General features: G+C 31.8%; 2 protein-coding genes across 2 annotated transcripts; both read right to left on the bottom strand.

Moving 5' to 3' along the window:
• Nucleotides 1–8,306: 8,306 nt before the first annotated feature.
• LOC143067032 (uncharacterized) lies at nucleotides 8,307–97,831 on the bottom strand. The gene is made up of 89 exons (XM_076239969.1): nucleotides 97,760–97,831; nucleotides 97,317–97,438; nucleotides 96,788–96,846; nucleotides 96,013–96,380; nucleotides 95,060–95,172; nucleotides 94,291–94,358; nucleotides 93,073–93,329; nucleotides 92,643–92,755; nucleotides 92,283–92,350; nucleotides 91,582–91,844; nucleotides 90,949–91,065; nucleotides 89,936–90,049; nucleotides 89,475–89,591; nucleotides 89,002–89,118; nucleotides 88,132–88,245; nucleotides 87,681–87,800; nucleotides 87,243–87,356; nucleotides 86,435–86,554; nucleotides 85,948–86,061; nucleotides 85,474–85,587; nucleotides 84,974–85,087; nucleotides 84,308–84,424; nucleotides 83,319–83,432; nucleotides 82,508–82,621; nucleotides 79,669–79,782; nucleotides 79,288–79,401; nucleotides 78,532–78,651; nucleotides 77,786–77,899; nucleotides 76,212–76,331; nucleotides 75,793–75,906; nucleotides 75,456–75,572; nucleotides 74,754–74,873; nucleotides 74,378–74,611; nucleotides 73,982–74,101; nucleotides 73,527–73,646; nucleotides 72,791–72,907; nucleotides 71,336–71,455; nucleotides 70,829–70,942; nucleotides 70,370–70,483; nucleotides 69,659–69,775; nucleotides 69,078–69,197; nucleotides 66,894–67,013; nucleotides 66,397–66,510; nucleotides 64,559–64,675; nucleotides 64,046–64,159; nucleotides 63,597–63,716; nucleotides 62,797–62,910; nucleotides 62,327–62,443; nucleotides 61,816–61,935; nucleotides 60,861–60,989; nucleotides 60,099–60,212; nucleotides 59,115–59,228; nucleotides 58,167–58,280; nucleotides 57,793–57,909; nucleotides 57,440–57,556; nucleotides 57,076–57,195; nucleotides 56,140–56,265; nucleotides 55,792–55,905; nucleotides 55,314–55,427; nucleotides 53,755–53,874; nucleotides 52,237–52,359; nucleotides 51,709–51,822; nucleotides 51,167–51,280; nucleotides 50,795–50,908; nucleotides 49,576–49,689; nucleotides 48,824–48,937; nucleotides 47,899–48,018; nucleotides 42,226–42,342; nucleotides 40,779–40,895; nucleotides 40,152–40,265; nucleotides 39,641–39,754; nucleotides 38,825–38,938; nucleotides 37,910–38,023; nucleotides 37,603–37,719; nucleotides 37,003–37,116; nucleotides 36,444–36,559; nucleotides 36,080–36,150; nucleotides 35,268–35,562; nucleotides 34,064–34,134; nucleotides 33,482–33,761; nucleotides 32,867–32,937; nucleotides 32,470–32,657; nucleotides 30,899–31,011; nucleotides 30,482–30,549; nucleotides 29,692–29,927; nucleotides 29,357–29,469; nucleotides 28,949–29,046; nucleotides 28,436–28,686; nucleotides 8,307–9,520 (listed from the first exon to the last, which is right to left on the bottom strand). The coding sequence occupies exons 2-89, from the start codon at nucleotides 97,428–97,430 to the stop codon at nucleotides 9,306–9,308; spliced, it is 11,307 nt and encodes a 3,768-aa protein (XP_076096084.1). The 5' UTR covers nucleotides 97,431–97,438; nucleotides 97,760–97,831; the 3' UTR covers nucleotides 8,307–9,305.
• A 136-nt stretch (nucleotides 97,832–97,967) lies between these two features.
• On the bottom strand, nucleotides 97,968–112,738 carry LOC143069851 (uncharacterized). The gene is made up of 9 exons (XM_076244656.1): nucleotides 112,555–112,738; nucleotides 108,023–108,332; nucleotides 102,388–102,408; nucleotides 101,935–102,056; nucleotides 101,554–101,621; nucleotides 100,249–100,499; nucleotides 99,672–99,784; nucleotides 99,013–99,080; nucleotides 97,968–98,232 (listed from the first exon to the last, which is right to left on the bottom strand). The coding sequence occupies exons 1-9, from the start codon at nucleotides 112,639–112,641 to the stop codon at nucleotides 97,968–97,970; spliced, it is 1,305 nt and encodes a 434-aa protein (XP_076100771.1). The 5' UTR covers nucleotides 112,642–112,738.
• Nucleotides 112,739–118,502: the final 5,764 nt, after the last annotated feature.

Raw genomic sequence — 118,502 nt, 5'->3', positions numbered from 1 at the left:
TTATGGAATAACCGTTTCACAAATGATATCGGATATGTTCCTTACGTCGTAACTACATCTCCCTTTCCTTTCATGAATGTGACCTACCGAATTAGACTATTTACCGGATTTGTTATAACATAAGCAACACGACGAGGGCCACATGTGGAGCAGGATCTGCTTACCTGAACAACCCTCTAGTTCGGTTTCAATGATTTATCCGAAATAGCTTCGGTGAAGCAATTAAGTTATGTTTCATCTTTAAAAGGTTTTGTCAATATATAAAACATTGACATTTTAAAAGTTGTTTTATATTTGGAATTGCAAGGAAATGTAACTACTGTAAAATCAGAAATTAGTGAGATGTTTTTTTATTATTGCAAAAATGCGACAGTGTTATAATGGCATACCGGGAAATCCAAACTCGCATTTCAATTTTTTTTTAAATGAATTAAACAGGATTTTTCTCAATACCGAAAAGATTAAAATCGAATGTTAGTCCAAATGATAAAATCGCAATAATTAGTGAACGAGACGGTTAATAAAAGCAACAATTGTATACAGGTGGTAAAAGTCATAAACCGATTGAGAGAAAAAAAATTCTGGGTTACAAACTAAAACCGAGAACACAAATCAACTATAAGAGGAAAACAAACGAACAACAGGAACAGCGTAGTGAGAAAAAAAAACCACTTGAATATAAACGAACATTTTGAAAACAACTGCCAAATTCCTGACTTTGTATATGACATTTTAATAAAATGGTGGTTCAAACCTGGTTTGATGGCTAGCCAAACCTCCCGTGTTATGACAATGTTAAAAAAACATCGCTCAAATAACAACACTACGGGACAGAAATACAGCACACGCAAATAATATAATATTCGACACAACATGCAAACTTCAGAACATTAACGAACATATTCCATCAACGAAAAAACCTCACAGGCTATAAACAAGAGTGCACACGCTGAAATGTCTCGCCTTCTATACTAATCATTGATATTATGTTGATAGTTTTAAGTATAAAGCTAAGCTTTATAACAACTGTACCATAGACTTAACATTAACCAAGATAACTAAACAAAGACCAATGAACCTTGAAAATGAGGTCAAGGTCAGATGAACCATGCCAGGCAGACATGTACAGCTAACAATGCTTCTATACAACATATATAGTTGACCTATTACTTATCGTTTAAGAAAAATAGACCAAAACACAAAAATTTAACACTGTACAATGAACCGTGGAAATGAGGTCACGGTCAAATAAAACCTGCGCGACTGACATAAAGATCATAAAATATTTCCATACACCAAATATAGTTGACCTATGGCATATAGTATTAGATAAAAAGACCAAAACTCAAAAACTTAACTTTGACCACTGAACCATGAAAATGAGGTCAAGGTCACATGACATCTGCCCGCTAGACATGTACACCTTACAATCATTCCATACAACAAATATAGTAGACCTATTGCATATAGTATGAGAATAACAGACCAAAACACAAAAATCTAACTATAACCACTGAACCATGAAAATGAGGTCAAGGTCAGATGACACCTGTCAGTTGGACATGTACACCTTACAGTCCTTCCATACACCGAATATATTAGCCCTATTGCTTATAGTATCTGAGATATGGACTTGACCACCAAAACTTAACCTTGTTCACTGATCCATGAAATGAGGTCGAGGTCAAGTGAACACTGTCTGACAGACATGAGGACCTTGCAAGGTACGCACATATCAAATATAGTTATCCTATTACTTATAATAAGAGAGAATTCAACATTACAAAAAATTTGAACTTTTTTTTCAAGTGGTCACTGAACCATGAAAATGAGGTCAAGGACATTGGACATGTGACTGACGGAAACTTCGTAACATGAGGCATCTATATACAAAGTATGAAGCATCCAGTTCTTCCACCTTCTAAAATATAAAGCTTTTAAGAAGTTAGCTAACACCGCCGCCGTAGCCGCCGTAGCCGCCGCCGCCGCCGCCGGATCACTATCCCTATGTCGAGCTTTCTGCAACAAAAGTTGCAGGCTCGACAAAAACAGACTTACGTAATTAATATGCAATCTCGAACTTTATGAAAAAATTTGCATAACAATAATGCTATGGAAAGGCAAATTTTATAATTATTTGGACCATAAACGATAAGACATAACAGAAACATCAAACATGAACGTTGGACGTACAAAGTAGCAAACCTGTTGTATAACAATGAAAATTCACACTTGGTATGACATTTATATTCGGGAATAGGTCACGATTGGTAATTAGCAGACACACGAGAAAGATGTTATAGGTTAGTTAAGACACATCGTCTATATCAACTAATTCGTGATGCTGTCCATAACAGTTACGGAGTGTCATTTTAAATTGTACTAAATTATAATCCTGGTACCTTTGATAACTATTTCCTCCTCATAACTTCTGCGTAAGGAGCACTCCTGACATTCCTGACACTCCTGACACTCCTGAATATGAAGTGAGTATAGTGTGGACGTGCATAACGTATCAATTGAGTAAACACAATACGACAGAGTAGAGGATATGTTATTGTTGAGAAATAGGAAGTTGAAATCATCCCATGTGTCATAGATTTTAGTGTGAAGTCGTCCGTCTGTGTAAATATTGAGGAAAAGATCACGGTATGAAGCATTCCTTCTTGTATCAGTACTATCCTTAATTTCAAGTTCACTGGGATATATGGGTTGAAAGTACTGCTTGAAATATGGATTTTTCAGTAATAGAAGATCATCAATATATCTGATAGTAAAATAAAAGAATTTTGCAAGCGACTTTTTCTTTTTGTCTTTAAGGATTTGAATGAATTATGCCCTCATGCGAATTTAAAAACAAGTCGGCCAGAAGTGGTGCACATACAATAAGAAGCCATTGGAATATCGACTGTCTGTTGAAATATCAATCCTCCAACCTCAATATATTGTCGATTATAAAGTCAAGCATTTTGATAATAACATCTTTACTGTATTTCACAATATAAGAATTATTGTAACACAAAACAAGAAATTTGTATCTACGATTCCCATTTTTATAGATAAGGCATTATTTAATCAGATAGATAAGTCGATCTTTCAATTGAGCAAGGGGAATAGAAGTGTTAATGTTTCTACAAAATTGCCGAGATTTTGATCTAAGAATAAACAGTAGACCTGTAGAATTTTGAGAATCCACATCTGATTGACACCGCTGGTTGAATATATCTCATCACATATTTTTGAAGGCTATCTTTTACTATAGAAAGAACAGTAGTCAACACTTTAGAAAGATGTTTAGTCAACATCTTTGAGGTTAAGGACTCTAAAACCCTGTTATTTTTCAAAATCTTAGATGCAAAAGACTTGGTTGATGTATATGAAATAACAAGTGTAGCTTTATTTTTGAAGTAATCAGCTATAGCTTTTAGTACACATTTCTGGTGGAAATATTGCTAATATTGATAGCATCTTAAACCTATATTGGCAAATTCTACATGAACAAATTAATTTTTCCCTCATTTTTGTCTATGTTTAGCAATGTCCATGATGATAGAAACTAATCTATTCAAAACAAAACTAGAATCAATGATGGAAGTATTTTGGGCCTCTTGAGATAGTAAATAAAGGTTAGTTAATGGAATGGAGTGTAATTTAGTTTTGAAATGATGACTGCCTAAAGATATCTGAATAGACGATAACAGACTATCAATTGTCACGGTGTGAACAGCAGGTGGTGTATAATTTCTGTGACCATGACTTCTATTTCGCCGAGCAGAAGTGTTAAATGATTGTAATTTATTGACTACACCTGGGACTAGACAAAGAACCTGCAACGACAATTTTGTCATTGCATCCATAGGGAATGGTTGTTCTTACTCTTTTATCCCTTTGTAGACGATATGGAGTACTCAATATGGAGCATTGTCGTTTGGTTTTCTGTTGCACTATAGTGTTTCTGTTGTTCAGTTGTTTTCCTCTCAAAGTTAATGTGTTTCCCTCGTTGTTAGTTTTTGTTTTCTCTCAATCGATTTATGACTTTCGAACAGCGGTATACTACTGTTCCCTTAATTTATTCGATTGATATATTTTCTGTATAATCATAACTTTCATTGAAACAATAGAATGGTCCAGCTGAAGTTTATAGAGAAGTTTGTTGTAAATGGGATTATTAACATTAGACCGATGGTCATTCCTTCTAAAATTGAGTCTTTCTCGATGAACATGTCTGATCTTTGTCGATCATTCAACAGATTTAGAGCTTTAATACAGACACTTTATTTATTGGTCTTATTTTAATAAAATATTTACTTTTTTCTCCAATGTTAAAATGTTAATATAAAAATAAAAGTGTGCTGATCATTACATTCTAATGATTTTTTCATAAATTTCGAATTCTGAACTTTATTACAGACAGAGTTGGAAACATAAATCCCATTACTGGTCGAATTTCCAAACGTGATAGACCATATCTTGATTTAAGATAATATATTTGAGAACACAATTTTGAATGTATTGAAAAATACTTTAAGTAAAATGTCTGATACAAAATTACACAAAATAAAACCAAATATTTGTAAAACTGTAAATAATTCATTATGCAGAAAAGATCAGTGTATAATTTCCTGATGACGTATATATGTTAATACTAACATGACATGATATGAAAACAATTGAAAAGTTACATAAGCTTACCGATGTTCAAAAACAAATAAGAATCAAAGAGCAGGTTGCTCTGAGGGATACGAATGCCATTGTTTTCATTGATACATGTATTAGTGTTATTTTCAAAAATAATTCAACTGCATGTGTAAAATTCTCGTAAAATGTGATTTACGTAATCTGAATAGTTATTCAACTTTAAAAATAGCCAATCCTCGATACAAGTATATGAACAATGTACTTGTTGTGTTTTATTTTTGTACTATCAATTCCAAGTTTACTTTCCACAGCAATCACTAAGAGTGAGAGAAGGTATTTCCCTTCGTACCTTATTACCTATTTTCCTACGTGAATTCGAGGTGGAACCCCATTCCTAACTCTTTTAATATTTAAATTCCGTTGGGTCAGTGGGCATGACTCCTTTCTGTACACATTCCTTTGTTTAAATTGCGATCGGTTTTAATATAATACGACGTCTATCGACAGAACGAATTAATTTTTCTCGATATATCGTCGTTTGACGAAAGTTACTTACGGAAGGGAGATAACTCGAAGCAATAACATGGAAGACTCCATTTTGGCTGAAGTGTGTTCTAGTTACACCTTTACGTTGTTGAATACATTTATCTTAATTTAGATGATGCATATTATTTTAAAATGATGCAACAACAATAACCCTCAATGGCAGACAGACATAGAAAGGATCTCGTGAGTTTCAAATTAATCAATGGAGTGGGGAATCCAGAGCAACCATTCTTCAATCTGACACCCCTTCAAGTTAAGAAAACTATACGAATGCGCATACTTACCTAAACAAACCATAGACTTATTCCTTGAATCAAGGACGTATATTAAATGTTAATTCAACGACCTCCATTTCTTTATGGAAGTACAATATCAAATACCATTTTCATAACGGTGACATATAAGAAAACTCCACTTCAATTCTTATACGACAGAAATAGATTTATCGATCGGAATTCAGAGAACTCTCGCATGTTATCAAAACTGGGGAATTCCCCCTGACGTGTTTCTAAATTTATAAAAACACTAAATATAAATACTGCTTAATTATGATTTTCCATATTGTTAAAAACACGCATTCAAGTCAAGGGAAATATTGTAACATGAAAATTATGAGAAGAACATTATAGGACAGTTGTTTAAATTCAATCATTTTGTTTTTTATACCATTTAAAGCAAGACAATCTCAAGAATCTGAGATATTTCTTGATGTTTAGAATGAAACGGTGAGGGCATGGACCTGAGTCAATGGTATAAGTCTACAGATTGCTTAAAAGCAATCGTATCCCAAAAACAAAACACGAATGTGTCCATAGTATACAGAATGCCCCATTCGCACTATCATTTTCTATGTTCAGTGAACCGTGAAATTGGGGTAAAAAATCTAATGTCGCATTGAAATTAGAAAGATCATACCATAAGGAACATGTGTTATAAGTTTCAAGTTGATTGGACTTCAACTTCATAAAAAACAACTTTGACCAAACACGTCAACTTGAAGCAGGACAGACGGTAGGACAAACGGACAAACGAACAGACACACATACCAGAAATCATAATGTCCATAAATGGTGCATAAATGTTGCATTAAAACAACCCATAAAAACATACACATTACCGATTTAAGGGTCCTTGTAGTTACTGAAAGCTAGTTCAAAGTCAAATTAAAACTAATATATAAAGGGGGTCTATAAACCATGTTCTTCTATATCTGAATGTACATCACGATATTATCTTTTAAAATCATTCGGTATTCAAGAGCTTGCAGCTGGTACTCAAACTTAATAAAACGTTACCAGTGTCTAAGCAGGAAGCTGATGAACCCAGGTTATGTCAAAGAACGTCTCGTCCTTGTTCATAAAACCGTTCATCGGATGAACCAAGACCTTGTTGATAAATATTCTGTACCAACTTAACATATAATACATAAAGGTCTTGAAGTATAGATTATATTGTTTATCATCTTAATTATGTATTTAGTGTTAATTTGTTTGTCTTTGTATATTATTAACCTTTACTGTTTAGTCCAATTTTAGTAATATCCTTCTGGCGTTGCTCGGTATTTATACATCTACTATTATGCTGTTGTAAATTTTTGTTTTCTTGTCTTAAATTCTTTGCTTTCGTCCTTTGTCTTTAGAAAAAAGTAAAATCACAAAAATACTGAACTCCGAGGAAAATTCAATCCGAAAGTCCCTAATCACATGGCAAATTCAAATCATTATGCTATTTTTTTTTCTTAGTTTCTTAGTTTCTTAGTTTTTATCTAGATTAAAATTATAATAAAATGTTGACTGCTGTAACCTAATTTTGACATTTTACCTATTTTGTCTGTTTGTTTGTTTTGTTCACACATTGTTGCCGATATAATGGAAGTTTACTCGACTGTCACACAGCTACAATACCAGGTTTAATAAAATATTTTCTACATGAGGAAATGCCTGTTACAAGTCACTTGTTATCCATTCGTTCGATGTGTTTGACCTTTTAATTTTTCCATGTTTAGGGACTTTCTGTTTTGAATTTTCCTTGAAGTTCGGTATTTTTATTATTTTTCTTTTTGCCACATTTATTGACCACCTTAATTTTTTGGTATGATATGTATTTTATTCTTTATGTGCCTGTAAACCAGATGTTGTCATTGGTTCATATTTGTTATATTTGCTATTCGTAATTGATTAGTTTTTAAATAAGGCAGTTAGTTTTCTCTATTGAATTGTTGCATATTTTTCATGTCAAGACTTTTTATTACCAACTATAAGGTAGAGGTTTTCTCATTTTTGAAGGCCGTACGGTTGCCTATATTTGCTTTCATCCACTTTATTCGAATTTGGGCGGATACTTGTCTCATTGACAATCATACAATTGTACTTTTTTATTATGTATATAACTGTCCTGAGTGTTCTGCATTTATTTGTACTGAATATCTGTCATGTAATGTAGTCATTTTATCGGCATTTTTAACATTGCCATATAAGCGGGAGGTTTGGATAGCAATAAAACAAGGTTTAACACACCTTTTTTATTTTTAAAATGTCCAATACAAAGTCAGGATTATGTCCGTTTCTATGTATGTTAGAGTTTTTCTTTTTTTTTTTTTATCATTTGAGTGTTTCTGTTTCCTGTTGATTTCCTCTTATAGTTGGTGTGTTTCTGTTGGTTTTGGTTTTTGATCCGGATTTATTTTCGCTTAATCAATTTATAACTATTGAACAAAGTAAACTACTGTTGCCTATATATACCACATTTTTACATTAGTAATAAAATCAAGGTCAATGAGTCTCGGCTGAAGGTGCAGGGCCGAATAATGCCAATGAAAATAAGATTTAAATCTGCCAATGTTAACGAAACTGAGTACTGTAGTCGGTTTCACAGAAAGTCTGTATATGAAAAATTCAGTAAATTTACGGTTAACTTTAAATGTAAGTATTTTAATGACATCGACTCTATAATAATAGAGTCTTAGCAATATCAATTCTCTATAAACTTATTGTTGACCTCGAAGTCACCACCTCCTTAATTTTGATGAGGCAGACACAAACGTTGTTTCATAATTTACCTGATAATGCGAGGTTGACACAACGAGAAATCTGAAAAATTACTATAAATCAACAACAAAATAATTTTCTACAAAAAATATTTATTATGCAAAACTGGCACTTCATCATTTAAAAATGTACATAAAGTAATGAAATATAACACTAAAATAAATAGAAATATTGTATATGCAATATCTTTAAACAACTAAAATTTATGATACATAAAACTTTACAAATACATGTACTCATTCATACAGTTGATGTATATGTTACTGCCATAAAAATAGGTCCAAAGATATCTATAAAAATATTTATAAATATATCCTTAAGTTTTGTAGATGTCATTACAGATATCTTTTCAATGTCATATAAGTTTCCCGAAATTACCAAACAAACATGATAAATATGAACATTATTTGAAATTTTGGCTATTGTGAATTGTATCGTCCATCTTCGTACCTTTAATTTGTTATAAACTACAGTGTAATTGACTGATAATCATATCTGTAATTGATATATGTTAATGAGGTGCTAATTGATGATCCTTATTAGACAAAAAAAAAAAAAAAAAAAATGGACCCCTGCACAAAAAAATATAAAATATTCTCCGTGTATATTTAAAAAAAAAACCATTTGGACTTACTATTAAATGAATAAAAGGCAAGGTTTTAAAACAACTAACAAATGCTGGTTCAGATAAATTTTCATCACAGTTGTAGACGTACTTTAGATAGACACTACATTGATACATTATCATTTCTAGCACTGTATAGTACTGAAATGAAAATCTTTTTTTCTATCACGTGCACTTTAGAGTTCTTTAATGATATAGTTTTGTTTCTAGCACTGTATAGTACTGAAATGAAAATATTTTTTTCTATCACGTGCACTTTAGAGTTCTTTAATGATATAGTTTTGTTTCTAGCACTGTATAGTACTGAAATGAAAATCTTTTTTTCTATCACGTGCACTTTAGAGTTCTTTAATGATATAGTTTTGTTTCTAGCACTGTATAGTACTGAAATGAAAATCTTTTTTTCTATCACGTGCACTTTAAAGTTCTTTAATGATATAGTTTTGTTTCTAGCACAGTATAGTTCCATCGTTTATATCACATGCATTCTTCAGTGCATAGAAAACCGTTGTACCAGCACATCTAAATTTGTATGTTGTCCCAAAAGAACATACATAGAAACTATTACAATCTCCAGGAACAGCAAAATATTCGTTGTGTTTATCAGGCTTGCAAGGATCCGTAGGCGTTGACGTTGTTGTAGTGACTGGCTCTGTTGGAAAGGCTATAAAACGGAAAAATAGAAGGTTAGAAAAAAGCATCGTTTAAAAGGTATTATGTTATTTTTATTACATTTGTTGATGTTAATGTTCAGGTACTACGGGTATTTATTGTCTATTTTAAAAAGCTGGACAAATAAGTTAAACATTTTTGAGAGCACTCGACCCTCCCTGTAAGTTGTCAGCTGTTTACTTCCTCTTCTTGATTTAATTTTACGCAAAACAGTGTCTGCTATATCAACCTTCTATGTTATGTATAAGTTAAATTTATAGGAAGCAAAACGCTATCAACGATAACAGGCTTATAATTGAGTGTGCTGGACGCATGTTTCGTCTACAAAAGACTCATAGTTGAGGACCAATAAAATACGAAGTTGGGGAGCATTATAAACCGACAATTCCAAAACTTGTTACATCTACACCTAGAGGTAGAAACACAGCAGTATTTCAAATAATAGGTACTGACCATCGGGTTGGTTATATCCTAGGGGACGAATCGATCACCCACTGTTGCCTCAACCCAGTGGTTGTATACTTCATGTAAATGTTAATAAATGAGATCATCTTATATTTACTACATTAACAAAAACCTATAACACAAGCTTGTGTACTAAATAATTTGCTTGATGGAAAATTAAAAAAACTAGAGGATCTAAAGAGCCTGTGTCGCTCACCTTGGTATTTGTGCATATTAAAGAAAGGACACAGATGGATTCATGACAAAATTGTGTTTTGGGGATGTTGATATGTTTGTAGATCATACTATACTTAACATTCTTGCTACTTACAATTTTCTCTATCTATAATAAACTTGGCCCTATAGATACAGAGGAAAATATTTTTGTAAAAATTTACAAAAAAATACCAAATTAATGAAAATTGTTAAAAATTGACCCTAAAAGGGCAATAACTCCTTTTTGGTCATGTTGACTTATTTTTAGATCTTACTTTGCTGAACATTATTGCTATTTACAGTTTATCTCTATCTATTATAGACCAAAACAGCAGAATTTCTTTTAAAATTACCAATTGGCAGCAAGCCAAAAATTTCAAGGCAGATAGATATTGACTTGATAAACAATTCAACCTCTTGTCAGATTTGCTTTAAATGCTTTGGTTTCAAAGTTATAAGCCAACATCTACATTTTACCCATATGTTCTATTTTTAGCCATGGCGGCCATCTTGCTTGGTTTGCTGGGTCATTGCACACATTTTTTATACTAGATACCCTAATAATGATTTAGGCTAAGTTTGGTTAAATTTGACCAAATACTTTCAGGAGAAGATTTTTGTAAAAGATTACAAAAATTTACGAAAAATTGGTAAAAATGACTATAAAGGGCAATTACTCCTTAATGGGTCAAGTTTATCTCTATCTATAATAATATTCAAGATAATTACCAAAAACGGCAAAATTTCCTTAAAATGTCTAATTCAGGGGCAGCAACCCGGTTTTCCGATTCATCTGAAAATTTCAGGGCAGATAGATCTTGACTTGATACCCAATGTCAGATTTCCCCTAAATGCTTTGGTTTCAGAGTTATAATCCAAAATCTACATTTTACCCCTATGTTCTATTTTTAATCATGGCGGCCATCTTGGTTGGTTGACCGGGTCATCGGACACATTTTTAAAACTAAATACCCTAGTAATGATTGTGGCCAAGTTTGGTTAAATTTGGTCCAGTAGTTTTAGAGGAGAAGATTTTTGTAAAAGTTAACGACGACGACGACGACGGACGCCAAGTGATGTGAAAGTTTACTTGGCCCTTTGGGCCAGGTGAGCTAAAAACTGTTTTTTACTGAAAGTCTAAATTTTCCCATAACATAAGACTGCTTCTACTGATAAATACAAACTGTTTAAGACCTAAAATTAAGAACATTAAATTCAAATATTTGATGATACAAAGCCAATGTATCAATAAGATCCATTTTAGTTTAGAACACTTTATCACCCCGGTTTTTTCACTTATTTGGCACAACGTTTTGGGTTTTGGGTCCTCAATGCTCTTCAATTTTGTACTTGTTTGGATTTATAAATATTTTGATGTAAGCGTCAGTGATGAGTCTTATTTAGTCGAAACGAGCGTCTGGCATATTTAATAGTTATAGCCTGATACCTTTGATAACTAATTGACATTTTTACCTAATATGATTGTTTGTTTTGTTCAGGCATCGTTGTCAATAAAATGGAATTTGATGCGACTGTCATAAAAGTGAGAGGTTTAACTAGCTATAAAACCAGGTTTAATCCACCATTTTCTACATAAGACTGTACCAAGTCAGGAATATGAGAGTTGTTATCAAACTAATGGACAACAAAAGAGGGACGAAAGATACCAGAGGGACAGTCTAACTCATAAATCGAAAATAAATTGACAACGCCATGGCTAAAAATAAAAAAGACAAACAGACAAACAATAGTACACATGACACAACATAGAAAACTAAAGAATAAACAACACGAACCCCACCAAAAACTAGTGGTGATCTCATGTGCTCCGGAAGAGTAAGCAGATCCTGCTCCACATGTGGCACCCGTAGTGTTGTTTATGTGATTACAAATCCGGTAAATAGTCTTAATTCGGAAGGTCACATTTATGAAAGGGGAGGGGATTGTTGTTATGAGGCAAAGAACATATCCGATAGCATTTGTGAAACGGTTATTCGATAACGGTCAACCAACTCGTGATGACGTCCGTAAAATTTACGAAGTGATGATTTAAACTTCACCATTTGGAACTCTTGGTTTAATAGCTTCCTTGTGAGCAGCAGCCCTCTATCAATAAAATCATGATAGGAAATGCAAGCACGGGAATATCGTATCAATTCGGAGATATATACACCGTGTGCAGGTGCTGCTGGAATGTTGCTACTTAGAAATGAAAAGTTCACAATTGGAAAGCTGAACTCATATTTTTTTGTCGTAAAGTTTTGTTTTCAACCGACCCTCATTGTCAATTTCTAAATGCAAGTCAAGATATGAGGCCGACTTAACTGTATCTGTTGTATCCTTTATCTCTAGTTCGATGGGATATATGCGTTCAACATAGTCACCAATTTTAAATTACACAAATGTATTTAGTGAAAGAACATCATCTATATAGCGGAAAGTAGAGTTAAAGGATATAGCTAACTTCTTATCTTTAATCCTAAGAAGTTCCTGTATGAAGTCAACCTCATAATAATAGAGAAACAAGTTGGCAAGAAGGGCACAATTTGTTCCCATTGGAATGCCGAGTCTGTTGAAAAACACGTCCTCCGAACGTAACAAATATGTTGTCAATCAAGAAATCAAGCTTCTTGATCATGTCAGTTTCAGAGAATTTTTGGTTAGAATCAGAGTGATCCTTTACAAAGTAGGATTTATCCCTCCTAAGACAAGATACTTGTATCTACGTTGGCCATTCATTTTCATGAAACAAAGCAATACCAACTCATTCAATTTGTCTTTTTGTTTGGAATGTGGCATACTTGTGTAAAGTGTAGAAAAGTCAAATGTTTTTATTCTATTACAAGATGAAAGAGAGTTAGATTGTATGTACTCTTAAAGATCTTTGGAATTATTAAGTATCCACATCTGATTCACGCCACCTCTAGAATAGGCAGTTTCACAATAACTTTGAAGCCCGTCTTTGATTGCTGATAAAAGAGGGACGAAAGATACCAAAGGGACAGTCAAACTCGTAAATCTAAAACAAACTGACAACGCCATGGCCAAAATAGATGTTTATAATTTAGAAAGAGGTTTCGTGGAACACTTGGAAGACCCAGCAATATACCGTTGTTTGTAAGGACACTTATGAAGTTTAGGTATCCAATACAGTGATGGAAGATCCAGTTCTTCATCTTTGGTTGAAACTCCAAAGGAACATATAACAGACCTATGATTATCCAGGATTACCTCTTTGGTAAGTGTCGTGAGGACATCACAGACAGATCCGTTAACTGAACATGGAAATATGAAAAGAGCGTGTGTGAAATCTGGTAAAAAAATCACATTATAGCAAACATGTTCATTAAGTTGAAAGTTGATGTGACCACATCTTCATGGTAAACTACTGCATTACAAAACTTTAATCTATTATTGAACGGACGGAAACACAGTGCAGAAAACATAATGCACTCGCACTATCGTAGAGGAGTTATAAAAAAGAGGAAAAGAACACTTTCATCGAGCAACACGAAAAAGAATATGTATACAGACATAATACCATGGCATTATTAATCCCAGACTTAACATCAAACTTTATTATAGTATTATGTAGCTATAACTGTGAATGGGGTACAAATATGTCATTCGGTTCAACTGTTGCTTTTGGAGTTTATGCAACTCAATTGTGGACTTTTGATTGTCTGTTCTTTCCCTTTTTGTCAAAACATTGTCCGTCTTAAGCTGACTTGTGGGTTTTGATTGTGGTCTTAGGAATTTATGTTTTTCATTTTCTTGAATGTATATTGTTGAAAACTAAGTAATTTGAGTTGTTTATATGCGTGTATAAAAAACTATGTGACGAGTTATTGCTCTATGGAACAGTACTTGCCTCCAACAAGTTATGGGTTTTGTAGTGATTAATTGCTCATTAATTGCATACAATCAGTACTGTTGAATAGTTTTAGACTTATGTCTTTAATTCAATTTTCAAATACTTTCTTTGTCGTCATAACCATTTACTATTTTTCAATTTCTTTGTTCAAACTATTTTCTGAACGCTTCTGGTTAACAAATGCAATCGTCATAATTACCAGCTCTACTGTGTGACGTCATCAGATGACAATGCGAATACTTTAACTGTAATAATATTGACGTTCTATTTCAAATCAGTCACTGACCGGCGATGTTGCAGAGGTGTTTTACTTTCAACATACATGTGTATGCTTTACAATTGCAAATTTTCAAATTATTGTGAAATCTTCGGATTACATTATGTAAGAATAATATCGTTTCAAAAGAATCAATATACCAAAAAGTCATAGTCCTGTCGTACAAAACTACATAAATTTTTAAACCAGGATCACAGAAGTATAAAATCGGTCAAGGTTAGACGAACATTCTGGATAGGCTTTAAAATAAACAGCATTAAAATTAAGTTTCAATTATAAATGCTGTTTATCACAAGAACATCTATATTGGAGCATACTGATTAAAATATATTGGTTTCTGTCAACACGGACTATTAACATTGTACTACATGTCACAAGTTATTTTTCTTCCATATTTGTTTTCCTGTTACTTAATATATGACACTTTGTTGTGAAATGATTTTGCCATTTGATTAGGGACTTTCCGTTTTGAAATTTCCTCGGAATTTTTTGTGATCTTCCTTTTTTGTATTTCGCCTTTTTGAACATCTTTCTTGATATACCCGATATGATTACATGCAAATATATTATATTTTAGTGTTTGCATTTCTGTTTATTTGGCTTTATTCTGAAAAACTATTTAATAAAAAGTTTATTTAGGTGAGAATGGTGTTATATTGTATCATTATGAACACGTCTTGAAGAATTAAATCCTTCCTTTAACAATTGTGTATAGTGTGTATACTACGGACCTAAAGGCCTACAATATGTTTCATTTTTTGTTACCTACTAAAAACTCTTTTGCAATACGAATTTTACAGACTTAACAATTATGTACACTGTGTTCATCATACCTATGTCCTACGCTCTCGTTTTCATTAATGTTGAATATTGTTTGATCAACATACATACGTAAATAAATACAGCTTCTGCCCATCTTTCATAGTTAAATGTTTTCGGCTTCTGCCCATCTTTCATAGTTAAATGTTTTTGATCTGCAATTTAACTTACTTTGTCCTATTTTGACATAGTAAATTTACATGACCAGTGATATGCAAAGGAAACGCCTATACCCTGTCTCTCGACGCACCCGACCTCGTTTCTTTTGGAGCTCATTTGCTTTTTTAATAATTGGTTCGTTGGTTGTCTCTTTTTACTCGAACTATGAGATTGAACAACAGTAAACTACTGGTCCCTTTATTTTATATATAGTAAAAAGAGATAGTAAAATAACAAAAATACTGAACTCAGGAAAATTCAAAACGGAAATTTCTGTATCAAATGGAACACTCAAAGCTTGACAATTTGAAGTAAGAAAACATCATCTATTTTAACTAGACGGTTTATCCTTCTCTGCTTTGCCTTCAAATGTTTAAAAGCCTTCCGTAGTTTACAATACTTCCATGTTTAGTCCTATTCTGATTAATTAATTTGTTCCCTTAGTAAAATCACTCATCCCGCCTTACGTATGTTATCTTCATTTTATCAGAAGGCATCAGTGATATACGAGGGTCATTTGCATATCTTTCAAATAAAAGAAAATTCTGCATTTCTGATAACAATACAGCATGGTTCGAGCTTAGACACATTCAGTGGGATAAATGATATTTCCAACAGCATGCCACATTATTTAATTGTATTTGAGTTATTTTCTTATTATCAAGGTGACATTGTCAATAATATGCGGTTTGAACATGGACGTGGGTTGGATGTACAAGAGGTACATTTTTTTCAAATAAAATTACTGTTTAAATGGTAAATAAAGGCAACAGTAGTATACCGCTGTTCAAAACTCATAAATCCATGGACAAAAAACAAAATCGGGATAACAAACTAAAACCGAGGGAAACGCATTAAATATAAGAGGAGAACAACGACATAACACTAAAATGTAACACATATAGACAAAATCCCCCGAGAATAACAAATATAACATATATATATAACATCAAAACCAAATACATGAATTTGGGATAGACAAGTACCGTGACACGTCTTATCGCAATGTGAATTTACACTCAAAAATAAGAGAAAACAAACGACACAACGTTATAATGTAATACACACAGAAACGAACTATAATATAACAATGACCATATTCCTGACTTGGTACAGGGCATTTTTAAAGGAAAAAATGGTGGGTTGAACCTGGTTTTGTGGCATGCCAAACCTCGCACTTTTATGGCCATGTGAAATATAACATCAAAATGACAACACAGGACTACAATATAAATAAATTGGAGAACACAATTGACAAAGAATCACACGAACAACAGCCAACAAAAGGCAACAAGTTCAAAATTTTAATACGCCAGAAGTGTATTTTGTCCACACAAGACCTATGTGTGACGCACAGATACAAAAGTTTGAAAGCCGAAACGAGTACAAAGTTGAACAGCATCGAGGACCAAAAGATCAAAAAGGTTGCGCCAAAAACGGCAAGGGTTTTCCGTTAAGTTACCAGAAAATCCCTATAATTTAGAGTAATTTATACTTTTGCAAACAGTAAATTTAATAAAATGAATATTCAAAAGATGTACATGATAAAGCTGAAGTATTAACTAATTACAGGAAACAACTGAAATACATTTACATAACCAGACATTTGAAACACAAAAGTAGAACATATTGCTTATGCACCACATTTTAAATCGATTTGTGACAATGTTTTTCAACAGGATATAAGATTACATAGCTTGATTTATAGGAAGTATCACGTCATGTTAAAAGATTAATGTATCCCCCATGGAATGGAAGTAATTTTCCCAACCTAATATCACACAAATGTATCAAGATTACATAATTTCTTGTATTTTATTCAGAATCAACCTAACAACAAGAGCCTCTGAGTTAATCATATTTCCTTTCAACATCAGTGGACCCTACATTTCGTTTCCGAGTCTCATTTTCATTTATTAATGAAGTATTGAATTTTTCTTTTCTCACTCATAAGGTAATTCAACAATCACATACACTACTAACAAACAGCACAGTGTAGCAATATACTGTTACTATCTGTAAAATCTTAAAAAATACATTTTTTGTAGTCACTCGAGGAAATATTTAATAATATACTCATTACTTGAAAACTATTAGTTTAAGCGTTGTTATTTAATCTACGTTAATAATTTTGAATTATTTGTTTTCAAGAAGTTCACTGGGAGCATAATGTGATACACCAGACGTATGTTTATATAAAACCCGTCAGTGGCGCTCAAATCAAACCAGTTAGAAAGCCGCAAAAGAGTGTTAAAACCGGAAATTAATGTTACTGTTTCGAATAAAGCACTGAACAAAAAGTAAATTTACGAAAAGAGCAAATCAAAGACATTTCACGTCACCATATACTAGCTAACAACTTGGCTTGAGATATTTTCGGGGCGAAGAAGTCTCATCAAGCTAATATAACACTTAAGAAAACGTTACAATTTTTGAAAGTTTTGAAGTACTTCCACAATGAAAGCAATCTTTCAGTACTTTCCCTGATAATATCAAATCATACCGTTATACACTCATATCTATTTTTGAAGAAGTAAAAAAATAATGATACAATGACCTGAAACTTTTAAATAGAATATCAATTCAGAATAAATTAGTCAAATAAGTCATGAACATATAAAAGCAACAGTAGTATACCGCTGTTCAAAACTCATAAATCAATGGACAAAAAACAAAATCGGGGTAAAAACCTGAGGAAAACGCATTAAAGGAGAACAACGATACAACATTAAAGTGTAACACACACTCACTCAGAAACGGACTAAGCATTAGACAAAATCCTATGACAATAACAAATATAACATCAAAACCAAAAACATGAATTTGGGATAGATAAGTACCGTGACACTTCTTATAGTAATGTGAATTCACACTCAAAAATAAGAGAAAACAAACGACACAATGGAAACACAACGTTAAAATGTAACACACACAGAAACGAACTATAATATAACAATGGCCATATTCCTGACTTGGTACAGGACATTTTTAAAGGAAAAAATAGTGGGTTGAACCTGGTTTTGTGGCATGCCAAACCTCCCTCTTTTATGGCCATGTGAAATATATAACATTAAAATGACAACACAACATTACAGGACTACAATATAAATAAATAGGAGAACACAATTGACAAAGAAACACACGAATAATAGCTAACAAAAGGCAACAAGTTTAAAATTTTTAATACGCCAGAAGTGCATTTTGTCCACACAAGACTCACCAGTGACGCCCAGATACAAAAGTTTGAAAGCCGAAACAAGTACAAAGTTGAACAGCATCGAGGACCAAAAGTTCAAAAAAGCCGTGCCAAAAACGGCCAGGGTTTTCTGTTAGGTATCAGAACATCCCTATTATTTAGAATAATTTATACTTTTGCAAAATATTTTATAAAATGACTATACAAAAGATGTACATGATAAAACTGAAGTATTAGCTAATTACAGGAAACAACCGAAATACATAACCCGACAAAATGCAACACATCCGAATAAGTTTAAACCTCAATGCAAAGTGATGTCATATTAGAAATTGTAAAAAATGACAAAAAAATGACGTCACATTTGAATTTGTAAAACAGATCATCAAAAAATTAAAAATGACGTCAAATTTGAATGAATAAGATAGAATTAGATTGATTTAAGATTATATTTGAACTAAATATTGATATTACATTTAATAACAATGCACATTTCAATACTTATTAATAGAAAACTAAGGTAGCAATTAACTGTATTATATAGCAATGTCCAGTTTGTTTTGAATCTAACTTCAAACGTAAAAAATTGTACAGATCACGTTGAACAAAATCAAATCAAATAAATGAAGGCGGTGAATAATTTTCTTTGCCATAACACATGAATATAATAGAAAAGACGTCAACACATTTGACCAAAGCCGATGAGAATTACAAATATAATATCAAACATTTAAACTAAATACATGAATTTGGGATAGATAAGTACCGTAACACGTCTTATGGTAATGCGAATTCACACTCAGCAAATCAGTCACAATCGGGAATAAGTCACGTTTGGTAATTAAAAGATTAGATGACGTAATGACGAACCACAGTCTACCATGTAGTAAAAATGTCCTTAGCTAGTTTGGTCAAAGACACATCGTATGGATCCACCTTTTGGTGATGGTGTCCATAAAATTTACGGAGTTTTAATCTGTCCTCCTCATAACTTTGTTGGAGAAGTTTCTGCGTAAGGAGCACACTCCTGTATATGAAGTCCGTATAGTGTGAACAGGCACGAGAATAACGTATCAATTGTGATATGTAAACACGATACGAAGGGGCAGAGGGTATGTTACTGCTGAGAAATGGGAAATTGATAATTGGGAAGTTAAAATCGTCCCGTTTATCATAGATTTTTGTGTGAAGTCATCCATCTGCGTCAATATTGAGGAAAAGATCAAGGTATGAAGCAGTCCTTCTAGTATCGGTAGTATCCTTAATTTCAAGTTCACTGGGATATATGAGATGTAAGTATTGACTGAAATATGGGTTATTCAATGATAGAACATCATCAATATATCGGAAAGTAAAATTAAAGAATTTCGCAAGGTACTTTTTCTTTTTGTCTTTTAGAAGGTATAAGTATAATTACGATTGCATGTTTTGAAAAGGACCTTTGACAAATAATTATTTATCTTCTTATGTAATTTACTTCAGCCATTTATGAAACTATATCTCAGACCACTGCTTCTGTAATGTACTGCATACAATATGTACATGTCAAAAATATCAACGATGAACTAGATTCAATCGTTATGAAAGCAATATTTTCCGACTATCTTCTTTTTAAAGGCAAACTGGTAGAAACAAATACATGCATACTAGTGTAGTGGTAAATGTAAGTCATTAAGATTTCTAGATAATATAACTATCCAATTATCTCTATGGCAAATTCATTCATCTTTACATTAAAGATTAAGTATACAAAGAATAAGTCACAGCTGATATCCAAGAGTGCATTAATGATATAGCAGTCCTTCTACAAACAAAATATTCATTTCTAAACCAATGGAAATATTGTTAAGGGGTGGATACTCTGAAGTATTACGCAAATGATACCAAATGTTGATACTCTGAAATTGAAGTCATGAAAAAATGAAACCGTCTCATATTCTTAAAATAATCTCATATTATAAATATTGTCGATTCGTCTGTATATACTTTTCAGATATACTGTCCTATTAAAAAGCTAAATGATGAACGCTGGAGTTTGAAAATTTTGTCTTGATAAGATGTTATAAAATAAGTGTCAACTGATCATATAGTTATGACATAACAGTATTGCTAATAAGACAGAACTATAACATGGGTTCCAAAGAGGAAAACAAATTCTGTAATGTTTCATCAGTTACAGATACTACGGTATTGTTAAAAATAACAGTTATAAGTGATTTTCTGTTGGGCACAACAACTAGAGGCTCTCAAGAGCCTGTGTGGCTCACCTTGGTCTATGTGCATATTAAACAATGGACACAGATAAAGTCATGACAAAATTGTGTTTTGGTGACCATGATGTGTTTGTAGATCTTACTTTACTGGACATTCTTCTTGCTACAGTTATCTCTATCTATAATGAACTTGGCCCAGTAATTACAGTGGAAAATATATTCTACAAATTTACAAAAATTTATGAAAATTGTTTAAAAATGACTATAAAGGGCAATAACTCCTTAAGGGGTAACTTGACAATTTTGGTCATGTTGACTTATTTGTAGATCTTACTTTGCTGAACATTATTGCTGTTTACAGTTTATCTCTATCTATAATAATATTCAAGATAATAACCAAAAAACAGTAAAATTTCCTTAAAATTGTCAATTTAGGGGCAGCAACCCAACAACGGGTTGTCCGATTCATCTGAAAATTTCAGGGCAGATAGATGTTGACCTGATAAACAATTTTACCCCGTAAAGATTTGCTCTAAATGCTTTGGATTTTGAGTTATAAGCCAAAATACTAATTCTAATATACTTTGACAAGGTAATAATCCTGCTCAGACAAACATATGCCCCTTTACAGCAAGGGCTTTACTGCAGGATAGGTGAAGTCTTGATGACCATATTTCTATACCCCTGTCAACTCCCAGTCTCACTCCATTAACTACCTTTATAAAAAGTTTGACAGACCTTGGTGAAAAAAGGTACATAGCACTTAAGGATGTATTCTTCTGATGTTTCGAACTTGTTGAATTCTCGTTCTGGAATTATTTCCAAAACATGTGATACAAGTGGAAAATATCAATGAATTTAAAAAATATTATAATCAAACATTACTCTTTGAAAAAATGTGTATTTACAATAAGCAGCTTTTGAGTAATAAAATTTTCAATTTAAGTCCGTCACATAAGCCAAAATGTTAAGAAATGAGTTAAGGGTACAAGAAATGATTTTACTAGAAAACATGTACATCCCTAATCATTTTTTTTTTCTTTTCAAATTCCATCATTTATAACAAAGAAGTTGAAATAATATGCTTTTTGTTCTAAAAAGAGAGAAAAATTCAAAACTGACAAAATTGACAGCATGGTAATTTGACATGAAAAAGGAAATTTCTTATAACACCAACCTCTAGTTTTATTTTCAAAAGTTAAACTTATTCACATTGGTTCACTTCATTTTTGTTGAAAGTATTAAAAAAGTTTAATTGTGAAACTATGATTATTTTTTTGAAAATAGCCCAAATATGGGTAAAAATTGATTAAAATGAGAAAATCATCAAATTGAGTACTCTCAAATGGTTGTAGCAAAAAAAGAAGTTCACCATATGATGTTTTTATTCACTGATTATTTTTTTACAGTCATATAAATCAAAAATCAGGTTAAGAAAAAAAAATCTTTTCTAAATGAAACACCTTTATGTATTTTATCATAGCTTAACTGCTAGACCTTCATCTAGAAATTTTTGGCTCCTCAGAAGTGTACATCCTTAATAAATTTGGCACATTTCCGAAATTTGCCTGAATTTGAAGATTTTTAAAAGCTTCAAATTTTCAAAAACCAAAAATTACCTAAATATCTGAATACAAATGATGCTATTATAAAAATCAGAATAGAAAATGACGAACATCAAGAGAGAAATTTTCCTGAGAACAAACAGTCTGTCAACAATTTTCTAGATTTTCCTTCATCAGGAATGTTCAAATCCAAAACATGAATGCCAAGATTGTAAAAATAATTGTCTCTGTGAGAAGCTATTTGACCAAAAGCAAACCTTTATGTCAACTTTGCCTGTGAGAGTTGAAATCTTACTTCACTGACTACAGACACTGAGTACTGATCTGATAATACCATCTGTAATCTAAACAAATACATAAAGGTGTTTCATCTAGAAAAGAAATACTTACATCTCACATTTATTGACTTACTAATAACATTAATGGAACCAATTTTCCTGCACCAGATGGTGACTAACTACAAGTTTCTAATCCCAAATTATAAAATTAGTTATAATTATGTTGTTGTCATAAGCACCTGCCGGTTGTTTCCTATCCTCAAATAGTTACAGCTGGCTGTATCATGTGAGTTCATCATTTGTATATCATGTTTTGTGATTAAGTTGAAGGATTTAATTAAACATAATCGGATATTGTCTCCTACACATGTACTTTTTCTATAATCTGTCATGTATCAAATTGGGTTTCTTGCCAGCTATTTGACTCAATAATTCTAGACAAAAAATCTTAATAATATGTATTGCCTTCTAAGTTCACTCTTAAGTGGTAGCAGCAGGTACAGTGAGAAGAGTTGACAATAATGTATTAATAGTAAATACAGAAAGAGATGATAAAATACAAATTATTCTATGTGCACTACAAGACATTAAAATAAATAAAGTCACAACTAGTTTGTATATAATTAACTTTATTTGCATTGTATTCATAAAATGCTGAAATGAATAATTAGTTAAACCACAGTATTCAGCAATATTAAATTCTTCTGAAAGTCAAAAGAAGTCCTTTTTTAAAGTTTCTTTCCATAGGTTAACTGCTTGACCTTCAAATGGCCATTCAACAATCATAGAAAAAGTATAAAAGAAATCTTTGAGGCATGAAACATCCTTTTCTATGTTCCATGTTTTGTATGTTTGCTGTTTGTTTTCTTACCACTGGTTCTCTGTAAACAAACATTTTCAAAACTGTTTCATTTTTACAATTAGTATATAAGTGCATTATCATTGAAGCTGCATCATGAAAATAATCAATTGACCTGTTTCTATCTTCGACATATATTTGACAATTTCTATAATTAGTGGTGTCCAGATGGTTCATATAATCTGAGAATATGCATAAAACAATAATATACGCCGTCATTGTCCTATGGCAAGCCTATGGCACAGTATTTCGTCATTGTTTTCACTATTTACAACTTGCATCAGGAACGCAATTCTTCTTTGTTTGATCAAATTTATATGCTGCTGGGCATGAGTAACTCATTGGTGTCTCTTGGGAACAAAATATAAATGCTCGACAATTATTTGGATCCGAAAAGTAAACTTCCCCAACAGTTTTTACTCCTTTGCATGATGCTGCTGGAAGTGTAAAAAACATCTTTCCATTAATAAGTCACACATTGGATTAGAGTTATCCATGCAACTGTCATCAGCTTACTGAGTTATCCATGCAGTTGCCATCAGTTTATCTAAGAGTTGTCCATGCAACTGTTAACAGCTTACCGAGCTATCCATGCAGTTGCCATCAGCTTATCTAGAGTTATCCATGCAACTGATAGCAGCTTACTTGTACCATGTACTCAATTGTCCATGCCATGGTATCTGCTTTTCATGCTTGCCTTCACTTTCATGCTAAGTCGAATGTTAGACACAAATAATCACTGTTTTCATTGATTGTGTGTCTGCATCAAACAAACAAACACATGCTGATGTTTACAAGCTTATCTGACAAAAATTTAAACATGCATTTCTTCTTGTTTTGTTTTTGTCATTCTCCATTAAAATCAGACATACATGCAGACATCTCCTTTGTATGGAAAGCCATTTATTTTTTTTTCGTTAGTACTGACGGCAAAGTCTGTTGGTTTTCTTATAGCATTACATGCACACATCAATAACAATAATACACATACAGTTGTTCTATCATGCCTCATCAAATTAAGGTTAGTAACATACATGCTTTACGTCATTTCCATTCTATATTCAAACATTTAACGAGGTTTTACTCGCAAGACATGACTCAGGTGTCACATTTGTTTTTGTTAAATGACACAACTTTAAAAACAATTTATATTTCTGCAAGTAAATAAAACCCCCAACTATAAATGACTCAAATAAGGTCATTTATTTTACAGACTTCTTTTAAAATTTTATATATTGAATATGCTTTAAGTTATATAAAATTATTTCAGACAATCATTTTAAATCATAATCATTCTTTTGATATTTTAGGAGCCTCTATAACTAATTATCAAGTAAATAATTCAAAGAGACTTAGTAAAACTCTAAGTGAATAAATTGTAAAATGCAGGTCAAAGTGAGCTACTTATCATGGGAGATTGTCATCAAAGGTATCATTACACAAAGTATCTTTTTATTAATTTGTGTTCCAATCAAAAGTATGAAAAAGCTGTATGAAACAAGTGAAAAAGACCAGTCTACACTGCTAACCTTAAATGACCATATATAACCAGAAACATAAAAGAACTGCCTGTTTTTTTTTTCTCTGTTAATCTCCATTGTGAACAGATAGAAAAGTCTAACATCAAGATCAAATTATCACATAGAAACCTGATTTAGTATCATATACACGTATTATCATACTTATACAACTGTTAACCTTTACAGTTGTATAACTACTGAGGAGAGAGAGGTCTAATTCAAAGGTAAAATATATAAACCATTTCCTATCATTGGCGCCGCTTTTACAATACTGTAGTAGTATGTCTAAATAACCTTTATTACAAATACAATGAGCAAAAAAAAACTATGCAATAAAATTGGTGGAAGAAATTTTAATAAATATTCATGAATCTGTACACAAGCATAAAATATAAAACTGAAATTAAAAGCTACTAACTATGGCCATTTTTGAGATTTTTCCCTAATATGCTTTGGATTTCATCATTAAAGAGGGACTTGCATTAGGGAAACAAATGTCAAGCAATTGTTTCTTCTCTATGTATTCATTAAATTTTGCATTAAATAGTTTAAAAAGAAAGTCCTTATTAAATTTTACTTAAATCAGTATTAACACATAAAGTCCAAAAAATATTGAAATTAATCACAGCTTTAACAGCAGAGAAGTATAAATCTTTATAAACTGATAAAATACTTAAATAGTTTAAAATATTCATTCATAAAATGAAGTTTTGTTTGATACGATTTTGAAGACATTTTTCACTAATAATAAAAAAAACCTTTTGTCTTGAATATGCAATGTCGCAAACAATAACTTTTTAAACAATCCATATAAAAATATGTTTTTCAAGAATTTAAATAGCAGTATATCTATGGACAAGTTTTATCAAATTTGCAAGATGAAGTTCCCAAGTCAAACGAATAGTCAGGTGAGCAAGTGAGTTTGTACGGTGGCATTCCCGGATAACATATCAGGTAAGCTCTACAATCAGTCGGATCATTGAAGTAAGCCACACCAGAAACACCTTCACAAGGATCTGTAATCACAAAATACCCACTCAGTACTAGTACTTTAGTGTGCGAAGTGCTGAGAGACATATAGATCTGGTGAGGTGTGATAATAGTCAGTATACCTAATCCTATTGCTTAAAACTTTATAAAGTGAAATAGGTATTTACAAGTTTGATATATTAAGTGCTTCTTAATAAAAATGTTTATAAGCATGTGATAGATATATTATATATATATTCTGTGCAGGTCAATACTCATTAAATATCAGCCCTTGAAAGATTATTTATAATAGGTTATATTTCTTAATTTCGGGACACACATACAATGAGACACATTCTACACTAAACAAGTTGCTTGCAATGGCATTAAACTAAAATTTTCACATCAAGTATCAAACATTTATGGTATAAAAAAACGTATATTCTCCATTAAAAATTTCCTAGTATTAAAAACATATTTAAAAATCTCAGCAAGTCAACATCAAAAATAAATAAATAATTAGCACAATGTCTGTAAAACAGCCCTGATACTTCAAGTACAAGAAGAATCAACTTGACATCCTTTTGTTGCTATGTTGAATGATGTGCCAGAGGGACAAGTTCCAGTTATTGGATCCAGTCCAGGATAACAGTATATGTAACCACGGCAATTGTTTGGATCTATGTAATATGCTTCAGTAGTAAGTCCATAACAGGGATCTGGAAAATCACAATCCATTGTTACCATGGTAACTGATTGTTGTTAGTCCAGTTTGATTAAATGCAGAAGATTTTGAAAATTTGAAGAATCTAACTAAGAAAATATTATTGAAGATTTTGAAGTATCCAAATGTATAAAATTTACATTGGTAAAGTATGGCAGTGAAGACTGGAAGCATTAGGAAGTCAATAAAGTAAAGAGAAATCTAACTAGGTCATTGTTAAAAAGAGAAGTAAATGTTTTCTACTCTAGACAAGAAAATAAATATGCTGAGAAGTTTAAGGAAGTATTATATTATCAAAATGGGATAACTATGACATAAATTATTCAGTCTATCGGACAGATAATTTATATCAACTTGAACAGAGAAGCTTTCCTACTACTTTCTTTAAAAAAAATCATTTAAATAAGCAAAATAATCTTTTTCTCAGAAGTAAACTTTTTCCTGATATACTTAACACCATTTCAAACAAATTCAGTGCATATTTTACAGATTTACTCAATTTTCTTATTCCAATTAGTGTCAAATAAACAGGGACATAAGTGCTATATATAAGTTCTTTTCTTGTAAAGAATTGTTGACATATTATAAATTTTTGCTATAACAACTAACTAGGATTTAAGATGTTGATCTCCACTCAATGTATAAGCCTCAGACCATTCCTCATTAGGATTTTTTTAATCTCTCAATTATTTCAACATTTGCAGAAAATTACTGCCACCAAAAGATGTAATTTCTACAATCATCTTTTATCCATTTAGTTTTCAAAAAGTTTGTCCTTAGAAATAAGAGAAGCTGTCAAGTATTATACAATCCCATCAATAAGATGCATTTCAGTGCAATTAACATAGAAAAACACTGCGTCAAAGTCAACACTAATCTTCTTACTATTTTGTATCAATAATTCAGTTAAATGGGATTAACAGGATTTGGATTTTGTAATCAATGTTCCAACTGGAGTCAACCAATATTGGGAACAGCTTATTTATAGATGGTTTCCAATATTAATTGGTGCTAAACAGCAGTGTGCTGGTATCAAACGCCTCTATTACTGTAAATTCAGAAATTATTGCAAGGTTTTTATAAATGTGATATAACGCCTCTGGGTGAGTTTGGCATAATAGGAACCCACATTCTGATAACTGATACATCTGTATGCAGCTTCTCAAAAAGTCACAATAATCAATCTCAATTTTTTTTTTCATTCTTCAAAAACCACATAAATAGATGTATGCAATAATTTCTCAATTTACAGCATAAGAGGATGATATGGTCATGCCTTTCAAATAATTCAGAGAATTATAAACATCAGTTGATACATGATTGTCCATGCAGAATTATTTTGTTTTCCATTCCCAAGTTTTCATATAGAATACACATTATATCTTCATTCCACAGATTTTGAATATTACATGCTATTTATATTTGCAGTATGAACAGTAAGTGTAAAAAGCAGTGTTTTAGTAACAAAAAATCACAAAACAAAAATACACATTAAAGGAAAATAACATAACTTAAAGCAAATTAAATCAATAATTCAGAACTAAAATCTATACTTTGTAAAAATGTTTTTATCATTTCTTTATTTTATTCTATTGATTTTACTTCATTTGATTCCTTTATTATTTAATCTTATATTTAAAAAAAAAACCAAAAAACATTTAATGAAACATCAGTTTATATAAATATTGGTGAAAATCTCAGATGTCTTGGAAATCTAACTCTTCACTTTCAAATAAATTTCATGTCTTTACTAAGAAAATTTTCCACTATGGATAATATAAAATGCTGACTTACTTTGTGGAACTGTAGCAGTGGGACCGGTTGAACCTGAACCTGGACTTGTGGCAGACACAGTAGCCTGTTCAATAGCTAAGTCACTCTCAAACACATACAGTCCACCAACATGCAGTGTAATTTGACCATTGACTGTTTCTCTGGGAGCATTCTCTATCAACAATCCCTTTATCAAGGTCACTAAGGTTGCATCTTGTTCACCACTGAAGGTCAGGATGAAATTGACCTTGTCAACTCCAGACGAATCTCTCCTGCAGATAAATATCATACATAGAGTTCTCTCCCTTTACTTCAAGCTATTCTTTATAAATGAATTAGGTATTTAACTTTTAGTACATTGTTGATAAGAAATCCAAATAAGAAAGAAAACTTACATTAATTAAACTGTTAATTTTTTGTCAACAATATTTTTTCACCTTTCACCTTGAATATTTCACATGACCGTTATAACCCTTACAAAAGACAGAACACTGATTGATTGATAGCTCTTAGATTTCTAATATATTTGCTTACGTAAATGCTTTGACTTCACAGTTTTCATAATCTTTAAAAGATTCTCTTGGAACCAGTCTCCCTGATGCATCTGTTACTGGCCCATATGTTTCATTTAACTGAAAAAGATACAATCATATTTGACATACTGTCTATAGGATGTTTAAATCCCTTGTGAATAACATAGAGTGGAATTGCCATTCTAGTAACTCACGCAACAAGTTTACCTGATATAAACAAAAGACAGTCTATTTTCAAAAGTTTAAATATATGAATAAATCAGTTATATTTTTTAACCTTACCAAATTGTACTATAATAAACTCCTTAAAATTCATCAATTAATAAAAGAAGATATGAGCTGAGCTTGATTTTTTTGTCAAAATGTGAATCAAAATTATATCTAAATTTCTTGAGTACAAAAAACTTACTGCTTTACAGAATCTGTTTGCCAGCATTTGGAATTGAGCTGAGTTAGGATTGGCCAGCTGAGAGTTGTAATCAAAGTTCAGCAACACAAAGGACATGTTGTAAACTGTCTTCACTGAAATCAAAATAGAATTTGGATATTCAAACACAACACAAAAAGTCTCTTGTCATTTGTCTTTCAATCAAAAACTTTCTGCACAGCTTTATTATCTAACACTTAAACCGTAATATTTTCTGTTTGTTAATAGTCTGAAATTCGATAAAACTCAAAGAAAAATCATTGAGAAACAGCTATAATATTATTTGAGAATTCGCATTCATTTTAGCTATTACTCACCTGGACTAGGTGTGGGTCCTACAGGTCCAAGTAGATAATCCGATATATTGATGGCAATGTTATCAAATCCACCTCCAGAGTAGACGAGGTTGTTTCCAATAAACATCATGTCTCTGTTCTGTATGGGGTAAGTGTCTGCCTGACTGGTTATTGCATTGGTAACCAGTTCTTGTTGGATTTCATCTGTACCATTGAATACCAGACTGAAGGTCAGTGTATAGTCTGGGCTGCCTGGACTAAATACGGGTAAAAAATGAATTAATTAAGGTTCAGTTATTACACAAAAGACTATGGTTAAACTAAATTCATTATGATATTATTTCCAAGAAATCAACATACAAATTTGAATTATTTTAAAATGTGAAATATATTAAAATGAAAAAAAAAAATTAAACAAATACATTTTTTTCTTCTTTCTAGATTAGAAAGATGATGATAATTGCTTGAGACAGTTACCAATGCCCTCTATAAAAAATTCAATTGTTAGCCTTATGGATGCATTAATAGAACCCCATAGATATTGTATTACACTGCATTTTACACAAAAAATCTGTTATATTGATTTGAACCAACAAGCAACAAATATCTTTTAACAAGTAAAAAGTTTACAATCTATAAATCTAAAAACCAATGAATCTGTGAAAGCTTCATGTTAAATTACTTTCTACCAAATATTCAAATAGTAATAAAAAAGATAAAACTTTTATACCCACTACACATGTAACATACTAGATAAATCATGGCATTGTCATTTACACAATGTATTAACAAGGACTAGTATCATACTCACGCTATGTGATCAAAGAAACATCGGTAATATCTCTGTTGTAACACACTGTTTTTGAAAAAGTTATTAATCTAAAAAATAAAACATCCAATCAAAATGCAATCTATAGTCAATAATATTCTTTTGGATTTGAATTTTTTACCAGTTCATTTTTTTCAGATTTGCAACCTTCAGAAAATTAATGTGACATGAAAATATTAGTTATACAAACTAAAATTTTTATCTTTTATTAGATGTCACCAACGTATTCAAATTCCATAACATTTTGTTACCATAACAGTGAAAACCAGATGTCCATAACCAATACGCTATTTCTGAGTCGTAGAAGGTAAAATAAATGTTGGTTTTGGAGATTAAATCTTTTGACAGTCACAATGCATATGCCACACATTCACATGAGAATACAACTATAGGACTTACATCATTACAGAAATTTATCTCAAATTCTTTGAATTCTGAGGAGTCCTTGTTGAGATGTTGTTCAGCCTGTGGGAGACTGTATACATAGTAGGTGATGTTGGACAACCAGGCATCTAAAAAAATAAAACCATAATGTTTATATATTTTCAGAATTATTTTCTTTCTTCAATATATTCTTTCATGCAGCGAATGCATGCTACTTTTTATATGATCACAGCCAGGAACGTTTCTATTATTAGGGTTTTTCAACTAAAATGTATGTGGGAGGGTAGGAAGGGAGGTTTAATTATTGAATGTGGGTCGCATGTCTTTTTTCATCACACGTCTATAATGTCTATTACCAATATGCAAAATTATTAAAAACAAGAATGTGTCCACAGTACACGGATGCCCCACTCACACTATCATTTTCTATGTTTAAAGGACTGTGAAATTGGAATAAATTCTCTAATTTGGCATTAAAATTAGAATGATCTTATCAAAGGGAACATGTATACTAAGTTTCAAGTTGATTGGACTTCTACTTTATCAAAAACTACCTTGACCAAAAACTTTAACCTGAAATTTGCACTATCATTTTCTATGTTCAGTGAACCGTAAAATTGGGGTCAAAACTCTAATTTGGCATTTAAATTAGAAAGATCATATCATAGGGCACATGTATACTAAGTTTCAAGTTGATTGGACTTCAACTTCATCAAAAACTATCTTGACCAAAAACTTTAACCTGAAGCCAAAAACTTTAACCTGAAATTTGCACTATCATTTTCTATGTTCAGTGAACCGTAAAATTGGGGTCAAAACTCTAATTTGGCATTTAAATTAGAAAGATCATATCATAGGGCACATGTATACTAAGTTTCAAGTTGATTGGACTTCAACTTCATCAAAAACTACCTTGACCAAAAACTTTAACCTGAAATTTGCACTATCATTTTCTATGTTCAGTGAACCGTAAAATTGGGGTCAAAACTCTAATTTGGCATTTAAATTAGAAAGATCATATCATAGGGCACATGTATACTAAGTTTCAAGTTGATTGGACTTCAACTTCATCAAAAACTACCTTGACCAAAAACTTTAACCTGAATCCAAAAACTTTAACCTGAAATTTGCACTATCATTTTCTATCAGTGAACCGTAAAATTGGGGTCAAAACTCTAATTTGGCATTTAAATTAGAAAGATCATATCATAAGGAACATGTGTACTAAGTTTCAAGTTGATTGGACTTCAACTTCATCAAAAACTACCTTGACCAAAAACTTTAACCTGAAGCGGGACAGACGGACGAACGAACAGACGGACGAACGGACGCACAGACCAGAAAACATAATGCCCCTCTACTATCGTAGGTGGGGCATAAAAATGGTTCTTGGTTGTAGGAATATTTTGAAAGTCCTTTCCTACCCACCCACATATATTTTTAATGGAATAGCCCTTAAATGCAACTTTAATTTTTTACTTTAAATATGTTGAACTTTCTTGATATTTTCCCCACTTCTTTAATGATACTTCAACTGTTGTAAAATTAAGTACATAAAACATTTAGAACTTGGTCATATATCTTACCATGCAGGATATACTCCCATGTATCATAGAAGACAATTAGATCACCTACAAGATGGCCAATACTGTTCATGTAGCGATACCTTGGGAAGTCTTCAAACATCATTCCAGCAACATTCTGTTGTAACTGTTGTACGTTCTTATTGGAACCACCAAACTGTAGTTCCATGGTTATTGTTACAGGGTTATTGCTAAATAAAACAAATTACCTGTGTTATAATGGACTCATCTAGATTCAGTGAAACAGAATGTGAATTGATACAATTGTCGACAAAGTAGTTATGTTTTATAAAATTGATTAATTATTCCATACTATCATTTACAACTAAATTCTATGACAAACAAGTCTTACAAAATATCCTAATAAAGTATGAACTGAAGTGACAAGGGTCTTACTCACCCAAACTCTTTTATTGAGCAGCTTTCGTAGTCAGGAAATAGTGATGGATGTCTCTTCAATAAATTGTCAACCTGCAAAATAATATTTAATATAAGTCTTGTCAAATCTAGTCATTCTAAGTATTTCTCGAGTATATTTGTAGAACCAGTATCAGCCTTATATGCCAGCCAGTATGAAGGGAATAAGTTAGTTATTTATATTTGAAAAAATAGTAAAATTCTGCAATCTTTTCAAATTTTATGTCTTTTTTTTTTAAATAAACAGAATGATAAAATCTGGATATTTCAGAGCAGAAATAACACAATGATTTGATAAAGATGTGGAAATTAACAATATTTAACCTAATAGGGCAATTCTACACATAGTCTCAGTTTTACTAAATAGACATATGTTATCAGATATACAAGACTCTTCGTGCCTCCATTAGCAATACAGGATCCCCTGTAAAAGGGCTCTCTAAAAAAAATCTTACAAAATAATTGATTGTAGATTAAACTGAAAAGTTCATGACTTAATTAGTATTTTTCTAAGATTTTTTTATGAAATTGATTGCACATTGATATGAAGATATTCTATAACACCATAATTGATTTCATATGAAACTGCACAACTCACATCTGCACAGAACAGTTTGGCATGACCTTGAAACATTCCAGAATTTTTGTTCAGAAGTTGTTGGTCCCATGTTAAGTTGAGTACTCTGAAGGTCAAGGGCACTGCAGTAAAATCTGTGAAGAAGTCTTTAAAGAACAATAGATTTCCAAGGACATATCCAAGGAAATTCTGGTAACGAACTTCAGGAAGTTGAGTTTTAAACAAGTTCATAATTCTGTCTTGAAGGTTGAAATGTTGACCTTCAAACGTCAGATCAATCGATGCTGTAGTTGGATTATTTCTGTGGAATACAAATGGTTTATAGATAACAACTAACCCTTTTTGATATTGGAAATTACAGAAATACAAGAAATATTAGAATGTATCATTACATGAACATGAAAGTAATGATACAAAAACTAGAGATTTGGAATTTATAATTACATGAAAATCATTTTAACAACAATTTCCTTTAATTTTTTTATCCTAAAAGATTTTAACATGGAATTTGGATGAGGTTTAATTTCAAAAATGCATATTTTTGGTATGGAAATTTTATTCATTTTATTCATCCCTCGAAATGTAAAATAAATATAAACAAACCCAAATGCTGTGACTCTACATCCAGTGTAACCTGGAAACTGGCCTTTGAATTGCTGCATGAGTCGATCAATCTGAAAAATATCAGAAAAGATGTTAACTATAAAAGCATTGTAAAAAAGACATACTATTCAAGGCTCCATAATAAAGATCATACAAAATGAGTCATATTGAATAGCTTTGAAGTTGCTTCATGTTTCAAATTTACAAGGAAGTAAAAACAGTCACAAAGGTTCTGATAAGTTACTGTGTATTCTTTAAAGTATAACATATTCATTTATTGTATTATAAAGTATAACATTGTCAAACAGAAGCTGATACCATGCTACATGACCTGAACATATTTTGCACACAGCCCCTCCCTTGTTGTCCCATCTCTAAATTCAAATTCAAATTCAAATTCAAAGTTTTATTTAGAGTTGATATTCAATAAACTACATAAACACAAGCTCTAGCGAGTTTTTCTAATCGACCACTCTATTGACAAGCTGATAATTAAAATTATTTTATCATTTGGCATGTCAAAGCAGGATATTTTCATGTTAGTCATAAATGTCCAAATTAATTTAAGGCCCTCTAAAACACATAACTTTTTTTTAAAATGCTTCAATAAACCATCTTATCGTCCTTCCCTATGCCTATATCACCCTGCTCTGTCGCTCCGTAATTCTTGTATCAAGACTTCAAAATGAGACCAGGCATTATCAGCGACGTCACAATGTGAGAGGAGAAGTTATCAGTGACGTCACAATGCGAGAGTAGAAGTTATCAAGCTTGCTTTCGTCAAGCGTAAAACTGTCTTAGGGAGAAAGAAAAGACCAGTAATAGAACGATAAAAAGATAATCGGGTTTACTACGTGTAGATATAATAAAATATCAGCCGCTCAATAATAAATATAATAGCGCGAATATATAATATTATAATAAATATAATAAAATATCAGCCGCTCGTTCTCTGCGCTCACTCGCTAAAAAGGTTCACATTGTGGCTTGCGGCTGATATTTTAAGATGGCCTTACAAAGTAAACAAATGATCTACAAGTTATAATCCACCTGGTTGGCCACCTATTTCTATGTGAGTTATAATCCACCTGGTTGGCCACCTATTTCTATGTGAGTTATAATCCACCTGGTTGGCCACCTATTTCTATGTGAGTTATAATCCACCTGGTTGGCCACCTATTTCTATGTGATTAATACTACTTACATCAGCACAAATAGCTTGTGAGTAGGACTTGAAATAAAATGAGTTTGGATTCAATAAATCATTCATCCAAGTCAAGTTTAATGCCTGTAGGTCAAGTTGTGCTCTAGTTGTCTCATAGTCCATAAGGTAAATCAACATGTTTCCTATTCTTATAGCTTTGGAATTGCCCCATATTTGTTGAGGAAGTTCACTAAACAGGGTGTCCTTGAGTGTTTGCGATAGTCCTTGATTCTGGTCTCCTGTGAAAACGGCCTCCCAGTTTACACTACCAACGTTCCCAGTCTGAACATCTCGTCTAAAAATATAACAAATCAGTAGAATATTGATGTGTGATTGATAATACCATGTTTTACATTCTTTAAAATAAAATTAATGTCTAAAATTTAAACAAATTTTAATTTCTAAAAAATAATCTAAATAAGTATAATCTTAAAAATGACTTGTCTATTCAATGCAAGATGTAAATTTAAGTAACTGTAAATGCAGAAATTTTTGTGAGGTTTTTAAAAATAATGTGACTAATGAAAATGAGTAAGTATCGCAATATTAAGAAATTGCATTCTTATATCTGATACATACATCTGTATGAAGATTTTCCTGACATTGCAATTATTAATCTCGCATTTTGCCTATTTAAAAAAAATCGCAATAACAAATGCATGCAATCATTTCTGAATTAACAGTATTTCTTTAACTTTATCCTACTAATAATTAAGCATTTCCCATATATATGGGAAGGATATACTGTATGTTTCTTAAATGACTGATGCAAAGACTATATGTGATACAATAAGTATATGAGGTTTACTTACATGAACTCAGTTACTTTGCACTCTTTGAAATTAGGGAACAAACTGGGATATTGACGAATAATTCTGTTAACCTAAAAAAAACAAAGAAACTTTGCACCTGATTTTTGAATCACGTTTTAAGATGGAGCAATTTTAAACACTGTACAGTAATTTGGTTGGAAGTTCCTTGTGTTCTGATATTCTCAAACTTTTAGAGTTTATCTTACTAAATATAAGCAACATTAACTGTTTGGTATCTCTTTCTTTATGATTCTATAACCTAGCATAGTGAGATGTACATCTATACTTAATTGAATATTTTAATGTAATTTTCTCTCAGAATATACAATAAAACAATCTGAAATGATCTATTAATCTTTCTTACATCTTCACAGAAAGCTCCAGCTTGCATGATATACTCTGAACTTCTGTTGTTCATCAGTTGTGGGGTCCATGACGTATTTAAAACTTTGAAGTTGTATTGGAAACCTGTCAATATATCTGAAAAAGAATTCAACACTGTTTCAAAAAGGACTGAAATAAAATAAACTTGTAAATTGTAAATCTTTGATTTGTTTAAAACTTTGCCATGTGTTTTCAAATTGTAATTAATAAACAAGAAATAAAAAAAATATTGTTTTAAATGATGTATTTGATTATTAGTGTAAATATGGTGAATGTTTGCTATTGATTCAGGCTCTGCATTATAAATAATTACAAGTAAACATTATCTAATTAGAAAATGCCTGTACCAAATCAGGAATCCATTCATTTGATGTGTTTTAGCTATTGATTTTGCCATTTAGTTAGGGACTTTCCGTTTAGAATATTCCTCGGAGTTCAGTATTTTTGAGAATTTACTTCTTTCTAATAAGATACACTGTACACTCATAAAGATTCTTACAGCTATAATCATTCCTTTATAAACATCCCTCAATACTTACTGATTTCACAGTTAGGTCCAGTGTAGTCTGGTGGACATATACACTGGTATGATCCTAAGTTGTTTACACAAGTACCTCCATTCAAGCAGGGGTTGTTAAAACATTCATTTATATCTACAAATATTAATAAATATCTTAGTTGAAATTACAACATAATGGAGAAACCTATCAATTTTTTTTCTCTTTTGTTTATTGAAACCTCATTAGAATACCAAATACATTAAGAGGAGTATAACTCAATAACGATTCTCTGAAAGTTTCGAATGAAAAGAGTCACTAGTTCTAAGGAATTTAAGACACCACAAACTGCTGATTAATAATACTTTTCTATTCTTCACTGTGCAGGAGGTCTGAGGAGTTTTAGATACAAAGTGCAAACTAGAAATCACACTGTTTCCCAGCTTCACTATGTCCTAGGTATACTGTAAGTACAGTGTAACCTGACTAATCCCACATCTGAGTGTTCCAACATCCTGCTTTAACTGACAAATTTTCATGGTCCCAAAATATGCCTATCTTTGCAGGAAAAACCTGAGTATTCAAACACTTTGCTTAATCCGACATTTTTTTCTGTTCCCCCAGTGTGGATAAGAATCTTACCTATATCACAGTTTGGACCAGTCCATCCTGCTGGACAAGAACATGTGTATGACCCAAGTGTGTTGGTACACTGAGCTCCGTTCTGACATGGACTGAACCTTATACATTCATCTATATCTGAAAATCAAAAGAAAATGTCAAAGAAAATGGCAAGAATTATCGTCTACATATTCTTAAACTAATTCTGACAAGTAACGTATTTAATGAACTAATTTCTATTCATTTTTACAAATGTTATATTATGATCTTTCTAAGTTAGAACTCTCATCGTTAATATAATGACAAACGATCCTTCAAACTAACTTACCAACTGTGCACTCTGGACCTTCCCAGCCTGGAGCACAGATACATGAAAAGGATCCTACATTATCAAAACAGGTTCCACCATTATTACAAGGGAAGCTTAAACATTCATTCACATCTGGAAAAAAGTGAAAAAAAGGAATATCTATATACAAACATAAATGAAATGTATTTCAATTTATGAATTAAAACTATTCATTAAATAAATTAAATAGAGAGGCTCCAAGGAGTCCAAAATGGCTCATTTGGGACCTAGATATAGGAAATATGACAGCTAAGTTGTGTTTACAATGTCCCATACCTATTTTTATTTTCAAAATTTAGCCAATATAACCCTATGAATACTTATTGCATTCACACCTGGTTCCAATTAAGCCTAGAAGACAGATACATTTATAATCAGTATTGAACAACTACCAACAAACCAGCTGTGTAACATCAATGCAAAAAACTCTACAGTGGCAACCACTAGCCGAGAGGAAGGCCAAAGTTCTGCAAAGTAGTAATGATGTACAGAATAGTAATGGCCTCGTAGTAATACCAACGCTAGAGCTACATACTACATCAGACGTAGCTAGAGGACACACAACACCATTTCATGTACCGTATGCCAGAACTTCAACATGCAGGCATTACTTCTTTCCAGACAGCATACGGATATAGCCTTTCACAACCTTTGGTGGACAGTACCTCACTAAATGCTTTCAAGCAGGGGGTACTGAGCTGCAGTATCCCATAATCCCACCATCGGACTGTTTTTGACTTGCACATGTAAATATTTTCTTGCACTTTTGTTGTCACAACTAGCATGGGCAATAGTGCGATAATACTTAACTAGAGGACTGCAATGTATTGGAAGAAGGAGAAGTTGACATCTGTACCATCTAAAGGTCTGACCTATAACCCAATGTTTACTTACTTCCTTCACATCTGGTTCCAGTATAGCCTTTAGGACAGATACATCTGTATGATCCTTCCAAATTCTCACACGTTCCTCCATTGAAACATGGGTTAGATACACACTCATCAGTATCTACAATACAGTGAATACACACAATATCAAAACAACATATAACTATCATAGGTGTACGTTTTTGCATGTATGAAGTAAAATATAAACAAATGTAATTTGAAAATATGAAATTCAATCATACTTAATGTAAAGCAGACATGAGACCTTTGTGAACAAAGATTTACGCTGATATGAATAATCAATTCAAATTAATGTTTAATTACATATTCTCTTCTAAACATCAAGTCTACCTTGTGCAAGTTTGTTCTTGGTTAAAAGAGAAGATTTGTTTACCCTAAAAATGGCACATTTCTCTCAGTAATTCATTTCCCTGTGTGATCAATCTTCACATCTACCTGTGTGAACAATCTTCACATCTACCACACTCTAGGGAAATAAATGTATGGCATACATTAAACCCAGCATTACTTGAACTGATTTGATTTGATTGATTTCCTGTGTTTTAAATCCACTTTTAAGCACCACATCAGGCTATTCCGTGGAGGTCAGATTTTATTGATGGAGGAAGCCAGAGTGCGCAGAGAAAACCACTGACCATAGATAGGAAAACTGACAATCCTAGTCAATAAAGATTAATGTCAAGTGCATCCATATGAGTGGGGTTCAAACTCAAAACATCAGTGTTGATTGGTTAGTGAATACAGTAGTTACTACTTAGACCAATCAGCCACTGCCGCCCCTTACTTGAACTGTATAACATACCATTTTTACAGTTGAGGCCTCCTCTTCCAGGTGGACACTGACAAACATAGGATCCAATAGTATCTATACAGGTACCTCCAAACAAACAGGGGTTAGCAAGGCATTCGTTGATGTCTGAAATGTCAAAATAATTGTTACAAGCATGTGGTCCAATTTATATCACATATCTTCAGTTTCATGTTCTATTCAAAATGCTTACCAAACATATATTTTTACTGTAAATAATAAAGAAAACTTTGCTGAGGTCTTAACATGTTTTACAAGATCTTTATCGAGAATGACATAACTTAAATTTAACTTATGGATAAAATGTATTGTCTGATAATACCAATTTCATGTTTATTTAAATAAAGAAAGGAACCAATATAGATTGATAGTTTGATTAATGTCAACTGCCAAATATTGCAATGCTTATTCTAGCTAGAAATGTAAAATTGATTGATTGATTACTGTTTACACCATAGTCCAGTTTGACATATTCAGAACAATTGAAATGTAAGACAAAACATACTTATTCCACAGTTAGGTCCTGTGAACCCTGGAGGGCATTGACATTGGTATGACCCTGGTGTATTGGTACAGATAGCCAGATTCAGACATGGCGTCTGTAAACACTCATCAATATCTAAAATAAATAAACATTAAATATCATAAAACGGTGTTTATATGGTCATGTGTCATTCCACAATCATAAGCAAATATATATTATACTTAAAAACATTTAGGCTGGATGAAATTTTAAATACAGATGATTTTATTGAAATTTTTCTTATAAATTTGTTATAAGCAGGAGGCTAGTGCTATAAGAAAAGGAAATTATGTTGAACAAATGTATAGATGGTTTCTCAAAACAGGCAATCTGTGTAAAGCAAAGTTTGTAGTGATGATGCTTTCCAAACATTTACAATATGCAATCTATGCTCCAAGTCTTCACAAATTAAAAACAACTGATCTATGTTTAAGGAACTGGTTGACCTTGACACATGGTTACATCTTTTTTTTATTGTTGAAATTCATATTGACAGAGCTTCGGTTCTCAAAGTTATTTGATTGTAAACATTTGTTCCTGCAATAGACCTTTCAGGAAAAGTTTCATCAATATTTGTAAGTCTAACATCACAGTCTAAGATATACTTACCGATTGAACAGGTAGGGCCTGTCCATCCGGGAGCACATTGACACTGGTAGGATCCCTGTGTGTTCATACAGAAACCACCATTCAAACAAATATTGGTATCTATACACTCATTTATATCTAAAGAAACAAAAACAATCAATATATCTCATAAACTTACACAAATCAAAATAAAAAAAATTTCATTTTATATAATGCTTTAACCTTTCCAAAAACCATGATATCCTTGCCATATGAACACAAGAGTGCACACGCTGAAATGTCTCGCCTTCTATACTAATCATTGATATTATGTTGATAGTCCTAAGTATAAAGCTAAGCTTTAATACAACTGTCACATAAACTTAACATTAACCAAGTCCAAGATAACTAAACAAAGACCAATGAACCTTGAAAATGAGGTCAAGGTCAGACGAACCATGCCAGGCAGACATGTACAGCTAACAATGCTTCTATACAACATATATAGTTGACCTATTACTTATAGTTTAAGAAAAATAGACCAAAACACAAAAACTTAACACTGTGCAATGAACCGTGAAAATGAGGTCACGGTCAAATAAAACCTGTGCGACTCACATAAAGATCATAAAATATTTCCATACACCAAATATAGATGACCTATGGCATATAGTATTAGATAAAAAGACCAAAACTCAAAAACTTAACTTCAACCACTGAACCATGAAAATGAGGTCAAGGTCACATGACATCTGCCCGCTAGATAGGTACACCTTACAATCATTCCATACAACAAATATAGTAGACCTATTGCATATAGTATGAGAAAAACAGACCAAAACACAAAAATTTAACTATAACCACTGAACCATGAAAATGAGGTCAAGGTCAGATGACACCTGCCAGTTGGACATGTACACCTTACAGTCCTTCCATACACCGAATATACTAGCCCTATTGCTTGTAGTATCTGAGATATGGACTTGACCACCAAAACTTAACCTTGTTCACTGATCCATGAAATGAGGTCGAGGTCAAGTGAAAACTGTCTGACAGACATGAGGACCTTTCAAGGTACGCACATATCAAATATAGTTATCCTATTACTTATAATAAGAGAGAATTTAACATTACAAAAAATCTGAACTTTTTTTTCAAGTGGTCACTGAACCATGAAAATGAGGTCAAGGACATTGGACATGTGACTGACGGAAAGTTCGTAACATGAGGCATCTATACACAAAGTATGAAGCATCAAGGTCTTCCACCTTCTAAAATATAAAGCTTTTAAGAAGTAAGCTAACACCGCCGCCGCCGCCGCCACTGCCGCCGCCGCCGGATCACTATCCCTATGTCGAGCTTTCTGCAACAAAAGTTGCAGGCTCGACAAAAAAAGGACAAAATAAAACAATATTATTAAAATATCAACCAAATAAAACAAAGGAATGGTTAATATCTTTCTAAAAAATATTTGTCTTGCAATCCTTACCCAGTTGACACTTTTGACCTGTCCATCCCGGTGCACATAGACATTCGTATAGCCCTGGTGTATTACTACAAGTAGCTCCATTTAGACAAGGGTTGGCAATCAAACATTCATCAATATCTACAAAGATATGTTATACATATATATCATATACTTAGACTAAATAACATATGATTTTTACTGTATAATAATAACATTAAATTAACGTAAACATCATATTTTTGGAATTGGTGCTTAGCGGGCTGATATGAAAAGTTTATCACATGCTTCGATTGTTATCACATGCCTTTCCGTAACGTTATCGCATGGCATTACGGTGATACTCGGCAAATTCCGGAAAATAAACCTCAATGCTACGTTTTCAGTGAAAAACATTACAAGGTAGTGTACAAAACAATTATTTGGATACTGGAAAGTATATGTGAAAAATAATGAAAGACAAAAAACAAATCAAAAATATATAAATAAATGCATTTTTTTAAAGTTTCAAACATAATTTGGAAAGTTACTTAAACTAGAGGCTCTAAAGAGCCTGTGTCGCTCACCTTGGTCTATGTGCATATTAAACAAAGGACACAAATGGATTCATGACAAAATTGTATTTTGGTGATGGTGATGTGTTTGAAGTTCTTACTTTACTGAACGATTTTGCTTCTTACAATTATATCTATAATGAACTTTGCCCATTAGTAACAGAGAACTATATTTGGTAAAAATTTACATAAATTTACCAAATTAATGAAAATTGTTAAAAATTGACTATAAAGGGCAATAACTCCTTAAGGGGTCAATTGACCATTTAAGTCATGTTGACTTATTTGTAGATCTTACTTTGCTGAACATTATTGCTGTTTACAGTTTATCGCTATCTATAATAGTATTCAAGATAACCAAAAACGCCAAAATTTCTTTAAAAATTACCAATTGGAGGGCAGCAACCCAACAACCAGTTGTCCAATTCATCTGAAAAATTCAGGGCAGATAGATATTGACTTGATTAACAATTTAACTTCTTGTCAGATTTGCTCTAGATGCTTTGGTTTCATAGTTATAAGCCAAAAACTGCATTTTACCCCTTTGTTCTATTTTTAGCCGTGGTGGCCATCTTGGTTGGTTGACCAGGTCACGCCACACATTTTTTAAACTAGATACCCCAAAGATGATTGTGGCCAAGTTTGGATTAATTTGGCCCAGTAGTTTCAGAGGAGAAGATTTTTCTAAAAGATTACTTTAATTAACGAAAAATGGTTAAAAATTGACTATAAAGGGCAATTACTCCTAAACGGGTCATCTGACCATTTTGGTCATGTTGACTTATTTGTAGATCTTACTTTACTGAACATTATTGCTGTTTACAGTTTATCTCTATCTATAATAATATTCAAGATAATAACCAAAAACAGCAAAATTTCCTCAAAATTACCAATTCAGGGGCAGCAACTCAACAACCGATTGACCGATTCATCTGAAAATTTTAGGGCAGATAGATCTTGACCTGATAAACATTTTTATCCCATGTCAGATTTCCTCAAAATGCTTTGGTTTTTGAGTTATAAGCCAAAAACTGCATTTTACCCCTATGTTCTATTTTTAGCCGTGGCGGCCATCTTGGTTGGTTGACCAAGTCACGCCACACATTTTTTAAACTAGATACCCCAAAGATGATTGTGGCCAAGTTTGGATTAATTTGGCCCAGTAGTTTCAGAGGAGAAGATTTTTGTAAAAGATTTCTTTAATTAACGAAAAATGGTTAAAAATTGACTATAAAGGGCAATAACTCCTAAACGGGTCAACTGACCATTTTGGTCATGTTGACTTATTTGTAGATCTTACTTTACTGAACATTATTGCTGTTTACAGTTTATCTCTATCTATAATAATATTCAAGATAATAACCAAAAACAGCAAAATTTCCTCAAAATTACCAATTCAGGGGCAGCAACTCAACAACCGATTGACCGATTCATCTGAAAATTTCAGGGCAGATAGATCTTGACCTGATAAACTTTTTTATTCCATGTCAGATTTCCTCAAAATGCTTTGGTTTTCGAGTTATAAGCCAAAAACTGCATTTTACCCCTTTGTTCTATTTTTAGCCGTGGCGGCCATCTTGGTTGGTTGACCAGGTCACGCCACACATTTTTTAAACTAGATACCCCAAAGATGATTGTGGCCAAGTTTGGATTAATTTGGCCCAGTAGTTTCAGAGGAGAAGATTTTTGTAAAAGATTACTTTAATTTACGAAAAATGGTTAAAAATTGACTATAAAGGGCAATAACTCCTAAACGGGTCAACTGACCATTTTGGTCATGTTGACTTATTTGTAGATCTTACTTTGCTGAACATTATTGCTGGTTACAGTTTATCTCTATCTATAATAATATTCAAGATAATAACCAAAAACAGCAAAATTTCCTCAAAATTACCAATTCAGGGGCAGCAACCCAACAACCGATTGACCAATTCATCTGAAAATTTCAGGGCAGATAGATCTTGACCTGATAAACATTTTTATTCCTGTCAGATTTCCTCAAAATGCTTTGGTTTTCGAGTTATAAGCCAAAAACTGCATTTTACCCCTTTGTTCTATTTTTAGCCGTGGCGGCCATCTTGGTTGGTTGACCAGGTCACGCCACACATTTTTTAAACTAGATACCCCAAAGATGATTGTGGCCAAGTCTGGATTAATTTGGCCCAGTAGTTTCAGAGGAGAAGATTTTTGTAAAAGATTACTTTAATTAACGAAAAATGGTTAAAAATTGACTATAAAGGGCAATAACTCCTAAACGGGTCAACTGACCATTTTGGTCATGTTGACTTATTTGTAGATCTTACTTTACTGAACATTATTGCTGTTTACAGTTTATCTCTATCTATAATAATATTCAAGATAATAACCAAAAACAGCAAAATTTCCTCAAAATTACCAATTCAGGGGCAGCAACCCAACAACCGATTGACCGATTCATCTGAAAATTTCAGGGCAGATAGATCTTGACCTGATAAACATTTTTACCCCAGTCAGATTTGCTCTAAATGCTTTGGTTTTTGAGTTATAGGCCAAAAACTGCATTTTACCCCTATGTTCTATTTTTAGCCGTGGCGGCCATCTTGGTTGGTTGACCGGGTCACGCCACACATTTTTTAAACTAGATACCCCAATGATGATTGTGGCCAAGTTTGGATTAATTTGGCCCAGTAGTTTCAGAGGAGAAGATTTTTCTAAAAGATTACTTTAATTAACGAAAAATGGTTAAAAATTGACTATAAAGGGCAATAACTCCTAAACGGGTCAACTGACCATTTTGGTCATGTTGACTTATTTGTAGATCTTACTTTACTGAACATTATTGCTGTTTACAGTTTATCTCTATCTATAATAATATTCAAGATAATAACCAAAAACAGCAAAATTTCCTCAAAATTACCAATTCAGGGGCAGCAACTCAACAACCGATTGACCGATTCATCTGAAAATTTCAGGGCAGATAGATCTTGACCTGATAAACTTTTTTATTCCATGTCAGATTTCCTCAAAATGCTTTGGTTTTCGAGTTATAAGCCAAAAACTGCATTTTACCCCTTTGTTCTATTTTTAGCCGTGGCGGCCATCTTGGTTGGTTGACCAGGTCACGCCACACATTTTTTAAACTAGATACCCCAAAGATGATTGTGGCCAAGTTTGGATTAATTTGGCCCAGTAGTTTCAGAGGAGAAGATTTTTGTAAAAGATTACTTTAATTTACGAAAAATGGTTAAAAATTGACTATAAAGGGCAATAACTCCTAAACGGGTCAACTGACCATTTTGGTCATGTTGACTTATTTGTAGATCTTACTTTGCTGAACATTATTGCTGGTTACAGTTTATCTCTATCTATAATAATATTCAAGATAATAACCAAAAACAGCAAAATTTCCTCAAAATTACCAATTCAGGGGCAGCAACCCAACAACCGATTGACCAATTCATCTGAAAATTTCAGGGCAGATAGATCTTGACCTGATAAACATTTTTATTCCTGTCAGATTTCCTCAAAATGCTTTGGTTTTCGAGTTATAAGCCAAAAACTGCATTTTACCCCTTTGTTCTATTTTTAGCCGTGGCGGCCATCTTGGTTGGTTGACCAGGTCACGCCACACATTTTTTAAACTAGATACCCCAAAGATGATTGTGGCCAAGTCTGGATTAATTTGGCCCAGTAGTTTCAGAGGAGAAGATTTTTGTAAAAGATTACTTTAATTAACGAAAAATGGTTAAAAATTGACTATAAAGGGCAATAACTCCTAAACGGGTCAACTGACCATTTTGGTCATGTTGACTTATTTGTAGATCTTACTTTACTGAACATTATTGCTGTTTACAGTTTATCTCTATCTATAATAATATTCAAGATAATAACCAAAAACAGCAAAATTTCCTCAAAATTACCAATTCAGGGGCAGCAACCCAACAACCGATTGACCGATTCATCTGAAAATTTCAGGGCAGATAGATCTTGACCTGATAAACATTTTTACCCCCATGTCAGATTTGCTCTAAATGCTTTGGTTTTTGAGTTATAGGCCAAAAACTGCATTTTACCCCTATGTTCTATTTTTAGCCGTGGCGGCCATCTTGGTTGGTTGACCGGGTCACGCCACACATTTTTTAAACTAGATACCCCAATGATGATTGTGGCCAAGTTTGGTTTGATTTGGCCCAGTAGTTTCAGAGGAGAAGATTTTTGTAAAAGTTAACGACGACGGACGACGACGACGGACGACGGACGACGGACGACGGACGACGGACGACGACGACGGACGCCGGACGCAAAGTGATGGGAATAGCTCACTTGGCCCTTCGGGCCAGGTGAGCTAAAAAAGTTAACTTTTCCAATCAGTGTTCATTATGAATATTGTTGAATTATTCTTTTTGTCGATTCATCCATATTAAAATATTTTTCTTCTTTGTTGAAGCATATGATAGAAAGATTTCATATCGAATGTACTAAATCTGGGGTCCGAAGTCCGTGAACTTTTCAATCTTTGAACTTCGATTTTGGAATCATGTAAAAGGATCAATATATGAATCTGTTATTTTTCTCCATTGTTGAAGCATATGATAAAAAGATCATGACATGTCATTTTTCATATCGCATGTATTATCAGCCCTAGGTTCAATATAAGCCCAAGAGCCGCATATATATCTAATAGACTAACAGTATTGATAAAGATAACCTGATATAGAAAAACAATACAATCAGACTTAACTAATGAAAGAAAAATTTGAATATCTTGAAACTTATCTCGAAAACAAATTATAACATATAACTTAACTTCCAATTGTGTGTAAATTTAAATTACCCACTGTACAGTTAGTTCCTTGCCAGCCTAGAGGACATTGACATCTATAACTTACCCACTGTACAGTTAGTTTCTTGCCAGCCTAGAGGACATTGACATCTATGACTTACCCACTGTACAGTTAGTTCCTCGCCAGCCTAGAGGACATTGACATCTATGACTTACCCACTGTACAGTTAGTTCCTCGCCAGCCTAGAGGACATTGACATCTATGACTTACCCACTGTACAGTTAGTTCCTCTCCAGCCTAGAGGACATTGACATCTATGACTTACCCACTGTACAGTTAGTTTCTCGCCAGCCTAGAGGACATTGACATCTATAACTTACCCACTGTACAGTTAGTTCCTTGCCAGCCTAGAGGACATTGACATCTATAACTTCCAATTGTGTTAACACACTGTCCACCATTTTGACAAATTCCAATAAACTCATTGCATTCATTGACATCTAATAAAAAAAATGATTTCACAAATTACAAACCTTACATGTATTGTGAACAATAAAAGATAATTAATTTACAGAAAATCAAACTACAGTCATAAAAAAGTTCATTTCAACTCTGTCACCTAATTAGAAATATTTCATTACTATGAATGTAGTATATACTAAAATAAAAGAAGAATGTGTCCATGGGACAACAGATACTACAGCTTAAGCAGCAATTTTCCATAAATAAAGGGACATAACTTAAGTACAATGAAAGTGATTCCACTTAAATTCAAGTTTGATCTGTATTTGGTAGTTAGTAATGTGTATAAGTTTCATAACATTTGGAGGAGACATAGTAAAGTTAGATTGAGGATATGGCAAATTTAACAATTTTTCCATTTATAAAGGGACATAACTCGAGACAAGTAAGTGACACAACCAATGAGATCTGAATTTGGTGATGATTAAGCATTGTGAATAATTTTCATAGCAATTGGCTGTGGCACACAAAAGATGGTGAACGGAAACTAATTTTGTGACATACAGGTGTATGGATAGACAGAAGAACAAATGGATAAAGGTAAAACCATATTCTCCCTTTGCTGCAACAGGGCACACAAAGGCTTACAGTCAAATTGCTTACTTATGTGTTCTACTCATTAATTACAAATTATTCAATTGCAAGTTAAAAATAAAATAAAGAGTACAGTTGATTACATTGAAACTGATGTGTAATACAATATTTTATGAAACTTATGTGTAACACAATATTTTACCAAATGTACAATCGGATTTATAGCATGGGTGATAATGTTGAACATACCAAATGTACATCCTGTTCCAGTAAAACCAGGTGGGCAAACACATTCATAACCTCCTGGTTTGTTCACACATGTGGCACCATTCATACAAACATTCTGTAGACACTCGTCAATATCTGAATACAAAATTTACAATAGTATTCTCAGGTATGCATAACATTAAATAGAATATTTCAATTCAATATATTAAAGATATGTTGATATATTAAAATAATTTAATTTTTTCTGATTGGCTGATGTCGTTTTGTTTATCAGCTCATAGGCATAATTTTGTCATGTGACCGTGACATCATCAACGTTTTTTCATGATTTACTCCGGTTTAAAATGGAATTAAGAATTAAATTATAAGAAATGACTGTTATATTTTTTATGTCTATTCGAAATAACATAAAAAATGTGGTGCACACTTTAAATAACCCAGTGTGCTCCACATTTTTTATGCTATTTCTTCATAGACAGAATAAATATTACAGTCATTCCTTAAGTGTGATAACTGGTGTCTAGAAGTCCTCTTCATACAAACAAATTCTTTTAATGAAAACTGTATTTGAAATTAGTTACCACCTTATAAAATCTATTATCTGTGTTATTATATGTCAACCTCTTCATAAAAATAAATTCTTTTAATGAAAACTGTATTTGAAATTAGTTACCCCCTTTTAAAATTGTTATATGTTTATAATAACATCAACCTAATGGTATTCAACAGCCTTTTTCACAATTAAATCTACGAATGATATTTTCATTATCTACCTATTTCACAGAAGTCTCCTTTCCATCCTAAGCCACATAAACACTGGAATGACCCTGCTGTATTTATACATGAGCCACTATTTAAACAGGTTACTTCTAAACATTCATCAATATCTGAAACGAAAAAATAATAATCAATAAGACAGATTTTATCGAAATCACCACAAACAAAAAGGCTGTTTGGTTTTACATTCACTGGCATTTCTTTCTATTTTACATAATTTTATTAACTTATTTTTTACACTCTTAGTCCATGGCAACAATATGGTAAAAATATAAATATGTATATATATAAAAAAATAACCTGATGTTCAGGTGTTGTCCTTTGTTGATACGGTTCATAAGTGTTTCTAATTTTTAATATAGATTAGACAGTAGTTTTCCTGTTTGAATTGTTTTACACTAGACATTTTTGGAGCCCTTGTTGTTCAATGTGAGCCCAGGCTCCGTGTTATATATGAGATCGAATATTCCATGCAGCTTTTACATAATTACATAATTTGATCGTGAGAGACTTACTAGAAGCTTGTAATAAATTTAATAGTTTGATATTATTAGGCCAATGACAATAGTACTTTGGTAAAAATTGTGTTCGTACAGATCTATAAGATGGACAAACAAGAACAAAATGGTATTCATCTTCAATAACACACATTTTACAACATTCACATAAACGATTTTCTCTAGGAATATTATTATAACGGCCAACTTCAATATTTAACTTTAATGTTCCACTACGTAACTTTGTTAACAGATTAACATTATTGCTATAAGACAGATATTTTTCGATATAAAAAGTTAATTTAAATGAACTAAAAGTGGTGAACGTGTTGAATACCATACTTTGACCTATAATGGTTTACATTTCATTCAATCATGACTTGGATGGGGAGTTATCTCATTGGCACTAATACCACATCTTTTTATATCTATTGTGGTTATCATATTGACTTGGATGGTGAGTTATCTCATTGGCACTAATACCACATCTTTTTATATCTATTGTGGTTATCATATTGAATTTTTTTCTATCATTTTTCTTTCTATGATACTTTGGTGATTTCTGATTTCTTTCAGACATCTTATTACTCTTTTAATTCTTCAATCCTTCTTCCCTTTGTATTCAAGGAAACAGCTAAACATGTATTTCCTAGACAATTTTCTCAATCATACTAATATTATAATGTTACCACTTTTGGTGAACTTGTTTTATACTTACCAGTAATGCAGTTCTTCCCTGTATACCCAGGAAGACAGGTACATGTGTAACTGCCAGGAATATTATTACATGTACCTCCACTCTGGCACGGGAAACTCACACATTCATTGATATCTGAAATATTAGAAAAATGGCATATTTCATCTTATCAATTTTTGTCACTTTTATGCATTAACTAAAATAAGATGATAAGTAATAAGTACAAGGGCAGATCCAGCCATTTATAAATGGGGGGTTTCAACTATATTTCCCCATTTATTTGCATTGATCGTCAGAAAAAAGGGGGGTCCAACCCCAGGAACCCTCCCCCTGGATCTGCCACTAAAGTAATACAACTGGTATCATGTACCTGAAGCTTTATATAAACCTTACCTATAGTACAGAGAGGGCCACTCCAGCCCGTTGGACATTGACAAGAGAAAGATCCAGCACTGTTGATACAAGTAGCACCATTGGAACATGGACTCTGCAGACACTCCTTCACGTCTGTTAAAAAAATATAATAATATTTTGTATTCCAAGGATATTGGTAACAAACTCAGTCCTAAGTGAGTTATTATATTTTGATGCCATACATTTTTTTTATGCTTCCACATTATTTTAAGCAAACACATTTTTGACATGAACATTTCATATTAGGAAAACAGAAAATATGCTTTAATATAAGAATCTTTAAACACATTTTTAGGAGCTCGAAACTTTTCATACCATGTAGGCACTGCTCAATTGTTAAAGGTTGTACGGTAAGTCATACAATACAAGAGCAGAAACCCATTTCTCCCATGATTCCATGCCCTCCTTCTAGATACTCTTAACTTAAAAAATCTTTGTGTACTATTGTATACATATATTTCATGCCTAAGTCTAGTCAGACAAGCACATTTTTTATGTTTCTTGAATTATATTTTACTTACCTATTTCACACATTGGACCAGTCCAGCCAGCCAGACATGCACATGTGTAGGATCCTTGTGTGTTTGTACATGTGCCTCCATTTTGGCATGGTCGAGTAAAACATTCATTTATATCTATAAAAAAAATACAATTTACGAGACTTGTTACAACAGGTATATCTAAATAGACACAATTTTCTGAGATATAAAACAAAAGGTTTATCAAATCATTATTTTTTCGGTTTATAAATTGTACGTAAGGGATTTGTTTGCAAAAAAATATATCTTATTAAAATTGTGCAGTAAATAATTTTCACACACCAAATGCACACAAAAATTGCTATTCATTTATTTGGGATCTGTTGGAATCGCAGCAACATCTGTAAGTATAAATTTCTTGGAAACTTTACATGTCAAACATCATGTTTGAATAGTCACTTCTTTTAATCATTTCTGGTAAAAAGAAGTTAAATTGATAAAAAATTTTCTCATATAATTTCTTTTATCAGATCCAAAGAAACAAGCATTTGTTGTTTAGAATGTACGTACCAACATCACAATTTGTTCCTGTCCACCCTGGGAGACACTGACACATGTAAGATCCTTCTGTATTGATGCATTTACCTCCATTCAAACAAGGGTTACCACTCAAAGACATACATTCATCAATTTCTACAATATATTCAACAAGGAAACATTTAAAAAGTATACTTTTCTTTTACTAAATCATTCTCCTTTAGAATCCATAAGTTTTAAAATACAATTCTTATTCACAGAAATTTGATGTAATTTCTAATACTTAAAAATATAATTTTTAGTCACTATCAAACCCAATAAAAACAAGAATGTGTCCATAGTACACAGATGGCCCATTTGCACTATCATTTTCTATGTTCATTGGACTGAAATTGGGATAAAAACTCTATTTTGGCATTAAAATAAGAAAGATAATATCATAGTGAACATGTATACTAAGTTTCAAGTTCATAGGATATCAACTTCATCAAAAACTAACTTGACCAAAAACTTTAACCTGAGGTGGGACAGACAGATGAACGGGGGGACGAACAACAGACGTACAGATCAGAAAACATAACGTCCCTTCACTATGGAAGGTGGGGCATAAAAATGAATATAGAGACTTGTTCTTCCATATTTAGTTTACCTTTTCATTCCCACCATCAAATGTATAGCTTTGCAGATTAGAGACTTACTTACATACATGTTCACACTAATTCCCCCACCTTTTAGAAGACAGATAGGTAAAAGTTCATTTCCTGCACTGCATTTCTAATATACTGGAGAGTAAAATTGAGATTGAAAAAAGGAATGTGTCAAAGACACAACAGCCAAAGGCCACCAATTGGTCTTCAATGCAGCGAGACTATATTTGTATTAAACTATTTTTTATATCTTCAAAAAATTTTCAGGATTCTTCTTTTTAAAACTCATAATACATTTCCACAAAGACAGTTAATTATTAATACGTATAGACCGGCATGCACCAAACGTAAAGAGTAAATTGACAAAGTCAGTATACGTTATTTGCACGCCAGAGGAAGGCTAAGCAATTGTTAAACGCTTGTTGCATAAGTTTGAAGTACGTTGAAATACAAAGGTATACGCTTGGCGTCCAAGATACGACCGATAGCGTCTCAAATACGTTCAAGAAACTTTTTTCCTTCGTAGCGTTCATTCCATCTACGTTAAACAAACACCAGGCATACGCCAACATACATTTCTTGAATGCCAGATAAACGCTTTGGTACGCTTCTCATAGGCCCAATACACGCTTAAAGCTCGTTTTGAACACGTAACAGATATGATTGACAGGTTGATTGCATCCAAAATTACTAGCGTGTTGGCAGCGTACATGATTTTTTAACATGCCCAACGTACGTCGGAGCTATACGCTGATGTGTGACGCCGGTATAACTTTTTACAAATTGTGACTTGGATGGAGAGTTGTCTCATTTGGCACTCATACCACATCTTCTTATACCTATTTTATGATTTCCTCTTAAAAATCTCTACCCAAAACAGTAAAATGATAATATGTATACTAACCCACTTCGCATCTATGTCCAGTGAATCCTGGTGCACATTGACATGTAAAGTTTCCAGACAGATTTATACAGAATCCACCGTTCATACAAACGTTTATCTTCTCTACACATTCATTTACATCTACAACAGAAACACATATTTGTATTCATATCCAATGAAAAATATTTTATCATTCAGAGCTGTGAAGTTTGCACTGTTCATTTTTGAGACTATAGTTATTTTTATCTTTAGGAAAATCTATATTCCTGCAACCCTGAAACAAAATTTACATAGAATCTTTGCTGAATTGAATAAATTTTAAAATTAAAAAAAAAATTAAACTTGATATATTGATAAACAACAGAAAACTGTTTATTTGGAATAGTTAACGTTGCAAAAAGGGAACAATAAAGACAAATATTTAGGTCTTTCAACCTTTTGGTTGAAAGACCTATAGGTTTTGTTCTGATTATTATTTTTTTTTTTTCTTCCGCCAACTTTTTTTTCCTTCACTGTTTTTTTGTTTCCCAAGATGTCGCTTAGATATATGGTATATGATATGGTATATGATATCGAACAGTTAATACGCTTCTGAAACTGACACTGTGTAACAAAAAACTTTACCTTGTAAGAGTTATCTCCCCGAACACTGTTTTTCTTGTTATCTCTAAGGCTTCGCAACCGTATAAGAAACCGACAAATTTATTTTACCAAATTGCTCGTTACATCCTCAGGATGATTTGATTTATTTTGACCGAAGCTATCCGGAGACTCCATATGAGAGTTATCCCCCCTTTTGTATATGATATGGCTGATATGCATTTCTAACTAGTAAACCATAAGTGATAGAGACCTAGGGTCTTTTGATTTAAGATCCTTGGTCCAAAAAAATGAAAATTAGGTCAAAGTCAAAGGTCAAGGTCAAATTCTAAATTTTGATTTTGGCTTATTTTCACTTATTTTCATTAACCTCATAAGATATCAACAAATTATTTTTACTCAATTGTTAGTTGCGACATGTCGTAACTTATAAATTTTGGTTGCAAGGGTGCGTAGACAATAAATGGGAGATTTCGCCCCTCTTATATTTAGAATTATGCGTAAAGTGATATTACTCATGAACCATACATATTAAGGAACTAGTGTCTTTTGATTTGAGATGTTTAGTCTATGACCTTGAAATTGAGGTCAAGGTCATAGGTTAATTGGACGTTCTAGATTTTGACCTTTGCTCGAAATTCATATTTCTACATCATAACGCCATAGGAACTGACATTTTCAACTGAATTTTAATATTTTCATATCAAAATAGATCCTTTTTGGTTGAAAGACCTTCAATTGTTCTCTGAACAATTGGTTTTTAATTGTTTAATGATCATTTATAAATAACAGTATACAAATGAGACAAACATTATTTTAAAGAAAAGGAGCTAACTATGAAGATTAATACCAGCAAAAGTTCTCCCTTCTACAGAAGCAAATATATGATTCCGCAATTTGCGTACTTGTGGTATATTTACCACCTTCCAGTATTCCACTAAGAGGAGATAACCACTATCTACACATACACTGGTACCTACCTATAGTACATTCTGCTCCTTTCCAGTACTCTGTACACTGACAACTATAGGATCCCATGGTATTGGTACATACTCCTTCATGCTGACATGGACTCGTTAGGCATTCATCCACATCTATCAAAATAAATATCACTATTTAGATAAACACGATTTATCAATGGTGGTCCATTTAAATACTTTTACATGTTTTGATTAATTAAATTCTCACATAGATATTTTCAAATAAATTTCTTCTTATAACATTACAAATGATTGGTGTAAAACTAAAAATAATAAAGGAGACTTTTTTATGTTATTTCAATCAATAATTTAAATATGAATGCAAAGAGATGTTGAGCAACATCAATTTTAGCAGATATGCTTGTTTCTGAATCCTTAATATTTATTTCATTTGTATAATATCGTTTAATGTTGATTTATCTGAATAAATATTGTTTAAACTAATGTGTTAGCATCTGACCAGTAATTAATATCTTACCAATGCCACAGGTTGGACCAGTCCTTCCAAGAAGACACTGACATACATAAGAACCTGGTGTGTTTATACACGAGCCATCATTCAAACATGGATTTAGGAGACATTCATTCTTATCTAAAATAGAAAAAAATACTGAAAATCAAAATTTGCTTTTTTATTCTTACAAATGTAACTGTACAAAGACATCAGAAATATTTTTCTCACTCAAAAAAACTGGAAACAGATCTGAAAAATTCTCTTACTCACATTCTGCATATAATGTCTGCCACTATATTGTTATCATTAAACTTATGTATATTTGATTCCTGCTTTACAGATATAAGCTAATCTTGATGTATAATAATTTACCAATAAGGCATCGGTCTCCTTCAAACCCAGTACCAGTGCAGTCACAGTAGAAACCACCGTCTGTGTTCTTACATAAACCATTGTTAGAACAAGGATTGTTTCCAACGGCCAAACATTCATTTACATCTGTAACGATAAAAAAAAAGTCATTCAAATCTACCAAACCAAGGTTTATATTAGTGACATATAAAATGAATGACAAAGTAGATACATTTATGTTTTTTACCTAGATTTGTCGATTTTGCTCAAATTAATCATTGGTAAAGATATAGCAAATTTTGTTTATTAGCCTTAAATTGGGAACATTGCAGCTTGATTTATTTAGCTTGTAAGTTTGACAAGGGGAACAATTTAAACAAAATAAATGACCGATGGTGATTAAGGCAACTCCCCTGCTTAAACTTCAGACAGAACAAAGATCAAGACAATGAAGCAACTACAATTTATAATCCAAATCATCTGATATTATCCACAGAAATTCTATCAATAATTCATTAAGAAATAAAGATGTTTAAAAGAGTACTATCAATAAACTCTCCATGTTAATTATGTTTCAAAGGGGCAATAACTCCTATAAAAATAAGCCTGCAGTACCTATTTTCATACTCAACCATGAGATTTTGCCAATGTATACCTTTTATAGGTATATAGCTTTTTATTCAATAATGCAGACGTGAATATAATAATATTTCTTATTTTCATATCCAATATTAAGTAAACTGGTAAATTTAATGTCGCAAATCTTCATATACCTGTCTCTGCTGAACCTGCGTCACCAGGTTAACGCAATTTGTGACAGACAAACTACCAATGGACATCCACAAAGCATCAAATACAATACTGTTATCTCTTAAATGAAAGAAATTCTTAACAATGTTTTAAAGCTATAAACTGTGTTAAAAAAACCACTTCTTAATGACTGAATAAAATACATACCAATATCACAGTATGGTCCTTTCCAGAATTGATTACAAAGGCATGTAAAAGATCCATCATTGTTGATACATGTACCACTATTCCTGCAGGGACTAGGAACACTGTCACATTCATTACGATCTATAATCAAAATAGTATACAAAACACTTTATTTAGCAAATACAATCTAATGGATACATGAAATAAACACTTTTATTTATTCACATGAAATACACACTTATTGTCCTCAAAGTAGGTAACCTTGAATTAAATTCCATCCATTAAAATATTTTGAAGATATCAGTATGACAGTAACACAGATTTTTAGTACTTAAAAATCCTTCTAAAATAATTGTTGATTTAAAAAATGCCTACAAAAACTTACCTAGTTCACAGTCATTGCCATACCACCCCTGGGGACACTGACATCTGTATGAGCCCATTAAATTAAAACATGAGCCACCATTCATGCAAGGTCGTAATGTAACACATTCATCCACATCTGAAAATTAATTAAAATCATATCCAGTGAAATATTTTCATTTTAGAATAAATATAAATACATGTTAATTCTATAAAATATGTCCAAGTTTGTACAAGATCCACCATTGTACCATGTTATCTATATCTATCTAATTCACAGAATTCTCCAGTGTTTTTCCCAGCAGGACAGTTAAATTTATAAGAACTGTCTTAGTTAAGACAAGTTCCGCCATTGTAACAATTATCTATATTTACCTAATTCACAGAATTCTCCTGTGTATTTCCCAGCAGGACAGTTACATTTATAAGAACCGTTCAAGTTTGTACAAGTTCCGCCATTGTAACATGTTATTTGTAAACATTCATTCAAATCTGAAATAAAATAAAAATCCATTACAATTTAACCCTGAATAAAATAAACTGGACTCTTATAAGGACTTCAAAATAATCAGGATATATATTCTATATCAACTGAGGAAAGTTCTTACTAAAACAAAAAGTAAAGGTGAAAGTCCAGCTTTTACAAAAAGATAATGAAACAATAAAATGTACAGCAATAAAATGAATTTGTAAATTATTCAAAAGAAAGGTACTTGGGGAAAAAAGCATGATTAGTGTGTAGTACATACCTGCTTCACAATTTTTACCAGTCCATTGTGTTGTACATATACATTCATAAGTACCAATTAAGTTACGACAGGTACCTTCATGTTTACAGGGATTGGCTATACACTCATTGATATCTGAGAAGAAAAAACAGATTTTATCAGTTTTTAGAGCATATATGATTTTATGATACCATAGAGGAAAAGTTTATTTTATGAAACTTTGGAGCAAAGATGATTACTAGATTATACTGTTGGTTTTATGCAATATCATTTCATATCTTGTGATTTTTTGACAGTAACTAAATAGAAATAAATTTGAAGTTACATTAAAACCAGTGGTGTACCTTAGTGTTGTAAAAAATAAAGATAGGGTCACTGAAAGTTGTGTTCTTTGTGAAAAAATCCAACAAAGCGTTGAAATAATTGTAACATCATCGTGTTGCAGGCCCTAAAACGTTGATTTTTAAGGTTTTTCACTACCAACAAGGTAACTTATTGATCAGTAGACAAAAAAACCAAGTCGGTGACCAGATGATTATATCATTAAAACAGAAATTTATGTGTCAACAACATATAGTTTTTTAAGCAAAATCTATGGCGTAGAACTAGAGATTTGATGATTTTAAGAAAATTTTAGAAGGTTATTCACCGATTTTATGTGCTTTCTATACAAATATCAACCCATATGAAAGAAATCAATCTGTAAAATTTCAGATAATAAAAGAGATAAATGCACTTTTTTTTCGATTTTCAGTTGTAGTTCAACGAGCCAAGATTGTATGCAAAATTATAGCAAAATCTGCGACATAACCCATTTACTGTCCCTTCACCTAAAAGAAAGTTGTCAGTTTACTGTTCTTTCCTACAGTTTAGCAACTTCAAGAGGATATATGCAAATTAAATCCAAATTCTGATCTCTTAAAAATTATTCTCATTTTTATTGTGTCAAAGAAATTCTTGAATACATACCAACATCACAATTTTGACCTGTCCAGCCTGGTGCACACTGACACATGTAAGATCCTATAAGATTACTACAGGTGCCTGCATTTTTACATGGATTACGCGAACATTCATTGAAATCTACAACAAATCATAAACAACTTGTCAATCAGAATGTCCTTACTTGTGTGTTAGCTGCGGAACCATGGCTTTTAAAAGCCCTTATGATATTATTTTACTAATTGCGGACTACAAATGTTTAAAAAATATGATAAGGACCTAAGAGCTACAGTTCTGCAGCTAACTTGTGTATAGCGAAAAGAATGTACCTTTTCATTCAGATATAGTCATTGAAACTTTAACTGTCAATAAATATAGACTATAACATGTCGAGGGCCGATATGGGTCAAGGGATGATACCAGGGCCAATATGGAAAAGACAAGTTATTATCTATTTATCACATATTTAAGTTTTGCAGAAAAGAGAAAAAAAAATCAATTATAACTATTTAATGAAACATAACAGGTAAAATCTTAAACATTTTATCACAAAAGTGTTGTTAAGGATGCAATGACGTCACATCATTTGGAACCAGGGGCACAATAACCAATAACCTCTTTTTTGCCCCGGGCAATTTTGAGGTTATTACACATGCAAAACCCGATGTATTCGTAACAAATATGTGATAAATACTTCTATTACTATAGTGCAGAGTTCAATGATCAACATAAATACTGATAAGTTAGCATATTTCAATTCTTTCTACACAGATACAAGAAACAGCAAATTACTTCTCTTAAATCCATAATTACAAGAGTTTAAACTAAAACATTAGATTCAGTTTTTTCAAAACTTTCCCCTTTCTGTATAAAAATTCATAAGTACAAAACTGGAGTACCCATCATTAACAAGATTTTAATAAAAACATTGTCTGTCCAAATTTAAGTATGAAGATTGATAGAATCATCATATGATATCAATTTAGCCTAATGACTACAAGAGAAACCTACCTGTTCCACACTTGGGTCCTGTCCAACCGTCGCGACAGTTACAGGTAAATCCTCCGTTGGTGTTCACACAGGTGCCAAGGTTTAAACATGGGTTAGCGCGGCACTCATCCGTATCTGTTAATAAATATTAACAAAATCATTAAAACTTATGATTCAGGAGTCAAATATCACTCACTTCCTGTATTAGTACAAAAAACAAATCGTAGTGAACTTTAGTAACCTTTTTCCTTTTACATTGAAAACTTGAGTTGAAATTAAATAAAAAACTTACATTCAACAATTGTTTAAGTTATTACCTTATCTAAGGATCTCTCAAATCTATGTTTTATATGTTATTATCAAATTTGTTAACATTTCCCACTATTCTGAAAACATTTTAGTCTATTTATAGGTATTATGTCATTGAACTTTGATGTGTTTACCTAAAAATCAATAGGATTTTCTTATCATCATGCAACCATATACTGTTAAAGCAAGGATGCAATTTGATATGTAGTATATAATTTAGCATCCAGAAACTACACTGCACAATTACAGTAGAGATTAAGAAACTATGACCTTGGACTTGTAAAAAAGAACACTTTTTTGGATGATTTGAGGAGAAGTGTCTAACAATGAATAACATGATATACTGATTGGATGGAGACATATTTTTGACAGTTTAGTTGCCAAGATTTAAAATGCTCTGCAAGCTTCTTGTTTCAAATCTTTTAACAATGAACTGGATGCAGTAGTACATTGCAACCTTTAAATAACTCTTACCATTATTACAGTTTGGTCCGGCCCATTCATTCGGACAGATACATTCATAGAAGCCTTGTGCTGGAGGTAGATCCACACATGTTCCCCCGTTCATACAGGGATATGTGCCTTCTTTACACTCATCAATGTCTGCAAAATATATGTAGAAAAATCAATAAAGTTACAATACCTTATCCATATTTTTTTGCAACTGATCAGGACAATTTAATTTCTGTCAATAATTGAAATCAAAATGTCTAGGGTGAAGCATCTTAATTTATCAGAGTTAAGGGGGCATAATCATTTTTTTCATATTATAGGATTTCGCTATATTTTTCTATAAAAGAACTTTATCTTAGAAAAATAAAACAAAAAAATGCAGTCAACGTTCATTTACGCTCACAATCTGCCTTCGAAAGAAGCATACATTTTTGTAAAGGGACTTTTTTCTCTGTTGAACTAATAGGAGGAATCGAGGTAATATCGAATTAAAAAAGAACTAAATTACAGAAATGTTAAAATTTTACAATAGTTAAGTTTGAGTACAGCTTATTTGAAAATAATAATAAAAAAACATAGGTCACTGATGAGTTAAAAAAGATATTTCAATTTTAATGCAAAAAAATGGCATGTTTGCACCAAAGGGAGATAATTTGGAGCTTTTTCAATGACATATAAATTTTAAAAGTCATCTGGGGCCAAAACAAATTGATTTTTTTAAATGATTTTTGTACCATATGATAAAGTAACAACTAATAAAGTTATAAAGTTTGTAATGAAAAATAAAATCTTTATTTTTTTTCTGAATTTTTTATACCCGCAAGCCTCCTTAGGCCTGAACAAATTTCTTTTCAACAACCATCAGCTTTTAACTTCCATTAAAATAGAAATTTAAATGGATATTTCAGATGTGACTGCTTAAACGAATATGAACATGATAAATACAACAAGTTATCTTGATTTGGTCTATACTTACATCCCTCACAGTTTTGACCTTTGTAACCCTGTGCACATTTACACTCGTACGACCCTGGTAAATCTTTACATATACCTCCAAATTGACAAACAGCAGGAACCTGGAGACATTCATTTATATCTGAAAATTAACAGTATTTTTTTTATATATAATTGTTTTTGGTTTTTTTTCATATCAAGCTTTGTAAATCTGTTTAAACATGGTCATTACTTGTAAATCCGTTATGTATACATAACAATAAGGGTCAAGCTGACCTTCCTTCAGAACATAAAAATATAGGTAAACTTCCTTCCAAAAATAAATGAAGTAAATGTAAACATATCAAATATGATTCACATTTCTTGACTGTAAACATATCAAATATGATTCACATTTCTTGACTGTAAACATATCAAATATGATTCACATTTCTTGACTAAGTTTGATTAAATTATTACTAATCTGTCAAAAGTAGCAAAATTTGCTTATTTTTTTAGTCAGAACTTTCCCCATGATGCATCAGCTGACTTACTTGTACCACAGAATTGACCAGTCCATCCAGGTAAACACACACAACTATAAGATCCAAGTCTTTCAGCAGAACAAGATCCTCCATTCAAACAGGTTATAGATTTACACATGTCCACATCTACAAACAGAAAACACTCAACTCATCAAATAAATTGGCCAATATAATCGTTTATCCACAGTTGGAATTATTTCTCATTGTCAGCTTGCAAAATAGTTATTAGAATGATTAACCAATCTGGTACATATGTTATTTTAAATAAAACCAAAACTAATATATTAGAAAAAAAATCAAAGTTTTGTTTAAATTTAATGAAATAGGAAAAGTTCTAATTACATGAAAATTTACAAAAAAATCCCTTGAAATATGAATTTCTAAATTACTAGACATGATGAATTCAAGGCAATGTTCTGTAGCCTGTTTATGTCAGTACTACAGAAGCTTATATCAGAGTAACTATGACTGGTACCTACCTAGTTCACAATGTTTCCCTGTCCAGCCAGTACCACATTGACATGTATAGGATCCAGCAGTATTTAGACATGTGGCGTCGTTAACACATGGATTCTGTAAGCATTCATCTTTGTCTGAAAACAACAAAATTATCACATGAAAAAGACATTTCCATTTACAAGTCCTTGCTTACAAGGTAAAAAGTCTGTTGCAACACACATCACTTTTTCAAAACCCATTATTCTAATTCAAAATTGTACAGATTCCCCTTGCATTATATTGAAATGTGTATAAGAAAGGAGCAATAATCAATAATTTATTCTTGTATTATATATTTTTGTAAACTTCCGATGCAAAATCAAACCATTCACAAAACACAACAATAATATACGTAGCTTGTATCTTGCAAGTAATGTGTGTAAATTTAAAAAACATATTAATAACTTCAATAATTTTGCTTAAGACTTCTGACTTTCCAGGAAATATATACTTTGGTTTTCAAAACACTAGAATGCTGAATTCCTTTTTCACAATTTTAGAGTTGAACATATGATATTCATCAAACTTTTCATTAATTGTAGGTTGAAATTATGGGATGACACTTTTTATGTGTTTATTCCTAGCCAAGATGTTTGGCTTTATGAATATTTTGATATGAACGTCACTGATGAGTCTTATGAAGACGAAACGCGCGTTTGGCGTACTAAATTATAATCCTGGTACCTTTGATAACTATTTGTAGAATTCAGTATTTATTCAAAGACTAGATAACTTAATAACACCCTTTTTATTTTCAGTAGATCTCTGGCAATGAACTCACCTTTGCCACACTGATCTCCAAACCAGCCTGGATCACACTCACACTTGTAGGAACCAGCTAGATCTGTACAGTTACCATGGAAATTACATATCTCTATTTGTATCAGGCATTCTTGGACATCTGGAAAGAAATCAAAATTGTAATCGTACAGGTGAAGAGTTAGTCTTTCAGGGCTGAGTACTATCTTTACAAAGTAAAAAGTCAAACAATCACATGTCAGATGACCTTTGGAACATTTAAATTTGACGATTTTATCAAAGAAATATTGATGATGTGTATAAATTGTATTACCTATCTGAACTTTAATGAATTGTGTGTGTCACCAGTAAATTGTATGGCAGTACTATACTCTCACTTCCTCCTACACAAAAATGTGTAAATGAACATACAGCATTCTCAAGAGACTACCTATGACAGCCAACAGTAAAAGATATACAAATACACCATACCTATGTCACATCTAGTTCCTTGCCAGCCTTGTCTACAAATACATTCATAATATCCTGGGTGGTCAACACACTGGGCTCCATTCAAACAAGGGAAGGAACTACACTCGTCATATTCTGAAAAAGTATATGATTTTTTTTAACTTCAATGAAAATAAATCAATTGCCATGACTTTAGCATTCATTACTTTTTTACGCTTATGATTTAGGATCAACACATTGTGATACAAACATCTATCTGAAACAAAATTCAAAATTTTGCAAATAAATTTCATGTTATTCTGAAAATGCCTTCTTTATAAAATTCCTGTATCTAAGAAAGACACTTATAAATATATCCAGTCAAATGAAGCATAGAAATAAAAGCTGATAGGTTGCTGTCTAATTGAAATTTGTAGAAGTTATTGACTCACACATGCATTATATTTTTTTCTATTCATATTTATGAAAGAAACAGGACACTTCCAATTCATAGAATAAAAAAAAACATACCAGAACTTAAATCAAGTGACTTACCACTTTGACAATTCTTTCCATAAAATCCAGCTGCACAATTACAAACATAACCCCCAGGGGTATTAGTACAAGTAGCTCCATATAAACAAGGCATATCTAGGGAACATTCATCACGATCTGAAAACAAAAAGTAACAAATATATGTCTATGAAAATATTAACAATATGAGTACATTTTGGAGTCTTTCTTAATATGAAATTATAATGATTGTAGTTATTTAACAAGGAAATATTTGTTTGCATTCAGTCATTAGATCTAACAGCTTTCTCAGGAATTATATTGCCTTTTACCAAATTCCTTCTAAAACATACACTACACTTGACACTAGCAATTGTTACCTGCAAACATATTCTACACTTGACACTAGCAAAGATTATCTGTAAACATGCACTACACTTCACACTAACAATGCTTACCTGTAAACACACACTACATTTCACTTCACACTAACAATGCTTACCTGTAAACACACACTACATTTCACTTCACACTAACAATGCTTACCTGTAAACACACACTACATTTCACTTCACACTAACAATGCTTACCTGTAAACACAAACTACATTTCACTTCAAACAAACAATTTTGCTTACCTGTAAACACACACTACATTTCACTTCACACTAACAATGCTTACCTGTAAACACACACTACATTTCACTTCACACTAACAATGCTTACCTGTAAACACACACTACATTTCACTTCACACTAACAATGCTTACCTGTAAACACAAACTACATTTCACTTCAAACAAACAATTTTGCTTACCTGTAAACACACACTACATTTCACTTCACACTAACAATGCTTACCTGTAAACACAAACTACATTTCACTTCACACTAACAATGCTTACCTGTAAACACAAACTACATTTCACTTCAAACAAACAATTTTGCTTACCTGTAAACACACACTACTTTTCACTTCACATTAACAATGCTTACCTGTAAACACACACTACATTTCACTTCACACTAACAATGCTTACCTGTAAACACACACTACATTTCACTTCACACTAACAATGCTTACCTGTAAACACACACTACATTTCACTTCACACTAACAATGCTTACCTGTAAACACACACTACATTTCACTTCACACTAACAATGCTTACCTGTAAACACACACTACATTTCACTTCACACTAACAATGCTTACCTGTAAACACACACTACATTTCACTTCAAACAAACAATTTTGCTTACCTGTAAACACACACTACTTTTCACTTCACATTAACAATGCTTACCTGTAAACACACACTACATTTCACTTCACACTAACAATGCTTACCTGTAAACACACACTACATTTCACTTCACACTAGCAATGCTTACCTGTAAACACACACTACATTTCACTTCACACTAGCAATGCTTACCTGTAAACACACACTACATTTCACTTCACACTAACAATGCTTACCTGTAAACACACACTACATTTCACTTCACACTAGCAATGCTTACCTGTAAACACACACTACATTTCACTTCACACTAGCAATGCTTACCTGTAATCACACACTACATTTCACTTCACACTAACAATGCTTACCTGTAAACACACTACATTTCACTTCACACTAACAATGCTTACCTGTAAACACACACTACATTTCACTTCACACTAACAATGCTTACCTGTAAACACACACTACATTTCACTTCACACTAACAAACATATACTACACTTTACACACACCATTGTTACCAGTATACAGTTAACAGTGCATTAAGATGTGCAAGAATAATTTGTTTTTGTTTCTTATGAACCCCCTTATCAATTTTTTTGTTATTATGACTTGTTTATTTCCCACTTACCAAACTGACAGCTATCTCCTGTCCAACCATCAGCACAGTTACAGATATAAGATCCGTTCGTATTCCTGCACATTCCATTGTTTAGACATGTGATCAGCTTGCATTCATCGTCATCTACAACAGAAATAATGGAATTACTAGAGAAACATTAGTTTCCATGGCGATAAAATTTTGTGGGTTTGTCTTTTACTTCAATTTCATTGGTATTACTTTTTAGTGTATTGAGGTATGTAAAAGTAATATTCTTAGTAGGTTATAAACTTTGTTGATTTTTTGTGTCTATCATGAGGATTCACTTTTGTGTATTCAGGTACATGAAAGTAATATTCTTTGTATGTTAAACATTTTGCCACTTTTGGGCCAGGTGAGCAAAAAAATAGAAACACCAAATTAAACTAATAGAATTTTGAGAGCACAAAATCAATGTTATATAAAGTTTTGTAACAATGATTCAATGAAAAAAAAACCCTGATTCATTTTATTTACATCTGACTTACCAATACCACAATGTTTACCAGTCCATCCTTTAGAACAGTCACACCTATAGGAACCTTCCATTTCTATACAATTTCCTCCATTCTCACAGATATTTGAGAATAAAGTGCATTCCTTTTTATCTGAAAACAATAGAAAAAACATTTATTGCATGTCCATATCTATCTTATACTATAACAATATTCAATACAAATTCCAGCTCTTTAGTAAGCAGGTATAAAATACCCAAATATGCTTTCAGTAAATTTTAATACCAAATATAAATACTGTGAATATAATCAAAGAGCAGAATGCTCTGAGGGATACAATTGCCATTGTTTTTATTGACACATTAATTCACGTAGCTAGATAATATTATTTTCAAAACTAATTCAACTGCACATGTAAAATGTAATTTACATAATATGAATAGTTACAAAAAAGCCAATCCCGGATAAAAGTGTATGAACAATGTACTTAGGCCTATTGTGTTTTATTTTTGTACTATAAATTCCAAGTTTACTTTCCACAACAGTCATTGAGATTGAGAGTAAGAGAAGGTATTTCACTTCATATCTTAATTATCACCTATTTTCCTACTTTAATTCTAGGAGGAACCCCATTCCTAACTCTTTAAATGTTTAATTTCCTTTGGGTCAGTTGTCATGACTCCTTTCCGTACATATTCCTCAGTTTAAATTGCGATCGTTTTTAAAATAATACGATGTTTATCAACAGAACGAGTTAATTTTTCTTGAAGTGTATTTACATTCAGAATTGACGGAAGTTACTTCCGGAAGGGAGACAACTCGAAACGATAATATGGAAGACTCCATTTCGCCTGAAGGGGTGTTGTAGTTATACCTTAACGATGTGGAATACATTTATTTTAATTTAAATGATGCATATGATTTAAAATTATGCAACAACAATAACCCTCAATAGCAGACATACAAAGAAAGGATCCCATGAGTTTTAAATTATTCAATTGAGTGGGGAATCCAGAGCAACCATTCAATCTATATATAGCTAATTGAAGTCCAGAAAACTATATGCATGCGCATAATTACCTGAACAAACCCTGGAGTAAGAACATATATTAAATTTTAATTAAACGACCTAGATGGTTCTCTATTTCTTTATGGAGGTACAATATCAAATATTAGTTTCATAACGGTGACATATAAGAAAAACTCCACTTCAGTTCTTATATGACAGAAATAGATTTATCGGAATTCAGAGAACTCTCGCATTTATCAAAACTGGGGACTTCCCTCTGACGTGTTTCTAAATTTATAAAAACACTAAAGATAAATACTGCTTAATTCTGATTTTCCATGTTGTTAAATCACGTATATAAGTAAAGGGAAATATCAAACATAAGGATTATGAAAAGAACATTATAGGAAAGTTGTTTAAGTTCAATCTCTTTGTTTGTTTTTACCTTTTAAAGCAAGACAATCATAAAAATCTGAAATGTTCCTTAATGTTTAGAATAAAACGATTGACATGAGGGCATTGTCCTGAGCCACTGGTATAAGTCTACAGATTGCTTGAAAGCAATTGTATCCCAAAAAAGCATGTAAGCATGTTTTTCTAGCTGTCAAATGACAGTTGATTTCTTGTGGATATGCACATCTACATGTTATGTTATTATTATCTTTAAAATTTCATAAAATTCTTTTTTGTAGTTTCAGAGGAGTTGAGATGACAATTAGTTGCAGTAGTATATTGAGGTCAACATTCTAAGTTCAAAGGGTAATAACTCCAAAACAAACAATTGAATCATAATTTCCTGTTGATATTGACATCTACCATTGATATGCACATCTGCAAAGTAAGTGGTTATCAAATACCTGAAGTTTCATGAATTTTGTAGTGTGGTTTTAGAGGAGTTGCAATGACAAGAGTATGACTGACTAACAGACAGACAGACAGGACTGACATATTGGCAGACAGTCAAATATATTTTAGAAGACAGAACAAAGTTCCATTGGATATAACAACAACAAATATTCTTTTGTATAATAGCTTATTTCATAATCATGATATTATTGCTTCATGATATTCACCTATTATACTTATTTTATGTGTCACCCCAAAGATTGATGTACTTTTTATCCTCCATTATAGTATACAAGTTTATTTCAAATTTATCCATACAGAACTCTTTATTAACATTTTCACATTTATCTAAATGCTCTTACCTGTAGTACAAAATGCTCCTTCCCATCCTTCTGTACAGAAACATGTAAAACTTCCCATATTGTTTACGCAGGATCCTCCATTAAAACATGGGTTGGTTGCAGCGAAACACTCATTTACATCTAGGACAAAACAGAACATCTTTTTTAATCTGAACAGAACAGTCCTTTTGTGTCTTTAAGGTAAAAACAATGTGGGGGTTAGAAAATCCATGAAAGAAAATAAAAATTTATAATGTGAAAAACATATACAAATAAACAGCTAAAGCAGTGCATGATCTGGTCATTTTCTCGGTACAGCCATTTATTGCTCAATAGTTGATTTTTTTACAGACTTTAAGTCAAATAACAAAATTTGAACATCAAAATAGAAAAAAAATCTCCTTGAAATTCAAGATTGTGTAAAACTTTAGTAAATATTATATTCATTTAAACTAAAACCGGAGGATGGACTGATGAACAATAATTTACCAAAACAGGTCCATTCCAAACATTTGTATAAAAATTTTTTTTTACAATACAAATAAATGTCTCATTAAATATTAAAACATATTTCATATATTCCTTTTGAGAGTTAATCTTACCTATTTGACAATTAACTCCTGACCATCCAGGTGCACATCGACACTGATAGGATCCAGCAAGATTTAGGCATTGAGCTCCGTTCATACATGGTTTGTATAAACTACATTCATTTTGATCTGAAACAGGAATTGTTTACTATATAAGTATTATATACAACAGTTCTGAATAATCAAATACATGTACACAGATCTCTTCTTGCTTGGGAGAGCGACTAAATAACAGTTGTAACCAAACAACAATTTTACTTATTAATTAGAAAGCAATTGAAATGCAACAATACATATAGTGATATCTACGGAATTCTCTATCTGAATTAACTAAGGACATTCTTCACATACATACATTGCACAAGGTCACGTTTTTCTGCTAATGATGTATTTACACTAAATCCATTGGATGTTGGATATGTGCTAATTGACACTTTAGTCTTAGATACATGATTGTTTTAGTTGTTATGGGCTTTGATCTATCTGTCAGTAACTGCATTGTTTTTACACCAATCAGGCCATCAGTTTTCTCGTTTGAATTGTTTTACATTTGTCATTTAAGGGCCTTTATAGCTGACTATGCAGTATGAATTTTGCTTATTGTTGAAGGCATTATGGTGACCTTTAGCTGTTAACTTAAGTGTCATTTGGTCTCAGGTGGAGAGTTGTCTCATTGGCAATAAGACCACATCTTCCTGTTTTAATATGTTTTAAATTTCTTACCCATCAAACAGTTGTCTCCTGTCCATCCACTGGGACACCTACAGTAGTAAGCTCCATAACTGTTTATACAGGTTCCATTGTTCATACAAGGATTTATCAAACATTCATCAATATCTGAAGTAGAACATTATTATATATTGTAATACTATGACTGACTGAATCAAAATAGGTGCTTTCCTTAATTGATAGTTAATGCAATAACTACTTGTCAGGGGTTGTAAAATAAAACTGATAAAATCTTAATCTATAAGATAAATTCTACAACATTAAAGTAAAGCTGTACACATGGTATGTCATTCAGGGAATTTCTTTGAAGTTACTGAATTAAATCCTACTCTCCCCTATAACATAAACTTCTGCCCTATAGATTTATCTTTCTGTAATATTAAATATAATCATGGACAAGACGCTTCATCAAATAATAATAAACACATCTACCAAGTATGAAATCATACTGACCTACATCACACCTTGGACCAGTCCATCCTGGTTTACAGAAACACTGGTACCCTCCAAGTGTATTCAAGCAGGTACCCTCATGAAGACAGGGATTAAATACACAGTCATCAACATCTAAAAAAAATATATGCAAGGTTTAAAATGAATTTTATTTAAAATTTTGATAAATAAAAATAACTGTTATCCTAAATGTGGCAATTTCCAGTTAATAATTAGCACACACTACTAGAAAACTGTCTAATCAACGAGAGAATTTTTTTATCTTTAGCATCACTTGCAACACCAGAATGGCTCAAACATGGAATAGGCAAATGCATCATCAGAGAAGTAACTGATTCTATTTTCCATTGTGAGTAACAATATTTCTCCTCTCTTGACCATTATTTTTTTTCCATTTAAAGCCTGCTGCGGCAGCTAGGTAGGTAAAATAAACATTTAACATCCTGGAGTGGAGTAAATCTTGGTTAATGGAAGAAGATTATATACCATATTCATAATAATACCTACCAACCATACATGTATTTCCTGTCCATCCTTGCGGACAGATACATTGAAATGACCCTCTGGTATTAAGACATGTTCCTCCATTCATGCATGGGGCATTTAATTGTGTGCATTCGTTCAGATCTGAAAATATTAATTATTAAAATAAGAAATTCATTCAATGACAATTTCAAGCATGTTAAGGATTGAAATTGTGTCTTGCATTATTGAAACAGTCAAGCTCTACCATTGTCTTTTATCATCATTCTGATGGTCTTTAGAGAGTCCTTTCTTACAAACATTTCTGTTCTTACCACACAATAAGTTACAAGACTAAGAGGGGGTTGGACCTGCGTAGCTTTGTACAATTGATTGAAAATGCAAATTTTGGCACACAGGAAGTAGTTGTACAAAAGATCCTAAAATTGCTTACATGTTACAATTCAACAGTATCAAGCTGCAGAGCAAATAAAAAAACACTCCCTAAATATTAACTCCAAGATGTTTTAGTTGGATGGATGGACTAGAAGGGTTCGGACACCCAATTTGGTTATTTGCCAACCAGCTATTAATTCATCTTGATTAATTAAATGGAAACAAATAACACAAGTGCAAGCTGTCTTTTTAAGTTAAGAGAGTTTATGCATCTTATAAATTGCATACTAAATTATGAAATTTAAAAAACAAATTGTTTACCACTTTCACTTTTCTAAAAATTTATTTTCTGAAGTAGATGAGACATGAAGTGATGGTTATTGAAAGTTCAATTTTGTTTTAAATGCCATTATTCTCAATGACATCCAAATAGGAAATGCATGTGATGTGTCCAACCTTACAATGTAGCCATGCAGTGAGGGTTATTTTATTCCAACCTTACAATGTAGCCATGCAGTGAGGGTTATTTTATTCCAACCTTACAATGTAGCCATGAAGTGATTATTATTTTATTCCAACCTTACCATGCAGCCATGCAGTGAGGGTTATTTTATTCCAACCTTACCATGTAGCCATGCAGTGAGGGTTATTTTATTCCAACCTTACCATGTAGCCATGCAGTGAGGGTTATTTTATTCCAACCTTACCATGTAGCCATGCAGTGAGGGTTATTTTATTCCAACCTTACAATGTAGCCATGCAGTGAGGGTTATTTTATTCCAACCTTACCATGTAGCCATGAAGTGATGGTTATTTTATTCCAACCTTACCATGTAGCCATGCAGTGAGGGTTATTTTATTCCAACCTTACAATGTAGCCATGCAGTGAGGGTTATTTTATTCCAACCTTACCATGTAGCCATGAAGTGATGGTTATTTTATTCCAACCTTACCATGTAGCCATGCAGTGATGGTTATTTTATTCCAACCTTACAATGTAGCCATGAAGTGATTATTATTTTATTCCAACCTTACCATGTAGCCATACAGTGAGGGTTATTTTATTCCAACCTTACAATGTAGCCATGCAGTGATTTCACATACCTGTTTCACAGTCTTTTCCTGTCCAGCCAGGTGGACACATACAAACATAAGACCCCTCAATATTATTACAGGTTCCCCCATTTCTACATGGTCTGTATAGTGAACACTCATTAGTATCTGAAATCAAAATTTGATACCAGTTATTGCATTCATTAATGTTACAATATCTAATCTTACTTGCATCATTTAAGAGTTTATTAACACAAAAATGCCAAGAATTTAGCATGTTATGGAATATATACCATACAGCATTACAGAACTATGGCTACATGCTATTTTATAAATAACTATTCTTCCAGTGATAGTCATTGTTTGTTGTGATGTTATATTATTATTTCAGGTTTGTGTGAAGGTTGGCACCTGTTAAAGCGTTTAAACAAGCTGCATTTGTTTGCACCTGTCCTAAGTCAGGAACCTGTTGTTTAGTGATAGTTGTTTGTTGATGTGGTTCATAAGTGTTTCTTGTTTTTTATATGGATTAGACTGTTGGTTTTCCTGTTTGAATGATTTTACATTAGTCATTTTTGAGGCCCTTTATAATTTGCTGTTCGCTGTGAGCCAATGCTCTGTGTTGAAGGCTGTATTTTAACCTGTAATGGTTTACCTTTTACAAATTGTGACTTGGATGGAGTGTTGTCTAATTGGCCCTCATACCACATCTTCTGATATATAGTGTAGGAATAAATTTACTTTTTACTATAAGCTATAAAATGAATTTTAGAAACATTTTACTAACCAGTTTCACAACTATCTCCTGTCCATGCTATTGGACACTGACATACATAAGATCCATCTGTGTTAATACAAGTTCCATTATGTAAACATACGCTGACCGCCAAAGAACACTCGTCAATGTCTAAAATGAAAATTTCAATTATCATACAATGTCTAAAAATTTTTACATTTAACACAATGTCTAAAAATAACATCTTATTTATTACATCAATGTCTAAAAATAAACATCTTACTTATCACACAACTTTCTAAATTGACACAATTTCTAAAAATAAACATCTTAATTATCACACAACTTTTTAAATATAAACATCTTACTTGTGACACAATTTCTAAAAATAAACATATTAATTATCACACAACTTCCTAAAAATAAACATCTTAATTATCACACAACTTCTTTCTAAAAATAAACATCTTAATTATCACATCAATTTCTAAAAATAAACATCTTACCATCAGCACAGATTGGACCCTGGTAACCTTTCTTACATTGACAGTTGTATGAGCCTAGGGTGTTGTAACAGGTTCCTCCATGAAGACAAGGGATAGTTATAGCCTTACATTCATCTACATCTAAAATCAAAAAAATATTTTTTATATTAGTGAACAACATCCAGTAAGAGGTATCGGAACTACAAATTGTGTTCTGTGTTTTTTTTCCATTATAATTTGTTGCTGAAATATTTAATATAGAATTTTTGCTGAAAGGAACCTTACTCTGTATATTATTCTTGTTTCTAAAGACATCTTTCTGCAATATTTCTAATACTTTTCTTCAAATATTAAAGATGCAGAGAAAATTAATTTTCAACAAGCATTTAGAAATTTATTGAGTCTGACAATACCAACCTATGTTGCAGTTTTTACCATTCCAAGCCAATGGACATTGACAGAAATAAGAACCAACTCTATTGATACACGAAGCTCCATTCATGCAGGGATTGACATTGGACTGACATTCGTTGATATCAAACTGGCAGAAGTTTCCAGTGACACCTTGTGGACAGATACAATTGAATCCGACATCAGTATCAACACATGTTCCTCCATTAACACATGGTCTTGTCAAACATTCGTCAATACCTGTAATTAGAGTAGAAAGAGTGTAACAATTAACATACTGTATAATTTTGAACTGTATAATTCAAATTTTTGCATTTACATTAAATCAAATTTGTAATCTGTAAAACAGTTAAAATTGAACAAGATGATAATGAGCGCCTACCAATTTCACAATTGTTTCCCGTTCTCCCTGGTGGACAATCACAGTAGTAACTTCCAAAAGTCTCCGTACACTTGCCACCGTACTCACAGATAGGAGTCACATCCTTACATTCAAGATAATCTAAAAATAGGAATAGTATATATATTACTTAAATATCTCAGTAAAATTGTAAACCCGTATAAAGCAAGTTAAGAGTAAATGCATTTTATCAATACAATGAATAAATATATAACCTTGTTGTCCTGACTATGCTTGAAAATTGACATTAAGCAAACAACAATCAATCATATTAAGGAATACAAGAATATTGTGCATGTAATTTGTTCCTACTTTATTGGTCAAAAATATGTTCTTTTTAAACATGTTCAAGATACAGCAACTTCCTTGCCACTGTTTATTCTCCTATATAATTTTCCTTACAGCTCAAATTAAATCTAAACTTGAACATATTAAGATTCTTAGGATATTATGAATGAGAAATAAATGAATTTATCCAAGTATCAAGATACTGCAAGATCATGATTCTTTGAGCTTTTACAATTACAGGACAGTGTCTTATATACAAGTCATTTGTTCCATCATTGAAGTGGACATCCTTTATATATTTTCCAATTTCTGTCTGACAGAGAGAGAAAGTACAGTGTTGATAACAACAGTGTAACAGCTTGATTTAACTTAGCCAGTAATGGCTCAGAATCTTACCAGCAGAACAGGTAACTCCTGTAAAACCTGGAGCACATTCACACCTGAATGATCCATTGACGTTTATACAGGTAGCTCCGTTGGTACATGGGTTGTTGGAACCACATTCATTGAAATCTGGAATTAAAACATCAATTTAGATATCTTAACATATACTTCAACAGCTCATGTAAAACAAAGGGACAACTTCATAGGGTGACACAACTTTTTAAACAATTTAAACAATATCAACTGACAAATAAAAACAAAAAGTCCTTAAATCAAAAATTGTTATAAAAACTTTTATAGCTATTCATTTCAAATGTATTTAAGATTGGGATAAAGATTGACTACACACCAGTTTCACAGTATGTCCCTGTCCAACCTTGAGCACAGTTACATGTAAACGACCCTGGATGGTTCAGGCATCCTCCATGTTTACATATAATACCAGTCTCACACTCATTCACATCTGAAAATTGTAAATAAAACATTATTCCAAAGTAAACATTTAATTGGTGGAACTAAATATTGGAACATCATACAAATAATTTAAATCATCACAGCGTGTCTTATCCTCTAAGCATATATTTATATAAGAAAATTCCATAAAAAAAAAAATTCTTTGGTAACACAAAGGACTAGGGGACAGAACTGTAGAACAAACCCTGGAAAAGCTACCATTTTGGTCTACTTACAAAACTAGAAATAGCAACTAGTTTAATGTACCCATAGATAACAACAATATTATTGGTGTTATAATAAAAGATAACATACCTCTATTACATTGTGGACCCTTCCATCCAGGGGGACACGAGCACAGGAAGGATCCAAATGTATTGGTACAAGTCCCTCCATTATAACACACAGGGGTTATACCCAGACATTCATTATCATCTGTGGAATAAGTAAAATATTAGTTTCATTTTTTAATATATAGTTAGTAAATTCATTTAGCATGTTACATGTTTCTCTTCATATTCTAGCCATTTTGTTCTACATATAAGAGAACACTTGGGGAGTATTAATTGATCATGAATTACTTGAACTTTTGGTGGAACAGGTGTTCATTTAGAAGTTCAAGTTCATATTTCAATGATGATTAGAAAAATCCTTGTAAAGTTCTGAATATGAATGGTACCTGACATGTTATCACCTGAACTTTAATGTCTTCTCTCATAGCTGTTAAGTGATGGATACTTTGCAAGAAATTGTGTGGAAATTTAGCATAAAAACATTGATTATAAATAAAACAAGAGTTGCAACAATAAACTTTCCTACATGCAACAAACTTTTGAATCATTTTTTAGCGCAATGAACAATAAAACTATTGTGAAAATATGTATTAAAGGTACATTGTATTTGGAAACTGTGAATGCAACTCTGGAAAAATATTGTCCTACCAGCACTTTAGTCATCATGGCAAGATAAAACCCAATACCTGCTTTAAAACTTAAGTTAGTATCATCATTTTTTAGTATGAAGCAGGGTACAATATTTTGTCCTATAATACCCATTTTTCTTTTCATACAAGACTTCAATAGCTCATTAAAGTTCATTTACAAAAATTCATTCAAATTCTAGATTTCTTTTTTTTCCATTTGAGACCCCAATACAAATGCAAATGTATTGCAAGATAAAAGTCAAAGTCAGCTATTTCCCGCCATTTAAAAAAAAAAATATCTAGAAAAGGGCTCCATAACCTATCAATATTTCTAGATTATTTTATTCCTTAACTATAAATGCTCTTCTGTCCTCTAGTATAAATTTTCAATTCTTGATGAATTTTAATTTCACTTAAGTACATCCTTCAAAGAGGGTGGTAAAGGGTTATTGTCATGCAATGTGTTTGGCCATTTTTATTTCACTTGCAGACGTGAAAAAGGTTTGTTACTCACCGTAAATCGTAAAATCGGTAAAAAGATCAATGTGCAAGACATTTTTAATTGTGAAATGTCAATTTTATTTCACAGTCTTCCGCGTGCAGATACCCTCCCCTTTACAACCCTGTTAAAGGTTGATCTACTAAAGATACATACCTCCCGAACAATCTTGTCCAGCCCAGCCTGGGAGACAGATAAAGATACCTACCTCCCGAACAATCTTGTCCAGCCCAGCCTGGGAGACAGATAAAGATACCTACCTCCTGAACAATCTTGTCCAGCCCAGCCTGGGAGACAGATAAAGATACCTACCTCCCGAACAATCTTGTCCAGCCCAGCCTTGGAGACAGATAAAGATACCTACCTCCTGAACAATCTTGTCCCGCCCAGCCTGGGAGACAGATAAAGATACCTACCTCCTGAACAATCTTGTCCAGCCCAGCCTGGGAGACAGATAAAGATACCTACCTCCAGAACAATCTTGTCCCGCCCAGCCTGGGAGACAGATACAGGTATAAGAACCATCAGTATTGATACAGGAACCATTGTTTATACATGGATTGGTCACACATTCATTTAGATCTGTAAAATACGTAAAAAATACATCTAGGAATAAACAAAATTCTTTATTTAATTCCATGTTTCTTTTGGGAAGAATTGAGAGTTCTTAAAACAGAGAAATTTCAAAATGCATTCAATAGTCATCATGCTCATATTATTTATATACATATACATTTCTTTAAGCTTGAGTTTAATTACTTAAGTTAATAAAACATTATATAACATATAACATCTGTATTTCAAAGTTCATTATTGTTTTGATTTTTTTTGGATTTAAATTCTAATGACGATTTACAAAAGAGTACATGTATTTACATAAAACATATAATTACTGCTCTGTTATAAATTACTTGTACACCTTTAACAAACCATATCATTACATTACTGACTGGAAACTGGATTTTGTGTATAGATATTTTCACATTGACTAAATATTTAGTGTGGAGTATTATCTAAAAAAACAGTGTCATTTTAAGTATGTGAACTAAATTGATGAGTACCACTCAGTCCATAAATTTTATCTCCACAAAATGCATCACAGGGACAACTATCAGTGTATGGTATACTGCTTAACAAGAAAATTGCCAAAAAATGAACTTAAATGTCCCAGGAAATAACACAACTGCATCCCCTTAAAGTGTTAAAAAACTTACCATCTCCACAGATTGGACCAGTCCTTCCTGGAGGACACATACAATTGTATCCTCCCATAGTGTCCACACAAGATCCACCAAACAAACATGGAGTTGTTAAGACAACACATTCATCAGTATCTGTAATGATTAAAATACAAGCATACATATAGAAACTTGATTAAAAGCTGGGGTGAAATTTTCACTTGTGTAATTTTTGATTTTATAAAAATGGATAATTACCACGTGAATCACTGTTTACATTTACTCGAAAATTGTTCTGAGTATTCCTTATTTTGATTGGTTAATTTGTTACATGGATACAGGACGCTCTTATATATTTCTTTGTTTCGGGATTAGCGGTACATTTGAAATTTTTCGTTGAAATTATTTAGTATTTCCAATCCAATAGCATGTTGTCAATTACTTATTGTGCAGTTTTGTCCATGCCATCCCTCGTTACAAAGACAGACTTACTTATTGTGCAGTTTTGTCCATGCCATTACTTGTTACAAAGACAGACTTACTTATTGTGCAGTTTTGTTCATGCCATCCCTCGTTACAAAGACAGACTTACTTATTGTGCAGTTTTGTCCATGCCATCCCTCATTACAAAGACAGACTTACTTTTTGTGCAGTTTTGTCCATGCCATTCCTCGTTACAAAGACAGACTTACTTATTGTGCAGTTTTGTCCATGCCATTACTCGTTACAAAGACAGACTTACTTATTGTGCAGTTTTGTTCATGCCATTCCTCGTTACAAAGACAGACTTACTTATTGTGCAGTTTTGTCCATGCCATCCCTCGTTACAAAGACAGGTATATGATCCGGGTGTGTTGTAACACTTCGCATCATTTTTACATGGATTGTTGGAACATTCATCATGTTCTATAAATAGAAATAAAGTATAAATTTTAGCAACATTCTATTGACATATATAGTCATTAGACATCGAGAAATTGTTTAATTTTTCTAAAAAAAAAAGTTAACTGCAGAATAAATTACATATTAGAAGTTAACAAAATTAATGGACTTTTTTCAACATTTTTTTTTAAGGGTATTCCTATGTAAATAAACAAATATAACAAGTACAACTCTATTCATGAAAAATATTTTACCATATAAAATGATTTATATATGAAATGACTAGCTTACCAAATTCACAATTGTTGCCATAGTAACCCGGTCTACACAAACATTCATAGAACCCAGGTCTGTTGATACAAGAAGCTCCATTTTGACATGGCATACTTGAACATTCATTGTAATCTAAAATAAAAATAATTCAACAAATACAAAATCAATTATCTGTGTTGTTTACAATATCATTAATTATTCTATATTGGTATTATTTAAGTAGGTTTCTCTATATGAATTGGATTTTGAATAAAAAAGCATATTCACCTGAGAAAGTGTTATTACTGTTATCTGTGTTGTTAACAATATCATTAAATATTTACTGTTATCTGTGTTGTTTACAATATCATTAAATATTTACTGTTATCTGTGTTGTTTACAATATCATTAAATATTTACTGTTATCTGTGTTGTTTACAATATCATTAAATATTTACTGTTATCTGTGTTGTTTACAATATCATTTAATATTTACTGTTATCTGTGTTGTTTACAATATCATTAAATATTTACTGTTATCTGTGTTGTTTACAATATCATTAAATATTTACTGTTATCTGTGTTGTTTACAATATCATTAAATATTTACTGTTATCTGTGTTGTTTACAATATCATTTAATATTTACTGTTATCTGTGTTGTTTACAATATCATTAAATATTTACTGTTATCTGTGTTGTTTACAATATCATTAAATATTTACTGTTATCTGTGTTGTTAACAATATCATTAAATATTTACTGTTATCTGTGTTGTTAACAATATCATTTAATATTTACTGTTATCTGTGTTGTTTACAATATCATTAAATATTTACTGTTATCTGTGTTGTTTACAACAATATCATTTAATATTTACTGTTATCTGTGTTGTTAACAATATCATTAAATATTTACTGTTATCTGTGTTGTTTACAATATCATTAAATATTTACTGTTATCTGTGTTGTTAACAATATCATTTAATATTTACTGTTATCTGTGTTGTTAACAATATCATTAAATATTTACTGTTATCTGTGTTGTTTACAATATCATTTAATATTTACTGTTATCTGTGTTGTTAACAATATCATTTAATATTTACTGTTATCTGTGTTGTTTACAATATCATTAAATATTTACTGACTTTTTTGGTATGGTTCCAAATGCATCATATACTACTACTACTGTTACTATTACTATTACTTTCTCTCTCATTTCATAGTTGACCCTTCATCAAAACATAATTTAGACTCCATGAAATTTGTAGCTCAACAAATTATATAAACAACTGCCTGCTTTGTTGACGACCCTATGTTGACCTCTAGATGCTCCTTAGTTTTTTTGTGTTCATTGCTGCCTCATTGACATATACCCAAATCTACTTTTAATTTATTTACAAATGGAAATATCACTCTATTTTTTATGTAGAAGTTAAATGACCGAATTCCATAATATATGGAACATTACATTTACACAGAAAATATCTTCAATGAATACATGATTATTAACTTTCAAAAATTAGTCAATGGTTGGACAGTTTAAGCTTTTTCTAAAAACGGATAAATAAATCAAATCAACCTTTGTTACATTTTACAACAAGAATGTGTCCAAAGTACACGGATGCCCCACTCAGTGCACTCACACTATCATTTTCCATGTTCAATGGACCATGAAATTGGATAAAAAATATAATTAGGCATTAAAATTAGAAAGATAATATCATAGGGAACATGTGTACTAAGTATCAAGTTGATTGGACTTCAACTTCATCAAAAACTACCTTGACCAAAAACTTTAACCTGAAACATGCACTTTCATTTTCTATGTTCAGTGGACCCTGAAATTGGGGTCAAAAGTTTAATTTGGCTTTAAAATTAGAAAGATCATATCATAAGGAACATGTGTACTAAGTTTCAAGTTGATTGGACTTCAACTTCATCAAAAACTACCTTGACCAAAAACTTTAACCTGAAAAACTTTAACCTGAAACATGCACTTTCATTTTCTATGTTCAGTGGACCGTGAAATTGGGGTCAAAAGTTTAATTTGGCTTTAAAATTAGAAAGATCATATCATAAGGAACATGTGTACTAAGTTTCAAGTTGATTGGACTTCAACTTCATCAAAAACTACCTTGACCAAAAACTTTAACCTGAAACATGCACTTTCATTTTCTATGTTCAGTGGACCGTGAAATTGGGGTCAAAAGTTTAATTTGGCTTTAAAATTAGAAAGATCATATCATAAGGAACATGTGTACTAAGTTTCAAGTTGATTGGACTTCAACTTCATCAAAAACTACCTTGACCAAAAACTTTAACCTGAAACATCCACTTTCATTTTCTATGTTCAGTGGACCGTGAAATTGGGGTAAAATCTCTAATTTGGCATTAAAATTAGAAAGATCATATCATAGGGAACATGTGTACCAAGTTTGAAGTCGATTGGACTTCTACTTCATCAAAAACTACCTCGACCAAAAACTTTAACCTGAAGCGGGACAGACGGACGAACGAACGGACGAACGAACGGACGAACGAACGGACGAACGGACGCACAGACCAGAAAACATAATGCCCCTCTACTATCGTAGGTGGGGCATAAAAATATGTGGTGAAAGGACATTGTTACCCCTGTCAGTATTTAATGAGTTTGTTCACCAATCCATGGGGCATAACCCTTATTTTGCATACATATCAAACATTCCACTTCATAATGAAAATGTGAATTACATTATAAGTGGATGTGACAACACCCTACCTTAAGTCAAAACATGAACTTGATACAAGACAATTGGATGGACTTACTGACAGAAAGACACACAAACATAATGTCCTTTTTCTAGCTATGGCATAATCTAGACTAATACTAACCTACGTTACATCTAACACCGGTCCATCCTGGAGGACAGATACACATGTATGACCCTGGTGTGTTGCTGCAATTGGCATTATTCTCGCATGGATTTGTCAGACATTCATTCACATCTAAAAATAAAGAAGGAAACTCACTAATGTTATAAAACTCTGCAATGTCACTAATTCAGACATGGTGTTTATATACATACATTTTTTTTAAATTTTCATTGAGTACTGAGACCTTAAATTCTAAAAACCACTAATAGTTACCTTCATTGTCTTAAGAAAAAATATTTAAATGATAGGTGTGCAATAGCTTTTTTGTATGAATGAGAAAAGAATAAGAAACTGAGAATAGTTTCATTACACTACGACTGCTTCAAAGTAGCCTTATTGGCCAAGTGGTCTAAGAAGTTCAACAGCTGTATCTCTAGCCTGTCAACACTAAGATTCTCAGTTCTAACTCAGTATGTGGTAGATGCTTATGACTACAATATCAACTGACTAGGATTAAAGTTCTAACCCTGCATGTGGTAGCTAGGTGTTTATGACTCCAATATTAACTGACTAGGATTGCAGCTTTTCCTGCCAAAGGTTGTGCTTCTCATACATCACTTGCCACCATGATATAGGCAATAGTGTTGAAAGTGGTATTATACACCAATGATTAATCAATCAATCTTTTGGATACTAAAAACTTTTCTTGATCAAGGAGTTGAAATAAGGTCCTACTGAGAATTTTGGTCACACTGGATTGATTCATCATCTTAAATATGCACTGCATGCCAGTATTTAACTACAGTTTAATATAAAAAAATGATTTTACCTTCTTTACAGAATGGTCCGCTCCTACCATTGGGACAACTACAAACAAAACTTCCCAATGTGTTGACACAAGTGGCATTGATTCCACATACGTTAGCAAAGCATTCATCTTTGTCTGTAAAATTTAAATATATACAATCATATTAAGCATTTCAAAATTGTTACTAAATCTATTCAATCTTTACATCTCATGTTAAATGTATATTTCTCACAAGAAAAAATTGAAATAAATAGCGGGACACCCTTGATTTATCCTGTAAGTTAGTACTTATTGACAACTGAAGTTTTTTTTAGAAATAAAGAGATTTTAAATGAGGCTTTATTTAAATTCATATTCCCATCATAGGGCAAAATTCTATGTTAAACCAAACATTTACCCTGAACTCACCTATCTGACAGTTAACTCCTTCCCAACCGGGAGGACATACACATTGGTAAGAACCAACTAAAACCAAACATTCACCCTGAACTCACCTATCTGACAGTTAACTCCTTCCCAACCGGGAGGACATACACATTGGTAAGAACCAACTAAAACCAAACATTCACCCTGAACTCACCTATCTGACAGTTAACTCCTTCCCAACCGGGAGGACATACACATTGGTAAGAACCAACTAAAACCAAACATTCACCCTGAACTCACCTATCTGACAGTTAACTCCTTCCCAACCGGGAGGACATACACATTGGTAAGAACCAACTAAAACCAAACATTCACCCTGAACTCACCTATCTGACAGTTAACTCCCTCCCAACCAGGAGGACATACACATTGGTAAGAACCAACTAAAACCAAACATTCACCCTGAACTCACCTATCTGACAGTTAACTCCTTCCCAACCAGGAGGACATACACATTGGTAAGAACCAACTAAAACCAAACATTCACTCTGAACTCACCTATCTGACAGTTAACTCCCTCCCAACCAGGAGGACATACACATTGGTAAGAACCAACTAAAACCAAACATTCATCCTGAACTCACCTATCTGACAGTTAACTCCTTCCCAACCAGGAGGACATACACATTGGTAAGAACCAACTAAGTCATTACATTGGGCACCATTCTGACAAGGCTGACGTTCAACACACACTGAGGAAGCTGAAATTAAAAAGTGTTCATAATAACATCAACTGAATTGCTTCACAATGAATTAACTTAGTACAAAATAATCCTAGCTTGAGTGATAACAACAATTTTTCCTGTCATTTAGAAGTAATAAATATGAGAAATTAACATATTCTACCTATAATTTTACAAATCATATATAAATGTATTAAGCCTTACCCATAAAGGTTTATATAAAATATCTGGTAACTTTGCAACTTTCATCATAGGTGAGATGAAATTTAAAAAAAAAAACTATAATCATTTTATTTCCTATTGTTATTGCAGTAAAACATAATTATAGATTTTCCACATTTCAAAAAAATAATTTCACTTTTCTTCAATAAGTTATCATCTATTTTTATTTGTTAAAAAAAAGATGTTTTGGGTACCAAGAGAAAAGGTACACTAAATTACATTTCTTACTGGTTTTAATAATTAATTCCTTGAGAACAAGAACAGATTTGATGATACTACATTTACTGGTTCCCTTTATAATTATTTCAATCAGTTATGAGCATATAGTAAAGATACATTACTTACTGGTTCCACACAGTGTTCCTTTGAAACCAGGAGTACAGGTACAGTAGAAGCTACCAAACACATTGTTACAAGTAGCACTGTTTAGACAGGGGTTAGCTAAGCATTCGTTTTTGTCTACAAAGAAAAAAAGGTTTGTCAGTCTAAAATATGACGTGTAGAACACAATTAATGACATATGTTTTTGACTGTTTCACATGTTAATCCTTGAACTGCTAAAACTTACTCAATGTGTTTGAACTATAAGTATTTTTCAAATTTTTGTAAATCAGTGATTTTTTTTGTTTATTGTTCAGAAGTGGTTGTAACTGTTTGAGGTCCTTTTAGTTTCTAAGCTATCAAACATTTTATATTTTTGTCTTTCCACAGTAAACTTTTAAATTTTGATTTCAATATCTAATAATCTTTATAAAGCTTTTGAAACATTCAAAATGGACCTGACCATCATAAGATATGTTTTATTCTGTGAGAGGAACATTTTTTACATTTTTATGTATAATTACCTAAATTACAGTTTGGCCCTTCAAAGCCATCAGGACATGTACAGTAATATGATCCCAAGGTCTCGTAACAAGACCCACCATTCAAACAGGGGATCATCAAACATTCCTTCTTGTCTGAAACAAAATTATATAACATAGTATCTGGATATAGCATCAGCTTAAATAATTATTACTGGCAAAAGCTAAAAATATTCTATACTGAATAAATATTATGTTTTATTATTTTGCTTTTATAATACAGGTGGTTGCTCACACAGGTTAAAAAACTTTAAAAAATTTACTGCAAAAGTTCTTATGGTTTCTACTTGATTTTTGAGTGATAATTTTTCATATAATGCTTGCTACTCAAGTGATATAGGTTTTATCAGTCCAGTGGAAAGGGCATCATGAGCCTCATTGGTGTTGCCTAAGAAATCAGTGATAAACAGATAATGTTTCTTGTTGATAAATCAATATTGACAATGTGCTTCTTACCTTCTTGACAATGAACTCCATCAAAGCCAGGTAGACACATACAGTCATAATATCCTGGATTATCTACACAACTTCCACCATTCAAACACGGATTATTCACACAATCAGGGATATCTGGTAAAAAAAATAGAATATTTGACACCAAGTCATGTTTCATTTTGTTAATACATGTGCATAGTTTAAGTAATCCATAAATTTCAAAATACCTACTTTTGATATTGCCAAAACAGAAACGTGTTCTCTTCAATTTCATTTTTTTTTCACAATGAATTTAAGCTTAGATTTCTTCTTATAACATTTAAAAATATGATAAATGTTGTCATACTATTTTAGTTTTAATTATGTTGAATTGATAAGGCTCATTAATAATCATTTAAATTTTCTTTTTCAGTAGATGAATTTAATATGTTGAATAATTTCTGACATTAAAAGATGTCATTAAGACTAGGAATTCCCAAACTAGCAAGTGACTTTTTGTTTGACTTACCGACAGAACAGTTGACCCCAGTCCATCCATTATTACAAATACACTGGTATGATCCCACTGTATTGATACACTGACCATGTTTATGACAAATATCAACAAATTCAGCACATTCATTTATCTCTGCAAAAAAAACATATAGACGTTACCATGGTGCTTCAAGAAAATCTGAATTTATTGGTGTATCTGTATGATATTATATTCTATTATCATTATAGAATCAGGCTAGTTAAAGGGTCAATATTTGCCATTAAAGCACATTTAGCAATGACCAAGTCTCTATATTACCTTAAGTGTGCAGTAGAAGTAATGAAAAACATTTAAATCTTTTTAAATGATGAATTGAAAAGGAACTGTTCTATCTTACATTATTTTTTTCCAATCAAATGTTTATTTGTGTGGCTTATGTATCTAAAAGTTACTCTCTGTACCAATAACTTGGCTGCAAATGCAACTTTGATATAACTTTGATATACACATAACAGTTTTTTGGCATAATTAAAGTATTTTGTTTTGTCTGAAGAAAACCGAAATTTATGAAGTGAAGCATAGCATGTGACTGACAATGTCTTTTTGGTTTCAAAAAGATAGTCATTTAACTCTAAATCATTGACTAGACAATTATTGTTTATTTGGAAGTAAGACAAAACACAGTAGTCCATGATCTATAACTTACCTAGTCCACAATTCTTGCCCTTACACCCAGGTGGGCAAGTACATTCATAGTCGCCCAATAACTCTTTACAAATACCCCCATTAAGGCAAGGTTCTATAGCACAACAATGATAGAAGTCCCTGATCAATAACTTACCTAGTCCACAATTCTTGCCCTTATACCCAGGTGGGCAAGTACATTTATAGTCGCCCAATAACTCTTTACAAATACCACCATTCAGGCAAGGTTCTATAGCACACTCAATTACATCTAAAAATAAAGTACATAGGTGTTTTGATTAGAATCATATTACTACTATAAAAACATCTATTGTCAACTTTGTGTATCAATACAGAATTGTGTCATACATGATATGGAGATTTGTTTTGTATAAGAAAATCTAATCTCATAAATACTACATTTGTACAAGTCTTATTTTCTGCAGAATTTCATTCAGTACAATACTGTAAAGCTTCTAGACTATTTCAATAATAGTATTGTATCATGGATCATGGATGATTAAAACTTTACACAATTCCAACGTACATTAATTTCAAACAATAAGTTAAAATTAACCTCCTTTGGGAAACCTACCTGTAGTACAGTTCTGACCCATCCATCCCTGAATACATCGACAATCATAACTGCCTTGTAGATTAATACAAGATCCACCATTGAAACATATACCAGGGTATTCCACACATTCCATTATATCTATAATATAAATAAAACACATAACAATTCATATATCAGGGAATTCCTAACACTCCATTATATCTATAATATAAATAAAACACATTACAATACATATACCAGTGAATTCCAAAGCTTTATTATATCTATAATATTTACAGCACAATTACACTTACTCATTGTTAACATTAAGTACTATAGATTGCCTTTTTCTTCTACATTTAAAAGAAAAAGGTTAAATTGTTTGGCTCATCATGGTATTTTTTTAATGAGTGCTTTAAAAAGTTATCTGTCAAATTCTATTTCAGTTATTGGTGCAATTCTGTTTAACACCTTATGACAAAATGCCTACCTCGTTCACAGTACTGTCCAGTCCAACCAGGAGGACATTGACATTTGAATGACCCAAGAGTATTCATACAGGAACCTCCATGTTGGCATATATTCACCTTGCATTCATTCAAATCTAAGGTACAAGAAATATTTTAATTAATACATATCTTATTTTGCATGGATTATATCTTTATTTTTATTTTGCTGAAATTGACAATTTAAATACTTTTTGATGGGAAATTGTTTTTCTTACCTACTGCCTTTAAGGGAACAAACATTAAAAGTCCAACAAATAATCAGGGACATGCAAATTGAAGGTATTTAAATCTGTTTCAAAAAATTTCTAAAAAACTCTCAGCATTTCTTCCATTAAGACAGTGTCCAACATGCATCCTTCAACTATTTAAATGAGAAAATTCTGATGCATTTGGCGTTGCCTAAACTGTTTTCTTTGTCAATAAAAGAAATTTGGAGATGCAATGTTAAAATAATGTACATAATTGGAAATCTTTCATGCCATTTAAAAATTTTGTGCTCTAAAGTGGCATTTTATATAATGTAGTAAAATAAACTGGGATATCTTGAATTACCAGCACCTGAGATCACCTCCATTTTTTATTGGAGTTTCTTGGTCTTTAGTTTTCGGTGTTGTATTTTGTGTACTTTTTGTCTGTTGCTGTTATTCGTTTGTGATGTTGTCAGTTTATTTTTTGACTAATGAATTTGAATGTCCCTTTGGTTTCTTTAGCCCTATTTGCTTTATTGACCATGATTAAATTTTATATTGAGTTTTGTACCTGTCAATCATTCCATGCAGCAACTATAGTTGACCTATTGCTTATAGTATCTGTGGTTATGACTAGTAGAATGCATCCTTATTAAAACTTACCAATGTCACACAGAGTGCCTGTCCATCCTGGTTTACATGAGCAGAAGAAATCACCAGGTCTGTTTACACACGCACCCTCATTCTGACAAATTCCAAATTGTAAACATTCATTTATATCTGTTAAAAGTAAAAATTCATCAAAATTTATATAAATGAACAATTAAACATGGAACATTACTGGATATTTAAAAAATATACATGAAAACCTTTTCTGTAATGAGAAACACAAATAGAGTTAAACAAATTATTTGTTAACAAATCAAGGGACACAAAGCCATCTTTTCCTATAGTGCTACCAAGCTCTTTGATTTCTAACTATGCAGAACAAAAATATATGTTTACTTGTTTACTCATCTTTACAAACTTATATTACACTTCTGCATGAGCTTATATACTAACATAATTCATACTATTCCCTGTATGATACTTAGTGTCCTATATACTTATCAAACAATAATGTCCTATATGCTGACCTAATTCACAATTGGTTCCAGATCTGCCCATGACACACATACATAAGTATGACCCTGGTGTGTTTACACATGTTCCTCCGTAGAGACATTGGTTAGGATTCTGGCATTCGTTGAAATCTGAAAATAAAAAGATTCAAATGAGAGATATATAGAAAACCATCACTCAAAGAGGAAAGGATGTAATAAAATTAACAATTGAAGAATAAATGTGGGACAGGTATCTATTAATTTATTTGAACATTAAAAAGGTCCAGTTGACTAAAAGTGGTGTTTGGTATCCAATCAATCTCTGTGTGCTAACTGTCATTTGTAAATTTATATTACCAAAATCTTTAAATTGTTGAGGATTGTCCTTTAAAACAGTGCGTTTGTATTTTATAATCTTTGAACCTACTCCCAAACCTTTAAGGTAATGGTTTATAATGGTATGAAACAACTAAACTGACTTTGTTTGAACCTACCAATATCACAATGAGATCCTGACCACCCAGTTGGACATTGACAATAGTATCCTCCAAATGTGTTCACACAAGATCCTCCATTCTGACACAAGTTGACAACACACTCATTTACATCTAGAATACACATAACACATATCTTATAAAACATTTACACAAATCATTTACATCTGGAATACACATTAGACATATTTTATAAAACATTTATACAACTCATTTATATCTGGAATACTCATTAGACCTATCTTATTAAAGGTTTACAGAATTTTCTACATAAGAAAATGCCTGCACCAAGTCAGGAATATGACAGTTGTTATCTGTTTGAGCTTCACTTTTGCCATTTGATTAGGGACTTTCAGTTTTGAATATTCCTCTGCACTCAATATATATATATATCTTTGGGATTTTTAAAATCCACATGTACACAAATTGTAATAAACCGTGAGTGTCTCTTTTCATATGATGAAATAATTGACATTATTCCATATTGATAAAATTTTAGTATGATTTTCTATATGAATGGGATTATGAATAAATAAGCATATTAACCTGCGGAAAAAGTATATATGCATATACATGCATAATTTTTGTAAAAAACGTTTGGTGTCCAATTGGTTTTGGTAATAAATTGCCATTACATACATTTCCCATTGGTCTCAGTGAATATCAGTTTTTCAAAAGTCAATAAAACTACATATTTACCTCATCAAAAGACAGTAATTGTATATTATTAAAAATATATAATACAATATTGATTACAAAGCTGAATTAATTTTTTTTTATTCATTTCATATCAGCAAATCTTCTATCTTCTGTACCTGCTTGGTTTAGCATTAACTTAATTATCATAAACCTTATATGTTTGGTATCTCTGACTCTCTTTATCATTTTGGTGAGTGCATATCAACAAAGAAGGGATGCATGTCCTAACATTTTTTCACATAGACATAGTTCAATATAAAAAAATGTGATTTTCTGATTGATAGACCACATATATATCATGTATTATTTGTTACCTTCTTGACAGTTGGTTCCTGTAAATCCTATTGGACATTGGCATATGTATCCTCCCACACTGTTACCCATACAAATACCACCATTGGCACATGGGTTGGCCATACAAGGAACCAGTGCTGAAATACATTCCAATGATTGCTAAAAGACCCATATAACTTATATAGTACTTTAGTTCTTTTAAATAAAACCCATACTTAGTTCATGTTCAGCTTTGAACTACCCAAAACTAGGTAAAATTTTGTAACAAATTATTAGTACAACATATTTGTAATTTTTAAGTTCATAATCAATTTCAACTTCTACTTTGTCCATGATCTACACACAACATTTTTAAACATAAATAGCATTATTCACAGTATTTTTTTTGTTCGAAAGAGCAGCATCTATTCCCTCAACAGAAATGAATATATCCCTATACTTTATGCTTTTTTCACTGTTGTATACAAAGAAATTAGTATTAATTTCTGTGCATAGTAAGTTTGACAACTTCTTATGCCAATCAGTATGACAAGATATAAGTATGGGATTTACTTTTTCAGGACTATTTGAATGTTTTATTCATATATTACTAGAAATAAATTTGACAGTTATGAATTAGTACAAATATTTGTTATTTGTGTGTTAAATCTTACTGTATGAGGTTGTAGGTCCAGCAGTAGCTGTAATGGATGGCCCAATAGTCTTGGAATATTCAAATGTATAATTGCTAGCATGGACTGTAATCTGACAGGTTCCTGTTCCAAGTAATAGGTTCCCTAATCGGAAATAATTATCTCCTTCTAGATAGGCTTTAGGAGCTTTGTTCTGTAGTGATTCCAAAACTAATTGAGCATAGTTTTGACTCAAAGCAGCTGCATGGTATGTGCTGAATTTAATTGTCTTAGGTACTGCGAATCTGAAAAAGTAAATACATAGGTACTGCATGGTATGGGCTGAATCTAACACTATTTCAAGTTTGTAAATGCATGCATATAGGATAAGTTATGGAATTAGCTTTAACTGATTTTGAACAGCAACAAGTTTCAAGTAACTTTTTGTTTTTTATTGTCTTATTTGATCAGTTTTGTTGCAAAAATCCAACTTAACTTATTTAGGTAAGGGTAACAAAATGGTAAAAAATACATTATTTCTTATGAAAAAAATAATCTTGCGATTTCATTGGTTAACTACCTGAAAGAAAAAGAACTTTCTGACTAGATTTGCTGTAAGTTCTATCAACTTATTGCAACAAAATAAACATATTTTGCTTCTTATTGTATAATTGAAGAAAAAAAAGCAAACAGAGAAAAAAATAACCGACATGTTTTAAATATGATAAAATTAAACAACTCACCCGAAATCATTCAGCTCACATTTTAAATATTCTGACTGGAATGCAGTCTGATTAAACAGACGGACCACCTAGGAAAATATCACAAAGTATCAATTACTATACCATATTACTTGTTTCAAAAACAAAAGAAAAATTTCTTCTCTAGAAAATACATGTTCACCATTAAAACAAAATAATTTAACTTTATATTTATGCAACTGTTGTTTTTTCTAAACAAAATTACTTGGTCTTTCTGTGATTTGTGTATTCAGAATTTCAGATCTAATTGTTGAGGCAGTCTACGCCAAGAAATTATGTATTTACGCCAAGAAATTGTGTATTTTCAAGTACAATATACATACTAGTTTGAGTTCTACTTACATCTTTACACATGTTTTCTTGTTGTTGATTAAACATGTAGGTAGTAGGGTCTGAGTATTCTTGTGGCAAGGTTTTGTTGTATAGGTGACATATGTATTCATGTCGTGTAGCAGCTAAAATACAAATATATTGAACATTTGATAAAAAAAGGTTTCTATAAAATATAAAGATTATATTAGAATAGGATTTAAAGTACAAACAAATTACACAAATAATAATGGACAAAACAGCTTCACAATTAAATTGATATATCTATTCCTCCAAAGTCAGATTCTGACATCCTTTCACATGGTATTTTTTTCAATAAATATGGCTCACTTCTCTATGATTCGTGGTAAAATACAATTTTCATTAAAACATTATGAACATTCAAACCTTTTTTCTTATTTTTTAGGTATAAAATGTGTTGAAGTATATAGTGGTTACTTACAGTAAGGTATAACTGGAGGTGATGTGGTTACCCATGGTGGTATGGTGGCTGTTGCAGACATGGTATAGTTTGTAGGAATTATGAACGAATCACCTCGACCCCATATCAGTTTGAGATCACCAACATCAATCAGATCAAAGCTTCCCTTCCTGTTATGGGGAGCTATATCTCGTAATACCTGAGTTAAATTGTCCTTCAGGTATTGACCGTATGGAGTGTCGAAAATGAGGTGAAAGTTCACATTGGTCGGAAATTTACTACAAAATATGAAAAAGGAAATACACACTATGCTTTATAGAAATACAGACTGGGCTAAATAGAATTGGAACAAAAAATAACATGATATACAAAATAACATTTAATTATAGTACTTGTAGGTTTCAACAATAATTCATCATACTTTCTGGTATATTTGATGAGTTTTTTACATGTTAAAGATCACAAATTAAATGTTTACCCTATTCCCTTGGTGATTGATTAGAAATAATACTAGGGTTAAGGTGGCTCGGGCCTTTTCGAATTTTCTATCAGAAGTGCCGTATTTTTGGTTATTTTATTCTTTAAATAAAATGAATCAAATTGGTCGAAAAAAATAGGGGGTCACGGACCATTTAAGCTCAAAATTTTGCTTTTAAACAGGTATGTAAAAGGGACCATTTTTCAATGAAAAGATAGGGAAAATACAGGTGTTGACATATTTTTTTCGGAATATCAAAAAAAAGTTCTATGACAATTTCTCCAAAACTGTAATATGAAAAGCTGGAATATAGCTTCGAAGAATGAGCCAATAAAAAACATAGGTCACCGATAAGGAAAAAAAATTATTTTGCTTTTAAACCCAAATTTTGGCGGGAAAATGGCGAAAATGGGTGAAATGTCATTTTGACCCTTTAAAAAATACAGATAATAACGAAAATATCCTATTAGTCACATAACTACAATGATTTAACATTTCTAATCAATCAAAATATTTAAAAATAATATGGAATTTATGACAAATACTTTTGTAATTCATGCGTAAAGTTATGCGCAGTCGAATAGTCCCGAGCCACTTTAACTGTAAAATGTTTACCCTATTCTCCTGGTGATTGATAAGTGAATTAAGTAAATGTGTTGGGTACCACCTTAAGATACAAATAAGATATTTACCCTATTCTCCTGGTGATTGATAAGAAATAATACTAGGGTTAACTGTAAAATAAATCATTTCATACTCACTTGAAGTTATCTATCATACATTCTTTAAGATGACCTTGGAGGTTGGATACACTAAAATATGTCTGCAACTGAAATTCAAAAATAATCACGTAAATATTTGTTTCCCTAGTAACAGAAAATGTGTCAGAAATGGCATGAAACTTCAAAGTATTGCATGTTTAGATTGACTGGTTTAAATATTGAATAGTCTAATGGTTGACATTTTTCATGGATTCTGTGGTTTATAATACATTTGTCTTTCTCCATCACGACAATTTTATTTTCATTTAGTATGGTAAATTCTTTTATATTTACCAAAGTAATTATTACACCTTAGGTTGTAATAGTCAGATGATTTAGGATAAAATTGAGATTGAATCAACTATATATAAATTGGAATGTTAAAGGATTAAAGTAGTATTTTCTTTCCTTTTCTATCAAAATACAATCACAATCAATATTTGAATTTTTTATGATTACAGAATATAGAATCAGGAGCTAACAGACATTCAAAACTATTATACTTAAAATAGTTCAAATCAGAATCATTCATCATTCCTTCTGCTCACTGATTTTAGTTTTCTTCTCTCTAATTTTTTTCTCCAAAAAATTATAAATGGAGATAAGATTCTAAAAAGTTGATTTGTTCTTAAATAATTACATTAGATGCATACATTTTTAGAATGAAGCGCTTCCGCACTTGGTACATAATGTACTTCAGTTAACGCTTTTACACCTTTAATGAATTTACAAAAAGAAGCATTCAATTCTTAAATAAAGTGTCACTAACATCATCACAGAAGTCCCTTTGAAGATTAGCAAACTGATAAGAAGTTTTGTCCATAAGGTCGGGTGTCCACTGGAAATCATACAACCCATAGGTCAGATTGGCATGTGTAGAATCTGCAAACATAGGAATAGTAATGTTTTTGTCTTATCTTAATGTACTGTAATGGCCATTAGGTAAGTAGGTGTTTATAATGGTAAATTTTAATACATGCAGAAGATTCATATCTTGAAATAGAAAACTTGGCTATTGTTGAGGACTGTAAGTTGACCTTTAAATATATATATATATTTTTTTTCATGTTGGTGTGTTACAATAAGATAGCCAAACATCACAAAATAGACAACATGAAAAAAAAAATATATATATATTTAAAGGTCAACTTACAGTCCTCAACAATAGCCAAGTTTTCTATTTCAAGATATTAATCTTCTGCATGTATCAAAATTTACCATTTATATACAGTATTGCAATGTTAATATATTGTCATACATTTTTGTGAAATAAACTTAACAATAAAGAAATAAATTCTAAGAAAATATCATTATAATTTACTAACTACAGTATGTTTTTTTGTGGTACATTCAAACAAAACATTTAACATCCAATGAAACAGAAATTATCGTAAATTATGTTGTTCCAGTTGTAAAGACTATGAATTTACAAACCAATAAAACCATTAAATATTCATAAACCACAAAACTACTAACAACAAACATAGTAAGTTCACTAGTTAAAATTGATTTACATTTGTCAGTTCAAGACCAAACATGAGTGCATGCACATTTGGTTTATTATTTTGTACATAAAACAATATATCTAAATGTTTGCATAACTGTCAATAAAATTCACTGTGCATGAACAAAAAAAATAACAAGCTTAAAACTGATTTAGAAATGTTGCAACAGTTGTTACTGCCAGATCCAAGTAAGTTTATAATACAGTGTAATACCAACCATAGAGAACATAGACTGTAGTTGTTCCTCCAACTGTGGCTGGTGGCAGTGATGGTGTCCCTTGACCTACATATACTGTAGACGTTACAATACTTCCTGTTATCAATGGACTAGCAGTGGTGTGTGGCATGATTGTAACACTAGTGGTCAAGTCCACCGCTGTCTGGACACCTTCTAATATGACCAATAAGTCCCCTACAAGCCATGTGCCTAGGTTCTGTCCTGAGGCATCCAGATCAGGTTTCATATAAGGACCTGGTGCATTGGTCTTGATTAATGACACAACTTTATCAGCTGTAAATGTGTATGGGTAGGAGTACTGCAACTGAAACCTAGCTTTGGTGTAACTTTTGCTTGGGTCTGGTGATCTGTAAAACAAAATCTATGGAGGTTACTATTTTAAAATTGCAATAGATGTATCAAAGGTTTCATTAATATTTCTTATAAGGAACATGCATGAAGTTCAACATGAACAATTCAGTCTTACAATAAGATTGAAAAAAATCTGCCTAGCATAAATTCAATAGAGGGAAGTATCTACCCAATAAAAGTACGTTCTTATAACACCACTAATCTAGTTAAAAAAAGGAACGATAAAAGTTTCAAATCAAATACTGTTTTGCATTTAATCCAATGTATAACTAAATAATCAAATGTAATAACTTATGTATAACTTTGAATCAAATATAATAACTTAACTATATTCAATTTTCAAAGATGTCCATATAGAAATTTAGATCTCAATTTCATAAAATATTTACACACGTAAACTTACATGAACTGTAACATTTTGCATCCTTTGTATGCAGGATCATTTATGTGAAATCTTTCCATCTGTAATAAATAAAGGAAATTAAAGTTACAGCAAAAAAGTTACAGAAAATTTTATTATTCTTGAATTATATATTTTTTTCTCTTCAATATGGAAAATTATATAAAATCAAGGATCAAATAATTTCTATTTTTTTCCAACCCTTTGCAATGATATAAAAATTGTTCTAATAGAAATATGATTTGTTCTGATTTAAACAAATTTCTACTGATATGCAATGGTTAAACAATTTATATACAAAACTATCACAAAAGTTAGCATATTGATCATTTGACCATAATGATACAAGTAAGGCTGAGCAATACTATTTTTAAAGAATACATTTGTGTTTAAATCTGATAAAAAGTATCTTTTACCTCCAATCATAAGATAATTTTAAAGAAAACCGCCAAGCTGAATCCAGCTTTAAAATAAATATATAGAGAATGATAAAATTGAGAATGTAAAGAATAAGAATTCCAGAAAGACTTACATCTTTACAGAATCTGAATGCTAGGCTGAATGCAGGTGAACCTGGTGATATAGATTTCAGACCTTCATTCCATGTCAGGTTATATATGTAAACTGTTACTTCGGCTAACAACATACGAGTGTCTGAAATAGAACAATTTGTTTGTGTGTTTCAATAATATTACGTATACAAGCTTCCTAATTACAGTAAACCAGCCTTTTTTGGTGCACACTTCATTATGAGTCATGCTTTTTTAGGAATCTTTGCAGCCCTTTTTTTTCTCTCGCTATCTTCTCATTTTCATGATGTAGATGCAAGCTTCATACACTTTCAAAAAGTGAATTTCACATTATTTTTCTACCCACATATGTTATGCAAATGAATAAGTCGGTGATGGATCTAGGTCAAATGTACCATTTATTATATATATATATTAATGTCAATAAGTTTTCAGTTTTTCTTACCTGGAGGAAGACTTGGTGTTGGTCTTACAGGTGGGGTCGGTGATGGATCTAGGTCAATTGTACCATTTATTGTATATATATTAACGTCAATAAGTTTTCAGTTTTTCTTACCTGGAGGAAGACTTGGTGTTGGTCTTACAGGTGGGGTCGGTGATGGATCTAGGTCAATTGTACCATTTATTGTATATATATTAATGTAAATAAGTTTTCAGTTTTTCTTACCTGGAGGAAGACTTGGTGTTGGTCTTACAGGTGGGGTCGGTGATGGATCTAGGTCAATTGTACCATTTATTATATCTAATGAAGCACTAACAGGTTCTATCAGAAGGGTTCCTATCATTCGTAACTCCTTTTGATTTACCATAATTCTTTTAGCTCTGTCTTTTATAATATTTAAAACTAGTTCTTTCATTCCTGGAGATGACAATCCTTGGAACCTGAGTTGTACCCTGACATAATTGTGTGGATCATTCCTATAAATAGATTACACATAGATAACATGGCCTTGTACCCTGACATAATTGTGTGGATCAATTCTGTAAATATAAAACATAGATAACATGGCCTTGTACCCTGACATAATTGTGTGGATCATTTCTGTAATTGTAAAACATGAAGGTAATATGGCCCTGTGTTTGGGAAAAGAATTACCTACTACAGGTAACAAGTGCAGGTGATAATCACAGGACTCAATTTCAGCTTTTACTGTCATAACAAAAACTGATACTGGTTTTTACATTTCTTTTCGTTGTCATGTTGCTGTTGTATCAAATATTGGCCTATTGTTCGTCTGTATTTTTCTAGATGATGTGACTCTGTATAAAACTCAGTAAACATACTGGAATTCTTACACTCATTGTTTAGTTCAAAGTTATATAGTTAAGCTTACCCACCTTATCATGGAAATTTAAGATTGTCAATGAACTATGAAAAGGGGATAAAGTCAGAAGACATGAGTCATAATACTTGATTTTACCTAGTGACACAAAGTCATAATACTGGATTTTACCTAGTGACACAAAGTCATAATACTGGATTTTACCTAGTGACACAAAGTCATAATACTGGATTTTACCTAGTGACACAAAGTCATAATACTGGATTTTACCTAGTGACACAAAGTCATAATACTTGATTTTACTGGCACTAATTGAATTTACCTAGTGACACAAAGTACAATTATTCCTGATAACATTTGACTTAACCTAATCGAAGTGGTTTGTATAATTTTGATAGGTGTATGTTTGACCTACCTGAACTGAATAACCCGACAACTGTAATACTTGTCTTTCAGTACACTGTCTTTAAATATGGCATCAAGCTGTAAAAGAGTAAGAAGGATATAAATGGTCATCATACAATCAGTATAAACAGCTAGCTTTACATTGGGTTTTTCTGTGTGTCAACTGATGTAGTTGCAGTATTTTTTGGAAGATAAGTTTCATAAATAAGAATGGCATTTTAATTTTTAATAAACAATGTAGTAATAATTGTTTTGAACAGTACAAATACTTTGACTATAATATATGCCAGTAAACAGGCAGTTTCCATATAAAAAAAATGGAATCTGCTTCTCACTCTCAAATAATGGAATAAACAATAAAATTGAGAATGGAAACGGGGAAAGTGTCAAAGAGACAACAACCCAATCATAGAGCAGACAACAGCCAAAGGCCAGCAATGGGTCTTCAATGTAGGGAGAAACTCCCACACTCGGAGGCGTCCCTAAGCTGGCCCCTATAACAAATATATAATGTTTAAATGATAAACAGACAGACAAAGCACATTGCCCTCAATGTATATGTCCAAGAAGGTTCATGGAGGTTAAAAATGTCAACTGACATGATTGATCATCGGTTCAAATACAAATGTTTATCTGTTGGCTATCCATCTATTTTAGAACCAAACTCACATCTGCACAAAAAGGTTCAGCATGACGTAAAAAGTCATAGGTTGTATTATCTGTCAACTCTTGAACCCAGGTCAGGTTGAACACCTTCACGTCCAAATTTGCTATGGTTGCATCTGAAAAAAGTCATAGTATTCAAACGTCAAATAAATAATTTAAAATTTTGCTCAACTATTATTAATTTTGCTGAGGTTTTAAGCTTTTTGTTTTAACTTTTGATAGTGGTAAGTGCTGACTTGTAAAACTTGTATTGGAGAAATGTGTGATGAAAATTTAACAAGTTCAGTCAACATGTTGAAAAATTCAAAGTATCAGCAAATTCAAAGTAGTTACTGAATAGATCTGAATAATGCTCATATGTGTTAACATATCAATGTGTAGCTTCTGACTATATATAAAGTCACTCTGTCAATAAATATGTATTGAACAAAATAATAGATTCAGAAGGTTGTGGCAATATAGTCTCCACTCCAAACGAGGGGGTATCAAAATTAACATTAACTAGTTTACATTTAAACCAGTTACTTTATCTTTAAACAACTGAAAATATTTTCATTAAATTAAAAAAATATGAAATTACCTATTATTCCATAGTCAGGAATTTTTGTTGTTGTTTCTGTTTTAGTTTTCACATTAACCAAAAAGTCTTTAATATATGACAGCTCAAATCCATCTTTAATGTGTTTCTGGGCTTTTTCTCTGATGATGGCCAAGATTTCCTCATCTGAGACATCCCCAACAAATCCAAGATCAAACTTGACATTGATGGACTTCCCAGAAGATAAATTGATGAGGCCTGAACACTTGCAGTTGATGGGTTGTGTATTAGCTCTACAAACACAATTAGTTAAATGTTCAAAAAGTCAGAAATTAATGTTGGCAATGTAAATCTATGAACAAACAGAAAGCATAAAGGTATAGACTGATATATTGTTTAAAACATTAATTTCATTCAAGAATAACCAGTACTATTGTCATTTTCGTGAAATGAAACGGAGTTCAAGTCTTTGTTTTTTATCTACTTGTTATATACACTTATTTTTATATCCGACACGTTTGGAAAATTTGTCAAAAAAAAATTTGTACAATTTCTCATGAAATTTGTACCTTCACGACACCAAAGCATAAGTTAACATGTAGCATATTTTTCTTTATATATGTATAAACCTTTTCTGATAAATATAATATTTTTAGGTCCTCCTAAACAGTTGACAAACATTCTTTTTTAGTCTTCTTACGTGAGCTGTTCATCATACTTTTTTTACATTAATTCTTAAATCCAGTGTGCTGATTTGTATTTCCTTTGCTATGATTAAGGTATTTTCTCTTGAAAAGTATTTAATTTGCGGTTTTTGTTTATTGTAAATTACTCACTTTGATTAGTTAAAAAAGGCGACTATTTTCTACTGTTAAACCTACAAGCACATGTGTGCTACTGTTTTTACTGTAACTGAATTATTTGATTACATCTATTATGAACTTTGAATTTCCTTAGACTATTATGACAATCATTGTATGACACAAGTTGAATATTGAACACTTCATTTAACAAAAAGAAAAAAAGATGATTTAAAACCAAATATTGTGTTTTTAATATTGATACTTTATTGTGTACTGTCATGCTATACTAATTTTGTATTTTTCAGTTTTTCACCCTCTCAAGAGGTTTGTTAATCATGTAAAGAATTTAAAGTTTTATTAGTTTTTTTTGTGAGCCATATCAATTATCATTAATTTTATGTGAAACAATTCCAATATCTATTTTGGCTTCTCTAAATTAGGGATGACCACAAATTAATGTCCTGTTAAAAGTCCATTTGGATGATTCCTGTCTGGACCGTCATGAGAGTTCTGTGTTTGACTTATATAAAACAAAGTAACTCACGTAATTTCTTTAACAACACATCTTTTGTATCGTTCTCCCAACACACTTTTCTGAAAATACCCATTAACCTGAAAAATAAGGACAAAATAAGATAAGTTCAATTTATTCATTTGAAAATATATGACATTAACATAAGAAGCAGGAATAACAAAATTGTCGACTAAAAAAATCTAAAAATAACGTTCTTGGCAACTTAAATTTTTTACCTTTATTACTGTACAACCAAATCTCAAAATTTACTTATAAATGCTAACAAAATAGACTCACAAAGTCAGTTAAATGAAAAGCTCTACAAAATCATCAACATGTAGAAAAAATACAATTCCAGATATGTTTATCTCTGGAACAATCTGTTGTGTTTTACTAAAGATGTACATTTACCTCATTACAAAATGGAAGAGCAATTCTTTTAAAGTCTGCTGATGATGAATTGCTCATAGAAGATAAATATGTCTCATTATAAACTGGAACTGATACACTGGCTGAATTGGGATCTGTTTGTGCTGTAAACATAAACATAACAAGCGTTCAGATATGAATTAAATAATGTGTTTGAACGTTAACTCAATAAGGTCTCTTTAATTTTCTTGATTTGAAATTTACTTAAGGTTAATGTTTTTATGTAACATCACTTCCATTAACTACTTTGTAGGTTGACCTCAACATTTACATTGTCCAAACAACTACACAAAACAGATCCAATAGATACCAGATGACATTTAAGATTCATAAGCCATAACAACAAACAAAGGACTAAGAAAAGACAAGCAGGTTCACAAAACATTACATTGAAAATTAATTAATGAACAACACAATAATTGATTATGTACATACCTGAAGTTGTAATACCTGCCGCTGAAAAAGAAAACTTAAAATTTTAATTTCTATTGCATATAAAATCTTCCTTGTACAAGGTTCTTTCCAAGCTTAATTCTGAAGTAGAACTTTGATAATGACTTTGTACAAATGTTGGTAGATATCTAAATTTTCATCAGTCCCTGATATTGATTGTGGTAATATGAACATATGAATAAATATAAAAGGCAGAATTTGTGTTACTTTTCTAATGGTAATGATATCAATTTACAAAGAGAGGTCAATTCAGAGCAGACCCATGATGTTTTCAAATAAACATTAACTATAATAATGTCATGTTGACCTTGTGACTTAAGCTTGTTCATATTACTCAAGATTTTCACCTTAAGGTTCATCATAATATTTATCAAAGGTACCAGGATTATAATTTAGTACGCCGGACGCGCGTTTCGTCTACATAAGACTTGTCTGTGATACTCAGATCAAAATAGTTATAACATTTATAAAGCCAAACAAGTACAAAGTTGAAGAGCATTTTAGACCCAAAATTCCCAAAAGTGGTGCTAAATACGGCTAAGGTAATCTATTCCTGGGATAAGAAAATCCTTAGTTTTAGAAAAATTCAATTCATTAAATGTAACTTAGGCCAAATAAAAATATATGTGTGGTTCCAGTAACCCTACCGTCCCTACTTTTTCGGCTTAAAAATAGCCTACCCTAAAGATTTTATTGTCATTTTTCATTAAGCACTGTTAAAGTCAGAATGTTGCTCCCATAGACTCAATGTAAAAAAAACCCATAAAATAAAAAAAAATCCCTACCTACCTACCCTAACTTTTTTTCAGATGTAACTGGAACCACACATACTTTCTTATTTGGCCTTATTATATAAGACAGTCACACTTGAGAATTACTGAGAAACGTGCGCAGAACCTCATTACATGCTCTGGTCATTATTTCTTATAATAAATTAAACTACATTGTAATTAAGCATGATGTATGTCCGAGCAAATGCTTTGAAGTGATATAGCGAAGCTGTGATAACACCCTTTAGTTATTACAGGCATATTTTTTTCTGTAATAACATATAGGTGTACATGTACTTTGCAAAATTGGCAAACTATGAACTGTTATATCTTAAAATAGTTAAGTATACATATAGACAAAAGTAATATCAATAGAACTTTTATACATTTTAACTAAACTAATGATGTATACTGTCCCTTTGAAACATGTAACATACATATGTTATCAAAGTTCTATGATTTTTAGCATGTTTAGGACACAATAACAAATGTATGTTATTTTTCTGTAATAACCCTATAGAGTTATATCCCTGACTGTCTTTCTGAATTAGCATGTTTGTGACACTACTCATTGATCATGTGATTGTAAACATAGTTGTAGTTGTTATTTACCTAATGAGCCAGTCGTCTCTGTACCTTTTCTAGTTTTATCTGTTGATATCAGAGACTACAACTATATTCTAGTTTGAGTCTTTACTAGTACCTGATATGCCCAGCCCCTTGATTTTATTTCAATGTTTTCACCTTTTAAATTTCTTTTTGGGAGCAAATGGACCCCATACCGAGTAACCTATATAGAAGCAATTTGAATGAATATGTTGCAGGGCCAGTATATGGCATCAATACACCTTATCGCTATTTATTCCATTCCGGATAAGTTCTAAAATTACACAACTTTTTCATCCAGTTGAAGCTATCTGGGACCCTGTTTAAACAATTCACCATGCATGCTACTTTTTAATGAGGCCTGTTTAAATTTCCGTAAATACTTCAAACAAAATAATCTTTTACTTTAATTTTAATTTCGAAAAAGTGGATCATACTCTATCAAAGTTTCTTAATGGTCGCTTTCTAAAGTTTTTCCTCCCTCAGCTCACTACTGTCATACTGATGACCTCTATTTTCGGCGGCCTGACCCAAACAGGAAGTTTTATAAATGACTGTTTTTCCCGGATTGGACTTAATAGTGATAAAGTGTATGGCAACATTATTAAACATATTTTAAAGTTACTGGTTTTGAAATTTTAATTAAATTCAATTACCATTATATTTCAAATTACAAAAAATGAATAATTTAACATCAGTAGTAAACCATTTAGAATCTAAGTATGTTGCTACTGATGAGTTTTTAATAACAGGAATGGTATCCATCTCTCGTTAGCTTCCCCCGATTTAGCTCCCTAAGCGGCTATTAATCCACTACCAGCAATTGTTTGACATGGACCCATTTGGGGTCATCGGATCCCTTGCCAAGGTTGGGCGTACACATAAAAATTGACCTAGCTAGGACACAGGAGGCCCTGGAAAATTTGTCCAACGTTGTGAGAGCAACCAGAGTAACTGAAGTCTTAAAGCTCTCAATTGTGTTAGCATGCATGAGAATGTCTGGTAGTCTATTCCAAACGGATATTGTTCTTATAAAGAATGACTGTTTGTATTGATCGGATTTGCTAGGTGGTATAGTGTTTTGACATTTTATGTGACTGTTTATTTTATCTTCTATTATAAATCACCGGATTATAAATACTACGCAGTTTTTAACCTACAGCAGAGAATCTGACATTGTAAACAATAAGGCAATTAAATATCATCTGGTTTCTATCTTTCATACTTTTCTTTGTGTGTATCTATGAAATAGTTCAGTTTAATAAAATGTAGATATAGAAGCAGTCACGTTTATTTAGTATAGTTGTGTTTTATATAGAAGAACCCAAATGCAGTTATAAATACACAACAGGTGGAATTTTGAATAGAGAGAAAGCAATAGTTTTTGACAACCTTCAGATGTTCAGATGACTGCGTGGGCTTACACTTGTGGAACTTTTTAAACCATTGTTTGCTATCGTATTAAATGTAACGAATATAGTATGAAAGATATGTATCTTACTACAGAGTTAGACAATACAGTTCTCCAAATATTTTTTTTTCTTTTCTTCTAAAAGTTTGAAGTTGCCGCGGAAGTTTCATGAATACAAAAATAGTTAAAACAATGTCGGGACTCATCTGTTTCCGAAATGTATAAGCTGGTTCTCAGCTGACTAAATAAAGTGAATCGTAATACATTAGTACCTGTAACCATAAGGCATACGATATAGTTTCGATCCCATGATGATTTATTTTTTTTTACAAAAATGTGAAAACAAGACAGTTTTCACCTAAGCAATTCAAATATGTAATAAAAATATAACTGTATGTGCTACTTTTAGAGATAAAAGAGGTCGAAATTTTAGACATTACTCTACATTTCTTTTTTTTTTTTTTTTTACATTTCTCTCCTAGAGACAGATATTGGAGACACACCTAACTCGTTTGTTTCACTAGATAAACACACGCAAATTTTTGAAAAAAAAAACATGAAAATCTTCTTTAATTAAATATGCTCTTTTAAATATTTAAACTGTTTCAAGATTTAAGGAACGTTTATGCATCTAGACCGGTCTTGTATAACTGAGTTTATATAATATCAACCGAATTGACGAGTTTTGATTAGTTTTTAATCATGCACTACTCAGTCTGGTACTAATAGATGTTCAACATGTTGTATGTGGTGAGGTTATGGAAGAAAGCCGAGACTCAGTATACGATATCAATTCCTAACAATTATTTTAGAGTGAAAACCTTCTGAGTTCGAAAGAAGTAAACAATTGGCTAATAATAAAGGCTAACGGAAACATTTTATTCATGTGCTTAATATTTCATGAATTCAATTTTTTCGTTAAGATGTTAAAAACTAAAATTTTCTCTTTTCTTTTTGCCTTTTATTTTTCTGCCTAATTACCCAAAAATGAATTATAAATAATCAGTGTAAGTTAATACAAAACCTCCCTCACCCGTAAGGAGCTACACATAGATTTTTGACGACACGTCCCACTCCTGACGATTCCTTGGTGGCCCCCTTTTAAAACTGACTCTGGATCCACAACCGATCACGTATTTTTAATGTATCTCGTTTCGACAATTTTTTCTAACCAGTAAGCTAGATGATTTATGTGAAATTGTTTAGCAAATACATCAAGCGTCAAGTGAGTTAATGTATTTAGTCATAAAAATATATTTTTAATATCATCGCGGCATTCTGCTGATTAACCATCCAGTATACAAAGTTCTTTCATTGTCATTAAGGTGAAACTTTAGTGCATTCCTTTTGTTCCACTTAAATTAAAACACTTCATCCTTCGCATACTTTTCCCGATAGTCATTTTGTTTCCCGCGGGAATATGACAAAGTCTAAAAAGGCGTTCACTCAACCTTTGTTAATCAACCCGTGAACACTGTGACACATTCATTTAACAATACATATTTTAATACATTCTATGTAATTAAGACATATTACTTATAGCCAAACTGCATCAAAAAGTATGTTATGACACTCCCCAGGTGTTGATGAAGATGAAAGAGACAAAATCGTGTATTCACTGAATATTATGATGTTTAATTCAATATTTTTAGGTATCTTGTTTCAGGGTATGTTTTAAAATTCAATTAAACTAAAAAAAATATTTCTTTCGAATTTATTCGACCGTGTGTGCATGAATAAGAAAAACTCTATTTAATTTAAAGTTAGCTTTTTAATCAAATCAAAATTTGTTCCTCTGGCAATACGTAAATCATGATACTAAACATAGCAATACATTTGGCTACATGTCATTGTCGTCGTTAGAGCTAATTTCCTACTGCATGCAGAGCAAGACTTTGGTAACTTGCTTGCTTTGTTTGTATATTACATATACATGTTTATGTACTATAAACAGGTTTAGAAATGGTTATATATGTTTGAAGATGTCAATTTTAATTATAAATATTCGTTAAACGTTTATACATATAAAGCAAGTAAACCAACCAAAGTTTTACTCTACGAGCACTATAGGAAATAAGTTCCAAAGGTTAAATATTCATGTTTATGACTCACCTAGTTACACATGAATTACAACGACTGACCTTGGATATTCTCAACAGACAATAATCTGTCTTTAATATTGGTTCTAGCTTTGCATGTTTGACACGTTGTTTGAATGACATATCAGACTAATACAAAAGAAATTGACACTGCTTCTTTGGTATCAATAGATATTACTAATCTCTAAAGTTAGCCACGGTAATCCTCTTTCTTATAAAAGCAAAAACAAAACAATAGCTATATAGCTTGTAATATCAAAGAAAAAATACAAAATCTTCGTAGATTGAAATAAGATTTTGTTGAAGAACGATGTTGTCGCAAAGTTGTATTTGCGTTGCAATATGTTGATATCGATAGGACGAATCCGGTATGCACATATTTTGTGTTTTAGGTGGTACCCAACACTTTAACTATAAAAATTAATTTGGCTCGTTTAATTTTCTTAAAATTTTGACAAAATATTTACTTTGATACTTTTACAAATATATAAAAATTTCAAAAAATTTGAACCAACCGTTTTATCAGAAAAATTACACTGGTTATATAACAGTTTGACAAACACTTATTTTGATCATTAAGAAGCTTAATATTCCCTTAACAATACAACGTAATTAAAACGTTTAACTGATTTTACAGAGTTATCTCCCTGTAGTGTTAGGTACCACCTTAACTTGTTATTAAACATTCAATAATTAGTATGACAACATTTTATAAAACAAAATATACTTACAATCTAGTAATAAGAAATATACTAAGAGTCCAATCCCGAAAGCAACTAACAAAGCACCTAATAATAATAAAATAACTAATCCACATTTTCTCTGTCTCTTTTTATCAGAGCCACGTAAGGATTTCCGACTGTTCAATGTGGAATTACTTGTAGAATTTCCGTAACCATCGACCCCGTCACCGTCGACGGCACGGCTACTATTGTGATGAGAATGATGATGTCTTTTTTCATGTCTGTGTAATCCTCCTCCTCCTCCACCTCCTCCCCCAAATGCATGATCATACTGGTTTTCTTGGTACCGCGTTGGCGTCTAGAATGCAAAAATATGTGATATATTAGTGACAATTAAATTTTACATCACCAGATTTCAGATGGATACAAATGTTAACAATCTCCGAAATATAATGCAAGATTATTATTTTTTTTTTATTTCTGAGGTTATATTATAGCTTATAAATATTAATACATTAAACGCAAATATCTCATCGACTCGCAGAAACCAACAGTATCTTCAAATAGAGTGGAGCTGGTTGACTGAGATTTTTCAAACAAGTTTTCAGCACTGACTCTTGAGTCGTATGCCAGTTGGCATCATATTCTATGGGGTGTCATTATGGGTATCAGATTCTTTAGGTATGTGAATGTGGACACCATCCTCTGATGGAAATGACCTTGGGTATAAGACAAATAAAAGTGAAATTAGGCGAAGACGCACATTATAGTTTGCATCTGTTGGCGTCAGCTGAGTTAGGTGACCTATAGTTGCATATTTCTACGTCATTAGGATTCTGCATCTAACATTTGTCTCATTGACAATCGTACAACTCATGCCTTCGGCTTCATTAATGTGAAAAATATCAAATAAGGCACCACAATATATAACATATGATAAAGAGGTCAATTCTACAATGGAGTGCGAAAAGAGGCCGGATAATTGATATTTTTTTGGTATTTTTTAACCCGTCTTCTTGAAAAAGCTTTTTGCCAATTCGTTTTTATACGCCCATCAAAATTTTGACGGGACGTATTATGGTATACACATGTCCGGTGTCCGTCCGTCCGTCCGTCCGTCTGTCTGTCCGGCGTAAACATGTCGTACTGAAACTTGGGAACGACTTATCCAAATTTCATGAAACTTAATATAGTTGTTTCTTATAATGGTCAAATGATCTGTATACTTTTTGGTGACAATAAGATTTAAACTTTTTGAGTTACGACACTTTGTAACTTAAACAGGGGTGTGTTTTTTTCACATGTCGCACCGTATCTCAAAAACGATTCTTGATTATTGCTTCAAACTTTACACACTTCTTAGTTATATTAATCTTAATATCTGTATACTTTTTGGTGATGATTCAAAATTTCATTTTTGAGTTATTGAGTATTTTGTAAAAAAGGGGGAGGGTTTTTTTACCTGTCGCGCTGTATCTAAAAAACGATTTATGATTATTGCTTAAAACTTTACACACTTCTTTGTTATATTAATCTTAAAATCTGTATACGTTTTGGTGATGATTCAAAATTTCATTTTTGAGTTATTGAGTATTTTGTAAAAAAGGGGGAAGGGGGTTTTTACATGTTGTGTCGTATCTCAAAAACGATTTATGATTTGCTTAAAACTTTACACACTTCTTTGTTATATTAATCTAAAGATCTGTATACTTTTTGGTGATGACTCAAAATTTTATTGAGTTATTGAGTATTTTGTAAAAAAGGGGATGGTTTTTTTCACATGTCCCGCTGTGTCCCAAAAACAATAAATGGTTATTGCTTAAAACTTTTTCAGAAACTATTGATGATTATTGCATAAAACTTCCACATAAGACGTCGGGCGTATCATGCGCTCATGGCGCAGCTGTTTATTAACAATTACGGATCACAAGCGTATTTTTATTATAGACCTAAAACTTTCATAGTCAATCGTTTTCTGTTCCCATTTTTAATTACTGGTATACTTCCTATTTATTTATTGTAGAAATAACGTTCGCAAAAATATGTTTATATTAATTCAAAATAAATATTTTAAGTAGATCAAAGTTTTATATTTATGTACAAAGTCATTTGTAATATTCCTGGAGGCAGCTTCACTGGTCATCTACATGAAGTCAGGCAATTTCAAAAAGTTTATTTACGATTCCAACAGATGATAACAGTATCAAAAAAGTTTAAATGGTCATTTTATCTACCGATAAAATCATCCACCAGAATATTCCCCTCCAGACACGAATCTTTAGATCAGTAAACAATATTATAGACCATGTTATACCATAGGTTCGGAATGGACTTATATAAACAAACAAAGTATGGTCCTTTCCGTTTCGTTTTATTGTCTCCATATAAGTTGCTCCAGCGAGATCTACGTTTGAGTAGTTTATTCATAAAATACTTTCAAAGATAAAAAGAATCAACATTACAATGAAAGTCGTAAATATTACTGATGAAGTGCTAGCAACTGATCATTACATTTTCCCCCTTATTTGACATATTTTTCCTTTTATATTATTCTTTTGAAAAGAAGTAGAAACTTGATTAACTGTTAAAAACCGGGTTAAAGATGCCAAAAAAATGCAAGTATATGTACCCGGATGATATATTATTATTACGATAAGTACACTCTCAGTCTACATACTCATTAACGACAATCGAATCTAAACAAGTGAAAGCTTGAATAAAATACTAAGTATAGTAAACAAAAAATATTCATATATCAAGCACGTTAATAAAGGAACTATACATTCTTTAAGGAGATTTTGATTTTAACACTTGTTAATGGACTTTCCATTTTGGAGCTTTTGATTTTACCAATTGTTAATGGACTTTCCATTTTGGAGCTTTTGATTTTGCCAATTATTTGTTAAGGGGTTGTCTGTTTTGGAGCTTTTGATTTTGGACCAAATTTTATGGGACTTTCCATTTTGGAGCTTTTGATTTTACCAATTGCTAATGGACTTTCCGTTTTAGAGCTTTTGATTTTGCTAATTATTTGTTAAGGGGTTGTCTGTTTTGGAGCTTTTGATTTTGGACCAAATTTTAAGGGACTTTCCGTTTTGAATTTTCCTTGGAATTCTGTAATTTTGTAGTTTTACTTTTTTGCTGAACATTAGATCCCAATAAACGTAACTCTTATCGTGTGATAAGTGAGTGTGAGTCAAAACTGGCAATACTTGAAGACGCGACGTTCTTATGGATATATGCATACAACTATTCTCTAAAAAAAAAACTACAAGAAAAAGGTACTAGTTTGGTAATTATGAAACTCTAGACGACTGCTAATGGCGATAAGGTCAACAGAACGTTTAAAAAGTCGTCAAGAAGTCAATGGCTGCTTTTCGATACTTAATTATTTGAATGGCAAGCTAATTGATTTGGAATACAATATCAGTAGCGTTTTCTTCTTATGAAGAAGATAAAACCAAAATCAAATAAAAAAAAATCTAACTCTTACCCTATATAAAGAAATATTATTTTCTTTAATAACATTCATTTTTCTAAAAAAAACACACCTTTCACCCCTTTACATATTCGTTTGCTATTCTGCATGTATTCAAAGCTTGTAATTTTATTTTGGAATTTAGGGAGACGTATTTATATAAGATCACTGTTTCTAATCCCAATTATTAAATCTTTTGTATATTACGTATTTCTGTCTTTAACCTTGTAGCTATATAAGTTTTTATCCAACGCAATCATAGGTTTGAACGTAGTTTTCAATTTAGACTCGTTTATATTTTTTCGTTTGGGCTTGTATCATATTTTCCCTCCGGTTTATATGATCCGTTCATCCTATATTGACTCTTAAAATTCAAGAGTCTATCTAAAAATGAGGGTACTTTTTATATGGCCTTCCAAATACCGTTTCGATACCTAACATCACTGAAGAGACATTTATTGTCGAAATCCGGATCTGGTGTACTAAAAAAATATTGACACCGTATGTTTGTGGCATATCATCGTGGCCAAAAGTACATTTTTTTTTCTGTTTAGTATTAAATTTATATTAAGATCCATTTTGTTACATCTTGTGATCAATTTTATTTGGCAATCGCCAATGGCAGTCAGCAGGGTTAAAGAACATCAGTTGTTCGACCTGTTTGTCAAATGCGTTTTGTTTAAATATACTTTTTCACTTTTTTGGTCTTTTGGAAAACGTTGTTTGTGCTGTTTTTAGACCCTTCTACAACGAAATTTGTTTTACATGCACACGTATAAAAATTGCGGTTTTTATCCAACGCAATCATAGGTTTGAACGTAGTTTTCAATTTTGAACGTTTTTTTTAATAAAATATGTTTACAGTAAAATATGCTGCTTTATATAAGTAAAAAAATAGATACCGATACAATCCAATTCCATCGATAAGTTGGTGAAAAGACAATTTCTGACAGACAAAAGTGACATTCTTTTCTGGAATAAATATCCTATTATTTTTTAATTGTATTGACAGTTAATGTCTTTGCGAGAAAAAAGTAATGCAGCAATAGTGCGATTCGTTTGCTGTTAAAGTCCAAAATCAAAATACTTTTAAAAAACTCACATTTCTGGTGTTTTGATTATATCTCAATGGGACATTAGTTTCTTCAGTTTCATCTTCGTTTTCCTCAAATATTACTTCTATATCCATTTCAATTAAAAAATCGTAATTGTCAATAAGCTGTTTTAACACTTCGAAAAAAAAGATGTGTGGTATGCGTCAGTGCAGGTTTTTTTTAATCTGTTAATTCTGACACAACTAAATGTGGGACTTTGATCAGATAAATGGGTAGAATTGTACTGTGGTTTTACCCAAAGGCATATTGTTCAATAAAGTACCCGGTCTCCATTCCCAGTTAAAATTCTTGCTAATCTACTCATCAAAAAATATTAAGCCCTGAAGATGTACAATTTTAAATGTTCAAATTTTTATACAATTATAATTACATCATTATTCAAAAATAATGTCGAAATATTTAAACAAGTAAATTGAACAGATAAGAACAACACTTTTTGACACCATCGATGATATCAGGCTTGTAACTCGTAAACAATATTTAGTAAGATTGAAAGATATCTACAGCGGGGATTTCAAAGACAAAAATACAAAGCAATATCATCAAAAGATTAGGATGAAATCAACAGTTTTTGAGAGATAAGACACATAACTACGCCTTTATTAGACTTAATATGACACAAAACATCGTAATACATTTTTGTGAGAAGCAAGAGCTTGCAGATTTTTAGTCGTAACATTGTCTTTGTCCGTAGATTCAGACGAATGTTTTTGAATGATTAGAGGAGGTAACAAAATGTTTTATTTTGGTTTGTCATTGGGAAAAACAGCAGGTCAAAAGAGATTAAGAATGAAATTGATATTGGGAATCACTAAACATAGTCGACAGCACAACTGACCTAGCTAACTTTTGACTCCATAAAAAAATAGACAAACAAAAAAATGAACAACCAATAGTCACGTTAGCTCGCTTTAGTACAAATATAAAATATTTCAAAGGCTATCGCTTTCTTATATGTTCTGCCTATTCCAGGAAAACGTTATATAAACTTTGGGCTCAAATGTTCTTTCAGCGTAAACCAATAATAATTAAAAACCAATTGTTCAGAGAACAATTGAAGGTCTTTCCATCAAAACAATGTATTTTGATATGAAAAGTTGTGAAACTAAGTTTAAAATGTCATTTTAATCGTCAAATGATAGCTCCTAGTAAGCTGATTCCAAAAATATATTGTTTCCATACATTTTTTTTAAATAAGGGAGATAATTTGTTACTTCCGGTTTGAAAAATGTTACTTCCGATTATATTTGAATATTTACTTGACACTGATTCCAAAAATATCTGGTTCTATATACTTTTATATTAAAAAGTACAAAAAAATAGCTATTTCCGGTTTACAAAAGGTCACTTCCGGTTGTTTTTTACAAGGTTAAATGGTTTGATATATTTTTCTAAAAGTTGTATATCTTTATCATGTATACATATAGAATAAAAGCAAAGGTCAAAACCTAGAACGTCAAATTAAGCTATGACCTTGAGATCAGTTTCAAGGTCATAAACCAAGGACCTCAAATCAAAAGACCATAGGTCTTTATTATATTTAGTTAATGAGTTATATCACCAAACGCGTATTTTTAAATACAAGAGGGGAGAAAACTCCCTTTTACATTCAACGTACGCTTGCAATCAAAATTTACATCTTACGACATGTCGCAACTAACAATTTAGTAAAAATAATTTGTTGATATCTTATACAGTCTTTGGATATAAGTGAAAATAAGCCAAATTCAAATATTAGAATATGACCTTGACCTTTGACCTTGACCTAATTTTCATTTTTTGGGACCAAGGACCTCAAATCAAAAGATCCTAGGTCTCTATCACTTATGATTTATAAGATAGAAATTCATATCACTTATATCAGATGCATAAGGGGAAATAACTCTCATATGGAGCGGTCATATCGCTTCGGTCAAAATAGGACAAATCATGCGAAGGATATAACGAGCAATTTTGTAAAATAAATTTGTCATAATCTTTTACGGTTGCGAAGGAGATGCGCTAACAAGGAAAACAGTGTTTGGGGAGATAACTCCTACAAAGAAAAGTATTCGTTTACACAGGGTAAATTTCAAAAGTGCATAAACTGTTCGATATCATATACCAAATATCTAAGCGACATATTGCGAAACAAATGTTTATCGCAAGAACAAAATTAGGCGGAAGAAAAAAAAAAAAAAAAAAATAATCAGAAGAAAAACAATAGGTCTTTCCACAGAAAAGTGGAAAGACCTAATAAACAATAAACAGACAGGCGTTGTTTGGTCAAATGCTGTATAATGATGATAAACGGATACATCTTTCTACCTGAGATAAAAGTAATTAATTAAAAAGTATGACTACTACCTATCCTTTGATCTGAGACGTCAGGTAACAGGAGATCAACGTTGGTGCAGTACATCAATTTATACATTTGATATATAAGTGAATACAAACCAAAATAAACTTTAGTTTTAGTTATGTTGTTGTGTAGATATGTGGTTGAGACGGTCAGCAATCGTACCTCCCAAGTTATATATGTTATGTTTTTTTCAAAGTTTGGGTTTCGACCCTGGTATTTTATTACGAATCATGCGTAACGCAAACAAAAAATGTTTTTAAAATACACTTAAAGTCCTCGCCAATTCATAGCACATTATAGTTTATTTTAATCATCATTGCTTAACCTTCCCTAATTAAACATACCAATGCATTGGTGTTAAAGCAAGTTGGGGATCTAAAAAAAATAAAGGCAACCTTGGATTAAAGACATTTTGGAACGGATAAATACAAGAAATGCAAACATGATTACATGTAAGTCCAACAATACAGCACCCCTCTAATTCTGTATTATTGCAAAATTTGTTTTAGCAATTCGAGTAAACTTGGGAACATATGTGTCAAAAGAATTGTCCGTTAATTGATGATATAGTTTACCTAAATTTTGTGTTATATGGATGGTTAATTAGTAAAAGAAATTAGTTTTAAGAAAACTCTTTTGACTTAGAAAAAAATGACATTACTTCAATTGCAAATTGTTGTTTTCTATTTTTAACATTCCCCCCTTTTTTTCTCGTTCAAATGCTCCACAACTCCAAAATTTGAATGGCAATTTTCCACAATGTGACACGATTGTCAGATAAAGACCGTTAACAGACCAGCAGACTTTTTGTGTGGTTGTGCTCCTGTCTTATTCATGCATTCACAATTTCAGTTTTTTTTTATCTTCATTTTAATCAGATCCAATGAAAATAAATTTAAAAATTCAATCATTGATTTAATCCACTACCCACATTATACCATAGGAAATAAGAAAAGTCATCGATGAATAGTATGTTCTATCATTCATAAGTCTTCGTTATGAAGGATGACGCTATAGATCAAAAGTTCCAATCTATTAGTCACATTTAATCCCATTTTCTTTTAAAGATTCAAAATGATAACTGGCATAACCATTAATATAATTAAAGTATTTGGTTTATTGGTTTTGGTTGATGATTACAACACACTTTGGGTATAAATCAGTTGAACACTGAAGAAGTTGGAAGCAATATCTAATGACTAATTTACGATTATGTGAACATTTGAACATTAATTTTATTACTTTGAAAAATATTATTTAAGGAATGACTGTAATATTTTTTCTGTCTATGAAGAAATAACATAAAAAATTTGGTGCACACTGAATAACGCGCGTAGCGGGTTATTTGACAGTGTGCACCACATTTTTTATGTTATTTCGAATAGACAGAAAAAATATTACAGTCATTTCTTATAATTTGATTCTAAATTCCGTTTTAAACCGTAGAAAACCATGAAAAAACGTTGATGACGTTACGGTCACATGACTAAATTATGTCTATGGGCTCATAACAAAATAACGTCAGCCAATCAGAAGACGTGTTACATCCAAAATTAAATTATATTTATATAACTATAATGATATCGTTAAAAAGGTGATTAATATAGGTAAAAAGAACATATTAATGTAACAGTCCCAAGTCAGAAACCTCGCATGTGTTTGTCTCAGGACATATCATAGTGTTGGTTTAGAGTTTGACACTTTATATAGACATGTTTTGGTCTTATTATATCCATTTAAACATCTCAAAATAAACCAAAAAAATGACAGTTGTTTCTTTTATTAAAGAGTCATTAGAACTGAGGAAAGCGGACCAATAACTGTTTTAACATGTATTCTATTATTGTCGTGTTTTTCTTATGTTGGTTTTGTCTATGTATTTGCTATGCATTTGAATATAAATTTTGAAGACATGTATTGGTCTAAAACATTTAAACCTCCCAAAATAACAACTGAAAAAGAGATGCCATGTATTATTTTCTAGTGTAAGAGAAAAAAATAATTCGAGAAAGGAGAAGATAAAATAAAGCCAAGTGTGGATTTTTTGAATTCGAAAATCAAAAGGAGGAATCTACCAACTATAAAAGATCCCAGTATGCGTTTATCTTAATTTTGAAGGCCTTACAGTGATTGTAGCTGTTCACAATGTCTCATTAACAATCATAACATAACTCCTTATTTTAATATGAAACAAAATAAAATAGCGTTTTGAGTATGGTCTTCGTTAAATATCAATTTTACCAAAAGCTACGTGTAAAATGGGAAGTTTAGTGAAAGTTTATTAATTTTGACATCGTGGCGATGTATCATTATAACTGACACTGTTGCACAAGAGTGTCCAGATTTTACCCCTTATTTCTTTATCAATAAAACTAACAGCATTTCTTCGCTTGATTCATCTGGTAAACAACTCATATACAATTTCCATATAGTCTTATCATATCTATTTCTGAATAGTTCGAATATATTGACTTATGTTGTCATGTCCTGGTTAGTATTAAACATTGACATAGACAACAAAATACACATAAATAAGATGTTACTTTATGATAGGATGCATGATATCAAGGTCATAAATTGTTTGTGAGAATATGTTGAAAATCTATTTACCCAAAAAATCTGATTTAAAAGTTTAGGTCATTTTGCTATTTTTACAAACATTGTCAAAAGAGACTACTATCAAGTTGACAACCCACATTAAAATGAAGCGAATGTAAGGAATCATAACGTATACTCGACTATAAAAGCTTTCCAAATATGATGAATGCCTAGTGAATCAATTCAATTGAGTAAGTTGTTTCTTTCAATGACACTGGTTCTTTCTTTCGGTGGTTTGGCCATGTTGATCCTTTTAAAAACTTAATGCTGCTCATTTCAATTTAGTCTTACGATGAGCCTTCATGGAACCTAACAAGTAATATTTGGGGTTCTATGTTTTATACTTTTATTTAACCAAACGGTCTCTGTGACTACCTTCGCTACATGTCCCCCTTTTAAAAAAAAAATAAAATGTCTTCTTGTGTAAGTAAGTGGTTATCTATTGGTAGATACACGGTGCTTTTTTTAACGTTTATTTTACTTTTACAATATAGTTTTTTATGGTCTCTTATGTCTCTAATGTATCAGAATTGTAAATATTTCGTAGTATTTCGAAGTCAACATGTTGTTTTTTTTACTTTTCTATAAGCACAAGAGTGAAAACACTTTATATCGTAATGACCAATGAATTATTACCAATATCCTGACAGGACATAAAAAGGAAAACATTATTATTTTATGATGATAACACAACACACATCATAAGAATGCTGTTACTGTCGAAAATACAATTATTACACGGAAATTATAATGACAAATAACATCTTAAGGTTAACGTCACATGAATAAAAAGGTTAAAGCAGTATTCGTTCTCTTGTTCAGAATTTAATATTACATAAGAGATCATAAGAAGGACGAACCACTTAGAAATAGTGTAGTTTGAATTAAAATAACACATTTATTAAAAAAAATGAATGATAAATGTAAGCGTTTGCACTTAATTTTGATAAGTAATTTCATGTCTAGTTATAATCTTTATCAATGTTAGATACAAAA

The sequence above is a fragment of the Mytilus galloprovincialis genome, chromosome 3 (assembly GCF_965363235.1).
Source record: "Mytilus galloprovincialis chromosome 3, xbMytGall1.hap1.1, whole genome shotgun sequence".
Lineage (NCBI taxonomy): Eukaryota > Metazoa > Mollusca > Bivalvia > Mytilida > Mytilidae > Mytilus > Mytilus galloprovincialis.
The sequence above is the reverse complement of the archived record's forward strand: the minus strand, read 5'-3'. Positions and strand labels throughout refer to the sequence as shown.

Coding starts and splice junctions, on each gene's coding strand:
- LOC143067032 (XM_076239969.1), bottom strand. CDS start 97,430: ATGTTGTTAGCCGAAGTAACAGTTTACATATATAACCTGACATGGAAT. Junction 96,381..96,787: donor TGCAAAATGTTACAGTTCAT/GTAAGTTTACGT, acceptor TTTGTTTTACAG/ATCACCAGACCCAAGCAAAA. Junction 71,456..72,790: donor AGGAAAAGACTGTGAAACAG/GTATGTGAAATC, acceptor TAATATTTTCAG/ATCTGAACGAATGCACACAA.
- LOC143069851 (XM_076244656.1), bottom strand. CDS start 112,641: ATGGATATAGAAGTAATATTTGAGGAAAACGAAGATGAAACTGAAGAA. Junction 101,622..101,934: donor CTCTTCCATTTTGTAATGAG/GTAAATGTACAT, acceptor CTTATTTTTCAG/GTTAATGGGTATTTTCAGAA. Junction 98,233..99,012: donor TGTCGGGTTATTCAGTTCAG/GTAGGTCAAACA, acceptor ATCTATTTATAG/GAATGATCCACACAATTATG.